This window comes from Nyctereutes procyonoides, unplaced genomic scaffold (assembly GCF_905146905.1).
Source record: "Nyctereutes procyonoides isolate TBG_1078 unplaced genomic scaffold, NYPRO_anot_genome, whole genome shotgun sequence".
NCBI lineage: Eukaryota > Metazoa > Chordata > Mammalia > Carnivora > Canidae > Nyctereutes > Nyctereutes procyonoides.
In genome coordinates, this window is record NW_026575125.1 from 37,794,778 (window position 1) to 37,932,104 (window position 137,327).

Below are 137,327 nucleotides of genomic sequence, written 5' to 3' on the forward strand. Positions count from 1 at the left end.
CCCCTGTGGGCTTATTTTTTTCTTTGCTTAAAATACAGATGCCAGGGCCCCACCCCTCTTGAATCACAATGAGGGAACACAGGGCCCAGGCATATGCTTTTATAACAACCTTGGCAGGGCTCAGATGTATAAGAGTGAGACCCATTGGTTTAAGGCGAAAACATGACATGCGGGGTCACAGCAAGTTCTTTAAGGATAGATAGTGAATCAGATTTACCGACAAGTTCATGGAAGCCACTATTTCTAATTACCATAAAAATGGTATTCAGGTAACAGTGAACTCATGAATAGTCTCACAAAACAAAATGTGTTTCTAAAAGATAAGTTGGAGGACATGGGGAAGGGGCAGGTGAATAGCAGTTTCTAAAGGAATTATCTACTCCCGAGATGCTGTCTGCACACATTTGTTTTGTGTAAGTAAGGATTTCTCAGGTAGTATAATTATACACAGACACACACACACACACACACACACACACACACACACACTGAGTAATTTGGTTACTCAATGACTATTTCTGATCCCGCCAAAGTTTGTAGAACTCCAAAGTGTTACCAATATCATTAAAAAAATAAGAATAGGGGATGTCTAGGTGGCTCAGTGGTTGAGCATCTGCCTTTGGTTCAGGTCATGATCCTGGGGTCCTGGGATGAAGTCCCTCAACAGGCTGCTGGTGGGGAGCCTCCTTCTTCCTCTGCCTGTGTCTCTACACCTCTTGCTGTGTCTCTCATGAATAAATAAATAAAATATTTTTTAAAAATAAGAATACATTCAAGGGGGTGCCTGGCTGACTCAGAAAAGCACTCTGGATCTCGGGGTCCTAAGTTCAAGCCCCACATTGCATGTAGAGATTACTAAAACTAACTAACTAACTAACTAAATAAATAAATAAATAAATAAATGATTTTAAAAATAAATTCAGTAAATATTCACTGTGAAACGCTACACTCAGTACCATGAAATGTTAGAGAATGGGAATAAGAGGCACGGCGATGGTTTATAACGATGGCTAAATGTGGGAAAAAGGAAAGAGTGCCCGCCGTGTCACAGATTGTTAGCATCAATTATTTCACGGAGCCCTTACAAGTCCACTGTGAAACAAACATCACTGTGTTCTTTTTCGTGATGAGAAAACCAAAGCTTAAAGACACATGTTACTGCATCTGAGTATTGCTTCGAGTAAAGCAGCAGAACCAGAATCTCAGCCCATATCTGCCTGGTTCCAAAGCCTGTCTGTTCCATGAAGCCCATGAGGAACTTAAACCAGTGAGGGTGTTCAAATCTTAGCATAAAAGTCTATCTTTATGCCACCAAGTTTTAGAAGTGTGATAAAATGGCCCTTTCCCCTGGTGGGCAGCATGGAGGCCGCATAATGTCTGGAATTACTGCAAAAGATGTGAACCAGCAGGAGTTCGTCAGAGCTCTGGCAGCCTTCCTCAGCAAGTCTGGGAAGCTGAGGGATGCCTAGGTGGCTCAGTCGGTCATGAGTTTGCCTTTGGCTCAGGTCATGATTCCAGGGTCCTGGGATGGAGCCCCCATCAGGCTCTGCCTTAGCAGGGAATCTCCTTCTCCTTCTGCCTCCTCCCCACCCCCACCCCCACCCCACTCCACCCCTCCCACTGCTCATGATTGTGTGCTCTCGTGCTTGCTCGCTCACTGTCTCTATCCTTCTCTCTCTCTCTCTCTCTCTCTCTCTCTCTCTCTCTCTCTCTCATAAATGAATACAATCTTTGGGGAAAAATAAATGTCTGGGAGTCTGGAAATCCCTGAATGGGTGGACATTGTCAAGCTGGCCAAGCATAAAGAACTCGCTTCCTATGACAAGAACTGGCTGTACACACAAGCTGCTTCCACAGCACAGCATCTGTACTTCCGGGGTGGTGCTGGGGTCACCTCCGTGACCAAGATCTACAGGGGACGTCAGAGAAATGGGGTCATGTCCAGCCACTTTAGCGGAGGCTCTAAGAGCGTGGCCTGCAGAGTTCTCCAAGCCCTGGAGGGGTTGATAATGGTGGGAAAGGACCAGGATGAGGTCCGCAATCTTACATCTGAGGGACATAGAGAGGTCTGGATAGAATCACTGGACAGGTGGTAACTGCCAACAAGAAGCATTAGAACAAATGCTAGGTTAATAAATTGCCTCATTTGTTTAAAAAAAAAGTAAAATAAAACGTACTAACAGATTTCTAAAACAATCCAAATCATGTGGGTACATCACTGGGGGGGAAAAAAAGGCATACCAGACACCTTCTCTCAAAATTTTCAGCTACTCCTTGATGGAAAGGTAGGATTGTGAAAGAGTTGTGGAAAGCCAGTCCTTCTTCCTCCCCAACATCTTAGACCTTTTGTCACATCTGCCAGGAAAAAATAGGACTTCGGCATTACCACAAGATAGAGCACGCTAACAAGAAGCACATATACTTAATTGTGTGGGACTCAATTGTGTGGCAATTTGCTGCATGAATTGAATCTTTCAGGTTCCCTGAATCTTGTCGTACACCTAATACTAAAATAAGTAAATATATGATTTCCATGGGAAAGCAGGGGTAGGTTTGGGTCTTGTCATGTCAAATACAATTTTAGGTTAAGTACAAATTTGAGGACAATAAGGTATTAAATCCATAGGAGGTTTTTGCCTCTAGTGAGGCATGGACTCCCTAGGGGATACTATTTATCATTCAAACACAGAAAGGGCAAAAGCAATTTTTTCCAAGCTTTTTTAATATCATGAAGGTGGCACAGCCTTATGAAAATCAAACTATTTGAAATGCAGAGTTTCCAGCAATTCCACAACCTGGAAAGGTTGATTCTTTATTCTCTATGAATTATTGCTGGTTTCCTTGCTCTCTCTGTGTCACAAGATAAAGTCAGACTGTTGGAAGGACACGAAGGAGCCCTCTCTCATGAATATTCATATGTAAGAACCCCTCATCCACAGCAACCCATCATAGTGGATCATTGTATTAGTTACCTAGGGCTGAATAACAACTCATCCCAAACCTTGATGGCCTAAAACAACAAATATTTAAAAGTTTCTGTGGGTCAAAAATTTGAGAGTGGCCTGGTGGGTAGTTCTGATTCAGTGAATGCCCTGAGGTCATAATCAAGATGTTGGCCAGGGATACAATCACCCTACACTCAAAGGGAAGGAAAGCCTGTGGCTGGAGGATCCAATTCCAAGCTCACTCATGCAGCTGTTGGCCAAAGGCCTCAGTTCCTACCATATGGGTCATACCAGAGGGTGGCTTGAGTGTCCTCACAACATGGCAGCTGGTTTACCCAAGAGGCCATGATCCAAGACAGTGAGAAGCAAAGAGGAAACCACAGTGCCATTATGACTTAGTCTTGGAAGTTAGCATCACTTCTGCCACGCTATTCATTAGAAGTGAATCTCTAAGTCGAGCCCACACTCAAGAAGAGGAAATCCAACTCCACACTCTGAAAGGAGCACCAAAGAATTTGTGGACCTATTTTAAAACCACCATTAACTACCTGAAGCAAAAACAAGTGTGCTTCCCTGTGAAGCAGAGGAAGTTCTTATTAAATATTAGTGGTGTTCTCTTGTGATTCTCAGTGAAGAGTAGGGAGTTGCTTGGTAAGAAAACAAAATAATGGGGATGCCTGGGTGGTTCAGTGGTTGAGTGTCTGCCTTTGGCTCAGGGTGTGATCCCGGGGTCCTGGGATTGAGTCCCATGTCAGGCTCCCCACAGGGAGACTACTTCTCCTTCTGCATGTGTCTCTGCCTCTCTCTCTGTATCTCTCATGAATAAATAAACAAAAAAAAGAAAGAAAACAAAATAATGGTGACTTACTCTATCATGTGGGAAATCATTTTGATGCAATCATGGCCATCATCACTATCAGGCAAGGTATCCCCAAATCCCAGAGGTTACAGAACAGAAAGTTTCACAAAGCAAATTATGATACAAATAATTAATACAGAATTTATTGAATCAGTTTAAAATACAGTGAGGAACAAGAGAGAAGATATGGGGTAGCTTAATACACTTAGAAGAGGATACAAGCAGGGTGGAAGGGCCATACACTTAAATCCTTAGAATGATCTCCTTTTCTCTTCTCTCCCTCTCTCCCTCAATATTTCTCTCTCTCTCCCCTACATCAGCCTTCCCCCACTGATGGCATAGTTATAAACTATGTACTGTGGTCTCTTAGCCCACAACTTGAAGATTCCTGAGACCAATGGTATACACTTGCTCAGCTGGAGAGACACAGGTACAAGCACCCCTGGACATGGATACAGCTTGTCAATAAGCCTGCTCAACAGCTATGAGATTCATTTGTTTTTCTTGGGAAGAACACATGTGAAGCCACCATTTTACCCTATCGGACGTCTGTTACCAATGGGTGGCCAATTTAGAGGTGACGTAACTGTCAACCAGAGGTAACGTGATCATGCTTCGGTCTTGATCTTTCCATCATCACCCTCTATTCATAAGAACAGTCTTGTCTGTTCCATTATAAAATCCATTTATTCTATCTTTCTTTTAAAAATATTTTATTCATTTATTTGAGAGAGACAGAGTGAGCACAAGCAGTGGGGCAGAGAGAAAGAGGGAGAAGCAGGCTCTCTGCAGAGCAGGGAACCTGATGCAGGGCTAGAGCCCAGGACCCTAAGATCATGACCTGAGCTGAAGGCAGACACTTAACCGACTGAGCCACTCAGGTGCCCCCATGTATTCTATCTTTTAACATCTTTTAGAAGACTTACTACCTAAATTTAAAACCTCTTGCATATTCTGCTTCTTTCACATGATCACTCATTATCTATACTTAACACATCCTATGAATTTTGCCTATATCCTATGAGTTTGTAGCTTACTATTTATGCCTAACACTTATGACTTTCATCTATCCCAATTAATTTATTTTCTACAGCAGAACTCAATCACTGAAATAGAGTACAAATATGAATGATAGCAGTTGTATTATTCTCCAATAATAACCCCAAGCCCCACATTTTCCACTGTCTCAAAAAGCAGACAGCCAGGGCAGCCCAGGTGGCTCAGAGGTTTAGCGCCGCCTTCAGTCCAGGTTGTGATCCTGGAGACCCGGGATCAAGTCCCACGTTGGGCTCCCTGCATGGAGCCTGCTTCTGTCTCTGCCTCTCTCTCTCTCTCTCTGTCTCTCTCTCTCTCTTGCTCTCGCTCTGTGTCTCTCATGAATAAATAAAAAAAATTTTTTTAAAGGCAGACAGTCCTTTATTAACTGGGGGAATCTTTTTTTTTAATTTTTTTTTAATTTTTTGTTTATTTATGGCAGTCACACACAGAGAGAGAGAGGCAGAGACACAGGCAGAGGAAGAAGCAGGCTCCATGCACCGGGAGCCCGACGTGGGATTTGATCCGGGTCTCCAGGATCGCGCCCTGGGCCAAAGGCAGGCGCTAAACCGCTGCGCCACCCAGGGATCCCTAACTGGGGGAATCTTTTTTTCCCCACTATGGATTTGGATTGTGTGATTTCTTTTTTTTAAGATTTTATTTATTTATTCATGAGAGACACTCAGAGAGAGGCAGAGACATAGGCAGAGGGAGAAGCAGGCTCCCTGCAGGGAGCTCGATGCAGGAATCGATCCCAGGACCCTGTGATCACCACCTGAGCCAAAGGCAGGCACTCAATCACTGAGCCACCCAGACGTCCCTGGATTGTATGATTTCTAAAAGAAGTTAATGCACTTAGGAGAGGCACTTAGGTCGGAGCTGTTATGGCTGACAGCTCTCTTGGACAACAGGAGGTCTGTAACCTATTCACATACCCTAGCCGCACTACTGCCTGCTGACCAACCAGTGACAAACATCAAGGTCTGCCCAGAAAAATGCAGGATACTTTGTATGATTTCAGGAACCAGACAGGATCCCTTCGCATCATACAGGGTGAGTTCTCTGGAAACAGATGCTGTGACAGAGCTTAGGGTGCAAGATGCTTATTAGCAACCAACATGTTTGAAAGAAAGGCAGAACAGAAGAAGAAGCTGAGCTAGAGAGGAGGCCCGATACAGCCTAGTCCAATCCAAAGGGAATCTCTGAAGATAGAATTGCCCAGCAAGGAGCACCTGGCTGGCTCAGTCATAGAACATGCAACTTTTGAACTCGGGGTTGTGAGTTCAAGCCCCGTATTCCAAAGAGAGACTACCTAAAAAGAAAACCTACCCAAAAAAGCTGTCTGCCAGAGTTGTCTCCCATCTGGCCAAAACAGCAGGCCTTTTAGACCATTGTCTCCCTCAGCCATTGGATGTGGGCTGCCCCGGAAGGACATGACCCCCTACAAGGCTGCTCTCTGCACATCAGGCAGACCCTGGAAGCTCTGAGAGCTGGAGGCTGCCTGCTGATTGCACTCCTCACCCCTGGGTAGCAAATCTTTCCTTGGAGAAGGATCTGGGTGGTACATCTCTGTGTTGAATATGGAGACAGATCTTTCCCCATGAAATGGGATGTGGTCTTCTTGACAAGGAGGAGAGAGGATTCAGACAGATCCCAAACAAAGGGTACTTGGGAAGCAGAGGCCAAACCTAAGGGTAGAAAAGCCAAGTGGCAGTGAGGGGAAGCTGGTGAAGGGTGGCCTGTTTTCCAAGGGAAGACCAAGGTCTCTGGGTACATCTCTCAGGAAATGGAAAGTCAAATGAAGCGAGAACTTTAATTTCTATCTCTGCTCTCTGTTCCTCTTTTCTTTTTTTAAAGATTTTATTTATTTATTCATGAGAGATACAGAGAGAGAGAGAGGCAGAGACATAGGCAGAGGGAGAAGCAGGCTCCCTGCAGGGAGCCCAATGTGGGACAATGGGATCACATGCTGAGCCAAAGGCAGATGCTTAACTACTGAGCCACCCAGGTGTCCCCTCTGTTCCTCTTTTCTGAAACTGCTTTATCCCTTTAGGGACAGGGGAGCCAGCGAATATCCCTCATATCTCCAAGAGAGGAAACAGCGGTGATTTCTGGCCCTGGAAATCTTCCCATACCTAAGCCAGATGCCACAGGCAGCACTAAGCTTCTCGAAAATATGTTTTGGAGAAAACATGCAAAAAATAAGACCAAGCCTTCTGGTTATATTTACAAATAAGCAGATGATCCCTCTTCAGAAAGGGAGAGATCCCAGCAGATCCTGGTTTACTTAACAAACTTCCCACCCCATGGAGTAAAGTAGCTTTTTCTGAAATGTTTGCCAAGGAACCAGAATATAATCCAAACTTAAGTTCTAAATTTTCAGTTCAGTCAGAGATTCCTATCCATGGTGAGTGGATTAGTTAGGAAACAGTAGCAAATAAACCCTGACCTCTCAGAAGCCTAACACAACAAAAGATTATTCCTCACTCAAATGAGAAGATCTGTAACACTCAGTGGGAGACTATGCTACACATGTAAGTGACCCATGGCATAGGAGCCCCACCATCTTGAAGCTATACCATTCAGAAAATACATCTTCCACTCAGTTCCACATGCGACTCATTATCTGGAATCCAGTCACCTAACTGAAACCTAAACACAATGGAATTTCGGGAGTGTAGCCTCCCTGTGTATCCAGATACTGAAAAATGAAAGGGGATATGGTGAGCACATAGCATGACCTCTGACTCAATGAGAACAGCTGGCTGTCGGGTTCTGCACAAGAGCCTGGCAAACTGTCAAACCCACTGGTCAGGCACTCTTACTTTTATCTGGATTAAATAATCTCAGACATGGAACTACATACTGACAACACAGAATAACTGCTTTTGGAAAGAAGACATTAAATTATACTTTTGAGACAAACTGGTACCCAGGGACTACTGCCTTAGCTTACCTATAAACCTTGAAATTGCTGAGGTATAAAAATGTTGAGCACAACTCAAAATCTCTGTTAATATGTTCAGGCTGAAATAATATTTTAGAAATAGTCTTAACAATTTCAAGAAAACCAGAATCAACAGAGGACTGGTGGTCTGTCAAAATACCAAGAAGCAAGATAATCATTTCCCCAGAAGACAAGGTAGCTCCTTGTAGTTTCTGTGAATTATCTCCTTTAAAACTATGGATAAATAGAATGTTTCCAGAACATTCATGTTATCTGAACACATGGATAAACACAGTATCTGAATATCTTTTATTCTCTCAGTTCAGTAAGACCATGATAAAAAGTTGAATCACTGCGCTGTACTCTTGAAAGTAATATAACACTGTGTGTCAACTATACTCAAAAAAAATATTTTTAGGGCAGCCCGGGTGGCTCAGAGGTTTAGCACCACCTTCAGCCGAGGGCCTGATCCTGGAGACCCGGGATCGAGTCCCACATCAGGCTCCCTGCATGGAGGCTGCTTCTCCCTCTGCCTGCGCCTCTGCCTGTGTGTGTGTGTGTGTGTGTGTGTGTGTGTGTGTGTCTCCCATGAATAAATAAAATCTTAAAAATATATTTTTTTAAGATTTTATTTAGGGATGCCTGGGTGGCTCAGTGGCTGAGCATCTACCTTTGGCTCTGGTCATGATCCTAGGGTCCTGGGATCAAGTCCCGCATCAGGCTCCCCACACAGAGCCTGCTTCTCCCTCTGCGTATCTCTCTGCCTCTCTCTCTGTGTCTCTCATGAATAAATGAATGAAATCCTTTTTTAAAAAAGATTTTATTTATTTATTTTATCAGAGAGAGAACACATGAGCATGAATGGGGAGGAGGGCAAAGAGAGAGAGAATTTCAAGTAGACTCCACACTAACCATGGAGCCCAACTCAGGGCTCAATCCCACGACCCACGAGATCATGACCTGAGCCAAAACCAGCATTGGACACTCAACCGATTGAGCCACCCAGGTGCCCTGAAAAAAAAAAAAAAAAATATAAATAAATAAAACCATAATAGACAGCCACCAGCAGGTTTCATCACTAAAACAAGTAGATGATTTACTTTCATTCTGCAAATATTCTAGGGCTTGAACACCTGCAACTTGCTATAGTGAGAGATTTTGCTTAGTGGTAGCCATAGCAACCAATTATATTCTGGCAAGACTAGTTTTCTGCCAACTATGCAATAAAAAATTCTTTAACAACTTATACAATATTCCCTTTTTGCTTTAAAAAAATCCTGACTTTTGCTCCCTTAGTGGGACACTATATAGGTTACTACCCAAATCTCTGTACCTCGAATTGCAATTCTTTGATCCCAAATAAACATTCTTGATAAATTATTGCCTCCTGACAACTTTAGATTGACAAGTTCATGCACTCATGAACCTTACATTGTACAGAAGGATATAGGTAATTAAATAAATGGCTGTATCAAATCGTGTGCATGCCATTACTGAAAAAAAATTAAAGAAATACACGGCAGGGAGACCTAAACTAGAAAAGACAATCAAGGAAGGCTTCTTGAAGGACGTGATGTTTCAGCCTGGTAAAAGATGCTGTAGATCAAGATAATAAAGGAGAAGGGGCAGTTATGGTGGGGGGGAAAAGGACAATTTTATTCTAGACCTCTTCAGTGAACTTCTAGGGCCTACACATAAGTGATAACATTTTGGTGACAATCGGATGACTCTTGTCTGGAGAGCACATAGAAAGATCTGAACTTGGGAGTCTTCACCCTGTGTTTGGTAAAGGAAGCCAGAGGAGAAAATGAGCTCATGCACTCAGAGGACACATAGTAAGAATAAAGGATGCCAAGAGCAATCTCATGAAAGATAAGAAACAGCTAGAAACAGGTAGAAGAAAAGGAGTCAGAAAGAGAGCTGCCAGAAAAGCAGGAAGAAATCCAAGAGTGTGGTGCCCCAGAAGCAAAAGGGAGACAGGCAAGAATGACTGCTGTTGAAAGCCACAGAAAATGAGAGAACAAGGAAATGGGAAAGAACTGAATAAGCAAGAGGTGAAGCAGGACAAGACTAAAAGAGATTTTTTTTTTTTTTTGCTATTGCTTTGGTCGACACAAAATGAACAAACCTCTTAGAATCTCTAAAACTAACAGTTTTATTGGAGCCTAAGTTAGGCTGCCCAGGAAGCATGCTGCTCCAGAGATGGAACAGTTACAGGCTTACATGCTTTTTTTCATCTCGTAAAAGCTCGGGAGACTATAGATTGACATACGGGCAGGACTCAGAGGAGTTTTTAACATCATGGAATGCGGAGAGTAGGGGCATTGATGGATATCTCAAGGACAAGATGGTTTTCCTTAGGCTATTCAGTCACAAAGCTGGTGCGCAAGGTATGCGTGGTGGGCCATATATCAGGCTTTTGGTTTAAACAAATTTTATGTACAGTCATGCTGACTTAGAAGGAAATCTATGGGCCACCTGGGTGGCTCAGTGGGTTAAGCGTCTGCAGGCAGGGGTCCTGGGACCTCATCAGGCTCCGGGGGGGGGGGGGGGGGGGGGGGCGGGGGGGAGCCTCATCAGGCTCAGCGGGGAATCTGCTTCTCCCTCTCCCTCTGCCCCTCCTCCTACTCCTGCTTTCTTTCTCTCTCTCTCATATAAATGAGTAAAATCTTTAAAAAAGAAAAAGAAGGAAATCTAAAATGGCTTCCCTCCTATCTCAGGCCATCAGGAGTTTTTTTTTCCGCATTCATTCTTTAACAGGAGAACCTCTTGCCTCACTCTTTGACGGGAGAAATTTTGATGGAGAGCATTAAAAAGAAAGAGTTAAAAATACTGGGGAGGGAATGCAGAAATGGAGAGGAAGAGAATAAAAATACCCAGAAATAATAGTAATTTAAAAAGAAACAAGCCCAACCTGGACCGATTTAAAAAAAAAAAAAGTCATTTGCCTCCCAAGACAGCAAACCAAGACTGTATTTCAGCTTTAACCTCTCCCAAGAATGACACCTTGTGACAGTGGATCTGAAATTCCCGGATCAGCACTAGGGAGGTATAATCTGCTGGTTAAAACCCAGTTTCCTTAAAAAAAAAAAAAAAAAAAAACCAACTGTTTCCTGCCCCATCCCACCCCCACCCCCCAAAAGCAGCCGCCCAGGACTGAAACAATCCTTTCTTTTCTTTTGCTAATAACTTCCTTGTCTCGCCCTCCTGCCTATAAAAACCTTCCATTCTGTACAACTCCTCAGAGGATATTTCCACTTGTAGGATGGGATGCTGCCAGAGTCCTGAACAGTTTAATAAAGCCAAGTCAATCTCCCAGGTTTATTCGGTTGAGTTTTATTGTTCCACAATACTAAAGGAGATAGGATCCAGGCTACAGGTTCTACTAGAACAAGAAGGAAGGAGGGGTGCCTGGCTGGCTCAGATGGGAGAGCGTGTAACTCCTGATCTTGGAGTTGTGAGTTTGAGCGCCACATGGGGCATAAAGATTACTTAAAAATGAAAACTTAAAAGAAAGAAAGAACCACAGGTGCCTGGGTGGCTCAGTTGCCTAAGCATCTGCCTTTGGCTCAAGGCATGATCTCAGGGTCCTGGGATCGAGCCCCCTCCCCGCAATCAGGTTCTCTGCTCAGCGGGGAATCTTCTTCTCCCTCTCTCTGAAATAAATAAATAAGATATTTTAAGAGAAAAAAAAAGAACGAACGAACTGGAAGGAATGAGAAGACTGGAGGAATGCTGATAAAGATTTGTAGATTTAATCACAGGGAGTTGACAGGACTTGTTACCTCAGTCCAGGCCTCACAAGATTAAAAACAAGAAATTTGAAAGTGTGGACTCTGGGGAAAGTTCACTGACTGTAAAAGTAACAGTGAACCTTAGGGGATGCCTGGCTGGCTCAGTCTGAGGAGTGTGCAATCCTTGATCTCAAAGTGTGAGTTCGAGTCCAACCTTGGGTGTAGAGATTACTTAAAAATAAATAAACTTTTTAAAAAGAATATTTGTTTATTTATTCATTAAAGACACACAGAGAGGGGCAAAGACATAGGCAGAGGGAAAAGTAGACTCCTCACTGAGCTGCACTCAATCCCAGGACCCTGGGATCACACCCTGAGCCAAAGGCAGATGCTCAACCACTGAGCCACCCAGGCATTCTAAATAAATAAGTTTTTTAAAGAAAGTAACAGTAGATCTTAGAGGATCTTCAATTGATTTATTTAACAAACATTCACCTAGTACTAGAGTAGCTTTTATGAGGATACGTCAGTGAAAAACATACTGCCTTAATCTTATGAACAAATGAAAAAAAAAAAAAGAGCTTCTCCCCTCTTCAGTAAATGGTAGCTCTACTGTTCCACCATTGATCTAGTTGCTCCTAGGAGAAACCAGGAGCCAACCTGAACTCCTGCCTTTCCCTCAGCTAGCCTCTGCCTCCTGCCTCCCCTCTGCGTGCACATATGCACCTGTGCACCTGTGCACGTAGACACACGAATACGCACACGCACACCACAGCCAACTCACTGGGAAGGGCTGTCAATTCTAATTCCAAAACAAGTCTGGAATGTGCTATTTCCAACTCCACTGGCTCAACCTTGATCCCAGCCATTAGCACTTTCCACATGCACTTCAGCCATAGCCTCTGTTAAAGAATTTATTTTTTTTTAAGATTTTATTTATTTATTCCTGAGAGACACACAGAGAGAGGCAGAGACACAGGCAGAGGGAGAAGCAGGCTCCATGTAGGAAGCCCAATATGGGACTCGATCCAGGGGCTCCAGGATCACGCCCTGAGCCAAAGGCAGCCGCTCAACCATTGAGCCACCCAGACATTCCTCAGTTAAAGAATTTTTAAAAAAAATCAACTGAGTAAATGTTAAAGGACTTATTGGCTTTATCCAGCTATTCATGAATCAGGCGGCATCCAGTCTAGATAACAGAAAGTTCTAAAGAACTATACAGGCAAGAGATTTTGCAAGCAGAAGGAGCAGGAACAAGGAAATTATACTAGGCAAAAGTCAGACTGGTTATTGAAAGACTACTTTCCTTACAGGGGATGGTAGGGATTTATCAAGCTGATTACCTAACTCATGTTGGTCAGGCAATTCCTGGTTAACTGGTTTAAGATTCCATCTCGGGGACAGGAAAAACTCTCCGTTTCAGTTTGGTGACACAGGGTTTAAGAGTGAGCAACTCCATTCCTGCTGTGTAGTCTTTAACATCCCCTAACTTGTCTTCTCTTCATATGCGTTCCTAGCTCTTTCCATCCACTCTCCACACAGGGACTAGAACATAGATTACATCACTTTTATGACCCTACATACAATCTTGTAATCGCTTCCAACTGCTCAGAAAATAAAATCCAAAATCCTCACCATGCCCTGAAAGACTCAACATAACTCTTCTGTTCACCTTTCCAAATTCATCTTAGTACATTTTTCCCTTCTCCACATGGGCCCCGTCTAAGTTTCTAGAATATGCTAAACTCTATATCAACTCTGAGCCTCTGAGCTTCCTGTTCCTCTGCATAGAGCATATTTCCCCTGGCTTTTTGCCTGACTGCCTCTTATTTAATTTCTATCTGACTCCTGAAAAACACGTTTGTGCGACTCCATCAACAGTGTCTCACTTTGGGGCCACTGGGTGGCTCAGTGGTTGAGCATTGCTTTCAGCTCAGGGCATGATCCCGGGGTCCTGGGATGGCTCAGGGTGTGATCCTGGGGTCCTAGGATTGAGTCCGGAACCAGAATCCCTGCAGGGAGCCTGCTTCTCCCTCTGCTTGTGTCTCTGCCTCTCTCTCTGTGTATCTCATTAATAAATGAGTAAAATCTTAAAAAAAAAAATGTCTCACTTTACTCCTTAGGGGCACCTGACTGGTAGAGTATGCAACTCTTGATCTGGGGATTGTGAGTTTGAGCCCCATGTTGGGTGTAGAGATGACTTAAACATTTTTTAAAGATTTAGGAGTGCCTAGCTGGCTCAGTAGGAGGAGCATGCAACTCTTGATCTCAGGGTCGTGAGTTTGAGCCCCATGTGGGATGTAAAGATTATTTAAATAAATAAAACTTTAAAAAAATAAAATTGAAAAATAAATTTAACTGTCTCACTTTAATCCCTCTCTTCATTTTAAAGATTCCTATCCTAAACCCTAGGACAATCTGTAGTACTTTCATGTGTTTACTTTTGTTGTCTGTCTTCCCCATGTACATTCCATGAGGGCAAGGACTATATGTGTCTTGTCCTCAGTTCTTAGAACAGTGGCTGGAATACAGCAAGTACTAAAAAAATGTAGCTTGAATAAATGAATTGATGAAAAACAATTAGCCAATGAACAGAGCAGAGTCAAAATGGACTGAATTACGTAAAAGTTGTGAGAGAGTAAGAAGAGATAATAAATTCTCCTTGTCAAATAAAAATAATTATGGGGCGCCTGGGTGGTTCAGTCAATTAACCATCTGCCTTTGGCTCAGGTCATGATCCAGGGGTCCTGGGATCAAGCCCCACATCAGGCTCCCTGCTCAGCAGGGAGTCTGCTTCTCCCTCTCCCTTTGCCCTTCTCCCTGCTTGTGGTCCCTCTCTTTTTCTCTCAAATAAATAAAATCTTAAAAAAATATTAAATAATTATAATGAGGTAACATTTAAGGCAAAACTCATCTATGTTACTAGAAGTCAGGATGATGGTTTCTCTTAGGGGAGGGTATGTAATGACTATAAGGGAGGATGAGTCAGGCTTCTGGAGTGATGTTAATGTTCTGTTTCTTTATTTGAACACACCTGGTTGTGTTCAGTTTGTGCAATTTTCTGGATGCACAGTATATTTCAATAGAAAGTTAAAATGGAGAAAAAAACACACAGTTTATATGGAGCACATGATATCAAAGTACAATGGTGGATATTCACAATGGTGCCTAGGTCACCAAAAAGATTATGTTTATTGTGAACTACTTTCAAAAACTTCCATGTATTATGTATCATGTAGTTTCTAAAAGATGTATAATGTATAACAATAAAATGTATAATGTAGTTTCTAAAAGATTTCCACTCAAAATAGGTTACATTAGGCAATATAGTAGATGGTTCTGTTACCTGAAAAACTGACTCAAGCGGAACACTTTGTGCTTTAATGATATTCAAGAACTAAGATATTAAAAAAAACTAAGATATTAATACACTGAAACCATTAGAACAATCGCAAGAACCAGGCTAGGATACTGCTCCCATTTTATAGAAGAAAACACTAAGGTTCAAGGACATTACCTGATTTCTTTACAGTTGCACATGGAAAAAGTCCAGTCAAGTTCCTCCAACTCCAGGAGCAATGCAGTATGCTTCTTACTATTCTTGGTGTGAGTCCATGGAATTCTGGAAGAGAAGAGGTAGAGTCAGTAGGGTTGGGCCATCTCAGGGAGAAAGGTCTGTTAAGATGCTTTGTAGGTGGCCCTCATCTTCAACACTTGCCTTAACATCTTCCATGACTCCAACTCCCACTTACCTCCTATGAGTGGCACTTGGCATACTTTTGAACAATAAATAGGATCCTTCAACAGGCATTCACTGAGTCTTACCATAGATATAGCTAAGCTCTCAGAAGAACCATCTTTTATTTCTAGGAGCCTCTAGTATATCTATCTGTTCCCTGGTTGTAAATAGTAACAAATACAAACAGAAAGGACCTTGCAAAATGACTACCTTCTGTTGGGGCCTAGAAATTTCACCCAAAGCTGACAGAAACATTTAAGCCAATGCTCGGGTAGCAACTCCTTCAAATTCCAAGTCCAAGACTGATTGATTTATGATCTGATCAAAAACTATCAGGTCTAGGTTAAGGGAAGATGTGGGATGTCAGAGAAAAAGGGAGATGTGAGGCCCACTTTGGTATATAGAGGTCCTGGGAAGATCAGTTTTCCCAGGATCCTATCAGATCTGGATGGCTTGGTGCAGACCTCTTCTTGGGGCAATGAGATGAGTATGTATAGTTCACATAAAACATAGCCACAGAACCCGAACATGAGCTTCAGAAATTGTGATCCTAAGTCCCAGGAAGAACCTGAATTCCATCCAAAGTTCTAAGGTAAAGCACTGGATAGGACCCAGAATGCAAAGAAGACCTGAGAGCAGATTAGGTTTAACAAAGCCACAGTCAACCCCTCTCAGGCCTGTGGAAGACCATATACTGCAGAGAAGAAGTTCCTTGTTCCCCCCCCAAAACTGTGAGTCTTGCCAGCGTTTTCAAGCCTGTTATGATCCATCATCCCAGATTCCACCTTGAGGACTGAGACATTTATTATCCCAGCTGCCAGGAACATTGGTGGCTGGTATATCTCAGTTGAGGCCTGCCCAGGAGTTGCCAAAAGCCAAAAAGAATCAACTGCCTCAAGATCATGCTCCTTTTCTTGGAGTGGACTTCAACCACTGACTGGACAAGGTTAGAGTGGAAAGCCTGGTCCCCTCATCTCAGGGTCAGTAGCAGCTCCGAAGGGACATCCCAGCTTCAGAGCTCCCTGGGGGATGAGCTGAGTCCTTTGCTCTTTCTCTAGCACAGTTCACCTCCACCAAGCCTTCCTCCTTCACTTCCTCAGATGTGGATCCTAAGAACGATCCTGAATACACTTCCTATACACTAAGATATACACTAAGCTCTGGCTCAGGATCAACTTTCTGGGGACAGGGCTTCTGACCTCACACAAGCCCTTACAAAATGTAAAAAGTATTTTAAGTTGGAGGAACAGAAAGGGCATGGGTGCAAATAGCTAAAATATGAATGCAGTAAGGGCACCTGGGTGGATCAGTGGTTGAACGTCTGCCTTTGCCTCAGGGTGTGATCCGGGGATCCTGGGATCAAGTCCCGCATTGGGCTCCTTGCCCGGAGCCTGCTTCTCCCTCTGCCTATGTCTCTGCCTCTCTCACTCTGTGTCTCATGGATAAATTTTAAAAATGTTCTTAAAAAAATGAATGCAGTAGAAGGTATCTTTCTTAGAACATTGTTTTTAGGAGTGGTAATGTGAGAAACTGAAAAGTGGTCAATAGGATGCTGCAATTTACAAAATAATGTAGCTTCAACTTAGTTTTAGTTTTAGGTTTGTTTCAGCCTAGGGTTATTTTAGAACTGGAGTCCCAGGCAGAAGTGCTGAGTTTCCATTTGTGGTAAATTTTTCATGGGTAGACCAAGGGTTGATATTTTTAATGTCTAAGAAGCTCATATACATCAATAAATAAAAGCATGGATACTTCAAAAGATATAAATGTTTAATGGCATGAGTAGATAACTCAAAAGCAAGCAAATATTAAGAATGAATCACCTCGGGATGCCTGGGTGGCTCAGCAGCTGAGTGTCTGCTTTTGGCTTAGGGCGTGATCCCAAAATCCGGGGATCGAGTCTCACATCCGGTTCCCTGCAAAGAGCCTGCTTCTCCCTCTATGTCTCTGTGTCTCTCATGAATAAATAAAATCTTAAAAAAAAGAGTGAATCACCTCTAGTAATATAAAATGCAATTAAAACAAAACAATGGGGATGCCTGAGTGGCTCAGCAGTTGAGTGTCTGCCTTCGGCTCAGGGTATGATCCCGGGATCCGGGATTGAGTCCCGTATCAGGATCCCTGCAAGGAGCCTGCTTTTTCCCTCTGCCTATGTCCCTGCCGATATCTCTCTCTCTCTCTCTCTCTCTCTCATGAATAAATAAATCTCTAAAAATAAAAAATAATAAATAAAACAATGCTTTTATCTATTAAACTAGCATATGTGAAAAAATTATAAAACACCTAACCCTAGTGAGGTTTCAATGCAACACATTCTTACCATCAGTGTGGTACAAATTGGCACAGTTTTTTTGGACGAGTACTATAACATTGGATACTTTAAAACTAAGAGATTAATATCCTTTATGTTAAGGTAATTCTGTTTTTTGGAATCACTCTTAAAAAGAAACAATTCCAAATACTAGAATAGGTTTGGTCTACACATTGTTTCATTACAACATTAATTCAAATTGCAAAGACATGAAAACAAATGTGAAACATGTAAAATAAGTCAATATATGCATCTGATGGGCTGTTATGCAATCACAAAGTCATTACAAAGAACTCACAAAATATGATTAAAGCTCCTCTAACTTCATGCTAAGCAAAAGAACAAAGATACATTCTGTATTTCCTTTCTGTTATTGAGTATAAAAGATCTCTTCCACCCAAAATCACTTTTAAACAATTATATACTGCATTTAAAGTATTTTTCTTACAGCGATGCCTGGCTTGTTCAGTTGATGGAGTATGTGACTCTTTTATCTCAGGGTTGTGAGTTTGAGCCCACATTGGATATAGAGATGACTTAAAAAAAAATCTCTAATTTTTTTTTTTTCTGAAGCACTTGGGTGGCTCAGTCAGTTAGGCATCCAACTCTTGAATTCTGCTCAGGTCAAGATCTCGGAGTCAAGAGATCAAGCCCCATGTGGGGCCTCATGTTCAGCAGGGAGTCTGCTTGTCCCTCTCCCTCTGCTCCTCCCCCCACACGTTCACTCACTTTCTCTCTCAAGTAAATAAATAAAATCTTTAAAAAATATTCTTCTCACAATAAGGTAAAATACTGAAAAGATTTTTTTTGTCTATATTGTTTTTTCTTAATTTTAAGATGTTGCATATCATGTTGGGCATGATCCATTCACATCAGAGTTCTGTAAGGAACTGGACTGAAGAGTTTATTGAAACTGGAACATAGTACAATAGCAGAGTCAGACACTATCCCACTGTTGAATGACATCCAAGACTTTTAGCACTTTTAAACAGCCCAAAGCCCTGGAAGGTCATAAGGTCATTGTCCTAACTCTACTTGCTCTAGCAAATGCAGTAAAAAGACTTTATTTACTGACCTACCAAAGAGATTTTGTCTCAAGGTTACTCGACCTGGAAAGCCATCAACAGTAAAGCCCAAGAACCCAAGGACATTCTGGAAGGGAGACTGGTGTTAGCTACATTTCATCATTCATCAGTTAGCCCTCATGTTATCTGAGCAACATACAACCGGATGTGAAGGTGCTAGCTTTATGTTTTGTACAAACGTTCCAAGGTAAAATCCACAGTGAGGTACTAGAGATACAGAAATGCTTCTGCTATATTTCTCTGTACTTTCTGAACAATGATCCTAGAGCAAAGAAATGCTCATGAAATAGCTTGGTCTGTGACTTATTTCCTTAGCCTCACTGCCCCAGGTGAGTTTGACACATAGAAAAGTCTGTTTCCTTTTCTCCAAAGAAGACATACACATGGCCAACAAGCACATGAAAAAATGCTCCACATCACTTGCCATCAGGGAAATACAAATCAAAATCACAATGAGATACCACCTCACACCAGTGAGAATGGCTGTAATTAACAAGACAGGAAACAACAAATGTTGGAAAAGATGTGGAGAAAGGGAACCCTCTTGCACTGTTGGTGGGAGTGCAAACTGGTGCAGCCACTCTGGAAAGTTGTGTGGAGGTTCCTCAAAGAGTTAAAAATAGAGCAACCCTACAACTCAGAAATTGCACTACTGGGTATTTACTCCAAAGATACAGATGTAGTGAAACACTGGGACCCCTGCACCCCAATGTTCATAGCAGCAATGTCCACAATAGCCAAACCGTGGAAGGAGCCATGATGTCCTTCAACAGATGAATGGATAAAGAAGATATGGTGTATATATGTATATACATTTTGTTTAATATATATATATATATATTAAACAAAATGGAATATTACGCAGCCATCAGAAAAGATGAATACCTACCATCTGCTTCGTCGTGGATGGAACTGGAGGGTATTATGCTGAGTGAGGTAAGTCAATTGTAGAAGCACAATCATCATATGGTTTCACTCATATGTGGAATATAAGAAATAGTGAAAGGGACCATAAAGGAAAGGAGGGAAACTGAGTGGGGGAAAATTAGAGAGAGAGACAAACCATGAGAGACTCTAAACTCTGGGAAACAAACAAAGAGTTGCAGAAGGGGAGGTGGGTAGGGATGGGGTACCTGGGTGACAGGCACTAAGGAGGGCACTTGATGACTTGAGCACTGGGTGTTATATGTTTATTCATTTTTACATTTCAAACCAAAAACTGTGGTGATAAATTCACCATCTTATCTGTCCTCTTGTCGGGCAAGTCTTCAAAAATCATTCCTAATATGTGTTAAAATACCTTAGCTATTTAAATATGAAATGAAAGGTTTCATTTTCTTTCTTTTTTTTAAGGTAATTTATACCCCCAATACAGGGCTCAAAACCACATCCCCAAGATCGAGACCTGGATGCTCTATCAACTGAGCCAGCCACGTGCCCTGATGGTTTCATCTTCTACACTCGAACTTTACCGTCTTATTTTATTTCAATGTGGGATATGGTTTTCTTTAAAGGGTAAGAGGAATTTGGATTTTAAGAACAGGTAACATTTGTTAGAACATTATTATTTTTCTCAAACACACACGTACTATAGTACTCCTATACAAAAAAAAAAAAAAAGCTTTCTCTTTATTATAGTAATCACACCAAGGACATTTTGCCAAGATTGACACTCTTAATATTCAATAGAATATATGTTTTAAGATTTTTATTTATTTATTCATGAGAGGCACAGCAAGAGACAGAGGCAGAGACACAGGCCGAGGGAGAAGCAGGCTCCCTGCAAGGAGCCTGATGTGGAACTCGATCCTGGATCCTGGGATCACGCCCTGGGCCAAAGGCAGACACTCAACCACTGAGCCACTCAGGTGTCCCAATAGAATATTACAAAAATATGGAAGCACTAGAGCCGTTGTATACTGCTGGCAGGATGTAGAATAGTACAACCACTTAGAAAAAAGTTTGACAGTTTCTTAAAGAACTGAAACATGGAACGCCAGGGTGGCTCAGTGGGTTAGGCATCTGCCTTCGGCTCAGGTCATGGTCGTGGGGTTCTGGGATCGAGCCCCACATAGGTTCCCTGCTCATCAGGAAGTCTGCTTCTCCCTCTCCCTCTTCCTGCTGCTCCCCCTGCTTGTCATCTCTCTCTCTCTCTCTGCCAAATAAATAAATAAAATCTTAAAAAAAAAAAAAGAGTTGAAACATACCACAACTGTAAGATCCAGGTATTCCACTTGCAAACATTACTCAAGAGAAATGAAAGCACAAGTCCATACAAAGACTTGTATGCAGATGTTCACAGCAGCTCTATTTGTAATAACCAAAGCTATAATCAACCCACAATTCAAAAGCTGAATGGATAAACAAATTGTAGATCTATAATTGCCCAATATCAACAAATACCCAACATCGGTAATAAAATGGAATAAGGGATGCCTAGGTGGCTCAGTCAGCTGAGCATCTGCTTTTGGCTCAGATCATGATCTCAAGGTCCTGGGATGAGCCCCCATCAGGCTCCCTGCTGAGCAGGGGAGCCTTCTCCCTCTTGCCTCAGTCCCTCCCTCCTGCTCATGCTCTCTTTCTCTCAAATAAATAAATAAAATCTTTTCTAAAAATACAAAAATAAACAGAATCAGCTGAGATACATACAACAACATGTATGAACTTCAAAATAATAAGCTGAGAAAAGAAGCCAGATTAAGAAAAAACAATATATTCTGTTTGAAGTCAGTGTATACAACATTCTAGAAAAAGCAAACCAATTTAGAGTGACAGAAAGCAATATCAGTGGCTGCCTGGGAGTTACATGTGGGAGGGATGATGAAGCCCATCAAGGAAACTTTGGAGCTGATGGAGATGTTCATTTTCTTAACCATGGTGATGATTTTTGCATGCATACATATGCTAGAACACACCAAATTATACTCTTCGTTGTGTGTGTTTTATGTCAATTACACCTCAATAAATCCCTTAAAATCAATAAATATAAATAAGATAGAAGGAATAACATTCCATAGAATGTGGTCATAAAAAAGTAAGAGATTGGGGCACCCAGATGGTTCAGTTGGTAGAGCACACAATTCTCGATCTCGGAGTTGTATATTGGAGTCCCACGTTGGGTGTAGACATTACTAAAAAATAAAAATCTTCAGGGGCGTCTGGGTGGCTCAGCAGTTGAGCATCTGCCTTCAGCTCAGGGCATGATCCCGGGGTCCTGGGATCGAGTCTCACATTGGGCTCCCCGCTGAGAGCCTGCTTCTCCTTCTGACTACATCTCTGCCTCTCTCTGTGTCTCTTATGAATAAATACATAAAATCTTTAAAAAAATCTTCAAGAACATAAAAGAGATGGGAGGGAGACAGATGAAACAGGTGATGGGGATTAAGGAGTATACTTGTGGTGACACCTGGGTGGCTCAGCGATTGAACGCCTGCCTCACCCAAGGATGTGATCCCGGAGTGCCGGGATCAAGTCCTCCATCGGGCTCCCTGCATGGAGCCTGCTTCTCCCTCTGCCTGTGTCTCTGCCTCTCCCTCTTTCTGTGTCCCTCATGAATAAATAAATAAAATATTTTTAAAAAGGGAGTTCTAAAAAGAGCTTTATACAACCTAATTTTTCAAGAAGTGCACGGGGAGCTACATAAGGAATAGTGATAGAGCTGAAGAATCCTGTGGAAGTCACTAGGTCACCAGCTCCATAATGCCCCTGGGAGAGACCGAGGCTGTTGAAATTTCAACCACGACACAATAATCAAAGGACACAATGATCTAAAATTTGGGAAGAGCCAAGTAAAATACCAAGCACATATGATCTTGCTTCAAATATAATCTAAAGTTCATCCATCCAAGAGAGAGGGATATGAAAAATCAAGAGGCTCCTAGACAACCTAGTGGGAAGTCATCTGACAAATCACGGCCTATTATGTAGGCAAGGAAAGGTGGCGAGGAAGTACATGTGAGGGCCCATAACATCCTGTGGAATCTGTCCTTTTAATGTAACCACACCTGTGGACAATTTTCCCAAGCATCCATTAATATTTTAAACTTAAACCTAATTGAAAGATTTTTAGTGTTTCACTTTGTTACAAGCCAAGGAGAGTGAGCAAGAAAAAGAGAGAGAGAGAGAGAGATAGCAAAGAAATGCGAGAGGCCTGGGGGCATGCTGTCTCTGATTTAATGCACCAGTCACGGAAGCAGATAGCCTAAACTAGTTAGGAAGACTGGATCTGCCTCCCTCCTCAATGCAAAGGATTAATCCTACTCAATGTATCCTCCTTCTGAGGCTGCTCTGAAACTGCTGTTTCACATCTTCTCTGGATGCTCTTGGCAAATGGCTTGGAGATGACATAATGAAAATAAGCTTTGGGACGCCTGGATGGCTCAGTGGTTGAGCATCTGCCTTCAGCTCAGGGCATTGATCCCAGGGTCCTGGGATCAGGTTCTGTATGGGGTTCCTTGCAGGGAGCCTGCTTCTCCCTCTGCCTATGTCTCTGCCTCTCTCTGTGTCTCTCATGAATGAATAAACAAAATCTTTTTAAAAAAAGAAAATGAGCTTTAGGTCTTGTTAAATGATGTTCACATACACAGGAAGAATAGGCTCACATCTGTAAATTCTGACTCAGCCAGTGGCAAGTGTGAGAAGTAACACAACTGTGCAACAGGCAAGATGAGAAGGATGAAGGGGACAAGAAGAGAGGGGAGAAGACCTTTATTTGGGCGTAGGAGAAGGAAAGGAAACTGGATGGCCTATAATGGCAGACCCTTAAAACAACTGGGACCCTGCATTTATTGGAAGATATAGCTTCATAAGGAGATAATGATTAATTTAGCCTAGATTAATAGACACCATCCAGGCAGAAGTTCATATAGAGAATTAAGCCTAGCCTGCAGCACAAATAAAGGGATGACATCATGAATGTGCACAGAGGCAGCAGGCAGGAGGGCAGGCAGAGAGGGCCAAGCCAGGAAACTGACATTGGATATACAATTAAACTAGACTACAGCTCTGTTACTCAGATTTTTTTTGACGATTTTATTTTTGTATTCAGGAGAGACACAGATAGAGAGGCAGAGACACAGGCAGAGGGAGAAACAGGCTCCCTGCAGGGAAGCCCGATGTGGGACTTGATCCCAGGATTCCAGGATCATGACCTGAGCCGAAGGCAGACACTCAACCACCGAGCCACCCAGGCATTCCTCTGTTACTCAGGTTTTACCAAATAATGATGCTTTAAAATTGAAGTGTTCGGGACGCCTGGGTGGCTCAGTCAGTTATGCATCTGCCTTCGGCTCAGGTCATGATCCTGGAGTCCTGGGATGGAGCCCTACTTCAGGCTCCCTGCTCAGTGGGGAGCCTGCTTCTCCCCCTCCCTCTGCCTGTGGCTCCCCCTGCTTGTACTTTCTCTCTCTCTGCCAAATAAATAAATAAAATCTTTTTAAAAAATAAAATTGAAGTGTTAGCATTTCTTTTTTTCTTTTTTTAAAGATTTATCTATTTATTTTAGAAAGAGAGAAGAGTGAGGAGAAGCAGAGAAAGAGAGAGAGCAAGAGAGAAGTGGAGTCTCTGCTGAGCATGGTGCATGACACAGGTTCAATCTTACAACCCTGAGATCACAACCTGAGCCAAAATCAAGAGTTGGACAGTCAACTCACTGAGCCATCCAGACATCCCTGAAGTGTTAGCATTTCAGGAGTGTTATGTGTATACAAGTACGACTACCAATAGCTTCTGTAGACCATCCTTCAGAAATAATGCAGTGGTGCTGGTGAACATGTACCAACCTACAACATAAGAACATTTCCTGGTATAAGATACAGATAGCACCTGTGACATAGAAGTTTGCAATCAAATTGGGAAGCTGAACAATGTAAATAGAGATGAATAAAGTTGTTAATGTAAGTTCAAGGCAGAAGCCATCTGTTGAAACAACTGGACACTTGCTTGCAGTGGTAACTCTGTGTAACCCAAAAATAATAGGGCAGGGAAATTTTAGCCGAAGTGTTGGAAGGGCTATCTATGCCATTTCTGCTGGGACAGCAACTATTTATAAGCAAACCATGACTATTAAATATAGCAGTTTTGTCCTTTGCTCCTCAATTGTGAGCAAGAGAGGCTTCCAAAATGGTGTAGAAGAACCAATTTTTTCCTCTACCCATCTTGGGTTCTCAACAAGTGAAAAACAAGCAGAAGTATGTCAACATATGCATCATGCATACACCTGGGAGAACTCAGTGACAAGTAACTCAAAAAAGTTATTAGAACAAAGAGCAATCTATTCATAGAGATGTGAAAAGATGAAAGAAAAGGATTTCAAGCTTCCAAGCAGAGCAAACTGGGAAGGTCAATAGATGGTGAAAATTAATGGAAGGTTCTCTGTGGAGGTCCATTTTGGTGCTGACTTTCCATCTTCGTGGCCATAAATCCTGCCTAGGGGAGGGGATTTATAGCAGTCCTCATTACCAGAAGTTTCTGCTTTACTCAGATAAGGAAAGCTCCAGGAAGGCTTCATTTTGCACCTATGAATTCTCATTTGCCTCTAGCTCAAAATAATCTCATACCAATATGGCATATTTTGATTGCAGCATATTCTGCTGACTTTCAGTGGAAACAGGAAAAGTAATGGAGAATGGACTCCTCTCTCTGTCCCTGGGGGACGGTGTTCCTAGGAAGACTTTCCATGGTAGTTACTCTCTCCTGGACTCAACAGAAGCCAAATATCTATTCCAATCATTCAAGATGTAATGACTGTGGGGACCTGAGTGGCTCGGTTGGTTGAGACTCCAGCTCTTGGTTTCGCCTCAGGTCATGATCTGGGTGTCATGGAATTGAGCCTGATGTCAGACTCTGCGTTCAGTGGGGAGTCGACTTGAGACTCTCTCCTTCTCCCTCTGTCCCTCCCCACTCTCTTGCTCGCAAACGCACTTTCATGCTCTTGCGCTCTCTCAAATAAATCAATCTTTAAAAGGTAATGACTGAAGTTGTCATTGAGACCTAAAAATCAATGGACTAGAAAACTTTCAATGATTTTCTAAGTCAGAGCTGGTTGTCTAAGGGCAGATCTTTGTGCCATGGACCCTTCTGCAGTCTGGATAATACTGTTTCTAAATTAATAAAGGAAAAGACCTAAGATTACAAAGGAAACAATTACACTGAAACACAGTTACAAAGTATTAAAATTTTATAATACAATAATATGTGTGATTCTTCTTTTTGAGATTCTTTATTAGTGTATTAAATAGCAAGATCTAGCAGAGCTTTATGACTAATTTTGAATTACTGTGATGAGTATAAAGAACTTTTGAGATAGCTGCAAAAAGTGTGTGATAGAACAATGCATGCCTATGATTCTTATTGGTGACAAAGTCCCAGGAACTACTACTACTACCGTGGTTTGTTACCTACATGCATAATTGAAGGAAATGCTAGGGCAGCCCCGGTGGCGCAGTGGTTTGGCGCCACCTGCAGCCTGGGGTGTGATCCTGGAGACCCGGGATCGAGTCCCACATCGGGCTCCCTGCATGGAGCCTGCTTCTCCCTCTGCCTGTGTTTCTGTCTCTCTCTCTGTGTGTCTATGAATGAATAAATAAAAAAAAATATTAAAAAAATAGTTTGAAGGAAATGCTAATCTTAGCTAGAGGTTAGTAAAAATGCAAATGAACGGTTTTTTTTCCCTTTTTGAGATCACAGATCCTCCTGAACTCTATGAGTTGACCTTAAGTTAAAGAACCCTTAGTCTTGGGACCCCTGGGTGGCTCAACGGTTGAGCATCTGCCTTCCACTCAGGCCAGGACATGATGCTGGAGTTCTGGGATGGAGTCTTGCCTTGGGCTCCTGCATGGAGCCTGCTTTCCTCCCTTTGCCTATGTCTCTGCCTCTCTCTTTCTTTGTCTTTCATGAATAAATAAATAAAATCTTTTTTTTTTTAAAAAAAAGAACCCTTAGTCTAAAAACCTGTGGTCTTAATATACACACAAACACACACACACACTGGGTCTGTTAGTGTGTCCTGAGAAAGTACCCATTATATACCAAACTACACTCTCAGAGACAATAGCCAGTCTTTCTAGACTCCTTCCCTCCTCACATCATGGAGAACGGCTTAAGAGACAATGCAATGCCTGGCAAACCTGCTACCTGCACTGTAGGTCTATTCATGCCTATTCATGTCTTTTTATCTATAACTCTCTCTGCTTGCCCTGTGTCCAACACCTTCAGATTACTCTCATCTTTTCAAAAAAAATTTATTGCAGAAACACTTGGCTGGCTTACTTGGTAGAGTATGCAACTCTCTCTCTCTCTCTCTCTCTCTCTCTCTCTCTCTCTTCTTTTTAAACTAATCTCTGCCCCCAAAATGGGGCTCGAACTCATGACCTGGAGATCAAGAGTCAGAGGCTCTACCAATTGAACCAGACATGTGCCCCATGCATGAGACTCTTGATCTTGGGATAGTGAGTTAAAGCCTCAAGCTGGGCATAAAGCTTACTTAAAATAATTTTTTTGCAATAATCATTTCAGATTTTAGTTCCCTCTGGGGAAATCTTTAATCGTAATATATCAGCTATAAACTAGAAGGATTTTTGCAAACACAGGTTATCTACACTTACACAGTTCTCTTAGAGCTGTGAACTCCAAGTTTTTTATTCAGAACATGAAGCAATTGAAAATAATGAGGCTGACTCATGCTCACACCTACCAATCTAAACTTCTAAAGAACTTTCACCTTCACGCAAAAGATCATGGTGACTGATAAGAGAAATCAAGTCACCTCTTTTTAAACATTCTTTTTCCAGCTCAGCTGATTTAGAATGGCATATTTACTGTTCATATATACTGTGATTACTGCCTCATTTTTTGAAATATTTTTTTAAGTTGTATGTGGAGCCCAATGCGGGGCTTAAATTAAGGATCCTGAGATCTGAGCTCAAGAGTCAGACACTTAACCGACTGAGCCACACAGGTGCCCCATCACTTTTGAAGTATTTTTAAGGGATTTGTTTTTTAAAAATATTTTATTTATTTATTTGACAGAGAGAGAGAGAGAGCAGGGGCAGGAGGAGCAGTAAAGGGAGATACAGGCTCCCCACTAAGAAGGGAGCTGGATATGAGGCTCGATCCCAGGACCCTGAGATCATGACCTGAGCCCAAGGCAGACACTTAACCACCTGAGCTACCCAGGCGCCCCGGGACTTATTTAAAAATAGAACACAGGGATCCCTGGGTGGCGCAGCGGTTTGCCGCCTGCCTTTGGCCCAGGGCGCGATCCTGGAGACCCGGGATCGAATCCCACGTCGGGCTCCCGGTGCATGGAGCCTGCTTCTCCCTCTGCCTATGTCTCTGCCTCTCTCTCTCTCTCTCTCTCTCTCTCTCTCTCTCTCTCTGTGACTATAATAAATAAATAAAAATTAAAAAAAAGATAAAAATAAAAATAGAACACAGAGGGACCCCTGGCGGGCTCAGTCTATAGGGCATGTGATTCTTGATTTGGGAGTTATAAGTCTGAGCCCCACCTTGAGTGTAGAGATTATTTTAAAATATTTTTTAAAAATTAAGAATCAAAAATAAAGGGCCACCTGGGTGGTTAAGTCAGTGAAGCATCTGCCACTGGCTCACATCATGATCCCAGGGTCCTGGGATCCAGTCTTGCCTCGGGCTGCCTGCTCTGAGGGGAATCTGCCTCTCCCACACACATTCTCTTTCTCCATCTCTCTCACTCACTGGCTCTCTCAAATAAATAGAGAAAATCTTAAAAAAAAAAAAGAATCAAAAATAAAAATTAGGGACTCCTGGGTGGCTCAGCAGTTGAGCGTCAGCCTTCGGCTCAGGGTGTGATCCTAGAGTTCCGGGATCGAGTTCCACATCGGGATCCCTGCATGGAGCCTGCTTCTCCGTCTGCCTGTGTCTCTCTCTCTTTCTGTGTCTCTCATGAATAAATGAATAAAATCTTTCTTAAAAAATAAATAAAAATTAGACCGTGGAAAGTAAACACAGCTCCAAAGTCTTTCCCTATCAGCAGTTGACCATTAATCAGGGTCCTGATAAGAAACAGGACAAACTCAGTTGGCATCCTTAAATGGACTTTTTCAGAAGGGAGTGTTTGCAAAGGCATGTGCTGGGTTAAGGAAACCGACAAGGGATGCTGGAGCCTTCAAAGAGACTTGCAGGGTGGGAAGCCGGCCATTGCTCAGGGAGGATATGGTGTTAAGGGAACCCGGCGGAGAGCTGGAGCAGCTGCACAGAAGGAGAGAAGTGATTATGACCATGACCTCATCTAAGTGAGAATGGGAAGATAGTGATGCTGATGGTGATGTAATGCACCCCGACCTTTCTCACCAGCCCCTTGGCCTCTTGCTAACCCCCACCCCTAATGGCCCAACCCAAGCAGAAGCTAAAAGGTAGGGTGTCCAGGCCATGCCTTCCAGGGGGGTCAGAGCAGGGCAGAGTTAAGTGGAAAATCAGTGTGCAAGAGGGAGAAAGGCAGAGGAGCCAGCACATGCCCTCAGCCCTTTTCAAGTGTTTATACAAAAACAATTTGAGAAAATTAATGGCAGTTATCTGGTTTATAATTCAAGTCCCTCTTGAGATGATGCTTTTAAGGAAGGTCTTGTTTGCCTGGCGTTCCAGTTCCATATTGATCAAATTGTGTAGATAATTGTTTGTTTACCTGACCATTTCACTTGGCCTTCCTGGTCCCAGTCAGTGGGAATGCCTGGAGCTGCATTTCTTAAGTGATGCCTATTTGAGCTTAATTGTTTATCCACTCAAAAGGGAGCCCTGGCTGGGTGGGTTGTTGTTTTTTGCTTTTTTTTTTTTTAATCACTCCTGTTCAAATTCTGTCTCGAAATATTGAAAGTTAAAGGGATGATTTAAGGAAGAGCCTGGACTTTCCATTGCCTACAGCCACATGATTCAGAGGGTTCTTCCAACTATTGTCTATTTAGGCAAAAGAAAGAGTAAACACGTTTATAAATGTCAGACGTGGCCCCCGTAGGGGCGATTGATGCAGACAGCCAGAGCCAGCATTTAAAAAATTATCCAGAGGGCTTGATTCAATATCATGGCTGGCCAGAAGTCTGGCAAAGAACTGATCCTGATGTGCTTAGAAAGCCTTACCTTTCCCTGATCCCCAGTCACAGGGCATAAGAATCTTTAAAGGAACCAGCAGCTCTGGTGGTCTGAGTAGCGAAACTTCAGTGTCAACCATGGAGCAGCTGGGAAAATGTGATTCCCACCATCCTGCTCTACCACCCAGGGCCTCACTCTGAACTGAAGTCACCTGTCACGTTTTAAGAAACTCATTCACATACCTTTATATTTCTTCTTGTATCCGGGAGACTCCTCCGAGACTTTTGTTCAGTCTACATAGAGCCTATCCCAGGGATAGCACCACGGTCACCAGTGTGGCTCCTTCCCAGAACAGGGCTGTGTTTCAAAATATTATTTCTGGTTGTAATCTGTTTTTTTCCTGTACCTCTGTACTCCCATGGGTGCTCTAAGGGCAGATTCCACTCTTCCAGTCTACACTGAAGGTGAAGTTAAGGTACATATTAAAAACCATCAAAGAAACTTCTAACTTGGGATGCCTGGGTGGCTCAGTAGTTGAGCATCTGCCTTCAGCTCAGGTCGTGATCCTGGGGTCCTGGGATCGAGTCCCGCATCGGCCTCCCGCCATGGAGCCTATTTCTCCTCCCTCTGCCTGTGTCTCTGCCTCTCTCTCTCTCCCTCTCTCAGGAATAAATAAAATCTTTTTAAAAAAAATTAAAAATAAAAATGTTTTTTTAAAAAATTAGAAGAAGTCTTTCATGTTGCAAACCACCTCAGAACTCCTCTCTACTAGATGGGGTGCTGCCTGAATCATGAGTTATTTAATAAAGCCAATGAGATTTTCAAGTTTACTTGGATGAATTTTGTCTTTTGAGCACACATGAACATCAGCTGGGGCATTTCTCCGATACTCAGGCTTAGTCCTTTCCAAGCAGCCTCAATTTTGATGACAGCAACTTTAGAAGGTAAGAGAGCAGCAGTAAGAAGATTGTTTACCTGTTGGCCTTTTTTGATTGCGATCCCAGAGGACATACAACATTTTAGGATAGTAACTCGAATTACAGTGATGACATTCTACCAGGATGTATCAGATTTTGAGGAGTTTCATGTAATTTCTAGAACAGGTATATACCTATACAAATACAACATACGGCTTAGTATTACTTCTATTTTGACAATGCTTCCCATGTAATTTAACATATCAAATAAGCCTAACAAATCCATTGAAGTGTTGCCAGAAAGGTCTGGAAAAACGCTGAAGTTTCTTCCTGGCCAAAAAGACTTCATTTAGAATTTGCCTTGGGAAGAGGCCACCTGGGTGGCTCAGGTGGTAAAGCATGTGACCCTTGGTCTCAGGGTCATGAGCTCAAGCCCCACCTTGGGCGTGGAGCTTGCTTTCAAGAAAAGGTTGGGTGGATTTGCTTTGGGAATATTTATCAAAAATACCAAAAAAGCTTTTAAAGCCATTATCTAAATGGGATCACAGATTATTATAAAACTTAATAATAATTACCTATTAACAAAACGTCACTCTCTTAATGTTAAGACTCGGTTTTCCTAAGTATTCAAAAATCTGATAAGGAGAGCAAACATAGGAAATTACTTTGATAAAATGCAGAATCTTTGTTTTCTAGGAAGAGCACTGTAAAAGTAAAGGAACTTTCACAATCTGTTATCAAAAGTAGGCCAAAAGCCAAAAACAATGTATCCTTTTAACAGAGAAAACCAAATTCTAATTTTGTACCAGCTTACTTTTGCAGCCAGGGCCTAGTGGTGTAAGAGCATCTGGCTCCTGGGATCGCAAACAGAATAGGTTCAGCCACTGGCCACTCACAAAACCTGAAGGCAGAGAAAGGAATGGAAGTCAAATAAGAAAGTAATTTATTTTGGTGAGGTCACCACAGGGCAGACAGCGGACTACTGACTCAAAATACTGTCTGCAAAGCGCTGAAACTTCTCAGATTCTGTAAGGAAAAAGCGGGACAAAGGTCAGGGGTACGTGCAGGTGGCCAGTGCATCATTATCACGGGTGGAGTCTTGTTGGCTCAAGATGGTCCTTATTGCTTGTAAGAGACAAGGTTCTGGGTAGTTCCTGTTCCCATCAGTGGGGTACTTTGTCCATAGGGTCTTATACCTGAGTTAAGAGATAGGCTGGAAGGAACTTAATTAGAAAGTTTGAGGTCAAAATGGAGGTAGTTGAAGTCCTCTTTCACTTTTGATATTAAAATATAGTCAAATAAAAGATAAATAAATATATGGGAGGCCTGGGTGGCTCACTGGTTGAGCGTCTGCCTTTGGCTCAGGGCATGATACCAGGGGTCCTGGGATCGAGTCCCACACTGGGCTCCTTGCGGGGAGCCTGCTTCTCCCTCTGCCTATGTCTCTGCCTCTCTGTGTCTCTCATCAATAAATAAATAAAATCATAAATAAATAAATAAATCTTCATTTCAACCTTAGTCCTGAACCCACATAAAATTCCTTTCCAAAGATTCCTTCTCCACAAACTTTCCACTTTCTTTTTCCTCATAAAATGCATCTCCATTCTGCATATCTTCTTTTCCCGAAAATATAGCTTATTTCCTTTGCATTTCAAGATTCTCCCCTTACTATTTCTAGTAGCTTTAATTACATATATGAATGAGAATTCTTAAGCCTTAGAAACCTTAATTTCTAGTGAAAAGTAAGAAGTAAATGATTATGAATGATATTAGCATTCTGTGGTTTGACAGACTCATAAATACTTTTTATAATTTCTGGAAGCATATGCTTTCTCATGGTAAATGTCTCAGTGTGGCACAAAGCATGTTTACTAACAGACAAAAAAATCTTTAGCTTCTCTGTAATATGCTAAATGTGGATAAACCTATGTTCAGTAATGAATTTCTCCATATTTTATACTTAATTTGGAAATGATCTAAATATTCAATAAATTTCCATCACTTAATTTAACTTCACAAAACTGAAATTTCAAGCTACCAAAGAGATTTAAGAAGCTATTTCTAGGGATCCCTGGGTGGCGCAGCAGTTTGGCGCCTGCCTTTGACCTAGGGTGCGATCCTGGAGACCTGGGATCGAATCCCACGTCGGGCTCTCTGCATGGAGCCTGCTTCACCCTCTGTCTGTGTCTCTGCCTCTCTGTCTCTCTCTGTGACTATCATGAATAAATAAAATTTAAAAAAAAAAAGAAGCTATTTCTAAGTACACATACCATAAAATATATTATTCCTAAAGATTTGATCTATAAGCTCTTTTTCCTCTTAGATGGAAATCATTTTCTTCCAACAATTACATTTAAATTACCCATGAAAAACATCGTGAGACATTAGACAAAAATCAGCCATCATTCTAAGTTCTTTCTGCTGTCAATTTTCCAAAAGGGATAACATAAATTAAACTAGTAAACTCAGGTAGAATAAAAGCTATTTACTTGCATTGTATTCAATGTCAATAATAATACTAAAGAAATATCTGCTTCTATTCCATCAACAAACTTAAACTAGCTTTTATTTACTGGAGATGATCCCCAGATCATGTGAACTGGAAAATCATTTGGGTTAGTTTCTATCTTTCCAAGAGTTTTATAATGTCCAATCCTTACAAGCGCTTGCCTTCAAACCAACTGAATAGGGAGGACTCTTTTACAAATTATTTTTAGCAATACCATCCAGAGGTAGAAAAATATCTCTCATTTTAACACATATACAGTAAACACACACAAACAAACCCAAAGATCTTATAGCTCTTGCCTTTACCAGTTATTTGTGGAGATGTCATAATAGGCCCAATTTCAAAATACCAGTCTCTTTTTTTTCCTTCCTGAGAAACTTCTCCCTAACGTTTACATTTCAAAGAACGGCCCAGGTCCTTGATAAAATGGGAATACAAAATTTCACAAAGGGACAAATTAAGTGCAGGACGATTCCATTTCCAATGTCCTGATTTTTTCCAGCAGTTTCAGAATAAGGTTTGGGGAAACTGGCAAAAGGCTAAGTGAATTTCTGAACTAGGGCCATACCTTTGGCTCTGTAAAGAGTCACAAGACAAAGACAGTTGTGTACAATTCTCCAAAGAATTAGGTTGTGACTTGCTTTAGGTACTTTCTAGCTCTTTGTTGTTAAGACTTTTGCAAAGAATCACCCAACGAAGCTATTTTGGAACCTGGAAACCTGTTAGAGCCTTCAGCACACTAATTAAAAAAGGCAAGAAAACAAAGACAAAACAAAACAAAAACTAGGCATCCCATTCTGTTTCATTTGGAAGCCCTTGCTTTTATTTTTTATTTGGGGTTGGGGATCCCTTGCTTTTCAAGTACACTTTTACTTATTTTTTTCTTAAGTACACTTTTAAAATGATCTTATCTAGGGGTGCCTGGCTGGCTTAGTCAGTAGAGCATACAACTCTTGATCTTGGGGTTGTGAGTTAAAACCCTACCTTAGATGGAGAGATTACTTAAAAAATAGAATCTTTAGGGACACCTGGGTGGCTCAGTGGTTGAGCATCGGCCTTTGCTCAGATCTGCCTTTGGCTCAGGTTGTGATCCCGGGGTCCTGGGATCCAGTCCTGCCTATGGCTCCACGCAGGGAGCCTGCCTCTCCCTCTGCCTTGTCTCTGCCTCTCTCTCTCTGTTGTATCTCATAAATAAAATCTTTAATAATAAAATAAAATAAACCAAAAGCCTGATTTATGGCCTGCCATGCGTACCTTTGCACACCTGCTTTGTGACTGAGTAGCCTAATAGAAAACCATCTTGTCCTTGAGATATCCATCAATGCCCCTACTCACTGCATTCCTTGATGTTAAAAACTCCTGAGTCCTGCCTATATGCCAACCTATAATCTCCCGAGCTTTTACAATATATAAAAAAGTGAATAAGCCTGTTACTGTTCTCTGGAGCACCTTCTTCCCTGTGAAAAGTGCGCTTCCCGGGCAGCTGGACTGGAATAACACTCAAATCAAACCCTCTTTACTTTTAGAGATGCCAAAAGGTTTGTTCATTTTCTGCCAACAGGACAAACCAAAGGGCCAGGGTTTCTTTCTGGCTTCCATGATACACACGTAGCATTAACTTTATCTACACAAATCAAGACAAACACATTCACCTTCACATATCAGCAGTAACTAAAAGAGCTGCCTCCTGGCCCCAAGAAGGCCCCCTGTGCACAGCCACCAATGCCATGGAATATCGGACTGGGGGAAGGCCTGGACCAGCAGAGCCCAAGGAAAGGAGACTGCAGACCAAATCCAAACAAATGTGGAACTGCAAGCTAAATCATCAGCAGTTGCCAACATGGAATCCAGAAATGGAGCGAGGGCATCGGGTTTTCCACCCGGGGAATTGCAGTCTGAAAGGCTAGAGGCTTGGCTCCACACAGACCCACCCGGCAGCCAATTGGGCTCCTGCTGGAAATGTCTGCCAGGTCAAGCTGACCTGCCCTTTTAAAGAAAGCCAATTAGATCCGAGCCTGAATGCAAAAAAAAAAAAAGGCAAGTCGACCAAGAGGCACTTACCATGGCCCTCGGCCTCGGAAAGGGCCAGAAAGACAGTGAACCCAAGAGTTCTGAGGGCGCCACGCACGATTCTCCTTGTCCCCAGATGCCAGCAGAGGCTAGCTTCTAATCCCGTTGCTGACACCATATTCGTTAGAAAGCAAAATTCAGCCAAGTAAACTTGAAGATTTCATTGGCATTATTCAGTCATGAAATTCAGAGCAGCACTCCAGCTAGCAAGTAGAGGAATTAAACAAAATGGAAGCCTCTTACAGGAAAAGAGGGAGGGTATGGCAACAAAGTTTAATAACTTTTCAATAACTTTTTTTTAAAATAACTTTTCCTTAATAGGAAAGAGAACAAAGGGTTACTTCATCTTTGTGGAAGGAAGCCCCCTCCCCCCCCCCCGCCCCCGCAGGGTTTCTAAGCAATGCAGATTATTTTACTAGAGCCAATCAGAGAATTTCAGCTTGACTGTTTCAAGGTCACATTCCTGGGAGAGTTGACCCTGTAATTAAGTCTTTGGTTTCCGTGGTGGAGGGCAAATGACTCCATTTTGTGCTTCTTCTTTCTTTTTGAACAATTGAATAGAGAATATCCAAGCAAAAATTCGTATAGAGGGAGAATTTAGGTCAAGAAGCAGCACAGTATAAAAAGTAATGAAACATTTGTGTGACTCTTGCGGAGAACGTGTGTGTGTTGGGGAGCTGGGGATGTGGAGTGCTATTAGGAAATGGACAATGCAATTAACTGGATGACAACTCTTACTTGGATTTGACCAAATAGCAAAATTTTATAAATTGAAGTGTTGGTATTTCAACAATGATATGTACATACATGAAGTATATTTGCTAATGGCTTATATGGACTATTATCCAGAAATAACTTCAGTGATGCTGGTGAGCATAGGTAAGTACATTTCCTAGCCTTGATATTGTACTATGGTTTTATAAGTTGTTATTGTTGGGGGAAGCTAGGTGAAGGGTACATGGCACCTTTCTGTACTGTTTTTGCAACTTTCTGTTACAAAAATCTTAAATTTTTGTATTAATGTTTCAGTGACTCTTTATCCTATATATTCTGCTTTACATAACTGAGAGCACACCCCAGTTAAATTTTTATCATACTTTTTCATTCAATCTTATATCATAATTTTCTCATGCCATGAAAAAAGTCCTTGTAAACATAATTTTGTTTGGCTGCATGATCTTCAATATTTGTAACATATTCCTATCCATTTCCTTATTGTTGCATGTTCAGTTATTCTGAGCTGTAGGTGTTCTTTTTTGGAAAGGGTTATTATAATAAAAATTATTAAAATAAAGTCTTTATACATATATCTTTTCTCTGTGTTTATATTTTTATGAACAATTCACAGAAGTAGAACAGTTCAATCAGTAGGAGTGAATATTATTAAGGCTTTTGATACATATCAGGAAATTGTTTTTCTAATAAGTTTGTACCAATCCACTTTCCCAAGAGTTAGTTGTGAAAAAACTTTTGGTCACAGCTAGACCCCAAGACCCAAAATTACTGCTCACCTGCTTGTACCCATAGAACTTTGTCCCATATTTTTCCTTAAGCCCTTCTTTCCAGCTCATCTCTTCAACTCGGGGAAAAGACCTAAGGGCATAGCATCCCTTGATGGGAATCATACTACCACTCAAGTGACAACAGCTGCCTCTAGGAAGGGCTTTTCTAGCCCAGAACACCCTAACTAGTTTTAGCTAAACTCTCAACTCATGCCTTCTCTGACCCATGGAGTGACTGGCAGTTATCTTTAACTTATTATAATACTAAATCTTGCCCAAGGAGGAACGCAAGCCTCATTTACATCCTACACAAGGTATGGATAAGCATGTTTTTTAAGGAGCATGTGGGACTTTAAGCCAGCCTCTACAGACCATGACAAAGCTCCCCTTTCTAAATATTCATCCTAACCCTAAATAAAAGGAACCCATCCACCCTTGCTTGGGGAGTCACAGCTTTGGATGTCCTTATTTGCTGCAAATAAAGTTTCCTTTGTGCAACAATTCCACCTGGTGTAGTTTCTATCTGTGACTTACCAAGAAGCGAACTCATGTTAGTTTGGTAACACTTTCTCCACACTCAAATTGCCATTTCTGAAAGAACACATCAAGAAACACTTCAGGCAGCAGATTCCTGAGACTTTGCTGACCTCCAGTTCTAGAAGACACCACTTGAACACATCTCAAAATTTTGATTTTGCCAACTAAGCCTGTTTAGAGTGGATGAATGGCAAACAGAGACTAGGGTTGCTTGCAAGTTAAAATATATTTTTTAAAAGAGCCATAAGGGGCACCTGGCTGGCTCAGTCGGTAGAGCACATGACTCTTGATTTTGGGGTTTTAAATTCAAGCCCCATACTGGGTGTAGAGATTACTTAAAAATCAAATCTTAGGGATCCCTGGGTGGCTCAGCTGTTGAGTGTCTGCCTTCCGCCCAGGGCGTGATCCTGGAGTCCTAGGATCGAGTCCCACATAGGGCTCCCTGCATGGAGCCTGCTTCTCTCTCTGTGTGTGTCTCTGCCTCTCTCTGTGTGTCTCTCATGAATAAATAAATAAATAAAATCTTTTTAAAAATCAAGTTTTAAAGCACATTCAATCCTTAAAATGACTTTATAAAAATTTTTTTAACTAAAAGAACCATAAATTTTGTAAACCTGAAACTAATGTAACGCTGTGTGCTAACTATACTTCAGTTTAAAAAAAAAGGCATATACTCTGCATACTAGGCCTGAAAGTGACAAAGATGATGTTTTGCTGTGAAAAAGAAGGTATCTCATTCATAGTATTGGTTTCATTGAAGGCTATCTGTGCTGAATACCTTCCGGTTACCCCTCAAGATCTACTTTCCTCTCTTCCACACCACTTTCTGCATTGAAAGCTGTCTCCTTTTCCCATATGCTCTAGCTTCTTGTTGAGTTCATCCAATGGATAGATTATAGGAAAGGGTAAGTTTGGGTTATTTATCCCATCACTCCTTCCCTGTGAGCTCTTCAGGGGCTACTTGTGTGCCTCAACCAGTGCTCACTGCTCCTCCTGGGGTAATCCTCTCCCTATGACTTCTTCCTTCCAGATTCCATGTCTTTCTGGCCTTTCCCAGTGGTGATAACAGCTCTGCTATCACTTCCTCAGGGGTACCTCACTGTCCTTCGCAGTCTTCCTATACCCTGCCCACACGTTGGTAAATATTCTAGTTACTAAATCTTCAAATTATCTCTTAATTTGTGCGAGCCTTCTTTTCCAGGTGGGCTCCTCCTTGAAAGAATGACTAGCTGTGGTGGTCTAAGGGAGTGAGGGTACCCTATTACTTTCAGAGATGTGGTGGGTGCTGTGACTGTGGGTGCTGTGCTTCTGTTGGGAGGGATAAGTACCAGCTGGATGACAGTGGGCAGGTGCAAGTCTCTGAGGTAGATTTGACATCTGTCAACCTTGTGCTCAATGTTTTAGGCAGGTAACTACCTCTACAAAAGGACACAAAGATACTGAGTTTGCAAGCCATCAGCTTCCAAATGGTTCTTTTTTTTTAAAAGATGTATTTATTTATTCATGATAGACATAGAGAGAGAGAGAGGCAGAGACACAGGAGGAGGGAGAAGCAGGCTCCATGCTGGGAGCTCAACTCAGGACTTGATCCCGGGACTCCAGGATCGCACCCTGTGCCAAAGTCAGGCGTCAAACCGCTGAACCACCCAGGGATCCCTTCCAAATGGTTCTTATGTCTCATGTAAGCACTCTGGATAACAGGGGGAGGATCAGTGGAGAAATCTAAGAAGAATGTCCCATGGACCCCAGTGACCTGAACAGAGTGACCCATATGCATCTTCTACTTGCTGAGATGAGCAAAACCAATGAACAGCATATGGGGAACACCCAGGAGCAGTGTTGTGCCTAGCAAAAGGAAAACTCAGAATTACTAATCCTGTCTTTATTTAAAATTTGGATATTTTGTTCATGGTTAATTTTGACATTCGCAATTATTTAAAAAAAAAACTACACTAAAATATTTATCTTGATTACTCAGTATTTGGCACCCCCTAAACTTTGCACCAGAAGAAAGTGCCTCATCTTCCTCACTCTAGTTTGCTAGCCCAGCTATAAGGAGTTAGCTTTGACTCTTCTCTTCCCCCTCAGAGCCTGTACTTGGCTCTCCTTTCCAAATACTTCCAGAATCTGATCACATCTGGCCACCTCCACGTCTACCACCCAGGCTCAAGCCACTGTCATCCTTCACATGGTATTCCGCTTACTATTCATGCATCACACATTACCCCCCAGAAGGTACTAGCATACAATAATCACTTAATTTTGCTCACGGTTTTGTGGGTCAGGACTTCAGGAAGGGCTCAGCCGGGCAGCTCTTGCTTGGAGTTCATTATGTTGTTGTAGCCAGGTGTCAAACTAGGGCTGTAGTCATCTGAAGGCTCAACTGGGTTGGCTGTCCAAGATGGCTCACTCATGGACCTAACAGCTCATGGTGGCTTCCAACTGTGAGAGCTCATCTTGGACTATTGAATGAGGCACCTAACACACAACCTCTCCAGCATGGGGGTCTCTTAGATGGGGGCCAACTTCCACTGGGGCAAGCTTGCATCCTGAGAGAATCAAGGGGAAACTTTATGACATTTTACGACCTAGCTTCAAAGTCACATGTCATCACTTCCACCAAACTCTATTCCTTGAAGTAGTCTTAAGATCACTCAGATTCCAGAACAAGGGCCCTAATTGTCTATCCATCACAAAGTAGCCAGAATTATCCTTCTAAAATGAAAGTCCAATTATTTGACTCTTCTGCTCAAAACTTTGAATGGCTTCCCATCACACAGGAAAAATAACCCAAAGTCTTTAGCATAGAGGCACCTTACTGGCTCCATCACCGGAGCATGCAATTCTTGATCTTGGGGTTGTAAGTTCAAGCCCCATATCAGGTGTAGAGATTACTTAAAAATAAAAAAAATTTTAAAGATTTTATTTATTTGTTCATGAGAGACACAGAGAGAGAGAGAGAGGCAGAGATATAGGCAGAGGGAGAGGCAGGCTCCCTGTGGGGAGTCCAATGTGGGACTCAATCCCAGGACCCCAGGATCATGACCTGAGCCAAAGGCAGATGTTCTACCACTGAGCCACCCACGTGCCCAAATAAAGTATTTTTTTAAAAAAACTCCTTAGCAAAATAATTTAAAAATTAAAATAAAAAAACACTCCTTAGCATAGTCTACAAGGTCCTATAAGATCTGTTACCCTTACACCACACAATCTTCCACTATTCCCTGCATTGCACACTCCACTCCAACATTCCTAGTCTCCTAACTGTTCCTCAAACAAGATAAGCATATTTCTAGACTTAGATATTTGTACTTGCTGTTCTTCTGCCTGGAGTGCTCTTTCTCAGATATCTTCTTAGCTTTGCCTCTTAATTTGTTGTCATGGTTACTTAAATGTCACCAGATGGAAGAATCCTTCCCTGTCCACCTTACACAAAATATTAAACCCTCCCCTATTACTCTCCTTGTCCTTGCTGTGTCTGATTTTTCTTCAGAGCACCTTTACCACCTGCCATCCTATATAGCTAGTTATTTGTTTATTGTATCCTCTTCTTTTCCTTTTCTAACCTCGTTAGAATCTAAGCTCTATGAGGGCAGAGACATTATCTGTTTTGTTCCCTGATGTGTCCATTCCATCCAGACCAGTTCCTAGCACATAACAAGTGCTTGATAAATATTCTTTTTAAAATATTTTATTTATTTATTTGTGTGTGTGTGAGAGAGAGAGCATGTATGAGCGAGTGGGGGAGTGGCAGAGGGAGAGGGAGAGAAAGAATCCCAAGCAGAATCTCCAATGAGTGTGGAGCCCACCACAAGGCTCCATCCCACCACCCTGAGACCATGACCTGAGCCAAAATCAAGTCAGATGCTTAACAGAGTCACCCAAGTGCCCCAATAAATATTTCTTAATGAATCAATGAAAGGACATAGCTGTGATTACTCCTGAATGGAATATACATCATTATCGTTAATGGTTATAATCGTCCATTTTATAATCATCCAATTATTTCCTTAGGATAATTCTCTCAAGTAAAATTACTAAGTGAGGGATCCCTGGGTGGCGCAGTGGTTTGGCGCCTGCCTTCAGCCCAGGGCGCGATCCTGGAGACCCGGGATCGAGTCCCACGTCAGGCTCCCGGTGCATGGAGCCTGCTTCTCCCTCTGCCTGTGTCTCTGCCTCTCTCTCTCTCTCTCTCTGTGTGACTATCATAAATAAATAAAAATTAAAAAAAATAATTACTAAGTGAAAGAGTATCCAAGTTTTTAAGGTTTTTAATACATATTATCCTCAAATATACTGCTGAGATTCACAATTCTATCAGCAGTATACAGGAGTGCTTTTTTCCCACAATCCCCCACAATCCCAGCTCAAGGCACTATTTCTTCATTTGTCTACTTCCGACATTGTATATTGACTTCCCTGTATTTTAGGTGTGAATTTAATTCAGTTACACCACTCCCACATTCTATCCTCACTCCCATTATTGCTTGTTGGCTCATTAAATTAGTTTCTCCTTATATCTTTGAATAAAATACTTAAACCTTTATTTCAGTTTCTCCCAATTTTCTATAGTATCTTTTGACACTTGATAACTATTGTGACACTTCTACACTTTTCTCTACTCCTTTCTTCCCATCATCTGTCAGCTGTTCCTTTATTTTTTATTATCAAGATCGGTAGCATATTATTTTTTGCTACTGTAACTAAGTGTTCTAAAAGTAGAATAATCAATAAAACTCTTATAGAATAACATAGTCAATTGTAGAGCTGAGTTATGTGGCACAATTATATAGTGTTTTCTTCTCTCTAGTTCCATGGTCATGATCCTCATGTCAAACAAAGGAGAATTTGCATCGTGTCAAGATCAAATGGATTTGCTTTTTTAAAATGCAACAAATTGCTCACTAATGCCACTTTTTTGTTTGTTTCTTTGTCTTTCCTTAATTGAGAGGATAATAATAGGTTTTCATTACAATACTCCTAATATGTTCCAATTTATTCATTTCATATCTCCTTTGAGACTATAGTCTTCTTAGAGCTCACTGAATTCTTATTTGGTCCATTTGCTTTCTAGACTACCAACCTATGGTCACTGATATTTAACTGGATTTCCAGTTGGTTCCTTGCCATTGGATAGCCCTCTTTCTTCGTTTTCAGCCTTATTTTTCTGGAGTACACACTAAAAAAATGTACTTTCAGAAAGAGAGGTAAACTTTTTTTTGCTTATTTGATGAATTTCTTCTGCCTTCATAATGATTAATAACTTACCTCAGTAAAGAATTTTGGGCTCAAAATAATTTTTCTTCAAAACAATTTTCTTCTCAACACTTAATATTGAAAAATTTTCAAACCTACATAAAATTTAAAAGAATATTTTCATCAACAGGGTGCCTGGGTGACCCAGTCAAACATCATACTCAATTTTGGCTCTAGTCATGTCCTCAGAGTCCTGAGATGAAGCTCTGCCTCGGGCTCTGTGGAGCCTGCTTAAGATTCTCTCACACCATATCCTTCTGACCTCCCCTCCGCTCGTGGGAACACACTCTGTGTGTGCGCTATCTCTCTCTAATAAAAAAAAAAAGAATATTTTAATCAACACTAATACATGCTTCACTAGATCCACCAATTGTTGTGCATATCACCACATTTTAACACATTTTCAGTATTTGTTTCTAAATTATTTGAAAAGAAGTTGAAACACTCATAATATTCACCTCGAAGAACTTCTGCCTGCATCTCCTAAGAGTAAGAAAGTTCTAGAAAACCACAGTACCATGATCACATCCAAGACCACACTAATGAATAACATCATCAAATAGATAGCCTATATTTGAATCTTCTCAATTGTCACCATGTCTATAGATTTTTTATTTTCCTAAAGAGAATCCAATCAGATTTCTCACAGTGTTCAGTCTGTCTTTTTATTCTCTTCGTCTTCAATAGTGCAAGAGCACTTTCTTTTAGTTTCTAACAAAGACTTTTAAAAAATATTTTATTTATTTATTCCTGAGAGACACACAGAGAGAGGCAGAGAAACAGGCAGAAGGAGAAGCAGGCTCCATACAAGGAGCCCGATGAGGGACTCAGTCCCGGGACTCCAGGATCACGCCCTGAGTCAAGGGCAGACGCTCAAGGAGTACTGTAACAAAGACTTTAAAAAAAAAAAAAAGATCCAGGCCAGTTGTTTTGTAAAATATCCTTTGTCTGGATTTGTGTTATTGTTTCTTCATGATTGGATTCAAGTTAGACATTTTTTTTATGATAGTCACAGAGAGAGAGAGAGAGAGAGAGAGAGAGGCAGAGACACAGGCAGAGGGAGAAGCAGGCTCCACGCACCGGGAGCCCGACGTAGGACTCGACCCCGGGTCTCCAGGATCGCGCCCTAGGCCAAACAAAGGCAGGCGCCAAACCGCTGTGCCACCCAGGGATCCCCCAAGTTAGACATTTTTGGTAAGAATATTGCACATATGATGGGGCACCTGGGTGGCTCAGTGATTGAGTCCCGGGGTCCTGGGGTCGAGTCCCGCATCAGGCTCCCCCCTGCAGGGAGCCTGTTTCTCTCTCTGCCTCTCTCTCTATGTGTCTCTTAAGAATAAATAAATAAAATCTTTTTTAAAAAGAATATTGTGCATATGAGATTGTGTACTTACTATATCACATCAAAGGACATTTTCTATTAGATTCTTTTTTGAGTGAGTGAGCTCTACACCCAATGTGGGGCTGAAACTCATGACCCTGGGATCAAGAGTTGCATGCCTTGGGGTGCCTGGGTAGCTCAACGGTTGAGTGTTTGCCTTCAGTTCAGGTCGTGATCCCAGGTTTCTGGGATCAAGTACCACATCAGGCTCCCCACAGGGAGCCTGCTTCTCTCTCTGTCTATGTCTCTGCCTTTCGCTCTGTGTCTCTCATGAATAAATAAATAAAATCTTAAAAAAAAAGAGTAGCATGCCTTACTGACTGAGCCAGCCAGGCACCCCTATATTAGATTATAACTGGTGATTTTAGGTTTGATCCCTTGGTTAAGGTGATAACTACTGGATCTCTTAACCACAAAATAATGTTTTTCCTTTAGAGTTAATAAAATAATCTGTGGAATACTACTTGGAAACCATGTAAATATACTGTTTCCTAATAATCATTCACTCAAGATTTTTAACATCTGCTGAGATCCTTGCTTGAACCAATTATCACAAGAGTTGAAATGGTGTTATTACAAATAAATATTTTCTGGATTTACAGCCTGATAGTTTCTGTAAAGAGTAACTTTACTTTTTAAAACTTCTTTCTCCCAATATTTTATTAATTTATGTTGTCATAACACAATGGACTAATGCATTTTGATTAATCTTTTTTTTATTAATCTTTTATTAACATCAAAGTACTTTTGATGTTCTAACTGTTCCAGTTTGATTAGGCAACATTACTTATGGCAAAGCTAAGTGCCCTCTGGTCAGTAAATAGCATGTGGACTGATAGAAACTATGAATGAACTCTAAATACTGGATGTAAATACGATAATTTGGGGTTTCCCTAAATGTGGTGACTGTTGCAGTTGGGTATGTCCCATGTGAGGAACCCTGGATATTATGCCTGTGAGTGAGTAAGTTATTGGCTCCTATGGGGCTTAAGGCTGTTACTCCAGGCTAGGTTCTGTACTGGAACTGGAGGGGTATCATTAGGGTGAATTCCTAGAAATAAGAATTCAGTGTAAAAGGGTAAATGCATACATGATTTTGTTAGGCATCATCAAATTCCTCTCTCTCCACAAGAGTTGTAGTATTTTGTGCATGAGCTAGCAATAATTGAGAGTGCACTTGTAGTCTGCAAAGAAGAGCATTTTCAGACTCAGTTGATGTTGTCTTCAGACAACGCATAAAACTAGGTCTCTGTGAAATAAAATTAGGAAGTCCTAAGAAGATACAATGAGGGCTGCCTGGGTGGCTCAGTGGTTGAGCATCTGCCTTTGGCTCAGGTTGTGATTCGAGTGTCCTAGGATCGAGTCCCACATAAGGCTCCAAGGAGGGAACCTGCTTCTCCCTCTGACTGTGGTCTCTGCCTCTCTCTGTATGTTTCTCATGAATAAATAAATAAAATCTTTAAACAAAGAAGATAGATACAAGCACAAAAACTTTAAATTTCTGCTTATCTAAAATGCCATAAATACCAAAATATACATTGGAATAAACTATCAGCAGTGAAAATACCAAACACAAGGTTAATATTTTAAGATACAAATCACTTACAGAAACCAACTACAAAAAGGCATGAACTAATCATTCACAGCAGAAGAAATTGAAATGGATAATAAATATCTGAAGAAAGCATTTGATCAGTAATCAAAGAAATGCCATTGCAAATAGCAATGCCATGCTGATTTTTCTCCTTTCAAGTTAAGAAAGGTTAACAATGGCTTAATGTGAGAAAGGGGGCGTGAGAACCTAGGCACTTTTTTTTTTTTTTTTGTGAAGGAGCATTGAGAGCTTTGTTCAGACTCCAGGAAACTAGACAGCCATTCTTAGACATTATTGATGAAGTATAAATTTGTAGGATCTCTTGGGCAAGTGATTTGGCAACTTCAAAGAGCTTTAGGGATGCCTGGGTGGCTCAGTGGTTGAGCGTCTGCCTTCAGCTCATGGTGCATCCCGGGGTCCTGGGATCAAGTCCCACAATGGGCTCCAGAGGGATCCTGCTTCTCCCTCTATATCTCTGCCTCTCTCTCTGCTTCTCATGAATAAATAAATGAAATATTTTTTAAGAGCTTTAGAAAAGCTCCTATTCTTACACCATATTTTTAATTTTAGGACTCGATCTCAAGGAAATTCTTAAAAAGTATGTACAATATGTTATGCACAAAAAGATCCATCCCTTGGGACACCTGGGTAGCTCAGCGGTTGAGCGTCTGCCTTCGGCTCAGGGTGTGATCCCGGGGTCCTGGGATGGAGTCCCATATCGGAATCCCTGCATGGAGCCTGCTTCTCCCTCTGCCTGTGTCTCTGCCTCTCTCTGTGTCTCTCATGAATAAATAAATAAAATCTTTAAAAAACAATCTCTTTTAAAAAAATCCATCCCCATGCTATCTATTATATTTAAAAATTAGAAAATATTACATGCATAATGTTAGAGGATACCAGTTCATTAAAGTACAGTCCATGACATGAATATAACATAGCTTTTAGAAATTACAATGTGAGTATGTATTGAGTAGTTATCTAAGTATTTTGCATTTGCTCACTGAATTCTCACTATAAGGATACTATATATATATCCTCCTTTGGCCCTTCCAGTGCACCCACCACTCTTCTCTAGCTTCTAACTGGTAAGGGCTGCATCAACAGGATCCCTTGCCTTCAAGCTTCTGGTTGGAATAGGTCAATGGAGAGGTGGGGAGCAGGCAAGGAAGTTTGGGTATTATTTGTTCTGGCTCCCTCTCTGGGAGTTTCCTGTGGGCTGAAAGCCTCCTTGAACTAAATGCTGAGACTTGTATCAGGCAGCCCCTACCAAACACCACTGTCACCAAGTTCTGATAACTGCTCTCTCCCTTTACCTCTTCACAGTCATGCCTTCTTGCTGTCACCAGCCTGGAGGTACTGCATGATTCCTTGTGCTTTCTCTTCATCTTGCCCACATCTCTTAAAAAATTTCCTTTATGATAATGTCTTCAAATGATCTAATTAGTTTGCTGTTTCCTAGTGGAACCCTGACAGATACAATGTCTTGGGAGATTCTGTATTTGAGGAGACAGGCACAGAGAAGTTAAGTAATTTGCCCAAGGTCACACAAGGGAGGAAATAATAATTGTAGGGCATGTCGAAATTGTTCCTTTATCTATTTGAAAATAACTTTCATTGTTTTTAATACAAAAGATATACAAAATACACAATACAAACAAATAAAATGAAGAGAGGAAAATACCCGTATTTCCACTCATCTAACCCATCCATTATTTATTTAATAAGACTCCCACATTTTTTTGGCCAGCCAAACTCCTACTTCTGATCTTGGGCTTTATGTTCAATTGTCTCCTCTATAAACTTCATCTGTATGTATCAAAGGCACATGAAACTGAATATGTCCAAAAATAGGCTCATGACCTTCCAAAGTCTAGCCACAACCAAGTTCTGTCAATTTTACATGTAAATGTCTCTCATGTGTCCACAGCTCTCCAGCTGCCACCACCTACCTTAGTCTAAGGCACCATTGCCTTCTTTCTTTGAAGAATTCCAAGCTTTGGTCTCCCTATACCTATCTACTCCTGTGTCCTTCAACCCATTATTTATGCAGCAGGCAGACAGAAGTTTTCAAAACGCAATCTAGTTGTATTGACCCTTGCTTAAAATCTTGCAGTGGCTCCCACTGCTTCAGAATACAGACCAAGAGTTTTCCTTTGGCTCAGCTAACCTCAGCAGTTTTGCCTCCCATGCTCCTTTCCTTCTCTTGCTTAACTCCACTGTCTCTGGCTTTCACCTTCGCCAAGGAACCATCCTTCTCTCTAACACAGGGCCTTTGCCTACATTGTTCCCTCTTTCTGGGACATTTTTACACACCTTCTCAAAGTTAACCTCCGGAGTGGTCAAAACACCGAAACACTTTCTTATCACTAGGAACTTTTCCAACCTAACATTTTTCAGAGCTTACTCGAACACCTCAAGAATGTGGTTGCCAATCTCCTTTACTAGCTCCTCTAGCAGACCATACAATGAAGGTCTTTGGCTGTCTTGTGTTGCCTGCACATCCCTAGTACTTTGCTGTGTGCCCAACACATAATATGAAATCAAATATTTGAATGAAAAGAAATAAATGCAACAGAGATAAGGAAAAGTTGGAGGAATCATATTAGAAAGGTCTGACTTCTTTATATCTATTATTTCCTCTTTCTTTGCTTCAAAGTCTTACAAGATAAAAATGATACTGATTTAGTCATAAGTCTCAACTACTTTTCTAGAAAGTAAAAGTTACTAAAACTGGATAAAGAAGGGTACTTGTGTAGTTCAGTGGGCTAAGCATCTGCCTTCAGTTCAGGGCAAGATCTCAGGGTCCTGGGATAGAGCCTGCCTGGGCTCCCTGCTCAGTGGGGGAGCCTGCTTCTCCCTTTCCCTCTGCACCCCTCCCCACAAGCTCTCTCTCAAATAAATGATTCAAAAAACTTTAAAACTTAATAAAGAAAATACTATATTCCCTTAGTTTCTTTTTTTTAAGATTTTATTTATTTATTCAGGAAAGACACAGAGAGGCAGATACAGAGGCAGAGGGAGGAGAGCAGGCTCCGTGCAACCCTTATAGTTTCAACAAGATTGTTTGATACAGAATGGGGGGGGGGTGCCGGGAGAAATCTTTATAGGTGGGCATGGGTTCTTTTATTTCTTTATTTATTTGAGAGAGAGAGAATACAAACAGGGAGGAGGGGCAGAGGGCCAGGGAGCAGCAGACCACCGCCCACCCCCCAACAGAGAGCGCTGAGAAAGGGGAACAATGTGGCTAGACCCCAGGAGCCAGCAAACATGACATTAGCCGGAGGCAGACACTTAACTGAGCTGCTCAGGTGGCACAGATTCTAGTTAACTTCCTGCAGGTGTCATCACTTACTCTAGATGTTATAATTATATCTATTTTGAGGGCTCTAGTGATGACAAAAACAGCTCTAGGAAGACAAAGTGGAAACGTAAAGGGATAAAGCTAGAAAAGGCTGGTTACACAGTAAGATATGTACGCTAAATATCTCCCTTTTTGGTAGGGTGGGGAAACACGGTTTTTTTTGTTTGTTTCTGTGCCTTCACCTTCACTTTTCAAGTGCAGGTCCCACTTAATCCGTGATAACTGAGAAGTTTTTTCGTCTTCTTCTTTTTTGTTTTTAAGATTTTATTTGAGAGAGAGAGCACGAACGGGGAGAGACAGAAGGCGGGAGAAGCCGACTGAGCACGGACCTGACGAGGGGAGCTGGGTCCCAAGCCCTGAGGATCCTGAACAGAGCCCAAGGCAGAAGCTTAACCCACTGAGGGACCCAGGAGCCCCTAATATCTGAGCTCTTGATTTTCTCGCCTACTTGCTTCGTTTGGGTCAAGCACCTCAGCTCGGACAACCCCACAGAGGATCAATAATGGCCAAGTAGGCCCCAAGTGGCGGTCCCCACTTCACCCCGCCCTCTCCCCAGGGAGGGGGTCCGCGGCTGCGCAGACCTCTCCCGGCCCCTCGTGACGTCACAAAGGAGCCTACCGTTGTGTGGCGTGGCCCTGTGACCCTGCCGGCCCGGTCCCTTCAATACCCGCTTCCTAGGCCACCTGGCTCAGTCCTCTGTTAGTTAAGGCATGGGCACGAAAGCCCTGGGCTGAAACCCCCACGCGGCCGCCACTCTGGGTAGGCGAAGTAGGCGGAGCCAGGCTGCGGTCAACCGGGGCTCCCGGGGGCGGTTGGGAGCGCGCTGGGCCCCGACCCGGTGAGGCTGGCGAGGCGCGCGCCGCTGGGGGAGGGGCGGACGTAGGACGTCACCTGATGCCCCCCGCGCTGGAGAACTATGAGCTCACACAGCTCGGCCCCCGCCCCAGGCAGTGGCCGCGGGAAGGGCGGCGAGGCGGAGCTTGCCCCTGGAGCAGGGGGCACAGCTTCCCGGATCTCGGACCCGCACTCCAACTTGGGCGCGGCCACGTTCTCCGCGTCCGGGTCCAGCATCCATTCAGAGTGGCGCACCTTGTCCAGTCCGTTTTCCAGCTTCCAGTCAAATGCATCCGTTGAGGACTCGGAACACCAGAAGAGCTCCAGCGTGCCGGCCCAACTCGGCTACATTCCCGACCCGAGGACTAACACAGACTCTAAGATCGGCCTTTGGGGCTTTGGCGCCCCACCTGGCCTGAACCACCAGATCTCCATGTCTGCCACCCGCCCGCCCACCGCGGAGGGGGCCGCTCCAGCCTCCAACCCGGACGCCGACCTCCCCGGGGTCCCGGTACAAGGATCTGTCCCACCCTCAGGCTCCCCCCGAGTGTCGACAGCTGACTCCACCCCATCCGCAGGGCTCGAGTACCCCCGAGTATCAGTACCAGGACGTCCTACAACCACCAACTCTTCCGGAGAGTCAGCGCAAGGGTCTGTCCCGCCCACGGTGCCCGACTTCCTCCGGGTATCGATGCCAGCACCACCTCCACCCAGTAACACTTCCCAGTTGTCAGCACACGGGTTCGCCGTGCTCTCAGTGATCGGCTCCCGCCCGAGCTCGGTGCAAGGACCACCTACGCCCAATAACTCCCCCCTAGGGTCATTGCAAGGGTCCCGGCAGTTCTCAGTACCCGGCTCCCCCCGACTATCAGTGCACGGATCGGCCCTGCCCTCGGACTCCTCCCGAGGGTCGATACCAGGGTCCGCCCCGCCCTCAGTGCTCAGCTCCGCCCGGAGTTCGCTGTCAGGATCTGCACCTTCCTCAGAGTACTCCCGAGTGTCGATACAAGGGTCCGCCCCGCCCTCCGTGCCCAGCTCCCCCCGGAGTTCGCTGTCAGGACCTGCACCTTCCTCAGAGTACTCCCAAGTGTGGGTGCAAGGGTCCGCCGAGCCCTCAGAGCTCAGCTCCCTCCAAGGTTCGCCTCAAGGATCGCTCCTGCTCTCAGGCTCCTCCCGAGCGTCGGGAAAAGGGTCCATCCTGCCCTCAATGTCTGGCTTCCCCTGGGATTCGGTACAAAAATATCTTACGCTTCTGAACTCCCAAGTGACACAAGAGTCCACCCAGCCCTCAGTGTCAGGTACCCCCCGAACATCCGTGGAAGGATCGGCTCCGCCCCCGGGCTCCCCTGGAGAAGCAGTACCAGGGACCGCCCCGCCCTCCGTCCGGGGCTCCGCCAGGGTGTCGACAGAAGAATCAGCTCCGCCCCCGGACTCCCCCCCAGAGTCTGTAGAAGGGTCCGCCCCGCCCTTGGCCGCCTCCACTCCTGTACCTACGCCCAGCGAGAGTCTCTACCAGACCATGGCGAGTAGAGAGAAGACGAGTATCGAGGGCCACATGTTTGACGTAGTCGTGATAGGAGGCGGCATCTCAGGTCAGTGTGGACCGTAGTGGTAACCTGGGGGCCCTGGCCGGCCCGGGGTGGGGAGCTTGCAGTAGCGCCGCGGCATTTGGGGGTCTGTCGTGCGTGCTGGAGTGCAACAGTACCCGGCCCCGGATCCTGCAAGACGACAGTGGGGGGTTGGGCCAGTTTTGCTGGTGTTGGGAACTGGGGGGAGGTAGAACAATAATTTTACTACTACTATTAAATACTAGCATTTAATTAGCTCTCGCTGTGCAGTTATATTCAGTGCTTTATACTTGCGTTTTCTCAGTCCTCTGCAGTCCTGTGAGATGGGTATTATATTTGCTCCCACTTTACAAAACCAAGTAACTGAGGTCTAGAGACTTTCAATAACTTTCCAGAGGTCAAACCACTTATCCAGAAAGTGGCTGAACCGATTTTTTTCCATTTAAGACCTACACTTCTAATCCCTAAGGTGGCTGCTTTGGCTCACTGACTTCGCGTTTCTTTGCCCTAAACAGAACATCAGTGTTGGGATTTTTGTAGTGTCGAGGCAGTAATAGTGTTATTCTGGTCCTGCTTTTCTCCAAGCACTTTTCCTTAGAAAATTTGGTAAGTGAAGACGAAGTAAGAATCGTTTAGTAAAAGATTTTTTTTAAAGGGGGGGGGGCTCTCATTTTTAACCCAGGCCTCCTGTGTTTTAGAACTTGCAGGAATGTGTAGGCATTTATTGCCCAAAGCGAATCACTTTTGAAACAGAGGTCCATAGCCCCTCAGAGAATGCCCTGCTGTGTCCTTTCATAAGAGCTCCCTGGGACCAAATCCTGTCCTGTGTGGAGCTGGTGAGCCTGGGTTCTCCTGGCCCCTGTCTTAGGCTTGCAGCTGACCAAGTGTGTGAGGCTTGCCAGTATCTTCCTGGAAACCTTATCAATTATAATTGATATAGTAAATTGTCACTTAGGCTGTCATAACTGCTAAACTTTCAGATTTAGGAATGGTGTTTCAGCCCTAGCCAGAATCCCACATGAATCTGCCCAAGACCTGGGAGGGTGTTAATTTCTGAAATATATCTGCAGGATCTGATTTAGAAAGAGGGAGAAAGAACGTGGAAGGGATGAAGTAGGATGGCCCCACAGTAGCCATTTGTATGTATAATTTGGTGGTGGTGGGACTCTGATAATGCTTAAAAATTAATTTTGAGTGGAGATAGCTTTTGACTTAGTCTTTTGAGGATCAACAGTCTGAATCACCAGAGAAGAGGTTGGCCTGAGCTGTTACTTTGAAACTCCAGCCAGTGCCAGCAAAAACATACATGTATGTCGGAGCATCGGACGAGAGCAGATCCTGGTGGAGAGTAAGAAAAAGAAGTATATTTCTCTTGTTTCCATTCATTCATTCATCCATTCATTCAACAAACACTTGCTGAGTACCTGCAATGAAGATAATTGGTGTTTCCCAAAACCTAATCCTCCCATGCAAGCCTCCTAGAAGGAATGTGATTGTGGATCACTGAGAAATAAATGTTCCCATAGCGTAATATAAATAAATAGATTAGTTCTCTCTCTTCCTCCCATCTCCATACCATCCATACTTCACAATTTGGGGTTCTTTCTGGGATTTTGTCTTTTTCTGTTCTTGTTCTGTGCTCCAGTATTCCTTAAGGAGCGTTTTGTCTTTTATTTTCCCTCTGCCTGATTACCTGCTCTTTCTCCCTTTCCAAACCTTATTCCCAGTGGTTGGTGGTGAGCAGAGATGGATTTACTGTGTAGCTTGCAACCCTTATGCTTTATGGCTTACAGTTGCAGGTGCCTTCTGCTTCTCATTCTGAATAAATAGCTTTATACTGTGTCCTGTATTGGTAATTTTGCATTCTTTTTTCTTAAGGAAGGCACCCAGATTATATTATCTTCAGACCCCTTGAAACCTGGATGTATTATCACTATGAATTATTAATTTATTTGTTTCATTTGGGGAGAAGTAGAAGGCCTTTCTTGCACAGTAGTTCACATATCTGTTCCAGCAGCCAGCTTCCAGTCTATTAGTGACAGTGGATCTTCCTCTAAAATCATCTCTATCACTCAGATTTGAGAGATTTTAACACCAAAACTGACCAAAACATTGCATTTTGGCTATAGTGCTTTCCCAGACAGTTCACGACTAAAATTAAAAGTAGATGCAAGTCTGGCTTAGGATAAACCCTGCACACAAACTGGGTATTTCATGAGCAGGTGAGAGGCATTACTTCTCAAGGGTTCTTGAGGACCAGAAACACATTATCTTTGCATGTGCTCATTAAAGTGCCGTGAGCTACTTAATCCCTATATCAGTTTTAAATGCTTTAGGGTATTTCTTATAACTTTTGTTGCAACTTGCACACCTTACTATACTATCCAAACACTTTTAATATATGGCCAATATCCAACATCTGCAGGGTCATTCCTTTTATATGACAAAGTAGCTCCCAGAAGAGTACAAATTCCAAATAGTATTCCTCAAGATCAATCCATAGTAACAGAAATGTCTTTCATTTTTGATAACTATCTTGGCTGCACAGAAAATGGCATCATCTTAATATACTTCCCTCTTGTCATTAAAAAAACCCATAGAGACGCCTGGGTGGCTCAGCACTTGAGCGTCTCCTTCAGCTCAGGCCGGGATCCTGGTCTGGGGATCGAGTCCGGCATTGGGCTCCCTGCGAGGAGCCTGCTTCTCTCTCTGCCTATGTCTCTGCCTCTTTCTGTGCCTCTCGTGAATAAATAAAATCTTAACCAAAAAAACAAAACAACCCTAAAACCCCTCTAAAACAGGGGCACCTGGGTAGCTCAGGGGGTTATGCATCTGACTCTTAGTTTCGGCTCAGGTCATAATTTCACAGGTCCTGAGATCAAGTCCTGAGTGGGGCATCATCCTCAGTGGGAAGTCTGCTTAAACCTTTCCCTCTGCCCCTCCTCCAATCATGCGCACACCCGTGTTCGCTCTCGATCTCTCTCTCCAAAATAATCTTTAAAAAAAAACCCATAAAACAGAGCCACAAACCCCCCTTTTCTGTTCACTAGTCAATTACATAATTGTATATACTATGTCAGTGGAGAGGGGGAAACCCCCTGCTCATTTTTAAGTAATATAATGATATCTTTAACATGCTCTGGTTCTTAACCTGTCATCCATCATCTATCACCAAGTCCTTCTTGAAACTGCTTTTTTTTTCTTTAAGATTTATTTATTTATTTATTCATTCATTCATTCATTCATTCATTCATTCATGATAGACATAGAGAGAGAGAGGCAGAGAAACAGGAGGAGGGAGAAGCAGACTCCATGCCAGGAGCCCGACGTGGGACTTGATCCCCGGACTCCAGGATCGCGCCCTGGTGGGCCAAAGGCGGGCACTAAACCGCTGAGCCACCCAGGGATCCCCGAAACTGCTTTTTTTTAAAAAAAAATATTTATTTATTCATGAGAGAACAGAGAGGTAGAGTCATAGGCAGAGGACTCGATGCAGGACTCGATCCCAGGACCCCGGGATCACGACCTGAGCCAAAGGCAGACGCTCAACCACTGAGCCACCCAGGTGCCCCTTGAAACTCCTTCCATTCTGTGACAGTTGGATCCTGAATCTTTATTCCACACTGATGGCTCCTTTTCTGTTCCTTTCATTGTGCCCATATTCTTGTGAACTTCGAGGTTTCAAATGGCCTCGAGGTTCAGTTGTTGATCACTGTTGTGCTCTTAGATGCTTTTCCCCCTCTTTTTCTCATTCTGGGACTTCAGATTTCCTTTATCAATAGAAAGCTCTTAAGTTTCGAGTTTGGATCTCAGAGTTTCTTTCTACGAGATGCTGTTCTATAGCTTCTCTGCTCCTGGATATTTCACACTTTAACGTTCTGTTCTTTGTATTCACCATGTCCAAAAGCTTCGTTGCCCTCCAACCCTTTACATCCAGTCAACAGATCCTTGTAATTCCTCGTTTGGGCTCTTTTTCTTCTCCATTCCCAGTGACTCCTCCATCCCCAGGATAGACCCCAGGCCCCTTTGGCTCACCAAGTTATGACCACCTTTCCAGTGGCCTCCCTTTACTTTGGGTTCTCCCTTCATGTCCATCCTGCAGTGTTCTCTAGAGCCGATTTTTTTTTTCAATTTGAGCATAGTTGACACATAATGTTACCTTCGTTTCAGATATACAATGCAGTGATTGGATAAGTCTGTATGTTATTCTGTGCTCACCACAAGGGTAGCTCCCATGTGTCCTGTTATGCTGCTATCACAGTAGTATTGATTATATATTCCATATGCTGTACCTTTCATCCCTGTGGCTTATTCATCCCATAACCAGACTTGATTTTTTTTAAGATTTTATTTATTCATGAGAGACACATAGAGAGAGGCAGAGACACAGGTAGAGGGAGAAGCAGGCTCCTCGCAGGGAGCCTGATACGGAACTTGGTCCCAGGACCCTGGGAACACACCCTGAGCAGAAGGCAGATGCTTAACCACTGAGCTACCCAGGTGCCCCAAGACTTGATTTTTTAAAACACTTATTTCATCACCATCTTCTTCTGCCCAAGACCTTCCTTCACTGGTCTGTTAGCAGCCCCTTGAGCTTCCGTCCATACCCCCAATTATCTAGCCCTACTCTGTTGGACGAGTAGTGTCCCCCACTGCCCCCAGCTGGAGTCACACTGCTGTCTTGTCATTAGTGCCACACCATGTTTATTTTGTCCCTTCACTTCTTCCTTGTTTTCGTCTGTCTTAACATGGGAGTGCTTCTCTCTGACCGTTTGTTTACATTTTATCCATTCTTCAACACATGATTAATGATCTTTTTAAAAAATATTTATTCATTTGGGAGAGAGAGAGCACACATGAGCTGGGGTGGGGAGGTGGAACGTGAAGAGTAGGGAGTGGGACGGAGTGGCAGAGGGAGAGGGAGAAGCAGACTCCCCTCTGAGCAGGGAGCCCAACGTGGGACTCAATCCCAGGACCCCGACACCATGACCTGAGCCGAATGTAGATGCCTTATGATCTGAGCCACCCAGGTGCCCCTGATGACCCTTTCCTTAATCACTCAGGCTACCCTTGATTTTTCTGTTAGTTCTTGTCATCTCTATCTAGCAATCCTCACTTTCTGTGTCTAATTCTTGATGTTATATTAAAACTATAGCAATTCAATCATTGACCATAGATGCTAGTTCTTACTCAGGAGCTGACAAAGATATAACAAATGACAGAAACCCAATGGCATACGATTTTAAAATCTGCCCTGAACCGAGAATTTTGAAATTGGCTCTCTCTAGGGGGAGGAAAAAAAGGAAAAGAAAAGTAAAGGGAAAAAAAAAGCACACCTCAGGGGGAAATGTATACTTCAGGGTCTTTGGGCCAAAGGGGTTTTTGCAAGGCAATCCCATCCAGTCACCTAAGATTTTAATCCTCTCAACGGTATCTCCTTGGTGAAGATCTGGCTGTAGCTTTGAAAACACCTAAGGAAGCGGAATGCTCTGCCTCTCAAAGCAACTCATTATGAGCAGAGATGGCTCTGGTACCTGGACTCATTCAAGACCTTTGAGAGCCTCTACCATATGCCAGGCAGTAGCTATATCACGGGGAAAAAGGCATGATGAGTAAGTCGTTTCCCTGCCCATAAGGTACCCCATCCTCTTGGAAGAAGTAATCAACTAAGAGAATAATTGGTATTCATACCGTGAGAGAAATATTGTTATGAATGTGAATGAAGTGCTGGGACCTTGTAAGATAAGTTTCTAAGTGAAAACAGTTCAATCATAATACTGGGTAGTCATGGGTAGTAAGAGCATTTTCCCATCGTTTTTGCAATTTTTAAGTGCCATGTGGAAAGAGATACTTCTAACTAGCGTCTAGGTAGCGGAACTCCCCCATATTTTTATCCACAAGCTAAGCTGTACTGAAAGAACTGAGAGCACCAGCCACTCAGAACTTGGTGCTGTATAAAATCAGTGGAGATTGAATCCTTTTCATCCTCTGAGACAGAAAAGCTATTTTGCAAGAAGATTGACTAATGTTCTGAATTCCAACAATTGAGTTCACAACATACCACAATTTCCCTTTTTGCCTGAAGATTCATTTCTGCTGAAAGCATTTTTGGCATTTTAACCCAGAACTTGGCGGCACACACTTGTGGTTCTGTAATGATAAAGAAAAACATTTTAAAAATGCTGCTTATTTTTGGCGCCTTAGTTATTTAGGTATTCTGAGGTTCAGTGCAGAAGAGGCATTAATGTTCTGCTTTTTAGGACACTTCTTTGCCTCTGTTCTGTGTTTTCTCTCTCTCTCTCTCTCTCTCTCTCTCTCTCTTTTAGGTTTTATTAATTCCTGAGAGAGAGAGAGGCAGAGACACAGACAGAGGGAGAAGCAGGCTCTATGCAGGGAGCCCAAGGCGGGACTTGATCCCGGGTCTCTGGGATCACGCCCTGAGCCAAAGACAGACGCTCAACCGCCGAGCCACCCAGGCATCCCTGAATTTTTTTTCTCAAACCAGGATGCCTTCACTTTAGAAACCTTTTTGATGTTGAACAAAGACAACAAGAATATTTGGGTTCTGGTTTTTTTGGTATCTTCATGGTTGAATGAGATTTGGGCTTTAGCTGACATTTAATGGGCCATTTTCACATTTAGCCAATACTGATTAATTTGACTCAATACATAATTCTCAGCTAGTGTGAAAAATATATTTAACAACAGGTCAAAGTACAGTCTAATTATGTAAGTATAGTATGACTATAGTATAATTGTACCACAGAGACTCATAATGGAGAAAGAGAAAGGTAGAAGCTTGTTATTGGCGTATATGGGTCATACAATCTTTGTGCAGGTGTGACATACACTTATTTTATATATAAGCAATCTTGCCAGTATTTGGATTCAGGTGTACCCAGAAAGACTGAGGTTCTGTTGTAGTTTTACAGCACACACAGGGGTTTGCAAAAGTATAGCTATCCAGTCAGCACTTGTTTGAGGACTATGCTTGCATGTACGAGATGGGTAGATTTTGTAATAACAGCTCCTTTCTTTTTTTTTTTTAAAAGGCTTTTTTTAAATTTTTTTTTATTTATTTATGATAGTCACACACACACAGAGAGAGAGAGAGAGAGAGGCAGAGACATAGGCAGAGGGAGAAGCAGGCTCCATGCACCGGGAGCCCGACGTGGGATTCGATCCCGGGTCTCCAGGATCGCGCCCTGGGCCAAAGGCAGGCGCTAAACCGCTGCGCCACCCAGGGATCCCCCAACAGCTCCTTTCTATGTTAGGTTTGAGTGATCAGAACTGCACAAAATAAGCCAAAAGAAGTTTAGTCACATTTTTCACTATCATAAGGTTTGAGACAAGTTAATTGTTAGGACTTTTTTTGCCTCTATGGTAAAAAATATTTTATAGTTTTGCCAGGGATTTGTATTCTCTTCTGGATGATCTGTTCCTTATTATGTTGTCATTTGGCATTATGAATTAGGGCAGTTTAAAATATTTTTTTAAATATTGAAACAAATTTTTTAAAGTAATTTCTACACCCATTGTGGGGCTCGAACTCACGACCCCAAGGTCAAGAGTTGCATGCTCCACTGACAACCAGCCAGGCTTCCCCAGGGCAGCTTAAAATCTCTATAAACTATGGTTTTGTCATCTATAAAATCAGAGATTGGGTACGTTGGATTATGTTCTCTGTGATGTGTTTTCCAGCATCTCTTTCAGTAATTAGTAGTCTTCCTGCTGTCTGTCTCTTCAGCTTTCTCTCTTGGGACCCTCCCCCCAACATGTTTTTCCTTCCATTTTGTATTCTGGAAATGGTTTGCATGATGTCTCATATTGATATCCTACATTAATTTATTTTTTTAATTTATTTTTTTAATTTATTTATGGTAGTCACAGAGAGAGAGAGAGGCAGAGACACAGGCAGAGGGAGAAGCAGGCTCCATGCACCGGGAGCCCGACGTGGGATTCGATCCTGGGTCTCCAGGATCGCGCCCTGGGCCAAAGGCAGGCGCCAAACCGCTGCGCCACCCAGGGATCCCCCTACATTAATTTAAGTCAGAGTCTGCGGCTTTCTTACACAGGTTCATTCGCCTTGCCCGTGAATTCTCTGAGCCTTCATTTAAAAGCCCTTTTGTATGGGATCCCTGAGTGGCTCAGCGGTTTAGCGCCTGCCTTCGGCCCAGGGCGTGATCCTGGAGTCCTGGGATTGAGTCCCACATTGGGCTCCCTTAATGGAGCCTGCTCCTCCCTCTGCCTGTGTCTCTGCCTTTCTCTCTCTCTCTCTCTCTCTCTCTCTCTCTCTCTCTGTCTCTCATGAATAAATAAACAAAATCCTTTAAAAAAATAAAAGCCCCTTGTAGTTGTTGCTAAGCCAAAGTAAATAAAACCCCACTTTATAGCAATAATTAATCAATTGATTAGGGAAAAGTGTCAATAAGAACATAAAAATCAAACGATAAGCTTTGAGAGTTGAGTTTATTACATATTAACCATGTTCAAAGGTCACAGAATTGTAACCTGTAAGGGCTCACAGGGACCAATGCAGAGGCTCAAAAGGATCAAGTGAATTACCAAATGCCACAAAGTTCTTAGCAGCATAGCTTGACTTGGACTCCTACCATGTTGACCACCAGCGCTGCTGCTTCTATACCCTGCCTCACTGGGCTTGCTGTATAGGCTTATTCTTAGAACTGCAGTAAACTTTATTTTTGCTTTACTTTGACACTTGATGCTCTAAAACCTAGTGACTATTTTTCACAGTAATTCATATTCTAGAATATATTACACAACATGTTACTGCTTCATGGACATTCATACTTAAAAATATGGGACACTCCATTAAGGCCAGATGACTTTCATATGAAGAATTTATTTCCTTTTTTGATAAGTCCATACCTGGTGTGTTTAGGATAATGTGTAGCAATTGTTTTAGTAGTCCATCAGCGGTTCTTAACCTTTTCGATCATATGTCCCTTTGAATATCTGTTGAAAGCTATTGAACCTTTCCACCAAAAAAAAAAAAATGCGTATTTTTACTCACAGAATTTTTCCCCTTGCCCCGGGCCAGCATCAGATGTTATGGAAACGTCTTCAGTGTTACTGTGAGACAGTAACTCTGTAGTATAAATATTTGGGGCTGAGACCGAAACTTCATAGAAATGGCAACAAATAAGAATTCAAAGGATTCACTAGGTCATTAGACAGTTACAAGTAATGAATATGTAAACAGACAATGATAAAAACAGTCAAGACATCTAGGCTGAAAAATAAGGCACATGCATCTCCTGTATTAAGTGCATGATAAATTGTGCAAGGAACCTGACATGTTTTGGAAAGAGAGAATTCAGGTAGACAACACAGGTGAAGAAAATGGAAGGCTGTGGTGGTTGATATGATTTTTTAAAATAATTTTCCAAGGTTGGTATTTACAGATTTTAGGTATTGGAATGAAGCCACTGATATTAAATATACATTTGTCATGGTTTACAATTCTCGGTCATTGAAGGCACTTGACAAAATTTGGACCCAAGTACAAGAGTTAAATTCTCTAGTTTCTCTGAGAGTCCACTTGTCTCTCCAGTGACCCTATGAGGCCCAGGAACCTTCCGTGCCATTCCTACTAGAAATCTCCAATGCTTTTGGTATTTGAGGTTGGTTGGGGGGGGTGCGGGGGGGGGTGTTCAGTGGTGGCTTGACAAAGAAAGCAGGAAATGACAGACAAAGGATTTCATGGAGGAAGTAATACTTGACAGAAGTACTGTGGGTTTTGGATAGATTCTAAAATGCAATAAAAAAAGCTTTCTTTCTTTCTTTCTTTCTTTCTTTCTTTCTTTCTTTCTTTCTTTCTTTCTTTCTTTCTTTCTTTCTTTCTTTCTCCCTTTACCAGTAAATCATTTCTTTTGTTTTTAAAATTAGCAACATTTTTTTAATTGAAGTATAGTAGACATATCAAAGATGACCTTGAAATTTCCAGATTAAATGGGTTTGCTTTGAGCCATGTCTTAAATTCCAGACCTTTTTCCCACATGCCTGCTTGTACTTGTTCATTCATTCGTTCATTCATTCATTCATTTGATAAATATCCATTGATTGAGAGCTCACTGTGTGGTTTGAGTAAAATTGGTGTTTTCCTGCTTTGGGAACATAGCTTCTAAACTTTCAGTATGAGCTGTTGTTTGACTATACTTTTTATTGTCCTCGGAGTCTGGAGTCCAAGAGTCTAGACGTGCAGTTATGCAAGAACTCTGTTGACCAGAGATCACATTGCTGAATAATAGAAAGTTAACTTGAAAAACTTAATATGTGATGCACACTCGATGCATTCCCAGGTGGTGATAAATGCCAAAGTTGAAGAAAAATGTCACTTTTAGGAATTAAGAGGAAGTACTAGGAGAGCCAGCTGAGAATAAGCTGTAGCTGCACTACAGTTGTGCTTCAGAACTCTTATCTTGTGCTCTAAGCATTGTTCACCTGGGTCCCTGCCCAGGAGAGTTTATTACTGTCAATATTTGATCAATCTTAAAAGAGATGAAACCAGCTTTCCCAAAGTGTGTTTTGAGGAGTAGTTTTTTTGAAAAGGCAAAAGGTGGAGAAATGCTGAATTGAACAGGTCTCTTCACTACAGGACTTAGAAGGATCCTATAATATGCCAGTGTGTGCCATACATTTCCCAGAAGAAATGGCATTTGTCACAATGGCCATGAACACGGACACTTTCCCCATGGGCATCTTGAATACTAGTATTCCCTAAAACATTTAGGAATTAATTGCTTTAAACCACACTGCATCCTAGTGTGCAGAATCTAGGGCCAGCAGTGTATTTTTACACCAAGGGAGGGCCCTTGGTGTATTTTTTTAAAAAATTATTAATTTATTTGAGAGAGAAAGCATGAGCAAGGAGAGGGAGAAGCAGACTCCCCACAGAGCAGGGATCCTGATGCGGAACTCAATCCCAGGACCTGGGGATCATGACCTGAGCCAAAGGTAGACGCTTAACTGACTGAGCTACCCAGGAGCTCCGCTCCCCCACCCTCCTTGGTATATTTTTAAAGTTTCAGTGAAAGAATGGGGAGGATCATGAATTAAGGAGTAATTGCATTCCCCAACTTGGGTGAGATCCATTTATCTAAAGTGAAGATGAATGCTGAACTATAATCAAATAAATTAGGACTGTCTAGACAACCAGTCTGTCGAATTCAGGGCAAATTGAAGTTAATTGTTAGCTTTCATCTGTTTGTCATTTGAGACAGCACTGTCTTTTTAGCTTATCAAAGGGATTAGAAAATTTGGCATTTGTAAAAGCAGAGAATTATTTCTTTGAAAGGAAGCACAAAATACAGATGGATATAGGGATGGATAGATAGATAGGAATGGTTCTATGTATCAGGGACAAGTTTGTGTGTATTTATACTCTCTGTTCTCTTTTGCTAAAAAGTACAATACTGGATCAGAGACCAGAAAAAATGTACTAGTAGTACAGACACTGCTGACTTAGGTAGCCATAAAGGTTAAAACGATGCAGTGCCTTTTCCCTATCAGTTCTTCTTAGTTGCTCAAGATAAATATAATCTAAGCATTAGAAACTTCCCTGTTGCCCTCATCCAGGTGAGCATGGTTTTGTTTTCTCAGTATTTGGTTATTCTATTCATTGCAACAAGCATTTAAGCACCCGCAACATGGCAGGACCTGTTCTAGGGATGCAAATATGTACAACACTTTTCTGTTCTCAAGAAGGTCATAACACACTAGTTAAGAGTCAGCTCTCTGGGCAAGGGGTCATGGTGCCTTGGACGAGCGCAAAAGGCCCCTATGGCTTGGACAAGAGTGGCTGTCGTGGCAGGGGGAAGCAGGAAGATTCAGAACAAATTCTGAGGCTACAGCTAAGAGGACTTGCTACTTGAAGGGATGAGGTATATGACAACGGAGAAGAGTCAGAAACGGCTTCAAGAGTTTTGACCTGAGCATCTGACTGAATGGTGGTGCCATTTACTAAGGTGCAAAGGGCCAGGGGAGGAATGAGTTGTGGGGAAGTATCAAGTGTCCTGTTTTAGATGTATTGAGCTTGAGATGCATCAAGTCAATGACCCCACTTTCTTGAGGGCTTCCTTCTAGTGCAGGTAACATAAACACTGTATGTCTGGTGCCAGGTGGTGCTGAGTGCTAAGAAGAAAAATCGAACAGGCTGACAGGGACAGAGTGGGACAGAAGATTAAAACACTTCCCTGTATTTATTGAAAGCTGGGGTCACTGGAAATTTTTCATGAGGAATATGCTACGTTTCAAGGTGTGTTCTGGAGTGGAGATACCACATCACTTGTTGTAGAAGGAAAATCATAAATCGAACTGGAAAGGGTAGCTCGAGTCAAATGGATGGATTTCTTTTTTTCCTAAAATAGAAGAATATGAATGTACTTGAAGAAGGGAAGTGTGAGAAGGGCCCTTGGTGAGGTCGAGGAGGCAGGGGTAAGCGTGAAACTAGGTGTCGCAGTAACAAGTGAAGGATCATTTCTTTGAAGGCTTCACTGCGGAGATTATTAATTCCTTCTCCAGGTGCGCTATGTGGGTAAATCATTCCCTGTACTGTTTCAATGGGGAGGTTAGCCATCTCAGGACATTGGAAGCAGTGCAGATTCCGTGGGAACCCAGTTTCCACGGGCAGTGGCTTTAAGAAGCTGGAGCTTGGTTTGAGGTTGCCATAGCAGCGCCGCTGCTGCCTGCATACATCATTCATCCAGGCCCTCCTGATCTAATAACCAGCATTAACAAAAAGAAGAAAAGAAAAGATGAGCCAAGTATTTTGCTTCTATTTTCTGTATAGTATTTCAGATTGAACGTGATTTCTTAGTAGCATTATATAAAAAACAAACAAAAGGAACCAATTGCCTGAACTCTCAAATGAGGTGAGCCTTTAGCAGACTTGCTTGCTTTTTTTTTAAAGCCTAATACATCCTTTAACCTATTTTAGTTTAGTTTATGTGAAACCTAAATGATGGAAGAAAAATCAGAAAAGGAATTGTATTGTTTTAAAATCATTCTTATTTAAAATATTTAATTGTGAAGTGATTAAAGATTTGCTTGTGCCCTGATCCTCTGATTTTTCTGTTTTTCAGATTTTTTTTCTTTTTTTCTTTTTTCTTTTCCTTTTTCTTTTTCTTTTTTTCTTTTTCTTTTCTTTTTTTTTTTTTTGCATTTTGCAAGTGATTGGATCCTTTGGATCCACAATAAGTCCTTTTTTTTATTTTATTATTTTTTTAAAATTCATTTTTTATTGGAGTTCAATTTGCCAACATATAGAATAACACTCAGGGCTCATCCCATCCAGTGCCCCCCTCCGTGCCCGTCACCCAGTCACCCCCACCCCCGCCCTCCTCTCCTTCCACCACCCCTAGTTCGTTTCCCAGAGTGAGGAGTCTCTCATGTTCTGTCTCTCTCTCTGATATTTCCCCTGATTTTTTTCTCCTTTCCCCTTTATTCCCTTTCGCTATTTTTTATATCCCCCAAATGAATGAGACCATAGAATGTTTGTCCTCCTCCAACTGACTTATTTCACTCAGCGTAACACCCTCCAGGTCCATCCACAATGAAGCAAATTTGTCGTTTCTTTAAAGATTTCTGGTCTCCTTGTCTTTCCTACCAGTGTAGTGACGTGTCAGGGCCATATATATTAAGTAAACCAACTCCCTCTAGATACATCTAGAACGTTAGGAGTTGCAAGTGGAATGTCCTTTGGGTAAAGTTCACTGATTTCTGGTTTTATGACATTCTTACCAGAGCCTGCCATCCCCACTGTTGCTGTTTTGTGCAACTCACTGAGATCCTAATCCTGCTAGATTTCGGATCGCCCCGGGGGGGGGGGGCGCAGGAGTCCTCACTGTTCCACTGGTCGTCTCCCGTGTAATGCTCCTGCTTTAATTTTGGCGTTGAGCTGTCCTCAGAACCGCTTGTCATTGAGTCCGCGTCCCGGATGAGTCACCCTCTGCAGAGGCGAAACCTCCCGTTGTCCCTGGAAGAAAAGAGCCAGAGGATTTCTGGGGCCAGATGCCTCATGGAAAATTCTACTTACTACCCGCTTTTACTCCCCTGCCTCTGGCCCTTCCCTCTGCAGACACTCTGGAATGTGTGCGTGAGTTGGTGGCGTCCAGTCGTCTCTTCCCTTAAAGGTGTGGGTCTCAGCTTTCCAGGCTTTGCCACATTATCTACCACATCGTCACACGCTTCCCAGATGCCAGGATTGTGTTGCTTGTTCTCTCTCCTCCTGACTTTTCAGTACTTCTGAGTCTGTGCCTTTTTATTTTGTGTTACTGAGCAAATGCACATTAATTCTGCAATTTCATGGGAGGTTTCTCTCTTTACTTTTTTTTTTTAACTTTTGAGTATTGATTGCCTTTTTTTGTTTTATCCTTCTCCGATTGACTTACTTCACTCAGCATAAGTCCTTATCAAACTCTTTGTCACTGTAGCTTCTCCGGGCTCTCTACTCTCATAGAAAACCACAGGACATTTGGGAGTCCTGAGTTCTTTTCCTTCTAAGGAGTTGGATTTGCCATGATTTGGGAGAGGAACAGCTCTCCGTGCAGATGCAAGGAATGGTAGATTTTGCCAGTGCTCACTTAGACCTCTTCCCTTAAATGGACCCATGGGAGAACCATAGACTTTAGACACAAGGACACCTGAGAGTCTAGGACACCTTTCCAGGGCTGTCCTTCATTCCTTACAAGCCAATGAATCTCATACACTTGCTGATTTATTTTTTTTATTTTTATTTTTATTTTATTTTATTTTCACCTGCTGATTTAATACACACTCTTGCCTCCCTGACTTTATCACTCTCGTCACAGATCTGAGGCCAAGAGTTCATACTTCTAATAGTGCATATGGGAGCTTGCTTCTACTTGCTGGAAAGGCCTCTTTCCAATTCCACATTCAGTGATACCACATTGGTAGCTTGAAATAAGTAGTTTGAAATCAGATATTACTGGAATGTCTATACACCACAGAAACCAAAATGGTGCAAATCAGATGCCCTCCCCACAGCCCAGAGATGATCGTTAACCATTTAGCAGCATACCACTATATCAAGCCCTTTCCTTATTTTGCAAGGGAATGGTGCATACCAGGGGGGCTGTATGGGGGGCAGGTCTCTTCTATCACTCAAAATTCCACGTGGCAATGAAATGATGGAAAATGAATAAAAGGAGGAGCTATAGTGTACACTGCTCTATGTTTTGGCTAATCTATATTTCTTTGGACAAAAATAACTAGATTTAATACGAGATTTTCTCTTTTCATAACAAATAGGAAAATAAAAAAATATTTGCTTATAAATTCTTTTCATGGAAGGAATAAGTCACAGAGGTGATAAGTCCAGAGTAGGGATTATAGTCAATGGTATTGTAATAGTGGTATATGGTGACAGACAGTAGCTACCCTTTGGTGAGCACTATACTTCGACTAAAAAAATAATAAAATAAATAAAATAAAACCCATTTTGTAGTACCTACATTATATTTTGTGGCTTGCCTTTAGACTTAAAAGCTTTTTCTTTTCTAATAATTTTATCCCATTTACCAAAAAAAGCACTAAATAAATATTTTGAAAGATAAAGGCAGAAGCCCTTAAGGTAATTTGTGGAGTTGACAGTTGAGATTTGATCTTTTTCTGCAAATGATTATTGAGTTTTGTGGTGATGAGAAGAGGGCAGAATGCATAGTGATACACAGAATAAGAATAAAATAGGAGTTAAGGAGTGTAATCTAAGGCTTAAATCTTGAAGAAGACATTGTCTTCATTTGTTTCATTCAAATCAACAGCCACATTTGTTGAAAAACTTCCTGGACTGTAAGTATTTGCCTGTGCTTTAGTTTCAACTTACTGACTTATTTATTCAAAATTAGTTATTATTATTCAAAAATAAATTTTTGGGGTGCCTGGGTGGCTTAGTCGGTTAAGCATCTGACTTGATTTCAATTCAGGTCATGATCTCAGAGTTGTGGGATCGAGCCCTGCATGGGGCTCCATACTTGGCAGGAGTCTATTGGAGATTCTCCTTCCTCTGCTCCTCCCCACATACTCTCTCTTTAAAATAAATAAATCTTTAAATAACTTTTTCAAAAAATGGCACTTTGCTTTTTTTTCCATATTTGGTATCTTCTAGTCTTCCAGTTATTGTGGAAGTTCCTTACGAGTTTTGTTCACAATAAACACACAAACTGAAACATTGGAACCCTATTTACTCAGTATTGTAAAAGAAATAGTTTTCCTAAATAGCTTATATCTTCCCTCCTCAAATTCCAAGATCTTTTTAAATATTTTATTTATTTATTTATTTATTTATTTATTTATTTATTTATTTGAGAGAGAGAGCCAGTGTGGGAGTGTGCTGGAGTCAGGGGTGGGGGTGGGGGGTGGGGACAGAGGGAGAGAATCCAAAGCAGGCTCCATGTTGAGCATGGAGCCCTACCCTGGTGTGATCTCAGGACCCCAAGATCATGACCTGAGCTGAAATCAAGAGTTGGATGCCCAACTGACTGAGCCAGCCAGGCCTCCAAGACCTTTTTAAAACCATTTTTTTTGAAATCCTAAATGTTTTAAACATATTCTTTATTTCTTAAACTAAGAGTTGAAACTGTCCTTGCTGAGATAGGACCAATCATTTTCCTGGAATGTAGAAACAACCCTTGTGGTCCAGTTTTTAATTTTGTTTATATCCTTCAATATCCAATTGCAAAATGACCTTTGTTACTGGTGTGATCATTGTCCGGACCCAGCTCGCCCTGCTCCCTGCCCCCACTCGCCAGCTCTTAAGTGGTACTTATTCATTATTGGCACTGAATGCCATTCCCTAAACTTGTTTAGAGTTACACATTAGATTTGATTTTGTTCAGGCTCAAAGCGAAGGTGTGGGAAGTCAAATCCTTCACTTTTCAAGAGACTTTGTTGTGGTCATTTTGGGTGCTTTGCTTTCTCATTTGGAATATGGGGATAATGAAATCAACTCCAAGGGATGATTGTGAGAGGTAATAGGAAAGGCACATAAACTTGATCTGTATATGTAGCTCCAAACCAACTGCTAAGTTGCCTCAGGGGAGCCAAGGGGGAGCCAGGAGCTGATGCTGTGGGACTCACTGCTGCTGGAGGTCAGAGCCACCTCTGCTTCTTCATAGGCAGCATGCAGAGGGTGACTTTCTCCTCCTTTAGAAGAGGAGCTGCCAATTAATTCTTGTAAACTGTTGGCTGTATTTTTCTAATCGGTTTATAGTTCTATTGATTAAGGTGAACTGGGAAAAACATAACCTTTTCGTATCTGAGTGTCTCTGCTTTTATATATAGACTGATACTTTGACATAAGAACAAAGATTTGTGCATAAGTATGCTTTTAATAACAAGTTCGTCCTTTTTTTTAATGACGCTCAGCAGGAGTAGCCTTTGGCTCTGTCCCAGAGAACACATTGCACCAAGGTTTCCAGACATTGGCTTGAATTTATTTAAATGTCATGGGATGAATGCTTTCTTTGTGAGCAGATTCCAAAGATTTGTTGCATACCTAGATCTTTGATGAATGTCAGCCACAGAAGGGTACACTGTACACAAATTAGCAGATAGCAGTGCTGGATATTATGGTTTAGCCTCCTCACATTCTAGATCTTCTGGACCCTAATTCATCCTTGATTCTTTATAGGAACAAAATGCTGTGTTGGTCTGGGTCCTCTGAGAGCAGACATCAAGACATAACTAGCCACGTGAGAGATTTAGTATAGGAAAAGTCTGCAAAGGATAAAGAGGAGAGAGAATGGGAGCAGGCAAGTTGTTAAAAACCAAAACCAGGGTAGTCCTGTATGATTTCATACGATCTGGATTTTGTTGATCGAATGCCAGTAGTACCATTTAAACATGTTCCTCTGGCCCTGAGTATAAGCTCTAGAGGCTTGATCACATCAGAATTTAGTGTTTGCTCCTTGTCTCCCTCCCCTTCCTTCCTCTCTAACTACTTCACAGGTGCTGGTGTATTCTTCCATTGGGAGGCAGATAGCATCTGGTTATCTCTCTGTGTGTGATGTTAGCAGATGTTGATGCCTCTTACACTAGGTCCATCAATTCTGATATTCTAATTTTATCTATCCTCACCTACTCACTAGCATACTTTTACACAGCAGAACCTCCCTCCCCCTTTGTTAGTTCTTTGGTTGTTTTGAGGTTCACTGCAAATAGGAAAGGTAGGATGAAGGCCAGATCCTTTTCGTTTCCTTTAGTCATTTTCAGAATGGTAAGGTGGTTCCTTAGCGTTCTCCAGAGAACCTACGAGGGTTTTTATGTGTTTAGTATGATTATGAATTCATGGAATTAAGCCATTGCTGCTGTTATTTTGTCCCCCACCCCACCCCCCGCCCCATCTCCCTCTTGCAGTTGTTATTTTGATTTGATACTTAAACTTCCATCTTTGGCCAGTGGGAGTTTCTATAGGTGGGGTTCCTGAGCCTCTTGGTCACAGTCTCTGAAAGCCTTTTTGCTTTGTGGTATGACCTGATGTTCATACTTTTTTTGTAATGGGAGTTTAAAGATAACTAGGTATAAGATAGCACTAACCGTACAAATAAAAGTAGATTTAAAAATAAATGTGTGCACACATATATTTCCTTATTCTGTGAGCTGAGAGATCCCAGAAGCAATGACACCCCAGTAGCAAGGAGCACACCTACTGTCCAGATCTTGGTTTCTTTCTTTTTTTTTTAAAAAAAAAAACGATTTTATTCTTATTTATGTATTTGAGAGAGAGAGAGAGACAGAGCATGAGTGGGAGAGAAGAGGGAGAGGGAGAAGCAGATTGCCCACTGAACAGGGAGCCCGAAGCAAGGCTCAAACCCAGGACCCCGGGATCTGACCTGAGCCGAATGCAGATGCTTAACTGACTGAGCCACCCAGGCACCCCCAGATCTTGGTTTCTAATACTGTTCTTTAGGGCCACTTGGGGTGCGCAGTTGGTTAAGTGTTTCTCCTCAGGTTGTGATCTCAGGGTCCTTAGATGAGCCCCATGTTGGACTCTGCACTCAATGTAGGTCTGCTTGTCTCTCTCCTTCCCCCTCTGCCTCTCCTCCTGTGCACTCTCTCTCTCTCTCAAATAGATCTTAAAAAAAATACTGTTCTCCAATAAAGGAGCCAAGGCTCATTGGAGACATGGCTGATTCTAGGCTTGAACAGTGAAAGACAAGGTGACCCTGAAACATCTTGTAATACCAGAAAGTAAGGAATTGGCCGAAGCACACGCGCATGCGCATGTGCGCACACACGCACACACAATGATTAGGATGCGTCAGAAGGACACAGAAGCCAACTGAAAGAACTCCCAGTGACCAAAGTTGGAAGTTTGAGCAAAAAAGCAAATAACATAATATCAGATTATAACCCCAAGCATAAAACCACTATTTATGGGTCCATAGTGATACAAATAAATGATTGAATAAGAAAATAGAGGAGAAGAGAGAAATCTCCTTTTGGAAGGATTCCTAATAATTTATGTAGATAGTTCACCCTCAAGGAAGCAGAACATAACTTCCTGTTCCTTGAGTGTGGGCTGTGCATAGACTTCCTTCCAAAGCATATAGGGGGGAAAGGGAGAAGAGAAAGTAGCTTTATCATGAAGAAACCTGGCAAGCACCACTTCAACCAGATGATCAGGATTAACATCAGTGAAACTCCGCATCGATAGCATGCATTCTTGATGTAATGGTAATCCACAACATTTTCTCTACTTTTCCAATATTATTTACTGGGTTTTAAATCTATCTTTTGTGATAGTTTTTATTTACATGTAAAAACCTGCTCTAAGCTTTGAGCCAACTAATAAAGTGTGATGCATGGTTCCTACCTTTGGTAACTTTGAATCTAGTGGGGAAAACAACATCTAGCAAGAATATAAGTCATAGGATGTGATTTATAAGGGCTTTGTTTTAAGTAGGCTTCACACCCAACGTGGAGCCCAACATGGGGCTTGAACCCACCTGAGCTGAGCTCAAGAGTCAGGCACTTAGCTGACCAAGCCACCCAGATGGCCCTGTGAGGGGTTTTTCAGTTGAGAAAAGTACTGAGGGCTGGTGTAGCCAGGACAAGTTTCCAGGAAAGCATACTCTTCTGTTTATGCAATCAGGTTTTCTGGAAGAAGGGCACAATAAGGGTGGATTTAGGGGTTCAACACATTCTCTTAAATAGAATTTCATTACATATATATATATATATATATATATATATATATATATATTTAAAATAATTACAGTTTGTCAACCAACCTTACGATAGTGAAATGATTATAATGTAATATAGTTTGAGTTACAAAATTGGTGCCTTAATTAATCACAGTGTGGTCAGACTTTATTAGAAAGATAGCAAAATCAGTGGATTATGTATAAGGTCCTGCGTTCATTTGATGTGTAGATCTGGCTAAGTCTTGGATGTCTCATGTTTGGGTCTTAATATGGCCCTTGATTTTGTGTTTGTTTGTTTCCTTACAGGATTGTCTGCTGCCAAACTCTTAGCCGAACATGAAGTTGATGTCTTAGTTTTAGAAGCACGAGATAGAGTTGGAGGAAGAACATACACCGTGAGGGTAAGTGATTTTAATACTTACATATAATCTCTCACTCAAACTAGAAATGGGGATGCTGGAAGTCACAGAACTAGAGGTGATCTCAAGAGCTCATGCAGTTAAGCCATTTGTCCTGCAGAGCCCTAAACTGCTCCAACAAACACTCTTTTCAACAAACACTCACTGAAGAGTGACAGCCCCTGACCTTCAGTAACTTGTATTCTAGTGATGAAAACAAGCGTGAACAAATAACTTCAGTGCACTGTCAGAATTTCCATACTAGAGACCTAACTAGAGTATGCAACGTGTCAGGTGGGGTTACAGTTTGGCTGGACTTAAAGTGACTATACATCTATGGCATGTGTGCACATGTGCACGTGTGTGCACGCACAGTATAGGTTTCTTGTTTATTTGTCCAAGGATGCACAACTTAAAAGTAAGTGGGGCTACAGTAAGCAGAAGCAAATATAGCATATTTTTGTGCAATTTTGTCCTTAGTCTTTGTTCCCTAAGAGGAATGCTGCTGCCAGAGACACTTTTCAGGTTGGTTGGACATGAGGAGGGAGGTCAGTTCTTGCTGCATCAACTGCATTTTTATTCTTTGGCTAATGTCACCATTCTAGAAAAATGCATGCTAACTATTGCTTAGTGTTATTCAAGGACATGGTCGCAGGCAGTCAAGACTGTGGGAGCTGTTGAGAGTGCACAGGGAGATGACATGGGGTGGGGAGGATAGGGCCAAACATGGAGGCTTGGGTAGCACAGAGCTTTAATGAGGGCAGCAGCAGAGGAGCCAGAGAAAAGCAGCAGAGGCAGAACAGTGCCATGCAGATCAGCGGAGGAAAGAGAAAGGGAGGATGAATAGAGCCAGCTGCCAAGGGCATTTGACATAGGATGAGGGCTGAAAAGAGGTCCCTGTGTTTGGCAGTTAGATCATGAATGAGAGCCTTTTCTAGAGCACACAAATGGAGTGTTTTAAAGGCTTGGGACTGAAAGGACAAAACTAAACAGTTGCAGTGATTGGAAAGAGAGGAAGCCATCTATCTAATTAGAAGATGAATCAGACTTATGGCAAAAATGGTTTATATGGTGCTCATTACAACGGCTTGAGCAATACAGACATTCAGTTATTTTGCATTAAGAAGTCTGGTGTTGGGGAGTCCAGGCTGGTGCAGGGGCTCAACTTTGTCGTCAAGGCTCTAGTCTCTTTGTGTCTTTCCTGCTTAGCCATTCTTTGCATGTTGGCTTACTGCCTAGTGGTAACCAGATGGCTGCCGTGACTCTAAGCACTGAGTCCTCATTTAAGATAAGAAAGAGCATGAAGAGGCAGCCCCAGTTTTCCTTTTACGTTTTTATTTAAATTCCTTAGTTAACATGCAGTGTAGTATCAGTTTCCGATGTACAATACAGTGATTCAACACTTTGTACAACACGCAGTGCTCCTTGCAACAAGTGCCCTCCTGAATCCCCATCCCCTGTTTCCCCCATCCCACCCCCACCTCCCCTCTGGTAACCATCTGTTTGTTCTCTAGAGTTAAGAGTCTGGTTCTTGTTGAGGCGGCCCCAGCTTTATCTGCAACAAAACTTTCCCTGTACCAGAAGATCCCGGCAGACATCCGCTAGTCTCCTTGGCCAGAGTTGGGGCAGAGAGCTACCCTTAGCTGCTAGGGAGCCTGGCAAAGCAATTATTTAACATTTCCAGGCTGCATCATAGAAGCAGGCATGGGCAAGGCCGTATGAACAGAAATGGAATAGCCAACCAACATCTGAACTAGAATGTTGTTCAAGCTTTCACTGATACCACACTACGTTCCCCTGTCATTTGCTTCCTACCTTTTTAGATGTATAGGGATGTACCATAGATCTGTTTTCACTTTGCTCTAGCCTTGCGACTCAAAGTGTGGTCCATGGCCCAGCAGCCTCAGAGTCACCCAGGAGCTTGACAGGGAACTTGACAGAAATGCAGTCTTTTTTTTTTAAAGATTTTTTTTTTTTAATTCATGAGACACAGAGGGAGAGGCAGAGACACAGGTAGAGGGAGAAGTAGGCCCCTCACAGGGAGCCCGATGCAGCATTTGATTCCAGGACCCCAGGATCACACCCTGAGCCGAAGGTGGATGCTCAACCAGTGAGCCACCCAGGCGTCCCAGAAATGCAGAGTCTTAAGCCTTGTCCCAGACCCACTGCATCCAAATCTGCATTTCACCAAGTTTCCCAGGGGATGTTACAGAAGTGTTGCTCTATGGTGTATGTTTGCTTGCTTGCTTGAAATTAATGTAAATGCAGATAAATTGTATCTAGAGAATTTCCGAGTACTTCTTCAGACATAGTCCACTGGGAGGCTGCTGGTCTGGAAGTGAGGAGACAGGATTCTGGCCCCTGTACTGTCTGACACTCTTCCCTTGGGCAAAGTCCTGTTGGCTCTTTGCATCTCCATTTTCCCATTTGGGCAGTGAGATACAGTCCACATGTACTTGAAGCTCCCTTGCAACTTCAAGTTCTAGTTGAAGACAGTGTATTGTAGAGCAAAAGAAGGATTGTGTATCCCACATGTCTGACTTAATTAGATAAAATTCTCCTGTCATTTTCTGAAAATTATTTCTTCACTTTGGAGATTGTTATTAAATGATTCCTTAGCCCCATGTTTCTTATCTCTCAAATCTTGTGGATATTAAATAGGAGCATCAGTCATGTTGCAGTTTCTCAGTTAAGAACAGGTTTCTTGCTATAAGGGAAATGAGAATTTCAGCATGCCTGTCCCCATCTGTGTTATTGCCCCAGGCTGATTTTCCATGCTGCATCATTTATATATGTTAGCACCATACAGACACTATTGTGTATTGAGCATGATATTGTAATTCATCAGGTATATGAGGAAGGAACTTTGAAATGCTTACAAACTAGACTTACCTTTTATAGGGTTTCCAGTGAATAAAGGAGAAAAAAAGGGCTTTGCGAAAAAGGGACAGAAATGCTATTTAATAAGAAACTGAATTGAATATTGTTAGAATTGCTTCTAAGAGTATAGTCAATTAGGATAATTTGGAGTGGAGATGCCCTAAGAGTTCCTCTTTAAGTTCAGATCTTTAAGTTCTGAAATGTTAAATTTGGTATTGTACTTGACAACTATCCAGATAGATCTCCTATGAGCTCAGAACTTCCCAATTTTTCAGGGTGCCTGGTTGGCTCGGTTGGTGGAGTGTGTGACTCTTGATCTCTGGGTTGTAGGTGTGAGCCCTACGTTGAGTGTAAAGACTGCTTAAAAATAAAATCTTTAGGGGCACCTGGGTGGCTCAGTCAGTTAAGCATCTGCCTTTGGCTCAGGTCATGATTCCAGGGTCCTGGGATCAAGCCCTGCATTGGGCTCTCTGCTCAGTGGGGAGCCTGCTTCTCCCTCTCCCTCTGCCCCTCCTCCTGCTCTCTCTTTAAAAAAAATAAAATCTTTTTTTAAAAAAAGAGAGAGGTAGAGAGAGAGAAAGATGCAGAGACACAGGCTGAGGGAGAAGTAGGCTCCCTGCAAGGAGCCCGATGTGGGACTTGATCTCGAATCCTGAGATCACACCATTGGCCAAAGGTAGATGCTCAACCACTGAGCCACTCAGGCATCCCTAAATAAAATCTTTTAAAAAAAATAGAATCTTTAGGGGTGTCTGGCTGGCTCAATTGATAGAACATGTGACTCTTGATCTTAGGGTTGTGAGTTCGAGTGCCATGTTGGGTGTGGAGCTTACCTAAAATAAATTTAAAAAGAAAGAACTCCCCAATTTTTTCTTAGTGCAGTTCCTTTATAATTCTTCAGGACCAAATTTATGAAGTCGAAATGCCTGCATGGCTATCATAGGGATGGTGTATTTGTTTCTATATAGTTGCATGTTTGTGGCCTCTTCAGAGTCTGAGAAATAAGATCAAAAGCGAGACCCTCAAGGTGGAGGTACAACAGAGCAGAATATGGTAATACAGTTTTGATATCTTCATGCTGAACCTGATGCACCTCCTTTAGAGTCTTTCACCTTTGTAAAGAAACATTCTGTAAAAGAAAACAAATGAACACAAAGACAACAAACAAACCAGAAGCCAACTAAGTATAGAGAACAAACTAGTGGTTGCTAGAGGGGTGGTACCTGGGTGGGGAGGGGGTGGACAAAATAGGTAAAGTGGATTAAGCAGTACAAACTTCCAGTTATAAAATAAGTAAGCGAACTTTCCCCAGGGTTGAAAACTACAGCATAGGGAGTATAGTTGATAATATTGTAATAGGTTATATGGTAAAAATAGGAGTATTCCGTAAAATGCCTCACACGTTTTACTACTTCACTTAGGATTATTTGCTTTAAAGATAGTTTCAGTACTCTAAAGGCATCATGTGTGGAAGTTCCCATGAGTCCTCTTGCTGTCTTTATTAAAGCCTAGAAATTTATTGGAGTACTGACTCCAGTTTTGTTTTATATTTAAAAGGGGTGCTGGAGATGAGAGAAGGTTTAGAGAACAGTACCAGGAGTTAGTAAAAGACAATGTAAGGATTATATAAGGTACAGGTGAAAGAAGTCAAAAGCACATGTCATTTTCTGGTATTATGACAGAATGGAAGCCCTGATTAACTGCCTCCATTGAAATAAGTAGAATGCTGAATAAAATATACTCTGCCACCTTGACATGGAAATCAGAAATTTGCAGACCTCCTGGATGTTTAACGGACATCTCAAATTTCAGACACTCTACCTGAACTTCTGATCTTCTCCATCAAGAACTCCATTCCAGCAGCCTTCCTTGTATCAAAGGATGGCAACTCTAAAAAACTCGAGAGTCACACTCAAAACTCTCAGGCCTCACATTCACTCTGTTGACTCTGCCTTCAGATATATCCAGAATTCACTGCTTTGCACCACTTCCATGGCTACCACCTGGTGGGAGCCACCATCATCTCTATGCCAGATTGCTGCAATGATCTCCTAACTGATTTCCCTGCTTTCACCCTTGCCTCCTAGAATCTATTCTCAGTGCAGCAGCCAGAGTGAGCCTGTCAAACCTAAGTCAGATCTTTGGCACATCTCTGCTCAAAAGCTTCCAAAGGCTTTCCTTCGCACTCAGAGGCCAACTGGTGTCCTTACAATGCCCTGTGAGGCTTTCCATGGCCTGCCCCCTAATGACCTCTCTAACCTCATGTCACATTCTCTTTTCTTTTTTTTTTTTTTTGAGAGGAGAGAAGAGTAGAGGGAGAGAGAGGGAAAGAGAATCTCACAAGAAGGTTCCACATCAGCACAGAGCCTGACGTGAAGTTTGATCTCACAACCCTGAGATCATGACCTGACCTGAAATCAAGAGTTGGAGTTTTAACCGACTGAGCCACCTGGGTGCCCCTCCAGTTCTCTTTTCTTTGCTCACTCTGTTCTAGCCAACTGGCCTCCTCTTTCTTGAACACGCTAGTCACCCTTCCACCTTAGAATCTGCACTGGTTGTACTTTCTGCCAGGAATGCTCTTCTCCTGGCATACGGACAATTCCTTCATTTCCTTCAAGTCTTTATGTAAATATTTCCTCTTCAAGGAGGCCTACATATGCATTGTATCTTAAATTGGAATCTTTCCTCTGCAGTTTCAGTCCCCTGTCCTATTGTTATTCTTTGTTTTTTCTTGTTCTTGTCAACCTGAGATAGTTATTATGTTTGGGGTTCACTCCCAATGGGTCTCTTCCCACTTAGTGTAAGTTCCTTCAGAGGAGGAATCTTTGCTTTGTTTGCTGATGCAACAGAAGCTCTTTGAAGAGTACCTGGCACCTTGTAGGAGAGCATGATCTATTTGTGGAATAAACAAGTGCATCCCCGAAGCAGAAATAGACTCAAATCCTTTACACCCAGGCCTCAGATTATTTACACAGGGAAAGTTCCAAAGAAAATAAGTAACTCATAGTTAAAAATGAGAAAGCACACAAGGAAACAAGGCACCACAGAAGAATAAGCATAAAAAAATGATCCAGAAAGATTTTGTAACAGTCAAATAAGACAAAGAGTAAAAAATTACTGTTCAGCATGGTTTTGTTTTATTTATTTATTTACTTATTTATTTGTTTTTGTTTTATTTTCAAATTTGTAAATTAATTTTTTTTAACCTTTGGTTTTTCTGTTTGGCATGTTTTAAAGAGAAGTACTCAGGGGCCAGGCCCCTGGGTGGCTCAGTCAGTTGGTTGGGTGTCTGCCTTCAGCTTGGGTCATGATCTCAGGGTCATGGGATCAAGCCTCCAGACTCTGCTCAGCAAGGGTCGCTTCTCCCTCTGCCTCTGCCTGCTGCTCCCCCTGCTTGTGCTCTCCCTCTCTCTGTCAAATAAATAAATAAAATCTTTTTTTTAAGAAAAGAAGTGCTTAAAACTAGGAGCAGGGTAAAGAAACTAAAAAAATGATCAAGTAAATTAAAAAATAATTTCTAGAAATGAAAATATACTAATTAAAATGAAAAACTTCAGCAGGCATATTTAATAGTATATTAGACACAGCTGAAGACAGTGAATGAACTGCTAGAACTGAAAGAATTATCTAGCATGCAGCTCAGAAGCAAAGATTGGAAAATATGTTTTCAGGGGTGGCAGGCAGCTAAGACACGAAAGATAGAATTATGATGGTATAAAGAAATAATAGCTGATGATTCTCAGCATTGTTGAAAGACACGAGGAAACCTATCAGGTCCGACACATGATAAACGAAAAGAAATTCTCACTCAGGCACAGAGAAGCTGTAGTATACCAAAGAAATAGATCTCACAAGCAATTATTTTTTAAAAGACAAAAAAGACGAATCATACATACTCTTAAAAAATCAACAATTAGATTTATAAGTGACCCTTGGAACAACAAAAACAGATGCCAGAAGATATCTTCCGTGTTCTGAGATAGAGAGAAAGAGGAACTAAACTGAATTCATCACCTGCTTGAACTGTCTTTTTGCCAGACTGACAAAAACAGAGACTTTAGGAACCAGTTTGGAGGAAATTATAAAGAAAAATGTATTTCAAGCAGAGGGAAAACAATTACAAGCAAAAGGTCTGAGATTCAAGAGGGGACAGTGAGCAAAGATGTTGGTAAATATTTAAATAAAATTCAGCAGCATCAAAACATAAAACAAAGTAATGTCAAATTTGTTTGGAGACAAACCCAAACCAAAGTACTTTTATAGCTTACAGATTGGAAAAAGGATGATAACAATTGAAGTATAAAGATTTTTGTATTTTTCAGTAGGAAGATAATCTACTGATAAACTTTAGACTATATTAAGTATGCATGTTAATATTGCTAGGAAAATGTCTAAAATAGGCCTGTCTATAACTTCCAAACAAGTACAAGAAAAAACTAAGAGAAAAAGTAGAGAGCCTTCAATCCAAAAGACAGAAAGAAATCAGGGCAAAAACTATTTGAAAAAACATAATAAAATAAGTTAAGACATTTAAAAAGGAATAATAATAAATATAAATGCTAAATTCATCAATTAAAGGAAAACAATTGTCAGATTTAAACTCTAACTGAAAGACCAAGAAAGAGATAGACAAAGGGACTCCTGGATGGCTCAGTGGTTGAGTGTCTGCCTTTGACTTGTGATCCAGGGTCTTGGGATGGAGTCCCACATTGGGCTCCCTGTGAGGAGCCTGCATCTCCCTCTGCCTATGTCTCTGCCTCTCTCTGTGTGTCTCTCATGAATAAATAAATAAAATCTTAAGAAAAAGAGATAGACAATATTAACTATATTAATATCAGACAAAGTAAACTTTGAGCAAAAGCATGTCATTGAAGTGTCTGTACATAATGATAAAAGACCCAGAAAATCAAACAATTCTGAACTTGTATACAGTAAATAATGTGCCCCAAAATATAAAGCAAAAATTAACAGGAATCAAAGATAAATGCCCAATGAAGTAGGAGACTTTTTTTACATAATTTTGTAAGTTAATGATAGATTAAGCAAATGAAAAAGCTCATTTTTAAGCTTATTCTAATGGACATATATAAACTATGCATATCACTTTTAGAGACTATATTGTTTTTTTGGGCAAATATGAAAAGTCTTTGAAAATTGATCATGTATGAGGGCATAACATGAGCCTCAAGAATTGTCATAAAATCCACATTCTTTGAGTACACTGCAGTTATGACAAAAAGATAAAAAAATCCCAGTTGTAGACGTTAAAACCCAACAAAGTTTATAGAAACATGAATCTAAAGAGAAATTGTAATGGAAGTGTGAAAATACTTAAAACTGTACAAAGGAAATATTAAACTAAAGTTGTGTATATAGCTAAAGCAGTATTTAGAGGAAGATTTATAGTCTGAATTCTTCCATTGGGAAAGAAAAAAGGCTCAGTATGAATGAACTAAGCATAAAAGGAGTTAGAAAATTAAGAATATAATAAATCTAAAAGAGACCATGAAATTGCATAAATCAATGATACAGAAAATAAACATTCAGTAAAGAGGATCAATGAAACAAAGGTTGATTCTTTGAAGAGACTAAGAATAGAGAAGTGTCTGGTAAGATTTTTCAAGAAAAAGAAAAAAGGGACATCTCAAATAAACAGTAAAAGGGATGAAAATGTAAATATAACTACTGATTCAGTAAAGAGTAAATGAAAAATTGATGTCATGAACTTTAAACCAACAGTTTTGAAACATACATGAAATGTATAAGGAAAAATATGCTTATCAAAATTAACACTGATTTAAAAAGAAACAGAAAATATGGGTCCTGCTTTAGCCTCGAAGTAAATTGAATCTCATATTTTAAGATTTTCCCAAAATTGGGCAGCCCCGGTGGCTTAGCGGTTTAGCGCCGCCTTCAGCCCAGGGCGTGATCCTGGAGACCCTGGATGAGTTCCACGTCGAGCTCTCTGCATGGAGCCTGCTTCTCCCTCTGCCTTGTGTCTCTGCCTCTCTCTCTCTCTCTCTCTCTCTCTCTCTCTCTAATAAATAAATAAAATCTTAAAAAAAAAAGATTTTCCCAAAATGAAAATGGCATGCCTGGATAGCTCTAGAGGTATGTTCTACCTAATGTTCAAAGAATAAATCATTCTATTTATATACAGACCCTTCCAAAGGATAGAAGAAAATATGATCATTGATTTATGAGATTGGCAATACTGTAATGCAAAAGACAGATGAGGATGAGGTAGAAGAGAGGAGAATCTCAATTTCACTCATGCATTTGGCTACAAAAATCCTAAATAAAATGTTAGCAAAGCTTATCCTGCAATGGAAAGATAATATCAGGTTGGGTTTCACCAGGAAGGCAAGGCTGAATAATATTTGACAATCAGTTTTCTGGAAATAACACTTGAGGTGAATTGTCCCAATTCTGAATACACAGAGATTGGACAAATTGCACTGTACACACACCCACAGATCTCTGAAGCATCAGAGAACTAAGAATGTGGTAAAGAATCACTGGGCCATCATCTGGAAAGGATTGACCTACTTTTCCCCTGGAGGTGGGGAGTGGGGAGTGGGAGTTTACTGACCACCGAAGAAGCAAGTGAGAGGCTGAGTAGTACTTTCAGAAGTCATCCAAAGCTAGAGCAACTGAAGGTCAAGTCCAGAACCCACCAAAGTGGGTGCATATGGAGGGAGGTATTGGTAAAGTCCTCATTCTTTGGGTTGGCCTGTGTCCTTGGACTGAGGGTGAACTTTAAGAAGAATAGAGCAGGTGTACATTGCAGCCCAGCTTCAAATCGTCTCAGGCACAGGAAATGCAATAAAGTTACCTGGTATCATAAGGGTCCCCAGGTGCTAGGCAGAAACAGACAAATCCTCTCTGAGAAAGATGATCATCCTCCTAGGATTCAGATTCTTTCCGTATTTTTTCAAATTCAATGAGTGGCATGCCATAGAAAATCATCAGGCAAACAAGAAACAAAGACAACATGGATAAGAACGGATATAAACAACAAAATAGAAACAGACCCAGAAGTTATTACAAACACAGGGAGGGGGTGGAAGTCACCAGTATGTCAGTCTATTGATTAAATTACCAGGAAATGTGTTAATAAAAAAGTTGGGGAAAATAGAGAACTGCACACAAGAGGAAAAAGTAAATTTCAGTTTATGAAGGAAGGATGGTGTATTTATAAAATAATTTGTTAGGTATATGAATCTTTTTATACCTTTGTGTACCTTTTTCTGTGATATATTTTTCCCAGCTAGTATTTTTTTTAAGATTTATTTATTCGACAGAGAGAAGAGAGTATGTGATCATGAGCAGGAGAGAGCATGAGCAGGGAGAGGGGCGGAGGTAGAGGGAGAAGCAGACTCCCTGCTGAGCAGGTAGCCCAACATGGGACTCGATCCCAGGACCCCAGGTTCATAACCTGAGCCAAAGGCAGACACTTAACCAACCGAGCCACCCAGGAGCCTCATTCTGTTTTTTCTTTCTTTTTCTTTTTCTTATTATTATTTTTAAAGATTTTATTTATTTATTCATGAGAGACAGAGAGAGAGAGAGAGAGAGAGAGAGAGAATGGCAGAGACACAGGCAGAGGGAGAAGCAGGCTCCATGCAGGAAGCCCGACGTGGGACTCCATCCCAGGTCCAAGGATCACACCCTGGACTGAAGGCGGCGCTAAACCGCTGAGCCACCCGGGCTGCCCGATTTTATTTATTTGAGAACGAACACGAATGGAGTGGGGAAGGGCAGGAGAGAAGCTGACTTCCCACCGAGCAGGGAGCCTGATGCGGGGCTCCATCCCAGGACCCCGGGATCATGACCTAGCCGAAGGCAGATGCTTAACCAACTGAGCAATCCAGGCGCCCCCCCCCCCCCCCGCTCCATCTGGTATTTTAAAATAAGATCAAGAGCCCATCATTGTGGGCTGATTTAAAACTTCATCTGTTGGAAATTGGAGAATTAGGCCTATACCAACAACCGCAGAGAAAAGCATAGATAAAAACTTTAATGCTTTGAAAAAGATCTAGATTGGCACAATGTACGATAGCATTCTTTATGTGTAATACATGTTATTGTCGAATTGCCTCACTCGTAGCTGTACAAATGGGATTGCTTAGTGATGAGTGTCATACAGGGTTGTGTCCCAAATCCTTGGGTGGAGGAGAAAGACTTGCTGCTTTCTTAGGAGAAAGTGAGACATTCGTTAGTTGTAAAGAATAAATGTTTTTGTCTTTAAGACCTAGAAACCTTTTTTTTTTTTTCTGAGTTTTAACTAAAGTCTCCTGGTCACTTTTTCTCTTTCTACAGAATGAACATGTTGATTACGTAGATGTTGGTGGGGCTTATGTAGGACCAACTCAGAACAGAATCTTACGACTATCTAAGGAGCTGGGTCTAGAGACTTACAAAGTGAACGTAAATGAGCGTCTTGTACAGTATGTCAAGGTAAGTCTGACATTTTACTTAACCCGTGGGACAGCGTCGTATTTGAGAAAACATTTTTTTTAAGATTTTACTTATTTATTCATGAGAGACAGAGAGAGAAAGAGGCAGGAGCCTCTCTGCAGGAGCCCGATGTGGGACTCAATCCCAGAGCCCGGGATCATGCCCTGAGTCAAAGACAGACACTCAACTGCTGAGCCACCCAGGCGTCCCTGGTTTTGTTTTTAATTGTTTTTTCCTCAAAACAACTGTACCAATAGGCTCTCAACTTTACAGCAATTATTCCACCTTTTCTTTTTCTTTTCCTTTAAAAAAGAATCCTTGTGGACTCTGGGAATCACTCGGCTTGGTTCTCCTCTACATCATCCACTGTTGCCCTTGGAGGCTGCACTCTCACCCCCAGTCCAACTGGAGTGGGGGTAGGAGGCTCTCAGCTGTTTTTCTGCTTCATCCTTGATGGGGAATCGTGGGGGGCAGGAGTCACCTGTTGCAGACAGCCACAGACACAGAGCCCCAGGCAGCCCCTGAAGCACCTATGAGGCGATTCTAAGGCCCTAAGGAACACAGTAGTCTGAGACCATTTCTTAAGACTGAACACATATTCATTCTCATTCTTACCTGACATGTTTTTAAAGATTTTATTTATTAATGAAAGAGAGAGAGAGGCACAGACACAGGCAGAAGCAGGCTCCATGCAGGGAGCCCAACGTAGGACTCGATCCTGGGTCTCCAGGATCACACCCCGGGCTGAAGGTGGTGCTAAACCACTGAGCCACCCAGGCTGTCCTTACCTGACATTTCTTTGCACACTTTGATAATTTCCTCTGTATTGGGCCTGGACTCTTGGGAGGTCTAGCTGGGTTGTGTAGTTTCATGCTGTTGAAACGAGATTGTTTAAACTCTGCTGTTATCCATGCAAGAAACGGCAGCTGTTGCCAGTGTTTTTCTGTCTTACTGAAGCCAAACGTGGAGCAGCTGGGGTCTGGAAATGTGCCTTGGGAGGTCAAGTTCTGTGATCTGCCACTGAGGCCCACTTCCTGGAACTAGCATCACGAGTGCAGGCATAATTGACTAATTTTTTTGAAGATTTATGTATTTATTAGAGCGAGCACATGGGAGGAAGGGGCATAGGGAGAGAGTCTTAAGTAGACTCCGCACTGAATGGGGAGCCTGACACAGGGCTTGATCCCATGACCTTGAGATCACCACCTGAGCCAAAACCAAGAGTTGGGCACTTAACTGAGCCACTCAGGTGCCCCTCATTTACTCATTCTAATGCCAGGATTGCCACACCAGGTACCGCATCATTTCTCAACAGCTCTACCCCAGGCAATCACGTGGGTCTGGAGCCTCCAGGGACTTTTGGGCTTCAAGTTAAGGGTACTTGTGATGTATGCACACTGACACACAATCAGGGGATTGTGGGAAATTCTGATAGCTGGTTTGGGATGATTCGGGATGCTTAGGGGAAGTGCCAAATTAGGTTCAGAGGTCAAGGGAGGAATGAAGACAGTATAAAAGTATAAAAAATTATACAAAGTGTTGATGAACACTGGCTTCCATAGGCTTCACAATCAAAAAGAGAAAAATCCCCTTGGTTCCCCACTATATCTTTTCTGCACGGTATGGTGTTCCCCTGGACTAGTCAATAATAACAACAGTGAGAATGATAGCAACTAACATTTACTGAGCACTTTTATGTGAATTAGCATATTTAATGTATTCACACTCAACTACTCGTTAAACGGTCATGCAAATTCACTGTCCAGTCTAACTGGAAAGCAAGCGAGTCTGATGATTGTTCTGGAATCCGAGCAGACTCATGCTTATAATCTCTTCCTCTCTAACATTCAGGTGCTGAGAGATTTTTATTTTCCCTGGAGGCTCGCAGTAAACAAGGAAGTGCTTTTTTGTTCTTGAACTCATGACATCCACCTTTTTAGGCAGGCACAGTTACCCACATTTTACAGAGGAGAAAGTTGAGGTTCAGAGAAGTAAAGCCAATTGATAAGTAATGGTCTACCTACCCTGTGAGCTTATACTGTTAATGAATTTTAAGACTGACAAGGTAAACTAAAGATCACTCTTTTTATTTAAGACATAATCTCATTTAAAGAAAAGATGTCTTTAGAAATACTATTAAACTATCCTCTCACATACTTTAACCTGCCAAAGAACACATATTTCCCCCCCAAGTTAGACAGCAATGTGAAGATAAAACAAATAGTGGGTCAGTTAGAGGTTAACTTATTTTATCTGAAAGAGTGCCTTTCTGCTAGTGTTTCTAATAAATCATATCTTTCTGCAATGAGAAATAATCAGTGTAGTAGATGTTTTTATAATGACTAGGGAGCTATAAAGTGAGGAGGCCAGATTAGGGAAATTTTATATTCCATGTAAGATTATTAATAAACCATGTAACAAAACATAATTCTACTTCTTTAAAAATATCTCAGCTCTCATTGTTCCATCCACTTTTGGGGAGACACATGGACTTTTCCCCATCATCATAGTGTATCGGGTTAATATTCCAAATTATCTTTGTGGCACTCTCCGTATCAGCTCTCATGACAGCCTCAGCTTCTATAATCTACCACAGAGCATTCTTTTCAGTAAGTAATACCAAAGTGGTGGTGGGTGAATCACCAGAAGATTGCCATTGTGTAGTTAAAACTGAGCCATATTCTTTGTGGCTCAGATTGCTTCAGCTTTAAAATTTTCCCAGTATGCAGCCTTAAAGAATGCCTCGATTATTTCTTCTGTCAGCAGACTGACATTCCTCCAGTTTCAGTTTATTCCAGGATGATTTTTAGTATTCACCAAAGAATTATTCTTGACCTTTGGTAGATTGCATTTACAGTGCAAATTCTGACTTGACAATGTGGAGTTTCAAGCCTGAGCCTCTGAGCTGAGCAATGGGGATAAACGTTCAGTGGTATTTTGCACCCTGTAGCCCTTCCCAGGGAGTCTGTTTACTTCATGCATAGAAGGTTCACATCGTTATTGCCAAATTCATTCATTGGTTCAATAAATAGTTACTGGATAGTCTCTTCTGTACAAGACATTGTTCCAGGCTGGAAATACAGTGGTGGACAGACAATCAAAGTTTCTGCTTGCATGGAGCTTACCATTAGCTAACATTTCTGCCTGTATCCTTGGATCTTATGAATAGAATACGTATTCTAATTCTAGTTTGGTAGATCCTGATTCTTTTTTCTTTTTTAAGTTTGTTTCTGCTTGGTTGGCTTTAGTAATCTCTACACCCAATGTGGGGCTTGAACCCACAACCCCAGGATCGAAAGTCACATGCTTTACTGACTGAGCTGGTCAGGTGTCCTAGTAGATCCTGATTCTTATACAAAAGGTTCTTGAACAGGTTTTTTAATGTAGTAAATTTGATATGGGTCTATTTAGGAGACTCTGATTTGTGAAATTAAATCAACCATGTTGTCTTTAACTTAAAAGGTGGATTTGAAGTGGCATCAGCTAGGTGTGTTTAAAACATTCTCTTTAGGGCACCTGGGTGGCTCAGTTGGTTAAACGTCTGCCTTTGGCTCAGGTCATGATCCCAGAGTTCCAGGACTGAGCCCCTGGTCAGGCTCCCTGATCAGTGGGGAGTCTGCTTCTCCCTTTCACTCTGCTCCCCGCTCCCTCCGGGAGTGCTCTTTCACATGCTCTCCCTCTCAAATAAATAAATAAAATCTTTTAAAAAGATTCTTAAAAATTCTCTTTATTTCTTCTTTTCCTTTGAATGATATAAGGGAAGCAGTTGGATTTGAATGCTTCTTGGATTGATTGATCCATAACTTGTATTAGTAAATTAGATGCACCATTATGATTATTTTATGAGTAAGTTTCATTGAGTTGCGGAGACTTTTTGTTAAGTTTTGCAGTGCTAAGTCTTGGAGAGGAAGGAAGAAACGCTTAATTTCTTTTTTTTTCTTTTAATGGGATCTTCCAGATCTTAATAATGCAGGTAGGGTGTAGAGAGGGCGAACACTGCCTCCAGAGATGGAGCAAGGCATTTTGCAGGCACTGCTTTGAAGGAGAAATCAGCACATTTCTGCATTCCCACTTTCTCCTAGCTTTCACACCCTAAATGAAAATCGAGACTATAAATATATACCACACATTTCTTTTTAGAGAATAGTGTGATGGAGAACAACACAGGCTTTCCTGATAGTAACAGCTCACCAAGCAAGTTTTCCTAGTATTGTTTCTGTTCTTCCCACAGCCATTTACTTCAGGTTTCTATGCCAACAACTGAAGTCAGAGGCTTTGCAGAATGTGTGTGCTCTGGAATACTAAGTAAAAATTTTTCTGTCGTTGCTAAGAGGTGAACTTTGTTTTAGCCAGTAGGCCATGCTGAAAGCAGAGGATTTATTTTTTCATAGTTTGTCTTAATGCTCGCCAGAAATAGCTGCATCTTTGACCCCTTGATTTATAACAGAGTGTTTCTTTTGGATTAGGGACATGTATTTTTAAGCTGCTTTCAACACCTTTCCATACCAACTCACAGAAGGTGTATCTTTTGTGTTCAAAGAAAGTTATGCTTTCACTTTCAACTCTGCTCGGTAGGAACAGCAAGAAACCAAAGGCATTAGGCTTCTTGTGGGGATGTTACTTGTTGTGTTTTGGTCTCCTTTCTTTTAATCACGTAAATCCATCCCTCCTCACCCCGTGCATAGGCATTGCCTTCCATCTGTAATGTGCCTATACTTGTGTCACCTCGTTTGAGTTGCCGAGTGATCCTATGAGGTAATAAGCATTTCCTCCCATCTTACAGATGAGAAAACTGAGGCTCAGAAATCTTAGGTGTGCCAGAGTAAGGCTTTCTAGGTCTTGAGCCCAGGGTTCTACATCACATCATTCCTTATCCCACAGGCATAAAGTCAACTTGTAAATCCTTTTAATAAACTACTGTGAGGTATGACAAAAATCACCTTACCCTAGAGGGTTCTGAAGTCCTAACATGCCACTCAGGTGGGAGGGGCTCCTGTGGACCTGGCCTCCTGTGGACACAGGCACATCCTGGGGATGTGCTGGGGAGCCATATGTGATGCCATTCACCAGGGTGGCTTCTTCTCTTGCATCCTGAGCCATAAATCTGGAGTCCCTCTGGCCTTCAGTGAGCAACTGACTCCTGAGCAACCCCCAGGCCATCCCAGTCAGGCACAGCAGGCTAAGGACTACAGATGAGTTCTATTACTGTGTTAAAATACGAAGTCCAGAAGTCTAGGGCATGGTTTGGAATTGTTGGTTATGTATTCTTTTTGCTAAGTGATTTATGTGAACTCATTAGTCAAAGTATGATTGAGATAAGAGTATTTTATTTTATGTCATTATATCCTGCTTGATTTAAAAAGAAAAAATAATAAAAAGAAAAAAAGGGTAGGGTGCCTGGGTGGCTCAGTCGGTTGAGTGTCTGACTCTTGATTTTGGCTCAGGTCATGATCTCATGAGTTGTGGCAGGAGCCCTGCATTGGGCTCCATGCTCAGTGAGGAATCTACTTGAAGATCCTCTCTTTCCATCTCCCTCTGCCCTTTCCCTCCCTTCTAAAAATAAATAAACAAGTCTTTTTAAAAAAAGAGAAAGAGAGGATTTAAAATAATTTATAAAAGTCAGGGTAGAGATGAAAAAAAACCATTTAGGTAAGAACAGGCACATGGTGATGGAAAGGTACTCATGATAAGAAATTCTGTTTGATCATAGAAATGAAGTAATATAAGAGGGATTATTTGCTTTCTTCTCTAAATTACAGTTATATATGGGTTCTTAAAAGCAAAGACTAACCATGTTCATATATTTTCACTTTGATCTATCATTTAGTACAAAGATATATGGATGTCACTTGTAAAAAATAGTTTTTAGTAACTTCTATTCTTTTCCACCCTCCATTTTAAAAAGACTTCATTTCTTTCTTTTTTTTCATTTATTTCTTGTGTTTACAGGAGAGTGTAGACAGAAATTACTCTTAAAGCCTTATACTGTTTAGAAAGCTAGGTCAGGATCACCTGTGTGGCTCAGTTGGTTAAGCATCTGCCCTTTTCATGTCATGATCCCAGAGTCACAGGATAAAGCCCTGCATTGTACACCTAATGGTTAAGATAAATTTTTATGTTATGTGCATTTTAACACAAGTTTTTTTTTAAGAGAGAGAGAGTGAGTGAGAGAGAGAACCTGTACATGTGGGGTGGGGAGGGGCAGAGAGAAAGAGAGAGGGAGAATCTTAAGCAGGCTCCATGGTCAGTGTGGAGTCTGAGATCCCATGACCCAAGATCATGACCTGAGCTGAAAAAAGTTGGATGATTGACCAACTGAGCCACTGAGGTACCCCTACAATTTTTTTTAAAAGGAAAAAAAACCATAGCAACTAACCTGACTTTTCTATATATTAGGTTGTCACTTCAACCAAGTAGAAGCTTTATGCTCTACAAACTAAATTAGAGATTTCTCCCTGAAAATTTATAGGAAAAAAGAGAGGCTTTGAGAGAAAGTGGCTAATGTTGACCTAGCTCTCTTTTTTTATTTTTAAGATTTTTAAATGTATTTATTTGAGAGAGAGAGCAAGAGCACACACGTGTGCATAAGCAAGGTGTATAATTCAGTGACATTAGATATATTCACACGACTGTGTACCCATCATCCGTTCACAGAACTCTTTTCATCTTCTTGCTATTCATTTTTATTTTTTATTTATAAAAAATTATTTATTTATTTATTTATTTATTTATTTATTTATTTGAGAGAGAGAGCATGAACAGAAGGTGGGGAGAGGGAGAAGCAGACTCTCCACTGAGCTGGGAGCCCATTGTGGGGCTGGATCCCAGGATCATGGGATCATGATCCGAGCCGAAGGCAGAGGCTTAACTGACTGAGCCACCCACGGACCCCTTGGTATTCATTTTTAATAGTTCATCACAGCAATCCTTTTCTAACCATTCCTTGAGAAGTAGTCTAGAGTCACCCTCTGTGACTCAGTGAACTGGCTTTCAGTGGCAGCACAGAAAGGGCATTCGGTCAGACACAAAGGATTTCTCTTAAGGCTGTGGAGCTTTGCAGTCACCTCCTCAAGTGGGGCCTGGGCATTGTGGTTAATGGCAAAAAGAACCTTATTGGTGGAATGAAACATCACAGAAGCAGCTTCCTTAAGAGAAATTGCTCTAGGCTCCATGATAACCCAACTGCTGGAAGTTCTGAGTTTTCAGATTAGAATGTTGTTGCCAGTTTGAGATCACAATCTCCTTTTTCCTCCCCCTATTTTCTACTCCCTCCCTATTCCGACTTTCTCCCTATTTGCCCCCTCTGCAGCCCTACCTTGCCCCCACAGTACACACCCACTATCCCAGCCCAAAGACTTAATCATTGGTCTTGAAGTTTCAAACTTTTGTAGAATAGCCTTCTAACAGTTGAAACCTGAAACACCCTTGAATGTCTTTTTTTTAAAGATTTTATTTATTTATTCATGAGAGAAACAGAGAGAGAGAGAGAGAGAGAGAGAGAGAGAGAGAGAGAGAGAGGCAGAGACACAGGCAGAGGGAGAAGCAGGCTCCATGTAGGGAGCCTGACGTGGGACTCAATCCTGGGTCTCCAGGATCACGTCCTGGGCCAAAGGTGGCGCTAAACCGCTAAGCCACCCAGGCTGCCCTAAACGTCTTTATAAATCCCATACCTGGTCCATTCTGGGCACTTCCTGAAGAAGGGAAGCTCCGGTGTCCCAGGAGCACACATTGACCCAGCCAGAAAGTCTTTGGTGTCCTTGCCTTGTCCTGCCATTTAATGGGATTGATGCTGCCGTATGTAGCCCTGTATTTCAGGCCTGGACTCTAATAAGCTTTTTCACTTCTATGTCAAGTTCATTGAACGAATACCTTTTGAAGACGGGGTGGACTGCAGAGTTTTAGTAAGTGGCAGTTTCCCCTACTTTAAAGGTAGAAGAATGCCATAAGAATGCACATATTTGGTTCAAGGTCCTACAGAAGTGAGTGAGAGAGACAGACAGACAGATATGGAAGTGGAATTGATAACTAAATTTAGCACACATAGAACTTGAATCTGAAGGGACAGATAATGATCACAATGTGGATACCTTCTATTTGAGCAGTCTGGTATTGTTTGCATAACACTTCATTTTGCTGTTTGCTTTGTGTTTGGATTTTATGCTACCAGAAGAAGAAAATTCTGGGTGGAGTCACAGAAAATGTGAGTGTTAATTATAGTTAAGTGTAATGATCACTTTGATCCCGAAAACTGTTGAACTGAGTCCTTTTCATATAAAGGACTTTACTCATGGCAGGCTCTCCAAGCAGAGGGATCGATTCCTGGACTCCTAGTCCATTTCCTTTCATTCTGACAGCGCTTGTGTCATTTGTCAGACTCAAATGATGCGCTGGAAACCTCAGGCTGAGATTTAATTTTGTGTGTTTGCCAAAGTACCCAATGGCCTAGTTTCCACAGCCAGATCCAGCAGATAAATGTCTCTGTAAAAAACCTCAGGCTTCCGACACGATGGGAAGAAATCACCACCGGCCCACATTTGGTGCCCAGGGGGAGTCATAAAAGTGGACTCTGAGGCACAGATATGGGCACAGTCACTCATTTACATAATTATTTGGGCCAAAAAAGTCCTGAGTGTCCCTGACTTTTCCCAACTTGTAGATTTTTAAAAACTCCTCTGATGTTCAAATGTAGGAAAGATTGTGCTGAGGATTTAATCGCTCCTGGTCCCCTCTCCCTCCCACATCTCCACCGTTGTGATCACAGGAGCCACTGCTGAAGCAAGTCCATGCAGTAGAGTGGCAGGGCTGCATCTGCCCAATCACTGGGCGACGCAAGGTGAATGCACTCAGTTCATAGCCAATCTGGCAAGAAGCTCTGCTTTGACCTTGACCCTCTCTACTTGCTCTGACGTACTTTCTCATTGTACTGCCTGGTTTCCAGGGGCAGAGTCCCAGCCTCGATACTCAGCACAGAGCACTTGCAATTTTAGCTTGACATACAAGCGATTTCATTTGATTTCTCCTGTTTGACTCAGTGTTGTGGGATGACATACATTCTTGTTCAGGAGACATTCACATGAGACTGTATTCCCATTAGGGTCCTTTGGAAAATAAGTCCTTTGATTATCAGGACTCCTCTTTCTAGTCCCTGTTCTTTGTGTTCCCTCAGGACCCTGCAAGCATCAGCCAGAATAGGAAGAAAGCATACCTAAGGGAATATTTTCTAAGCAATACTAATCCCAAAAGTGTTTTGCCAAAGAGGGAGTTTCCTGGTCAGATGTATTCTGGAAATGCTCCATGTTCTGCCCCTATCGTTGAGTGCCAAGATGTCTGTTAGCATATTTAGGAGTCCTATGAGAACTGGCAGAAGAAAATTAAACAGAAAGACTTTAACTATAAGCTGAGATGTCCTAGATCCATGACCATGGAGCCCATTTTCGGGGGTTCATCCGTAAAGAGTAAAGTGAGAAATACTCACACAGGAAATGGTTTTTGAGATTTTCATCTTTTTCTCTTCCCTTCAACACCTGACACATAAGGAGTTCGAGTAAATTTGATGGTAGTATTGATGATGGCTGTTTTAGAAAAGGTATGTATGTGGAGTTGATCGTTAAAAATCAGCGCTAAATTGGTATTCATTAGAAGATCTTGTCTGAGGTGGGAAAAGAGGGTGTCATTTTGCATAGAAAGAGGCTGGACCCTTTCTGGAACCTGGAGGAGCTAGATGTGATATGAGATGGGCTCTACATGCAAGGCTTGTATCCCCCCCTTTTAAAAAAAAGCTTTTATTTATCCATTTGAGGGAGAGAGCAAGAGAGAGCACAAGCAGGGAGCAGGGCAGAGGGAGAAGCAGACTCCCTGCTGAGGGGGGAGCCCGATGAGGGGCTCCATCCCAGGACCTTGGGATCATGACATAGCTGAAGGCAGAAGCTCAGCTGACTGAGCCATCCAGTGCCTCTATATTTCCCCCTTGTATTCCTCCATTTAACGAGTATTTCTTGGAACATTGGTATATACAAGGCAGTGTAGGAGATATAAATATGTGTGAGGCATAGCCCTTGTCGAGTGCATTGAAACTAGTTGGGTAAGTTCTTACATAAGTCAGTTTAATAGTATAGAAAATAGTGAGGTGCTATGAGCAACAAACAAAGTGCTTTAGTGTGTCAGAGGCAGCAGAAGTCATTTCCAGCTTCGGCAGCTAGGTAGGATCTTTGGGACCATGTTTCTCCCAGAGCTGTATTTACTTATGCCAACAACCTCCAGACCTAGAAAGCACATCCTCTTTATTTATTAATTCATGAGAGACACAGAGTGAGGCAGAGACACAGGCAGAGGGAGAAGCAAGCTCCATGCAGGGAGCCCGATGTGGGACTTGATCTCCGGCCCCCAGGATCATGCCCTGGGCTGAAGGCAGTGCTAAGCCGCTGAGCCACCCAGGCTGCCCCTAGAAAGCACATCCTAATGGGCTCCCAATGAAGGATTCAGCTCAGGGTCACTGCAGGTCCAATCTTCCTAACATGTTAATAAAACTGTTCTGGAAAAACAGCCACTCATCCTCACAGTATAACACGTTCATCTTTTTTTCTAACTGCCTGTTTCTCCTGAGTTAATGGCCTGTTTCTCCTGAAAGAGGAAAATGCTCTGTCAATGATCTTTACTTACCCAAGAGCCTCCAGAAAAGCTCATATTGTTGCTATCCTAACTGCTTTGTTTATAATGTCTGGATAGAACTAGAACCCCTTTGGAAAGGTGGCATGAATATTCATTTGAAACCTTGCATTCTTGATACCATGGCATCATTTGTACCTGAGCTAATTTTTAAAAAATATTTTATTTATTTATTCATGAGAGACATAGAGACAGAGGCAGAGACATAGGCAGAGGGAGAAGCAGGCTCCCTGCAGGGAGTCTGATGTGGGACTTGATACCAGGACCCTGGGATCACGCCCTGATCCAAAGGCAGATGCTCAGCCACTGAGCCACCCAGGTGCCCCAGTACCTGAGCTTATTCGTTGTCTTTTTCCTGAGATGAAACTGTACAGCTCCAGTGCTGCTGCATTGACGGATAGCCATGCTGGTCCTGAGAGAGGAACTGATAATAAGATGAAGTACCAGGCCCTGAGAAAACACCCAGGAATGTGCTGCCAGCCCTTGAAAGTTGTGTGAGAAGTTGTACATAGCAGTTTGGAAGTTCTCTTCAATACAGAGGAAGCAGAGGCATGAAAAATGCAAACCATAACACTGTGCACATAGAAGAACAAACCCAGATGTTGACTGAGTTCCCCAGAGAAGTGGGTGGGCAGAGGAAAAGGCTGAAGATCGGACCCTGGGGAGTCAGTGGATGGAGGAAAGGAGGATTTTGCAAATAAAGCTGGACACTGGGGGGGGGGTAAAAAAAAAGGGGGGGTAAAAAAAATAAAGCTGGACACTAGTTGGAGACTTGGTGCAAGCCGTGCGGTATGATGGGATAGATGTTTCCGTATCAGGATGGCTTGTATTCGGTAGAGTGGAATGATTTAGGTTTGAAGAGAGCTTGGCTACCTGCATTTGGAAAGAGGAAGAAAATGAGTTTTTCAAACTATGAATACGACATAGTACCACCATCCTATTGAATGGGTGTCTTTTTTGATAATATCTTTATTTAAAGCATCATATGTACTGTAGAAAAGAAACCACCAAAAGATTTCTCTTAGAGACTTGTCAAAACAGTGAGACAAGGATGCCAAGGAATTCATATGAGTTGGGTAGACTTGTTCCTAAACCAGTCTAGAACATATCTGTTTATCTTCCAGATGATTAAAAAAAATATTTGGCAGCTCTCCTCGATGGCCTATGATACTCTTTAATAACACACACTTCCTTTTGTTTAACTAAAACAGAAAAGTACAGAGAGATGAAGCTCTCCAACATACCGGTCAGTAAATGTTACTAGCTTACTCAATACTTGGTATATTTTATTGGACCAACAAGAAAGAACGATGTGGGAGCTGTAAACTCTCAACTCCTGGCAATAGTCTCTTGTTATTATGAACTTCAGTACATTGAGGATGTGGTTTCTCAAAGGGATTTAAGTATTTTGGGCACAGTTCCAGGGACATTGTGTTCTACTCGACCTCAACCATTTCTACTGTGTCAGAGACACTATGGTTTAGAGATTAAAGGCCACTTTGGAAGGCTTGGAAGGCTTCAAAGTATAGGTACAAAATGAACTTGACCTTTACCCAAGATTTTGTTTCTTTTATTTTTCAAGAGCAGTAGCCATTTGGAAATATTGAGGAAGTCCTGACTCTTTTGTGAGAAAATGATACAATCATATTTAAGAGTTTGAGAAGGTCTGGGTTTGCAGGCTGTTCTCACTCCATCAGGAGGCAGCTCCAGGCCCTACTACTACACTAATTTAGGGATTCACGCACATAAAAAGTAGTCTTGAGTTCTCTAGTTTAGAAGCAGGCCACGGAGGAAATAAATCTTCAGGGGTTTCTGAGAAAGGAAGAGGTGACATATAGGTGCTGCCTATTTCCACATATATCCATTTCTTTAGCAAACTTAAGTTTTCTTCTTTTTTTAAGATTTATTTATTCATTTTAGAGAGAGAAGGATCACGAGTGGGAGGGGCAGAGGGGAAGAGGGAGAGAGAATCTCAAGCAGACTCTCTACCACGTGTGGAACCCGGCATGGGGCTCAATCTCACTACCCTAAGATCATGACCTGAGCTGAAACCAAGAGTCAGATGCTTAACCAACTATGCCACCAGGGATCCCAGATTTAGGTTTTCTATGGAATGAGAGCAGAGAACCTGAACATGAAGAGTGAAACTAATTAATGAAATCCCTTTATCAACTTGATACCTCTGTCAATAGGATAAAAATTAATGTCCTTATGGGTCTTTATGATCATCTTTTAGAATTTCCATGGCTCCTGTTTGTAAAATGATTGCCAGGCTGGACTCCTCTCTCCTTGAATTGTTTACTTTTCCTGCCACCTCTTTGTTTATCAAGGCTCAGATCATGGGGTCTTTAGGCCGTGTGTGAAATAAGACTCTGGTTGGCATCATCCTGAGGAGAACTTGATTAGAAATGTGGGACACATTTGTTGAATTATATTTATGATACTTAATGCCCCCAGATGATTGAGCATGTTTGGTTTTATAAAAAAAATACTTTTTTTTTCAAAGCAAAGATCGATTTTGTATGGGACTATTCCTTGAGGATGAACACATTTTACAGAGGAAAATGTAGATTTCCCCCGATTTCAATTAAGGGAAGAACTGTAACAAGAACCAGCTGCTCTGAAGGCTGCCCATGAGCTGTTAACCCCCAGTTGGCCTCCTCTCCAGAGCTAGCATAGCCTTCTGGGTAAAATGTCTGCCCATTTTTCTCCAGACATGCTTCCTCATTTTCCTTGGTTGACCCTGTTTTCTCAACTTCCAGCTTATACCCCAGAGCTTCTTCGTCTCCATTTTTATTCCTTTTAAACATAAAAGATTTGTGTGGAAGATTTCTACATTTCACATTTCCACACTCTGCTTTATCCAGTTGGGAAGGTTCAGATATGTCTAGAACAAACCTATCTCTACATTCTATCAACCCTATAGGAGGGACAGAAAGCTTAATGTTTATGAGCAAAGGCTTTGGGAACAGGAAAATTTCCGTTCTACTGTTTTCCAGCTAATATCCCTGGGCTTTAGTTTCCTCCTTTATAGGATGGAAATATTAATAGTGCTTGCCTCCACAGGGTTGGGGGGAGAGAATGCGTATGGAGAGCTTAGCCAGGGCCAGGCATGGAGAAAGATCTCAATAAATGTTAGTAATAATGGTAGTGATAGTGGTGGTGGTGGTGATGATAAAGGTTTGGAGTCTCAGATAGTCCTATTGCAGCATTACAACATCACATTTTTCAAATGAGAAATCAGATCACATAATCTGCCAAAGTTATTTGAATTTGCTACTGTGGGAGGCAAAATTAGTTGTCACTTAATGGCTGCCGTATAGCGTTACTCAGTTGAAGAGTGCATGGGTGCACGCATGCGTGTGTAAGTGTGTGCACATGAATGCAAATACTTTTAGGTCTTATGTCCCTACCTTGATGGTCAGGAGTTTTGCTTTAGCTCTACTCCCACGTTTTTTTTTTTAATCTGACACAGTAGTTAATATTGTGCAGTGCACACAGTAGGCTTTCTGCAAATATTGAGTATGTTTTTATTTGATAGAAAATAACAGTGTTGTGCAAAATTGAATAAATAGACAATATTTTGATCTTATGAATGTTTTATTTTTAGAGGAACTACATACATTAGGAATAAAACCTTAGAAAATACCTAGACCTGGTCTTTCTTCTCAAGGATTCACTTCCTCCTCACTCTGGTGTTTGCATAGCACAAGACTTGTCCCACAATGGAAATGAAGTCAATGGTGGCAAATAATTAGCTATCTTTATGTTAGAGGTCTCGGTACCAAGCAATAGAAAGCCAACCTTGGCTGACGAGAGATTTATTTTTTTTAATTTTTAAAAAAAGATTTTATTTATTTATTCATGAAAGACACAGAGAGGCAGAGACCTAGGCAGAGGGAGAAGCAAGCTCCCTGTGGGGAGCCTGATGTGGGACTCGATCCCAGGACACAGGGATCACAATCTGAGCCAAAGGCAGGTGTCCCTAACAAGAGGGATATAGTGAACGGTTATCAAAGAGCCCAGAGAATCAACAGGAGGCTGGAAGGCCACGTTTAGGAATAGGCAGTAATCAGGGGAGCTTTGGCAAGTTAGGAGCAGGAACCACAGCCATGGTCTTTAGAGCTGGAAGCATCGTGCAGCATGCTGCCATGGGGAAGGAGAACCCAGAGTTAGCTTTCTTCTGTTGTTGGGTGACTCATTCGAGGATTATAAGTCAGAGAGGGTAGAGAAAGGATCTAGCCCATCACCTGCGATAATGGGAGATGATACCCAGGACCCTCCTCCCTATACATCTATCCACAAAGGAGGAGAGACAGTTCCCCAAAAAGAAACCAGGATAATAATTGGGAAAGAAACATGGATGCTGGGCAACCAAAAAATGTCAAATGCCCATTATTCTCTTTCTCATATGTTGAGTCATGACATTAGGCATGGTCGGTTGTCCAGCCGATCTTTATTTAGCCCGTGTGAACCCTAAAACACAGTCTGAGATGTTCTGCCTTGTTGTTCCAGTCTTCTGGGTGGTTCAAGGATAGTCTTCCGTGTCATCATCCTGCTCTCATCTGAGTGGGAAGCATCCCTTCCAAAGAGATTAGATAGGAACTTGAGGGTTGAGAATATTGTGGCATCAGCATTAGATATTAGGATGAACTACCTTTATTTATTTTCTCTATATAAGTAGGAGTAAGTTCACAGCTATTTTTTACTGTTAATCAAATACAGGTAACACAACACCAGGGGACTTTTTGCTAATCTAACTGAAGTTTGGGGCCTATATCAGTAAAATATATTTACTTTCTATCAAAGGTGATGCTTTTGCAACAGGAGAGGATACTGCTAGTTTAAAAATGGCCCTTATGTTGGCTGGGTTTTGTTTTTTAGAATGCCATTCTCATTTATGGTATTATCCTTTGCTTCTATGTTGTAGGGAAAAACTTATCCATTCCGAGGAGCCTTTCCTCCGGTATGGAATCCTATCGCATATTTGGATTACAACAACCTGTGGCGGACAATGGATAACATGGGGAAGGAGGTAAAGTGTGTGTTCAGCTTACATGTGACCTGTTACTAATAACAACAGCAACTGTTTAACATCCTTCAGTTCAGGAAACATTGCTCTGGACATTAACAGATATCATTTCCAATGCACCCAGATCCTCTGCGAAGTCGATAGTATTTCCCCTTACAAGGAAAATGAGTGCAATGAGGATTATAGGGTAATTTCCCCAACACCACACAGCAAGGGAACCAGGATTCAAACCCACATCTCTCTGATTGTAATGCCTATGTGCTTTCAACTTTATGCCACTGAGAATTTGTGTGGTGTATTTTTGCCAGGTATCCTACTCATAGTTGCCTTATCCATGTGTGATGCTCCTTTAGATAGTAAAATAAAGAGGATTGTTCCCCCACAGTTTTTGTACCTAGTGCCAGGCTCCATAAAATCACTCTCACACACTTAAATTGGGGACTTAAAATGGGCATTGGCTTTCAATAATAATGATCACCATCATCATCATTACATATTAATTTACATACACATTTATTCCCCCCCTTTTGCATGACCATCATCATAATTATTATCATCATCATTATTATTATGGAAACATCAAAGGCATAGAATCCAGAGATCTATCCATCCCAAACCCATCACTATCTATATTAGAATTCTGTGCCAATCACACATTCCAACACAGACACAGAGACTGCTTTTCAGAGTTTGTCCTGAAGGCCTCTTGGCAAGATAGTGGGCAGTAACCATTACACCTGAATGTGGGCCCTTCTTCCTCCACAGATTCCAGCAGATGCACCATGGGAGGCCCCACATGCCGAGGAATGGGACAAGATGACTATGAAAGATCTTATCGATAAAATCTGCTGGACAAAGTAATCTTGACTATTTAAAATTGACTTACTATCTTTCCTTTGGATCTTTCTGTCCTATCTTGAACTACAGTGGGGTTTTCCTCTTTTCTTTTTTTTTAAGATTTTTATTTTTATTTTTTTTAATTTTTATTTATTTATGATAGTCACACACACACACATACACAGAGAGAGAGAGGCAGAGACATAGGCAGAGGGAGAAGCAGGCTCCATGCACCGGGAGCCCGACGTGGGATTCGATCCGGGGTCTTCAGAATCACGCCCTGGGCCAAAGGCAGGCGCTAAACCGCTGCGCCACCCAGGGATCCCAAGATTTTTATTTTTAAAGTATTCTCTACATCTGACACAGGGCTTGAACTCACAGCCCCAAGATCAGGAGTTGCATGCTCCACCTACTGAGCCAGCTAGGCACCCCTGCAGTGTTTTTTTTTTTCAATAAGTTATAGGAAAGAAGGTTAGAGGAAACCTAATGATCAGTCAGTAGCAACTTTGAGGTAACTTTAGACACTTCAGAGTGGGTTTGAACATAGAATGAATCTAAAACATAAGAAAAAGAGGAGGTGCATTAAGTGGAATTTTTTTTAATGAAAGAGCTGTATGATTTGCAATAAAACAAGTAATTGTGTATTCAAATTATATAGCAGTCAGCTACAGAAGCAATTTGAGAAGATATTAAAGTAATTCCATACAGATGTAGAAAAATGTGGAACAGAAGGCAAGCTAGTCTATTTTAATGAAAAATATAAATTTTATGATGTTTTCAATGAGAACCTGTGTAATGAGTTGAGTTACTTATAGATTGTTTAGTCAGCTTTCTGGGGCTGCTATGTGAAAACATTGTACCAGTCAGTGAGGAATGGTGGTGAAAGCGTTAGGCATGGCCTCTAAACTCATGAAGTTAATATTATTCTAGCAGGAGAGACTGACATTATCCACATAATTCCATAATGTTACCAGAGTGACTGTAACAGGGCTTTTGATCTGAGGGGAAGGAAGAGATTCTTGGATGCAGCAATCTTTAAACATAAACCAAGGACTTAGTGCATCAACTAAAAATTAATCACAGAAGATGGGAGGAGATAGGAAAGGGTGGACAGTGTGGAGGACATGGTATTTTCCAGGAATACCATATAGTGGATGAGAGAGAGAGAGAGCAGAAAGATGATGGTGTGGAGGGAAATGTCTTCTAGAAACGAGCCATAGTATTTGGGTATAGACAAGAAGGGAAGATGATGTGGGAATATCAAATCTACAAGGAATGTGCCACAGTGGATGAGGGGAGGCCAGATGTATAGATAGTATGGAGATGACATGTTCCAGGAGTGAGCCTTAGCAGATAGGGAGAGAAAGGAAGAGTGGATGGTGTGGGGAAATGGTATCTTCAAGGAATGAGCCACAGTGGAAGGGGTGAAAAATGAAAGTTGGATGATGTATGCATGCAGATGGTATCATCCATGAATGAGCCACAGTGTATGCTGGTAGACAAAAAAGCTGGATGTTGTATAGGGAGAAGTTATCTTTCAAGAATGATCCAATTGATGGGGTAGAGAATAAGGATGAAATGTATGAAGGGATGGTATTTTCTAGGTATGAAACCAAGTGGATTGGGGAAGGCAAGAATGGATATTTGGTGGGATGTATCTTCCATGAATGAGCTTAATCATGGAGAGAGACAGGAAAGTTTGATCATGTGGGGGAATGCTACCTTCCAGGAATGAGCCACTGATGGGGGAGACAAGAAGAATGGAATGTGTGAGAGGATTGTATCTTCCAGGAATGAGCTACAGTGGATGGGGGTAGATAGGAAAGATGGATGATGTGAATAGATTTTATCTTCCAAGAATGAGCCACTTGGATGGGGGGGTGGGATATAGGAAAGCTGGATATGTGGGGGTGATGGTATCTTCCAGGAAGGAACCAAATGGATAAGGGGGACAAAGGAAGAGAGGATGGTGTAGGAGAATGGTTTCTCCCAAGAATGAACCATAATTGACGGGGGAAATAGGAAGGCTGGAAAATTGAGGCAATGGCAACTTCCAGGAATGAGCCACATGAATAAGGGGAGCCAGGAAAGCTGGATGGTGTAGAAAGATGGTTTCTTCCAGGATTGAGCTACACAGATGGGAGGAGAGAGGAAGGACGGATGGTGTGGGTAGATTTTATCTTCCAGGAAAGAGCAACAAGGATGAGGGGTGGATAGAAAAGGAAGATGGTATCTTCATGGATAGAAAAGGTGACAGTATCTTCCTGGAAGGGGATAGACTGGAAGAGTTGATGGTGTGACCAGATGGAATGAGCCCTGATGGATAGGGGAGGAAGAAAGGATGGTACCTTCCAGGAATAGGCCATGGTGGACAGGGTGGGGGAAAGATAGTAAGGATGAATGGTGGGATGGCTTCTTCCTGGAATAGCAGTTTATGGAGGTAGACAAGAAGAGTGGATGGTGTTGAGGGGATGGTATCTTGCAGGAATGAGCCACAGTGGATTGGGGGAGATAAGGAAGGGAGGATGGTATGAAAAGATGGTATCATCAAGGAAAAAGCTACAGTGACTCTGGGTGGGGGACAGGAAGGGTTGACGATATGGAAACAAGGTATCTTCCAAGATGAGCCAGTTGGCCAGACTGAAAGGATGGTTGATGTGGTGGATAGTACTTTGAGGAATGCATCAATTGATGGGGGACATAGGAAGAGTAGAAATAGTTGAGGGGATAGTATCTTCCAGAAATGCACCACTGTAGGGGGACAGAGGAAGGGTGGATGGCTGAAGAGGAAATTTATTTTTCAGGAAAGAATAATAGTATTGGAGGTAGGGGTGGAGGACTGGAAGACTGGATGATGTAGTCTAGCTATCCCCTTAGAAACAACGCAGTGGATGTAGGAGGGAAGATGGAGGTTGGGAGATGGTATCTTCCAGGAATGAGCCACAGGCTATAGGGGGACACGTGAGGGTTGTACTGGAGAGAGGGGGATGGTATCTTCTAGAAATGAGCCATATAGATGAGGGAGATAGGAAGACTGGGTAGTGAGGGTAGATGGTATATTTTAGGAATGAACTACATGGATGGGGGGGGAGACAAAAAGACTGGGTAATGAGGGTGGAGGGTATCCTCTAGGAATGAACCACACGGATGGGGGAGTCAGCAAAGACGGATGTGGTGGGAAATGTTACCTTCCAGGAATGAGCCATAATCCATGGAGGTAGACAGGAAGGATGTGGAGGTGGGGGGGCCGGCGGGCAATGATATCTTCCAGGAATGAGCCACAGTAAATCGGGAAGACGGGAAAGCTGGATGGTATGGAGGAATGGTATCACTCAGGAATGAGCTACAGTGACTGTGAGGGGAGATAGGAAGGGTAGATCAAGTAGGAACATAGTATCTTCCAGAAATGAGCCTCAGTGGATAGGAAAGACAGGAAGGATGGATGGTATGGGGAGTTGATACATTCTAGAAGTACACAGTAATGGTTGGCAGGGGAGAGGATGAGTGGATAGTGTGGTGGGATGGTATCTTCTGGGAATGAGCCACTGTGGATGGGGGAGGCAGGAAAGTTGGAAGGTGTGGGAAGATGGTATGTTCCAGGAATGAGCCATTGTAGAATGGGAGGAGACTGGAGGTGTGGTTGGTGTGTTGGGAAGGTTTCTTGCAGAAATGAGCTACAGGGTTGAGGGTGGATGGGGAAGGGGAGATGATGTGGGTTGGTAGTCTCTTCTAAGAATGAACCACAGTGCATGAGGGAAGACAGTAAGGATTTGTGGCTTGGTAGGATGGTATCTTCCAGGAATGAGCCATAGTAGATGTTGTGGAATAGGAAGGGTGGATGGCCTGTCGCGAGTTGGTATCTTCCCGGAAGGAACCACAGTGACTCAGGTATTGGGGTGAGGTGGGGGGGGAGATAGTAGCTACAGGAAGGATGCATGGTTTAGGGCATGGTATTTTCTGGTCGTGAACTACAGTGACTGTGGATGGCAGACCAGAATACAGATGATGTTTGGACCCAGTATCTTCCAGGAATGAGCCATAGTGGATGGAGGAGACAGGAAAAGAGAATGTTGTGAGGGGATGATACTATCCAGGAATGAGCCACAGTGACTGAGGGAGGAAACTGGAAGGGTGAATGATATGGCAGGTAACTTCCAGGAATGAGGTGTAGTAGATGAGTGTAGACAGTATAGAGGAGTGATGCTGGGGGATGGTATCACAGGAATGAGCCAGGCATAGGGGAGATATAAAGTGAATGTTGTTAGGGGAATGGTACCTTCCGGTAATGAACCCCTGAGGATAAGGGAGGCCGGAGGGGCGAATGGTGTGATGGGTGGTATTTTCCAGGAACGAACCACTGTGGGTGGGGGAGGCCGGAGGGGCAAATGGTGTGATGGATGGTATCTTCCAGGAACAAACCACTGGATGGGAGAGGCTGGAGGCGCGAATAGTGTGATTGGTGGTATCTTCCAGGAAAGAGCCTTTGTGAATGGTGGGAGATAGAAAGGGTGGATGGTGTGGGAGATAGCATTTTCCACGTAGAGAGAACAGAAAACAGCTCTTGAAGGCCTTGAGATGGGGAAATTGATATGTTTTTGTTATGATATGACAGTATGCCTGGACTCTTAAGGATATCATGAGAAAGTAATGTAATTAGCTGGCGGACGGACAGTTGGTTGAGAGGCTGATGGTGGAAGATAGAACAGCCACATTCAAGATTTTTTACGTCTTGCCATGAATGCCATTGAAGGGTTTTGTGGCAAGTGGTTTTTTTGTTTTGCATTGTCAAAAGACTTCATTGGCTGTAAATGGCAAAGAATCAAAAGGGGCTGTAGTCATAATAAACCAGATAGGGATTTACCAGGAGGAGCCATCACTTTTATAACCCAGGTAAGGGACGTTAGACTAGACCAGGGTGAGGACAGTTGGTCAGATAAATGAGAACTGTATCCTTAACGATCCCTCATAAGCATATTGACTGTTTTTAGACTGTACCAAAATTAATATATTTGGAGCTAACCTGTAACTGCCTCAAAGCAGAGGAAAAGTTTATTTTCACCAGGAGTTAAAATACGTATTCCTTCAGAGATTCGTTTTTTTTCCCCCCAGATGCAGTACACATGCTGTTTAACCACACTAAATTGTGTTTTAAAAACATGCTGTCCGGGGCGCGTGGGTGGCTCAGTCAGTTAAGCATCTGTCTTCCGCTCAGGTCATGATCCCAAGGTTCTGGGATCCAGCCCCGCTTTGGGTTCCTGCTCACTGGGGAGCCTGCCTCTCCCTCTCCTGCTGCTGCTCCTCCTGTTTGGGCTATCTCTGTCTCAAATAAATAAAATCTTTAAAAGAAGAAAAAGATGCTGTTCTGGGCAGCATGTCTGTATTTACACCTGACTGCCACTTTTGTTGTGTGACCAGGACTGCTAGGAGTTTTGCATCCCTCTTTGTGAATATCAATGTGACCTCTGAGCCCCACGAGGTGTCTGCGCTCTGGTTCCTGTGGTATGTGAAGCAGTGCGGAGGTACCACTCGGATATTCTCGGTGACCAACGGGGGCCAGGTATGGAGTGTTCGTTTGCGCCCTCTAACTTCATTTGTGGTTTTGCCCTCACCCAGTGTGGCATCTTAATAACCACTCCCGTGTTTGGAAACGTGAGTGAATTTGAACCGTGAATTTTTGAAATAGTGTCAACAGACTTGTCTGAAACCAAAAGTTCTCCTTTCCTTTTTCTCATTCCTGGAGATGAGTTCACAGCTAAAGAATGTTTCGTTTTGAAATAATTAGGTTTCAGGAATTGGGTTCCTTCCTTTTGTGGGGAGGTGGGTAAAATTAGTCTAGCTCTGTGGGAGGAGCTTAGTGACTCCGACCAATTGATTTTCAAAAACTTCCAGAACCAGTAAAATCGCTGTACTTAAAGTCAGCTCTGGTCCAGACAGGCTCTTGTCCCCTAGTGCAAGGGGTAGAGTCTTTCTCCACTAAGTGAATAATTCCTCTCCTCAGGAGGTCTCCAGAACTCCCTAAATTCTTGTGGCCACAAGAGTTATTGGCCATTTAACCCTTAGCTTTAGCCAGTGTGGACCAGTTGCATCTTGGAAGTGTGTTTATACTTAGAAATTCCCCATTACTTCTTTTGACCTGTGTTTTGCTTTCTGACCTATTGACGACCAATATTTGGTGATTTGGTGTTTCTAGTCCTCATTGCCTGCCTTCTTCTATAGGAACGGAAGTTTGTGGGAGGATCCGGTCAAGTGAGTGAACGGATAATGGAGCGCCTCGGGGACAGAGTCAAGCTGAAGCGCCCTGTCACCTATGTTGACCAGTCAGATGACAACATCATCATAGAGACACTGAATCATGAAATTTATGAGGTAATTCAGCCTAGTCAGAAGGAGCACATACTAGATAGGCCTCATGTCTTTGGCGGCTTCTAACCAAATATAATCCAAGCAGTGGTATAATTTGTGCTGGTAGGTTTTCAGCTCCGTCTTCCAAATTACCATTTATGATTCACCTGCCCTGTCTGTGAGTGTGGCCTCAGTTTGTATTGTGGTTACTGCTCAGGGTCATTCTAAATGATCACCATGATGTTTCTCACCATCTGTACAGACTGAGACTCACAGGTCTGAGGTGGTATTCTATGTCTGTTTTTCAGTGCAAATACGTGATTAGTGCCATCCCCCCAACTTTGACTGCCAAGATCCACTTCAGACCAGAGCTTCCATCAGAGAGAAATCAGTTAATTCAGCGTCTTCCAATGGGAGCTATCATCAAGTGTATGATGTATTACAAGGAGGCCTTTTGGAAGAAGAAGGGTAGGCTGTGCTTCCTCCTGTTTAAATTGCGTTAAGTGAAGTGACCCCACTCTTTTTAGGGACCTTCAATTCTAGCAGACATTGATAGTAGACATTGAACAGGAAAAAAGACTACAAAGATAAGTATTTTTAAATTTGTAGAGAAAGGGCCAGAAATCTCAGTCTGTCCATCTCTTCACAGCCCCAGGCTATGAATGACTTCAAGAGCACTTACTGTCAATGAAAGGGAGGGAAGGAAAAGATCCTACCAAGTGGCAGAGGCACCGTTGCCCTGCTTCCTGGCATATGTCCTGCCACTTACTCTAAGTGAGCAGAGTGACTCAAAGGGGTACTGTGGGAAGAGTACCCACACTCTTGGGCTTCACTTGCTTACTTAGCTGAGTGGCCTTGGGTGTGATACTACCTCTCAGCGTCAGTCTTCTTGTGTAGAATAGTAACAGCAAGACCTGCTGTCGGGAAGTTGCGAGAATTAGCTGAGGCAGGGCCTGGGTGGATATGGTGGCTCTTGTTGGTAAACCTGCTCCTATTCAAAGGATTCCTTCTCCCACCTTCTTCCATGGGTTCCTAAGGGTGATTCCCTCTGATGCAGACCTCTATTTCCTGTGTATTCTGGGTCTCCGGGGCCACATTACAACTTGAGCCCTGCATTGGTCATACAATGACTTTTATCTAAAAGTCATTGGGATGGGTCATTTTCTACGTCTCTGGGTCAACAGACATCCTTGTATAGTTAATGTGTGTATTTAGTAAGGAAATATCTTCTAGAGTTGGGGCAAATATTTGAAATTTGCCTTCCTTTTAGCAAAAGAGTTTATGTTTGGGTATGTATATGTGTGTATAGGTATATATACACAATTTTTTCCCTAAATTTTTCTTGAGGTCAGTTTTAATCTCCTATGGATTTTCTCCTTATTAAGATTACTGTGGCTGTATGATCATTGAAGACGAGGAAGCTCCAATTTCAATAACCCTGGATGACACCAAGCCAGATGGATCGCTGCCCGCTATCATGGGGTAAGTTAGAGCTGGATGCTTTGCGTTTTCTAAATCGTGTTGGTGTCTTGGTGTGGATGCTGGCAGAGCATATGGAATTGAGCTCAAGTGATCATAAATAACACGACAGAAATATATCATTTCCATGTTTTAAAATATTAATGTTTTGTATGTGGCACAAAACACTGGGGAAATTTTACAAAAACTGACACTATTTTGAACTCGTGCTCATTTCTTTCTTTCCCCCATGAAGCTATTGAGGACAGAGCGAAGGAAGCAGCTAGACAGGCACAGGCAGTATGGTAGACAGCCCCGCCCAGAGGTAGAATGTCCACAGTCATCTAGAATGAGAATTGACTATTTTACTGTGTAAAACCTTTCAAAGTTTGGGTTTCTGGGCTGTAGCCTTTTCTGCACTCCAAACATCGTTACACAGCAAACGTTAGTATGTTAATTGTTACCCAGGGATATGATACCAATGAGCAGTGAGGAAATGCAGTTTGAGGGAGAGCCAGGCCTTGAGTGGGTGTCACTTTTTGTGATAGGTCACTCCACAGCTGTCTGTCACTAGGGATCGTCCAGGGTTTGGTTCTGTGTCTGGAAGAGGAGAGCTTTCCCCTTCTCTGCCCAGCACCCCTCCCCCACCTGCTCTGCTCTTGGGGGGCTGGGAGTCCAGAGAATGAAGCAGTGCTTTCACAAAGGAATTGGCTAAGGAGTCCTCCGCCTTCCCCGCTGTCCTGCCTTTGACCCTTCCTCAAAGCTCCACATATAAAAGAGCTGTTTATTCTAGCACATTACAACGGAAGAGCTCGGCTTCTGTAACAGCCAAGTGACTTCCAGAGACCAGCGCTTTTCCCCTTCACCCTTGGGAGAGTCGAACTCACGCACATTGCATCACTGCAGGGAAATTACAAAACCAGAAGGCGACCCATGACCCCGCCAGACTTAGCAGGCTCTGCTCCTGGACTGCCCACAAGACATTTTGTAACCACTTCTCTGGCTGCAAAATACCAGAACTAGCACCAGCCTCCCTGGGAAGGGCGGGTGCCCACAACCTAATAATCAGAGGAACAGCACATCCTCTTCAACTCTAACCCCACTGGACAAGAAAGGATACAGGCTGTGGGCAGGTTGCCATCACCTTCTGTGTGCCAGAAGAAAACCGAGGGTTGATGTAATGGATTCAGGAGACACTCAGGACCAATCCAACTGTGGATGATGGAAGGACATGGATGTTCTTCTTGTCCTGGGAGTTAGATATTGTGGCATCTGCCTTCCTGGGCTGTCTTCAGCTTTTTTTAGCCAGAACATGTATGGCAGCAGCTTTCCAGATAGGAATGGGGTTATTTAGGCAGTTCCTAAAAAGTGATACTCTAATCTTTTTTTTTTATCTAGACAGTTGCCTACGCCCTGCTCTTGCCTTGACACTGCATTGTCTCCACCCTGCTCTTTGCTCTGGGCAATGAAACCCTTAACAACGGGGTGGTAATTGTCCAGTGCTGTGTTTGTGATACTAGTACCTTTTGGCAACTAGAAAGGACCTTGTACTTTCGAGCCATGAAATGTCCCCAGCCCAAAGCCAGTATGTTTAATTTCCTCAATAAAACCTCACTCACCGGAATGGCCAACACTAACTGCCCTTTAGAAAAGGAGTTGTAAGAAGCACCCAGGATCTAAAAAGGTTTTCAGGGAAATCATTTAATGTTTCATCTGATACTGATGGTTTTCACTCAAGTCCTGTGTAATCCTTAAATGACTGATTCTTACATAAACTTAAAATTTAACCAGAATCATTACTAGCAAGCCATAACATAAGTGTTAAATCAAGCAAAGTTATGACTATGTCCCATAAAGTTCATTAGTTCAAATGTCTCAAGTAGTCCACAGATACCTCTGAAATGCTGTTCTCTAGATTAACGCAAATACATTTTGTAATCTTTGCTTCCTGTAATGATCTCGAATAACAGCTCCGAAGGAATTGCCAATCAAATTTTGGAGCAGTTTAATTTGAGGGCGAGGGAGAAGTCGAAGTATCTGTTTTTGGCTCTTGCATTCTCAGTCCTTATCTACTTGTCTTTTTTGGTCTAGAACAAAAGAAATCAAAGTGTAGTACTTGTTTTTATTTATTTTTTTTTTAAATTTTTATTTATGATAGTCACAGAGAGAGTGAGAGAGGCAGAGACACAGGCAGAGGGAGAAGCAGGCTCCATGCACCGGGAGCCCGACGTGGGATTCGATCCCGGGTCTCCAGGATCGTGCCCTGGGCCAAAGGCAGGCGCCAAACCGCTGCGCCACCCAGGGATCCCTAGTACTTGTTTTTAAATGCAAAAGTGATTTCCTCGTCCTTTAGCTCATTTGGATTTTTGAGCACTTTCTACTAATAGCGTATGGAAGGACTTCTAGTCATAATTCAATTCTTTAAAACATACATGTGATTCAGTAATATCAGTATTTGTAGATAAATTATAACTGGGTTTTACTGAGTTACTGAATTTGGGGACTGGGCTAGGTCAGTTTCCCAGAAGCCAACTTGGAAATGGAGATTTGGGTACAAGGGGTTCCCTGTGTGCGCTGGGGTTGCTCCCTTTGGGGAAAGGGAATGAATCAGGATCGTGCAGAGGGAGAGTTTGGGCTCCAGTGTTGTCCCCAGCGGAAGGTCTCAGCCATCCCACAAGGAGCTCTAGAACTGTGATGGCCCTTCAGAGATGTCATGCACTGAGTGGACTCCAGAGCCTGTCACCCTGGGGAGGAGTGGGACCTTGAGCCAGGCAGCCCTCTGCTACAGAATGCAGTGGATAGGGGAAGGGTCTAGCCCTGAGCTGAGGGTAATGAGTGTTTGGTCATAAAGAGGGATCTGGGGGGCCCACCATGGCATCTACTACAACTGCTTTTTTAGATTTGGTTTTGCAGCTTTTATCAAGTATTTGGCAGAAGGCAGCAGTCAATTACCAGGATATCATTTAACACAACATTAATTCAACTAACATTTGATTTCCAACTATATACCAAGAACCACGCTGAACTTTGGGGGTAAAACATTGAGTGGGAGGTGACCAGTTACTTAGGAGCCCACAGTTTAGAGGGGTTTTGGAGCAAGGCAGATGGAAGACAGTCGGGCATTTGCTCTAATAGAGGGAAATAATGAGAGTGCGTGGGAGAGTTCATCAATGCTGAGTAGGCGGAGGCAGGAACATTTTAAAAAGAGGAGGCAACTCTCCTGTCACCTAATCGTTCAAATGTACCCTCTCTCTCCAGCTTCATACTTGCCCGAAAAGCTGACCGACTTGCCAAGCTCCATAAAGAAATAAGGTAAGAAGTAACATCTGAAACATACGTAAAAGCTTAGCTTTATATTGGGCTTGTGCACCAAGTATGATGGCATCAATGAAAACACCACAATTCACCAATAGGCTTAAAATCCCAAAATATCAACCTTTTTGTCACCATAGCAACCTTTTTGTGACAGTCCCCTGGACTCAGTGCTGGCCATAGGGGCTAATTAATTTAGTTTTACATATTTGTGTTTATTTTACAGGGGTTGAGAGGTAGGGTTTCCCTGTAGGGTAGATGGAGAAAAGTTGTAGGAAACAGTTGTTCAAAAAGCTTTAGAGGCTGAAACCTGATCACCCTGCAAGACCATTATCCCTTTTCCAAGGTTCTCTGAGTGTACTTTTTCTGAAAAGCAAATCCATGCATGTGGGTCAACTTGTATACATAAAATGATCCCCCTTTGATAATCTAGGATACAGCTCTGATGTTCCCTTCTCCTACTAGCTTCCTCGTATGAAACCGTCATTTTAGAGGACAGTGGCTTTTTTTCTTCCTTTCTCCCTTTCTCTTTCTGGCTTGTTGTATTTGTTATGTTTTGCCTTGGAATCCTTTCCTTTGTTCAGATAAAATCTTACAGGGAACTCTTATCTGGAAACAGTCATTTTGCTGTTGGGGGAGTTGGAGGGTTGCCTCTGGAATTTCTGGGCTTCCTTTCTTGAGGGTAGCCCTAAATCCTTTGTAGAGGACCAGGACGCACACACGCCTGCACACACACACACACACACACACACGCACACACACACAAAATTAAACAGGAAATCCCCAAGCAGCCCTTGGTTTGAGAGTTACTCTGATGACTTTGGGATGCAGGCTGCCGAAGTTCTCCCATTTGCACACGAATTTGTTCACTTGAGCTACTGTGAGGTCTGATTTCAGGAAGGGAACCACTAGCTCAAAAGAGGAAGAATGGGGCTCCAGCAATAGGGAATGGTTTGTCCAAGTTTCTCAAGCTAGCTTGTGACAAAGGCAGGCCTAGGCTCCAATGCATACTTTTTTCCATTATGCCGCCCTAGCTTGACATTTTCTTTTGGATTTCCTGCTTTCCCTCTTTATTAATAGTAAAATAAATAACAGCCTGGATGTAGACGTTTGGTTATGATTCCACATGGTGGCTGAACTTCTTGAAAGTTTTTGTAAGGCAAAAAACGCTTAGAACTCTGAATGTGTCTTTGACTGGAGCAAGATTCCCAGAACTGACTGTGTCAAAAATCTGCCAGAGAATGTTTGTAAAATACATTTTTTTCTGAGGCTGATAGATTATTTGGTAGGTTAGGGGTGGGGCCTGAGTGTTTTGTATTTTTTAACAAGCTTTTCAAATGATTATGACAAGCAGCCAGGTTTAGAAACCAGTGCGTAAATACAGCTATAAGAAATTTGCACAGTGACATCTTTTGGCCATCATTTAAAATATGTTCTATTATTTTTAGAGCCGAAATAACAGATCAGATCAGCAGGCTCTAACATTTTTGACTTCTATTACCTTCCCCAAAATTTTACGTTTTAATGGGAAGAAGGGATAGAGAAGATAATTTCCTGATGGATTTGTATGAACTCATCCTTGACTCATCTAATACTGTGAAATACAGTAAATAATGACTTCATTTCTATTATAAGTGGTTTACTGTCCATGAGTGAAAAATTAACTGCAAGGTAGGTTATTAGATTTTAGATTTCATTCTGTTTATCTATTTATTTTTTTAAGATTTATTTATTTATTTATTTATTTATTTGAGAGACAGAGAATCAGCAGGGAGAGTGACAGAGGGGGAGGGAGAGGCAGACTCCCCACTGAGCAGGGAGCCTGATGTGGGATTCAGTACCAGGACCTCAGGATCACAACTTGAGCCGAAGGCAGACCTTCAACTGACTGAGCCACCCAGGCACCCCATTCTGTTGGTTTTTTTTTTTTTTGAAGATTTTATTTATTTGAGAGAGAACAGGCACGAGCAGGGTGGGGAAGGGCAGAAGCGCCACTCAGGCGCCCCCTCATTCAGCTTTTTTTAAAAAAAAAAAGATTTTATTTATCTATTCATGAGAGGCAGAGAGAGAAAGTGGCAGAGACACAGGCAGAGGGAGAAGCAGGCTCCATGCAAGGAGCCTGACGTGGGACTCGATCCCAGGACTCCAGATCACGTCCTGGGCTGAAAGCAGACACTAAACGGCTGAGCCACCCAGGCATCCCCTTAAAAATGTTTTCTAATGAAATTGGCGACATAAAATTGTCATAAAAAAATCCTGTTTCTTTTGTTACTAGTAAGCATATAACCTTCTCTCCCATCCTTTTCCCCTCCTCTCATTTTTGGCCATTTTTCTCTTCAGCTTTCAGTACTTGTCTTTCAGATTTGAATTAAACTCTTGGCCGCATTTTGTAGCAAATTTTTTTCCAGTTTATTAGTGCATAACAAGTATTTTGGAGCAGTTTCAATGTTTAAACTCTATAAAGACTAAAGAAAGTAAATACCAAAACATATAACTGGTTCAGTGTGAACCTGTTCAAACAAATCCTGAAACTGAACCATTCATTTCTAAAAGGAGTGATTTTAGTAAATTAGCACTTTTTAATTTCACCAAGAGTGATTGTGACTTTAAAAATATATGTTTCAAGAAGTGCTTAGATCATTTAAGTTACTGATTTTTAAAAATTTTAATTTATTTATTCATCAGAGACACACACACACACAGAGGCAGAGACACAGGCAGAGGGAGAGGCAGGCTCCATGCAAGGAGCCTGACACGGCCCAGGGCATGAGCCCCAGGATCATTCCCTGGGCCGAAGGCGGCGCCAAACCGCTGAGCCAAGCTACTGATGCCAAGCATGTCATGTTCTGTGAGAATCATTTATATAATGAATTATGAAGGCAGCCAAAGACTGTCTGAAGTAGCATCATGTAGCACATCATGCCACTCCTGGATACCCCTGTACACAGACCATTATGTCAAGTTACCGACGATGACTACAGTAGAACGATGATAGGCCTCTCATGGTTTAGCATATTTTTATTTTATTTATTATTATTATTTTTTAATTATTTGAGAGAGAGTGTGTGTGTACGCAGAAGTGGGAGGAGGGGCAGGGGGAGAGTTCTGAAGAAGCAGGCTCAGCAGGGAGCCTGCAGTCCGACACCGACACTGACACCGGACTTAATCCCCAGGACCAGAGAGCATGACCTGAGCTGAAATCAGACACTTAACTGACTGAGCCACCCAGGCTCCCCTATTTTATTTTTAAAGATTTTATTTATTTATTTATTTATTTATTTATTTATTTATTTATTTATTTATTTATTTGAGAGAGATTGCAAGAGGATGCTCATAGATCTTAAAACATAAATAGAGGATAGTTAAAAAACACTGTCCTAAACATTATATGGTCTCATTCATTTGGGGAATATAAAAAATAGTGAAAGGGAATAAAAAAGGGGAAAGGAGAAAAAATGAGTGGGAAATATCAGAAAGGGAGACAACATGAGAGACTCCTAACTCTGGGAAATGAACTAGGGGTGGTAGAAGGGGAGGTCGGTGGGGGGTGGGGGTGACTGGGTGACGGGCACTGAGGGGGGCACAGGATGGGATGAGCACTGGGTGTTATTCTATATGTTGGCAAATTGAACATCAATAAAAATATAAATTTATAAGAAAACACTGTCCTATGGATTATAGACATAACAGGGAATATTCTAGAATTCTACATATTCTAGGAAAGTGATTTAACATCATTTCCTGCACTTAATCTAATCTTACTTTCCCCATTTGAATCTTGAACATACATGATATTGGGCAGTAAAAGAGGCAAAAATGTAAAAGGAAAATTCTGATGCATTTTCAAGTCAAATGACTATATTGAGGCATAGAAGGTTAATCTGAGTGCAAAGATTCATGGAACTGTTCGTGTTGTATAGGTTACCAGTGATTTTAGTTTCCCCTTAATACATCTGGTTCATTGGTGAAAGCCCTGGAACTCATTGTGTTTATTCTATACTCCTCAGTTATTACTTCCTTAACTTTTTAAAAAATTCTTCTTTATAGGAAGAGGAAAATCTGTGAGCTCTATGCCAAAGTGCTAGGATCCCAAGAAGCTTTACAAGTAAGAAACCCTCAGCTTTAATCCCTAGAAGGTTCTGCTCTGTTTGCTCTAAGTGGTAAAGCAAAGCAGAGTCTGGTTTCCTGACAGTCTTATGAAGAGAGTCTTATGAAGGGATATGCTTACTGGAGGATTAACTTCAGTCACAAAAAGGCCAATGAAGGCTGCCGTCAGGTGCATGCAATTTCTGATGCAGCAGTTCTTGGGCTGTTTCACTATTCCCTGGATAACTGGTAGCCAATTGCAATCAGGGCCTGGAGTCACAGGTATTATCTCTGGAGTGAGTGAGATCAGTTCCCAGAACAGAGTTCCTGCCCTCCTGTCAAAACCAACTGACTGCTTTGAGGTAAAATCCTAAATACATCCTCATTTGTTGGTGAGGGTGCACTAGTGTATACTTGACAGGATGGGTGGAATCTAGACTCTCTCAGGTCAAAGCCACACTAATTGATTTTTCCATCTGTAGACTCAATTCGCAGCTCATGTAGCGATTTCGGTGCTTTCAATCTGCCACTGAAAGTGATGATGGGAATGAAATTCTGTCTGAAGATCCTATTAGCTAGCTGGAGGCTCTTTCAGGGGATTATTTCTGAACTGTTCAAATAATAAACTTGCAGACTCTGTTAAGGAAAAACTCAGAGAAAGTTCTCCCATGTCTCTTGGAAACCATTGCTCATCTTTAATTGTCTTCATTTTAGCAGGATTCCCATCATTCACTTTCCTGAACCTGATTGTTTTTTTGTTTTTATTTTTTTTCCGAACTTGATTGTTGAGGGGGTTTCCCCAAAGACTTAGTCTAAAGATTTCAGAGTCTGCACGGCAACCCCGTCTCCCAGATATTGGAATATTCCATGTCTCCCCTCGTCAAGAGGTTGAAAAAGTCAAAGTACACGTTTTGTCACTTGCTATCTTACCGCAGGCCATTTACTTGGTCCTGTCAGGTTTCCCCTTAAATGAAACAGAAAGAACCAGGGGCACCTTTTTTTTAAAAAAAAAAAAAAACATAAACTTGTTAAAGTAAAATATACGAGAGCCTTCGTGGTTGGCTGGTAGCATTTCAACTTTGTCTTCCCTTTGGAATTCTCTCCCCCACTGAATGCAGCCCGTACACTATGAAGAGAAGAACTGGTGCGAGGAGCAGTACTCCGGGGGCTGCTATACCGCCTACTTCCCCCCTGGGATCATGACTCACTACGGAAGGTACTGGCCAGACACTGTCCCCATTCATCGAAGCCATGCACTGACCTTAAACCCATAAGCGAAATTGGATGGGAATTTTAGAAATAGTAGCATTCTGACTGTGAGTGCCCCGGGTAGTTAGTATGTGTATTTCTGGATATCTGTACATAGAACAATTGCTGTCAGTGCCCAGAACGGTAGCAGAACACCTGTGAGGAATTCAGGTGTCAATGCTCTGTGTGAGAACAGCAAGCTGCAGTTGCTTGAGCTCAATTAGACATTCAGTTTCACACGAGTCCCCTGGGCTTCTGGGTAGCAGCTATACCTAAGGACGTTGGGCTAAAGACATCTTGCTGCAGCCACTCCTCTTCGAGGGGGTGGGGGGCATCCCTGGCATGGACAGCTAAAATGTGAGCAGGAGGTGATCCTGGCATAGATTACAGGAAGCCCACCTTGGCTTCGAAGCCCCCTGCCCCAGAGGAGCCACTGTCTCTTGTAACAACCTCATCGGCACGGTGTCTGTCCAGGAACATGCCTGGCTGCACAAGGCAGGACACTCAGGGAAGCCCAAAGGGAGAGCCTCCTGCTGGGTATTTGCAATGCAAGACACTTCCTGGCCCAGATGCAATTACCAGTGTGGCAGGAGGCATTTTGGCATAACTAGTGTCTCCTGGTACCCTCCCTGGCATGATACCTTCTGTCAGGTTCTCAGGGGAACTGAGCTAGAAAGTTAACTCCAGGTAACACATGTCCACAGAGAAAGAGGGCCTTCTTAACCCTTTCTTTACGTGAGCTTTTTCTTTGTGTTTATTTCATGAAATCAAATAGTCTTTGTCAGTGATAAGAGGGATTGATTAACTGGGGTAGTTCTGAGGGCAAAGTAGAAGCCTAGAAGTAGAAACCAGGGTCAGGAACAGATGAAACCAAAGATGCCTGAGTTGGAAAAAGGTGTGGAGGCCTTTGAGGGTGGAAGGTGTGCCACTCAGGAGACTGTATGAAAGTGGCTGCAGATACGGTAGGGGACAAAGCTGACAAGCTGGGAGGGGACACTTGCCCATTCAGCTCAGCCCTTCTGTGGCTTTCTTTGCTGAGACCCCTTTGTAAGAGGAGGCCCATTTCCCTGTCCTCAGATAAATCCGCAGAAACTGTGTCCAGAGGTGGTTATTTTGAGACAGACGTATAATCCCTTGGCTCCATCCTTTGCTAGAAAGCAGTTCATCTCTGTCTTCCCACTTGCCACTGTGGTTCCTCCTGATACCCTGGGAGTGCCTGCATGGCTGGTGTCTGCTGCCAGATACCCTCTTGTGAAGAATGCACCCCTTTGAAAAGATGGTGTAGGGAGCAGGATCAACCACAGATAGGAAACCTAGTACAGAGAAATCCGATTGTGGGTTTCATGCGTGTGCTTGTAGTCTAATCCAGGCTGGCTCGGAAAAGGCCAGCATCACCTTTAGTGATTGATGATCTGACAGCCTGATTCTCTCTGGCTTGAAAGTTCAGATCCTTGGGCACAGGCCCAGGGAACAGGGAAGAGCCTTTCTCCTTTGGCAGAGCCAAATGGGAGTTTTGGGAATGATTGGGGCTGGGCTCTGTTCTCTGGGATTAATGAGGGCAGCAGCGATGGGCTCATTTACCCTCGTTGCCTTCCCAGGTAACTCTCCATGACCTCTCTGTTCTCTCAAAGGGTGATCCGCCAGCCATTTGGCAGGATTTTCTTTGCTGGCACTGAGACGGCAACACACTGGAGCGGTTATATGGAAGGAGCTGTAGAGGCTGGGGAACGGACAGCTAGAGAGGTAAGGGAGGGAGCCATGTCACCCTCCAGTGGTGTTTTTGGCATCTGGATCTTTCTGCATCTTGACACTGATCAGTTTGTACATCCACTTCGCAGCTCACTACACTCCTGGGTGTGGGGGCTCCTCTATGGCTAGCAGGGGCCTTGGCATCCCTCGGAACTATAGAAGCTCACTTCATAATCATACCATGGCCACTTTCTTGCAGGTCTTAAATGCTCTCGGGAGGGTGGCAGAGAAAGATCTGAAGACCCAGGAACCTGAATCAAAGGTGAGTTTAGTAGCTTCTTCTCCATGGTTTGGTAACTGAATGTAAAAGTCTTGCCTCTCACCTTCTCGCCTATGAGGTCATTGTCGATGCCACCCTAGGGCAGGCGCGTGCACTGACATGGCAGACATGTTCTCCCCACCCTTGTCAGTACGAGTAAGAATGCTCTGCTAACGATCTCTGCTCATCCATCCAGGATGTTCCAGCTATGGAAATCACCCATACCTTCTGGGAGAGGAACCTGCCATCGGTGACAGGCCTGCTGAAGCTCATTGGATTTACCACATCAGTAACTGCCCTGTGGATTGTGGCGTACAAATTCAGGCTGCTGAGACGATCCTGAGTCTTCAGCCCCACACTCTCTGCTTACTCTTCCCCAGCACCATCAAAAGCAAAACGTCGACAAAGGCTGTGTCATTGGACCATCTTTAAATGCACTGATTTAAGTTTAGTCTCAGTGTCATAAGTAAAATCAACCCAAAGAATCACCTCATTAATTTCAATAAGAAATTATGTTATTTGCTCCATCATGTTATTTGCCTGGGTAGACTAACTTGTATTGGTTGGTAGAATAAAACCTGTGATTAAGTCCTTGATTTCAAGATGTCTAATTGAAGTGCTGATCAGAAACCATTTCTGTGTCCTGTTTGTCTCCTCTTTAACACGAAATGCCTGGTTGATAGCAGAAATGAAGCATTTCGCTTTCTGTGTGTAGTGGTTGAGTAGGTGAAGGCCCAGACTGTGGCTGTCCTTTCCAGTCCTTAGGAAATAGAGAAGTGTAGGTCCAGGGCCCAGGGGCTCGCAGCTTCCTGGGGGTGAGCGGCTCGCCCTTTGGATGAGGAGTAGTACTTTAAAGCAGTGGAGGTGTAGACCATTGAGGGATGTCTTACGGACTGCGCCTCAGGGGTCTCTTGGCCACTTCTAAGTCCTGTGAAGTTTCTAGACAGCTAATCCAATGTTTCGTTTGACTTGCTGTGATTTGTGTGTAGCTCTCCAGGGGAGCAGAGTAAATTAGTGGCAGGGCTATTTGCGAGGAGGCCTCCTGATGAGCTCCACATGACACCAACTGCAAGAGGCATCTTCTCCTCCTCCTGGAGGATGGCTAGACATGCCTTCTCTCGCTATCGTCGATAACTTTCTCTGCCAATTTCAAGAAAGCACTTTCCTCCTTTCAGGTAGACCTTGGCTGTCTGAAGGCCCCTAGTGGCATATTTTTTTTTTCTTTTTCCTTAGGACCAGAATAGAATTAGGCAGATCTGTTAACTAAAATGACAGGGTTACCTTTGAGTAAATATTAGCATGCTGATCTCTCTCAAATAGGAACTGAAATACACATGATGAATTTCTGATTGCTATTTGTTGAGACTATCAAATAGAGAAAGGAAAGTGGGGCTTTATATTATAACCTCACTGGCTTCAATTAAGTTTATAACAGACATGAAATTGAGTGATTTTAATATGAAGACTGAGTTCTCTATTTGAGGAATAAAGCAGGCCCAGAACAGTGCCCGCATCTTTCTGGCCTCTCCCATTTTAAAAACTCAGATTTTTTAAAGCTCCTTCCAGAGGTTTCAGCCATAAAAGACTACTTTTTTTTTTTTCACATAAGCGTCTGGGGGAAAAAACACCAATGTGATCAAATAAAGCAGTTGATAAGATTCAGTGGATCTGAGTACACAGGTGGATAGTAGTAACACCCTATCCCACATCACGGATGAATGAGGCATTTCATTTTAGATAGCTATACTAAAAATTGTAAATAAAAATTTTGATGGGCATACATCCACACATTCAACAAGCTACATTCAGATTCACCTTTTTAAAATCATCAGGTCAATCCTTATGTGTCTTGATTATTTTATGTTTTATAAGAAAGTGATACCATTGTGTTTGCCTCTCTGCTGAATGTCATATGATTGTTTTATAGCTGATGAATTTGTTTCTCTTATACTCCCATATTCAAATTTTTATTTCATACCCTTATTATCTCCTAATGCCTCTTAACCTAATCTGTCTTCTGTTGAATGGGAATGATAGATTGCCAGAGAAGATCAACCCAAGTTTATTACATAATTAGCCTTACAAATTCACAAGTCACTGGATCCTGATAATGAGGGCTTAAGGTATTTCAGTTTTGCCTATCCTAAGAGCAAAGAGCATGATTTTTCTGCCACTGTTTACTTTTTAATTGAAAAGTGTTTTAGCTAACGTAGGAGTTTGGGCAATGTCTTGGATATGCTCCAGTCCATAAGGAGTTGCCACATATTATATCAAACTGCTCAGAGAAATCACATCCCTGATCTATGTCAGTTGTTTCTGTTCACTTACTGATTAACTTGTTTCTGACACACCTTTTGGGAAATGCTGATTTAAACTTTTTAACTGGCAACAGTTTTAACAGTAAGGAGGTTGTTAACAGATCTAAGTCTCTAATGTTGAAGGACTCTTGATTTACCCTCTTCTCAAACTTTTTTGGAAAACCAATTAATTTACCCTAATGAGATCAGCCCTGTTAAACTATAGATTAAGCTTAAAAATGGATGTTAGTTTGGGTGTGCCTAGATAGGAAATCAGAACTGAGAACTCCCACCATTTTATTTGTCCAGCACCAAGATAATCCCATAGGTCTTTTCTTCCCACCCTAAGAAACTAAAGGCAGTTGAAGCAGCTGAGAGAACCTGGCACCTCCTTCACAGTCCTGAAAGCAGCATTGGCCTCACTCCACAGGAAGGTCAAGAATTAGACTTAAAAAGGTAATCTTTTTGTCACAACTGTTCAATGAGGACCTGAACCACCCTGAAGAGAAAATACCGAAGGATTGTAAACTGTTTAGTTTGATTGTGAACTTGGTGCTGGATGTTCTGTCTGAAATGTGCCCAAATGCTACATGTGGGAGTACACATCTGTGCGTGTGTTGCCATTGAAGTGATGATTTTTCCTGTATGGTACTGTTTTATTTGTTAATAAAGTGCACTACCATCCCTGATTCAGACCTGGCTCCTCTTTTGAGTCAATGGCTTAAAAGGCCGCTTTGTACTGACTCCCCAAGTTCCCCCAGTTCCCTTGGACTCATGTTCCATCACGGTTTCCTGGGAGCTGATTAACTGCTAGTGTACTGTGTTCCTGACTGGGTCACAATCAGTGTGGAGTCCAATGGAAGCTTTCTCTAGTAAGCTTATGATACCTTGAGCAGATCCCTGTGGTTCTCTGCTTCAGTCTCTCCATTTGGAAGAGTGGGTTGCACTTGAAGGCTTCTAAGAATTCTTTTCATGGCTGCACAATGGAATTTATACATTTGCCGCCAGCACTCCTGTCTATTTTGGCCTCTATTGGTATGGCGGGGGCAAGTCACTCAGCCTTCCTGTATCTTGCTTCATTCCTTGTCTTAGGTTGGATTCCCTGGAAACAGATGTAGAATCAGGGCAGAAATTTTTCTGGGGACGGCTCTCAAGCAAGCAAGGCAGGAGTAGGCAGGAGTTGACCTACAAAGGAACTGCAGCTGAGGCCTCAGCAGATCCTAAAGGGGAGCTGGGAAGGCCCTTCAGAATTGATTCCCATTAAAACAAGGTATCTGGCTTCTCTGCCTTCATTAGCTGCCTTCTGGGAGGGAGTATTGCCTTGGGTTGGGTGAGGCAGGTCCAAGAACCATTCCTAGTGAGGAACTGTAGTGAACTGAGCTAGCCTGCATTCCCAGTAGCTGGTGGATCCAGAGAGAGGCACCCAGAGTATCCACTTTACACCCCATGAGAATACAGTTGCCCTTTGTCTTGTAGAAGATGTTGTGAACTTGAGCTTTGGTTTTACAGATAGAATGGTGCTATCTCTGTGAGCCTATCCCTGTTAGATAAAGAAATTGCTTTTAGAAGGTTGTACCTCTGTACTAGTTACGTAGAAGAAAAAACTCATAAGTGGAAGAAACTCTGGAAGTGAGTCAACCTCTATCTCAATGAAGAAACCCCTTCAGCAGGTTACTAACAGATCAAATGCAGGGGTGAGAGAGGGATGTGCATTTATAAGCAGGGGCCCAAAATCTGATGTTTTGGGGAGTTAGGCAGCTTAAAATGAACTGTAGCAGGTATGATGTATTAGGGAGTAGTAGGGATTGTGGCTGACCTGGTGAGTATGTGCCTCTCTCAACAGTATCTATATTCAAATTCCTAAGAGATTGTTAACCAATGAAAAGCATTTGAAAGCTTTGCTCACACATCACAATTGTTCCGAAGTCTCTGATAAGTAAAACAAGCTTTGGTCTTCTATCATTTTAAAAAATGACAGATTCTTTTAGGGCGCCTTTGATTTTCTGTGAAATGGCACAAAGACCAGCAACCATTTTGTATAACTATTTAGAACAGGTAAGAGAGGCCTGTGTTGGAAGGGCAAAAAGACCAGGGTGGGGAAAGAACCCCTTCCAAGCCCCTCTTAGACCAGAAATCTCCCTCAAGAACTAACCCCCCAGCCCAGCCCGGGCAATGCTTATCTGCCACCATGTCAATGTCATGGTTGACAAGACCAGTGCTAAACTTTATCGGAACAAACCCATCCTCTTAGTGGGATTGAACTCACAGCTCTTTTGTCAGTGTTCAATCTGTGCTGACTACAGTGTAATTCTAGTAAACAGGGCATCAACATTGGATGGATTTTTAAAACTATGAAGCTACTATCTGCTTTATACCAAGGTGGTGGTAAAATGCAAGGTATGTCCCTTAGCCTGAAGGGGCTGGCTGGGACATTGGAAGAACAGACAGTCATTCAACACACACTTACTTAGCACTGACTATGTGCTGCTAGGCACCATGCTGGGATTCAGCAGTGAACAAGACAGAGCCTAACCTCGTGGTGCACAAGGTCTAGTGTAGACGCCAAGGAACACATTCACTGTGGCTCTGGTCAGTGCCATGACAGAAAAGCATAGCATAGATGAATGCAAGGGAAGTGCTCGGGGTGTGTGGGGGGGAACATAAGATTTAACGGGAAGTTTCTAGAATTTGTCCTCAAGCCTCCATGAGCATCACCATGTGGCAAATCAGTGAGAATACTTCATTGGGTAGAGAAAGGAAGTTACAAAATAACAAGATGTCTTAGTCTGATGGGGCTGTTAACAAAATGGGGTAAACTGGGTGGCTTATATACAGCAGAAATTTGTCTCACAGTTCTGGCGGCTAGAAGTCCAGGATCAAGTCCAAGGACTCCATCGAGCATTGTTTGCCTTTAAGTCTTTTTTACTGTTCTCCACTGGGCCCTCTTCTGGGCCCTCTTCTGCGCCTGGAGATCTGTATCAACAGACTATCTTCCAGCCCCTGTATGGAGGGGCCGCCTAAATTTGTTTTAAAAGAGTGCCATCTTCTGGCCAAATACTGCTGATTCAATGGAAAGCCTAAAGTATCCAAAAGTGGTTCTTGGGGGAAACTAACAGGTGTCACCTCCATCCAGAATTTCCTCCAAACACATGTCTGTTCTCTCTTACTTCCCATTTGCTGCATGGATCAAAAACATTTAATGTTTAATATCCACAGCCTTTCCTCTGCCCAAATTCCCCAGGAAGAATTTTTTGTTGTTGTTAGAAAAAAAAACCGGGCTTGGTTGCTCAGCTTCTATTGTGTCCATCTGGATCCTGGGAGAAGAAATTGGTGGGAGGTGGGAGAAGTGGAAGGGATTGCTTTTACCTTAGATAGGGCAGGGAACTAATCCAGGAAAAGCAAGAGAGAGGGGCTAGGGGGAGAGAAAGTTCTAGAAAACCAACGGGCCTATGGAGTGCAGCTGGAGAGAAGGGAGGTTTGCAAAAGCTGCCTTGACCACCTAGGAACACAGGAAGTGAGGAGGGCTTTTAGGAAGTCTGGCTAAGAGTCCTGTGGTGCAGTAAGGATCTACATTAGCCATTATACCTTGAAGGTCTAAATTGTGTTTCTTTTAGATAATGTGTTGCACTGGGACCACTTTATAGGCCCCCCAAACAGCCTATGTTATTCTGGGCTATATAAATTCAGAAAGCATATGGTTAATAGTGCCCGGCATCCTGAAGTGTGTCTATGAGTCCTGTGGGTTCAGTTAATGGGATCTCAGATGAACTAAACAGAAGAACCTCAGCAAATGTGCCCTGGAAAGACCACATCTAAGCTGGTAAACTGTGCACCCCAGACTGGATAGACACGAAATAGGTCTCACAATGAATTAGATTTATATTAAGGAAAATGAGATCTTCTTGCCCATAATGTGTTTTCAACTGACTCCCATGGAACATTATATTGGCATCAACCAGTAAACGTGGGAGGGGCAGATGTGGGGCCCCTGTGTGGGCATAAAGAGGCTGCCAGTGTCCAATGGGCTTTGTATTTAGACAGCGCAGAGCAGGCTGGAGTGTGCACCCTAAAGACAAGTTGGGTGTTGGGGTCCATTGAGAGGCTAAAGGCAGATGAGCTTTTCCAACAAACCAACCACCAATGGCCATTTTAACTCTATGGGCTGTATTGGTTTCCTATTGGTCCTATCCCAAATGACCACAAACTCAGCGGCTTAAAACAACACGAACTTAATATCTTACAGTTCCGGAGCTCAAAAGTTTGAAATGAGTCTTCCAGGGTTAAAATCAAGGTGTCAACAGAGCCAGTTCTTCCTGGAAGCCCCAAGGGAGAATCCATTCCTTACTTCTTCCAACTTCTGGAGGTTGCCAATATCTTTGGCTGGTGCCAGCCATATCACTCCACTCTCTTGCTACCATGGACACATCACCTCCTCCTCCTGACTCCTTTCTATGAGGAGACCCATGTTAATAATTGTGCCCACCTCAACAATCCTGGGTAATCGCCCTATTTTACAATCCTTAATCCTATCTGCAAAGTCCCTTTGCCATGTAAGGTAATATATTCATAGTTCTGGGGTTAGGATGTGAACATCTTTGTTAGGGTCAATATTCAACCCACCCCCTGGGCCATAATGCTCTTGAAAGCCAAGGATTAAAAGCCAGCATTGGTCTGTCCTCAAATTCTTGCTATTTCAGGCACCTGAATCTGGAGCAGCAAGCAGAACATTTAATGACTTAAAAGCAGATGAGCTCGCTCCCACTTCCACAAATGCCGCCCCTCCCTGCTCCACCACACACATCTGAATATAGCCATTTCTTGCTTTTGTCCTCTAGATAGAAAAACGCTGGAATCTGTGATCCTCAGAAGCAAATGTATTTGTTCTACATAAGCACAGAACCAGACTCCAGTTTTGTACCTTCCATAAATGAGAGAACAGAAATTTTTATTCTAACCCAACTTCCTTTAGCCTTTGCTCATGACTGAGTGCTGTGCTCTTACAGGAACCTTCTCGGTCTTCCCTTCAAGTAGCAGAGCCTCAAAGTAAAAGTACCCTACCAGGCACCTGTCAACAAGCGTTGATCACCCACGAGATGAGGCAACATGCTGATTGAGCAAAGCTAAGTTTATTAGACTCGCTGCGGGGAAGAATATCCCATTGGCAGTGTTAGCAGTGTCTCAAAGAGGAGAAATCAGGGCAGAGTTTTTAGGTTTGTAGGGTTTTCGACTTGGGCTTGGTGATTTGCAGGGCTGATCTTGCAAAGCAGAAAACTGGTTGGGGTTGGCAGAGTCTATGACATAGTCGTTCAGGATAGCTAGGCACAGTGAGGTTGGGGTCTTTGAAGTGAGCCTCGGTAGGTAAGCCATTTTTGGCAGTTCGAAGTTTCGTGTGCCAGGAACGAGAATGTCCTGGGACAAGTAGCCAAGTTATTTTGACTGGTTCCTGTATCGTTCAGCTCAGGGACAGGAAAGCAAGTTGGTTTCAGTTCTTAGAACTGAGAATACTTAGGATTGTGACATGCACATTTTAATTTTTTAAAAGATTTTGTTTATTCATGAGAGACACACAGAGAGAGGCAGAGGGAGAAACAGGCTTCCTGTGGGGAGCCCCATATGGGACTCGATCCAAGGACTCTGGGATCACACCCTGAGCCGAAGGCAGACACTCAACCGCTGAGCCACTCAGGTGCCCTGTGCATTTTGATTTCTTAGCCTTAAGAACTCTTTAGAAACAGATTCCTTGAGGCACCTGTGTGGCTCAGTCAGTTAAGTGTCTGCCTTCGGCTCAGGTCATGATCCTGGGGTGCTGGGATGGAGCCCCACATTGGGCTCCCTGCTCAGCAGGGTGGTCGGCTTCTCCTTCTCCCTCTCTCCCTTCCCCTGCTCATGCTCTCTCTTAGATAAATAAATAAAATCCCAAAACAACAACAACAGATTCCTTGTAAAGTCATCTTCCTTTGCAGATAAGCATATGTGCTAAGAGCTTGGGTTTCTGGAGGCAGCTGGGCCTGGGTTTGAATCTTGATATCGAGCATGCTTTTTCTCATCTGCTAAATGGAGCTCGTCAGTTATTCTGAGAATTCAGTGGGATGATGCCGGTGAAAGCTGTTAGTAACGATAAATGTTAGCCTTAAGAAAAAAAAAAAAGAAGATTCGGGATCACAGTTTGTGGTCTCTTATGACTCCTACTTCTAAAATACACCTAGAATGACTTCTTTCCTCTGCTATCATCTCTCTGGTCATCTCCTGCCCAAATGTCTGGGTGTCTCTTTTACCATACCACCGGAGTAGCCTGAGTGATCTTTTTAAAAATGCAAGTCTGGTCCTGTCAATTGGGGCTCAAGGCCCTCCGTAGCTGCTGGTTGCACTTTGGGTAAGAGCCTGTCTGGCGGCTTGGAAGGCCTTGTCTGCTCTGTTCCCTGCCTGCTTCCCTAACCATGCCTCAAGCCACTCTCCTATCTCTCAGAATATTCTGGCCATCTAGATCTGCTTATAAATCCTCAGACATATCCAGATCTTTTATGTCTTCAGCTACCTTCTCTTTAGAAGGTTCTTTCCCTATTCTTCACTTGGCTAAACTCTTTGGGGCACAGATGATATATCATTTCCTCAGTGATGCCTTTCCTGATAATGCCTTTCCCACAATTAATTCTCCATTATAATCTCTTATTATTGTCTCCGCTTTTCCTCCCTAAAGCTTTGAAGTTGCCCGTTTATTTAAATGATGTTTAAAAATATTTAAAAATAAATGACATTTAATCGCTCCCCAACTGGTAGCTCCCACCACGAATGGGGTGCATGTGTGCAGAGATCTGGGGGCCACCAGACCTCCGGGCAGAGGGACAGGGTTGGGTGGCCAGAGCCCGCAAGCTGATCATTTCCCGGCATGAGGTGACCTTGGCCATTTACCTGATATGCCATACAAATAGGATCATTTTTTCCCCCTGTGTGATTTGTGAAAAGCACTGACTTCGGCCAGTATTTTTGGCACACATCAAGATATAAGCAAATAAGGATCAAGAAACATCATTAACATTCACATTTTCCTAAGCAATATCACTTGCAAGAGGAAAAAAAAACCCACCAAAAAACCTAAAACCCACTGTCATTTTCCTGAACCCACAATTTCATATGGTTCCTGGCATCGTAATGGTAATGACATAGCTTCAAACGTACCCAGCCACAAATTTAAGTTTGCTGCTCTTTAATTATTTTACTTCCATTGCAACATGTCCTCAAAAGAAGGAATTTAAATGAGCCAATTAGTTACCGGAGGTCAGTCTGGAAGAAATAATTGACAGGAGTAGTCCTCAGATCTCACCAGGGCTCCTTGGATTTAAATTGGAATCTGAGAGAGAGGCATTTATTCATTATTTATTTCGCTCGATCATTTATGACATGCCTGGTCTTGGGGGGAAGCTGGGTATCTGGCTGAAATACAAAATTAACAAATTAAAACTAACAAGCACAGAGAGGAACGAATCCAGTCTCACCCCCGCTCACTTCAAGGGCTGGGACTGACCCTGGGTGCAGCCGGGAAGGGTGCCCCTGGCTTCTTAAAGTTTGGCCAACTTTCTCCTCTGGGTGCCCCCCACACAGCTGCCCCCAAACCCCCCCTGCACTCCCAACTCCCAGCAACATGCAAGAATCTGTCCATGGTGGAAATTTCTGGTCAGGTAAAGAAAGAAGACAGTATTGGGACAATATGAGGGTTGTTTAGCATTAGGCGAGTGCTTTCAAGCATTCTGCAGAGAACAGTCCTCAGGATTGTTGGATGAACGTCTAGGAAAACCGGCTCTGCATGGCCAGTGCCTCTGAGACAGCAAGGGGCCCATGCCCGGTGCAACGTCGTGTCCTCGTGGACTGGCCAGGATGAGCAAAGGGCAGCAGCCTTGGTGGCTGAGGAATGTTCAGAGAGAAAGGTGGGCTTTCCATGCAAGTGTCCAGCCATTCTCAGTCCAGGCTTCCAGGGTGTCCTGGGAGGTTGGCAGAAGGCACCAGTAGGAAATCGGAATCCAGAGCTGGGCATGCTTTGGAGCTCAGGCAGGAGGGCCCCACATACATAAAGCAACAGAGACCCGTCCTCTCGCAGAATTCCCAGGGGGCTGCTGGTGGTTACGGGACACAGAGCCTCAGTCCTGGTCCCTGAGGCAGACCCATCTTTGCCAGAGGATGGGGTCTGGACCCAGTCTTAGGCCAGCGGTCTGCACCAGGCACTTTAATTTCCCTGTTCTCACCACATCTGCCTACGAGGCAGGGGTGTAGCTGGAACCCCCGTGCTTCCAATCTCCTACCCTAGTCTCCCAGCTCTGTATGACTCTTCATCCCCTTGCTGAGGGCTGGACCTCTGAGTCCACCTGCCCTAGTCTCCAGGGGCCTTGACTCACCCCCCTGCCAGCACAACCCCCCACCCCGGGATCCTGCCGTTCCACTCTGCTCACCTGTCCAGGTGGCTCTCCCAAAGCAGGGGTACTGTGTGATGGCCGCTGCAAGCCTCCATGGGTTGGGATGGGGGCTACAGCCTCACTGGCCCAGCCGACTCTCCTGCCCTTGGCTTCCTGAAGGAGGACTTTCTGGAGTCAAGCAACTGAAGACAAAAGGTAGGAGTCCTCCAGGCTGACAACAGGGGAGGCAGCCCAAGACAGGGGAAATAGTACTGTCTACAGGTAGAAGTCCCAAGGGACGGTTCTCAGGCCACAGTCTGCTGGGTGGACAAGAGGCCGATAGAACTTACTAGGGCCTTCCCCTGTCACCCATCTTTATTCTAGCTCACCCACCTGCTTTTTCACTGAGCTCATTCATTCTTTCTCTTTTTCTTTCTTTATTTCCTTTTCTCTCTTTTTTTAAAGAATGTTTTATTTATTTATTTATTTACTCATGAGAAGCACAGAAGAAGAGAGAGGCAGAGACACAGGCAGAGGGAGAAGCAGGCTCCATGCAGGGAGCCCCATGCAGAACTCGATCCCAGAACTCCGGGATCACGACCTGAGCCGAAGGCAAATGCTCAACCGCTGAGCCACCCAGGTGTCCCTCTTTCTTTCTTTCTTTTAAAGATTTATTCATTTAATTTAGAGAGAGAAAGAGAAAGCCAGGGGGAGAGGCAGAAGGAGAGAGAATCCCAAGCCGACTTTGCACTGAGCACAGAGCTCAATGTGGGCCTGATCCTACGACCCAAGATCATGACCTGAACCAAAACCAAGATTCAGACGCTCAACTGACTGAGCCACCCAGGCACCTCTCACTGAGCTCTTTCAAACAGGGAACACAGGTCCGAGGTCAAGCCATGAAAAGTATCTTTCAGTATCCCCCTCCTGACCCCTGAGAAGCATGGTGCACATTTGGGGCCCTCCTTGCTCTGTCAGCAGGATCCTGGAGAAGAAGGGGGTGGCCCACTGGAAGCACACCAGGAGGAAGCCAGGCAGGGGCTGGGGGGAAGGGTCATGACTTTCAAGGAGGAGCCTAGAAAGTGAGGGGGAGGGAGAGCTCACGGGCCTCTCAACATCACTCACCTTGTGCGGACGCTGCTCAGAAGACCCCTGTTCAGAGTGGATTTTATTTCTAGGTTGACCACAGCAGGATGACGCTTATTCACACCAGGGTAAGACGGCCAGAATCCACTTGCTGGGCTGGATGTGCATTTCGAGAGACCTCCTCTCCACGAGGCTGTCTGATGTAATACTTCAGACGGTGTGAAAAAATAAAATAGGGACCCTTCAGGCCTTGGTCACTGTGTCCCCACTGGACTCCCTCAGATTCCCCACCCGGACAGTCCTTGCCCTTCCCTTCCCCGTGTCCAAATGCTTGTCTACGATCTCCTCCATCCTCTGCTTACCTGCCATCTTTTTTTGTGGGGGGAGGGCGGTGGCAGGGGACACAGGTCTTGATTTTCCATTTTGTTTTATTGACTTGATATTTACACATATAGCTGTATGTTGCCTCAAATCCTTTGGGAAGTAACAGACAACAAGCAAATACATAAATAACAGGAGCAGATTGTCTAGCCAGGTTTCTGGACACCGGAAATCTGGAACAGAAATGTTTTCAGGAGACTAAGAAATAACTACTCACCTTTTAACACCAGGTTATTACCATCATTGAAAAGCTATAACAATGTAGCTTATAGTGGATGATCAGAGTGGAGTCACAGTGGTCCCTCTGAGCACACCAGATATGTTTCTTTTTTTAAAAAAAGATTTTATTTATTTATTAATGAGAGAGAGAGAGAGAGAGAGAGGCAGAGACACAGGCAGAGGGAGAAGCAGGCTCCATGCAGGGAGTCCGATGTGGGACTCAATCCCGGGTCTCCAGGATCATGCCCTGGGCCGAAGGTGGCCCTAAACCACTGAGCCACCCAGGGATCCCACCAGATATGTTTCTTATAGGGATCACAGCTATTTGTAATGAGGAAATATGTATGGAACATGTACACAAAATGTTTGCATGTCTCAGGGTTCATCTCCAGACATTTCTCTATCTGTACTCAATCCTGCCCCCCCCCCAAATTATATCAACAGCCCCAATCTCTCCGCTTAACTCTAACAAGTACGGTCAACAGTCTACCTGACGTCCTGCTTGGATGTTCACGGATACGTAATAGATCTCTCCAGTGTATCTCAAGTGGCCCAGAGTCTCTGGCTTGGACGAAGCCGCCCCGGCCTCCTAACTAGCCTCCTGCTCCCACTCGTATAGCATGACAGCCTGCTTTCCACATTGCAAAGTGAGTCACAGGCTGAAGTCCCCAGGAAGCTGACTCCAGGTTGGAGATTTGCGTGCAGGGAGTATTCTGGAGGATGCCCTGGGGATCCATACCTGTGAGGGAGCGAGGGAAACAGGATTGGGCAGAAGGTGAGGTTCAACTATGCCCAGCTTGCTGGAGAGCTGTCCGCTGATCCCATGAGAGCTCTGGAGCTGGGATAGTCTTCTGTCCCCGCTCCATGCCCAGTCATTGTATGTGGGCTACCCCTAGGAAGGGGCAGATCTTTGGGCCAGGGTGTTTCCTCAGCCTACAGAAATGGGCACAGCCACGAGCTATCAGCTTCCCAACTTCCAGGGAGACTGGGTGCCCTCAGTCCCAGCAGAGGGACCTGGGTGGCACAGCACAGTCTTCACTACCAAGCAATTCTTGTAAACATTTGCCAAACCCCCTACAAGAAACCCTTCAGTGGATGATCTTCACACTTGGAATAAAAACCAGAGCCTTACTATGGCCTAAGACTTCCTACGTGATCTGGCTCCCATCAAACTCTCCCATATTACTTCCTACTGCTAATTTCCTGTGACTATTGCTCCTGCCTCACGGGCCCCCCTGCCCTTCCTTAGATGTTCCAATCACATTCTCACCTTTGGGCCTTGCCCTTGCTGTTTCTCCTGCCTGGAATGCTCTTCCCCCAGAGAGCAGAATGCTCCCTTTCTTTATTTAGGACTCTGTCTAAACATCAGTTTCTCAGTGAGGCCTAAGCTGACCACCCAGTCTACTATAGTCACCCTCTCCCCACATCACAACATTTTCCTTGCCTCTGCTTTCTTGATGACATTTCTCTCCACTGACAGTGCATCACAGTGTTGGTTGATGGATCATCTACCCATTAGCAGTGAAGTTCCATGAAGAGAGGGTCTTCCTCAGTTTTGTTCACAACTATGCTCCCAGAACCTAGGAAAAGACCTGGGATAGACAGTATTTGACATATGTCTGCTCACTTAGAGTTGAATGGTGATCATTCCTTAATCCGTCTAATGCAATGGGCAAAGAATACATCAGGAAGATGTTGGGGTTAGACTGAGCAGTAAGGGAGCAAGCACAAAAGAAGCTGTCTAAGCTTTGGAAATACCAGCAACTCAGAAAGATCAGGCCCTTGGTGTTCTGGATAACTTCTTATAAGGCTGGCTCAAGGAGTCAAGAGAATACTCAGAGGTTTGGAACAACTTCCGGGTGGGTTTGTAACTGATTTTTTAGAAAGGATTTTTAAAATAAATAAATAAATTTATTTATTTATTTATTTATTTATTTATTTATTTATAAGAGAGATTGGGAGAGAGAACACAGAGGGAGAGGGAAAAGCAGGCTCCCCCACTGAGCAGGGGCCCTACTATGGGGCTCAATCCCAGGACCCTGAGATCACGACCTGAGCTGAGCCACCCAGGTGCCCCTCCCAGGTGGGTTTGAAACCCATGGCCACCTCTTACTGATTCTAGACCTTTGCCTTGTAGCATCTTTGAGACTCAGACTCCTCATCTGTAAAATGAAGATGATGGGGACGATTTCAGGATTAAAAGAGATGATGTACAGTGTCTTGTAAATAATACATGTTTAAAGGAAGTAGCTATTATTATAATACAATTAATAATAAGCATGATTATTATCCAAAGACAATCTTATAAGAAGTTCTTAAATTATGTCAAGTTGGGTGGGTCTTTTAGGATGCTTTGGACTGTAAGTACCAGAAAACACATATTCAAACTTGTTGAACTTATTTCTCATATGGGCCAGCCATCCTGAGACAGCACAGGCTGTAAGTAGGTGCATCAGGGATGCAACTCTGTACCTCTGTGACTATTTTGGCCCTGATCTGTTCTGTGTATGGGACTCATCCTTGGCTTGAAAGCCAGATAGTTATAGAGATGATAACTAGACACTTGCAATGTCCACAGGAAGGATGGCATGGGGCTTTTTATTTCATGGGTTTGTTTTTTTCTAGATTTTATTTACTTATTAGAGACACAGAGAGGCAGAGACATGGGCGGAGACATAGGCAGAGACACAGACAGAGGGAGAAGCAGGCTCTCTGTGTGGAGCCCAATGTGGGACTTGATCCCAGGACCCCGAGTTCACACCCTGAGCTGAAGGCATATGCTCAGCCACTGAGGCACCAAGGCACTCCTCATGGGTCTGTTTTTAAAAGTGAGGGACCCTGGGGTGCCTGACTGGTTCAGCCAGTAGAGCATGTGACTTAAGATTGTAAGCTTGTGCCCCATGTTGGGTGTAAAGATTACTTAAAAACAAAATCTTAAAAAAAAAAACCCCTCAGTTTCCTAGAGGCTCCAGCCTACCCATCCTCCACCCCCACACACACCTAAGAAGACTGCTTTTGTTCCATTAGTCAGAGTTGCACAACATAGTCAGGCTTAAGTCAACCATTGACAAAGGAAACAGGCCCACCACCATTGGTGTAGATTAAACAATACCCACACCTTGGGGCTGAAGATGTGGCCAGCTTACCCATCCCACAGCATAGCAGTGGGTGAATAGCTGAACAAAATCAAGATTCTATTAGGAAGAGAGTGGAAGGATGCATATTGAGTAAGCCTAATACCCAACACTCCCCCTACCTTGTGGCTCAAAAATATGGCCATTGCCAATGGACATGGCCTGTAAATCTAGAGCCCCCTCTTTGAGCCCTGTTCCTATATTGCTCTTTTCTATGGCAGGTTTCATCGCCTATACTGCCCTTTGCTTAAGTGGCAACTTTGGCTTTGGGTGCCTAAAATAAAGGGGGCTCGAGGTTGCAGGGAGTTGGCAGGAAGGCTCTTATATTACTTAAGGACACAATTTACTTTCTGATTTTAACATTCTAAGCAGCTTTCAGAAAAATGTTACTTTGAAGAAAATCCTGCCCTAGCAGTGCTTCTAAAACATAGAAATGCATAGGCCAATATCACCAGTGAGCCTCGGGCTCCAGAGGGAGTTATATTTATCTAAACCCAGCCTTGACCAGTGGACTGGAACCTGAGCATTTGGCAACGCTGGAGGTTATGCAGCAGAAGAGAAGAAGAGCAGATGGAGGACAACAGGAGGTCAGAGAAGAGGAATGGGTCATGGGGATGAGGGGCTTGTGGCTCAAGCCAGCTCTCAACCTCTCCTGAAACACCTGCTGGTCTTTTCCCCACTACCCTCAACCCTCCGCCATAACTTCAGGACTTTTTCCTTGCTTTTCTATAATCCAGGGAAGATTCTAGTATTGAAAAGCACTTGACAGCAAGTTAGGGAAAAGAAAATATAATACAATGAAATGGCCCAGAGGGAAGATAGTTGGATATGTCAAACTCAAGTGCAAAAGCTCAGTGCCACTCAGCATTGTGCCTTGCAGGGAAGTAGATTTTCAAAGAGAATAAATTGAGCCAGAATGCTTAAGGAAGAAATGGTTGGGGATTAGAGAGGTAAATAAAGGTGAAAGAAGAGGTCAAAAGGGGTCATGGATGGGGGCTAGAGGCTGAAATGTCATTCTGCTGGAGTGCCATATGATATTTCAGTGACTCATTGCATGGTCTCAGCAGAAATGACAAGAGCAATCACATCAGAAAGGAGCAGCCCAGAGTAAGGGCAGGGTCTGATTAAATCAGTTATTTCCGATACCAGAGCTGGGCTTGTAGTGTCCACAGACTGAAATGTCATTAAGATCACTCTCCAGGAGAATTTCCAGCTCAGATGAGTCTTCCTCATCACTTAAAAAACCAAACCAACAGGAAACAAACAACAAGAGCAAACCCATCACATCACATCAGATTGTCTACACAGTCCCCTAGAGTCCAGAACATTCTAGACTATTTAGTTTGGTTTTAGTTTGGTTTACAAGGTTTATTTTTTTTTAATTTTTTAATTTTATTTATTTATGATAGTCACAGAGAGAGAGAGAGAGAGGCAGAGACACAGGCAGAGGGAGAAGCAGGCTCCATGCACCGGGAGCCCGACGTGGGATTCGATCCCGGGTCTCCAGGATCGCGCCCTGGGCCAAAGGCAGGCGCCAAACCGCTGCGCCACCCAGGGATCCCCCTACAAGGTTTAATCCCTTGGGGATTTTGTTTTGTTTTCTAAACATTTTATTTAATTATTTATTTATTATTTATTTATTTATTTATTTATTTATTTATTTATTTATGAGAGAGAGAGCGCACACACGAGCAAGGGGAGGGGCAGAGGGAGAAGGAAGAGCAAACTCCCCACTGAGCAGGGAGCCTGATGTGTGGCTATTACCATCTATTCTTTCCAGCAGAGACTGTGTTTCTGTTCATTTTTTCATCCTCTGTATTTTGTATGGTGTGTGGGCCACCATAGTATCTCAAAAAATAAATGGACTCCTATAATTTTCGTTATAGTTCTGTTATTTATAATTCTGACAATCTTGTTACATCTGTTTACTCTTTGTAAAGCAGATGTTCCTATGCCTTCTCTTGCAGAGAGTTAATTCTAATTTTTTCTCCTACTTATTTTGAAAGTATTGTCTTCTTGACTATATGTTAGTTGACGTAGCACTACTAACTGTTTGAATCCAGTTTCCTTTTTGGATAGATTGAGTCTACAGCCACGATTCTCACCTGAGGGTGCACAGCAGAATTATTGGAGTGCTTTGGAAAGAACCGCATGCCTAAACTTTACATGGAGAGTTTAATGTAGTAGTTTGGGTAGAAGGCAAGTGTCTTCATAGACCTTCTCTGTGAAGGTCTGAAACTGAGACTTTCTCATAAGACTGCTGCTCTGCCTTCATTCTCTTTTAGCTACTCAGCTATACCCGGGTGAAAAGAAGATGCTTACAAAACACTTGGAATAAAAGTAAACAGCGTTGATCCCTGAAAGATAAGCATGGATCCAACAAGTTAAAGAGTAAGACATGTTTCTGGAATCATGGGAACTACTTAAGAAAGGCTATGTTTGGTTGGGAAGCATGGTTGTCTTCAGCTGGGTCCTCCCCCAGAAGCAGAGTCTGAAGCACTGACTTTGATGCAGACAGTTCACTCCAGGAAGTGACCTTAGGGAGGAGAAGTGGGACAGGAAAGAGTGATACAGGGAAGGAAGGAATGCCAGTCCCCAGGGTGCAATATCCGGGGCTTGGTCCTGCTGGGGAGCCTCTGAGGAGCCATGCAGAATGCACCTAGGAAGAGATCACCTGAGGGAACCAAAGAAAAGAGTATTCATCTACCATCAGTCAGAGTTTTCCCTAGAATGTTTAACTCCCTTACACTTCCAGGGTTGCCCATGGATCAGACTGGCTGCTGGGGATGGTGCTGTCAGTAACTTGTACCTCTGGTCACTGGGTGCTACAGCAATGGCTGGAGTCAAAACACAGGCTGAGAGGACATGGTGGTGCCCAAGAGGTGTCCTATACACAGCGGCCAATATACAACTTAGAAGCTAAGAGAGGCACAGTATGGCTTTTTTTTTTTTTTTTTTTGTCCACAGCTGAATGGCATGTGGTTCTTTCCAAAGCACTCTTTCTCTTCCACTGTTCATTTAAAGCTGCATGGTGAGAGACTTCCCTTCTTGTGTTCAAACATGCTGGCAGGTCTATGGTTCTACTAACCACTCTTAAATTAGAGGCAATCCGAAGGTTTCTTTAAGTCACAAATCACAGTTTCAATTCAATAATTTGAATGCCCCATATTGTAGAACAAGCAAATCTCTGAACTCAATTTATTTTTTATTTTATTTATTTGTTTATTTATTTCTTCATTATTTATTTTTAAAGATTTTATTTATTTATTCATGAGAGACACACAGAGAGAGGCAGAGACAGGCAGAGGGAGAAGCAGGCTCCCTGCAGGGAGCTCGATGTGGGACTCGATCCTTGGTCCCAGGATCACGCCCTGAGCCGGAGGCAGACGCTCAACCATTGAGCAACCCAGGTGCCCCAACAGTTGTGGGGTTTTACTGGGAGACTTTCATGCTGGCCCTTTCTGACTTTGACTACCCCAACACAGGCAGTGCCTTCCTTGGGGTCTATTTTATTTATATTTATTTATTTTATAGATTTTTTTTATTGGAGTTCAATTTGCCAACATATAGCATAACACCCTGTGCTCATCCCGCCTTGGGGTCAATTTTAGTACCCATTCAACTTGTGTTTCTCAGCAGTCTCTGTGACAGTCATCCCTCGCTTGCTGG

General features: G+C 42.7%; 2 protein-coding genes across 2 annotated transcripts; both read left to right on the forward strand.

The window, feature by feature from the left end:
* The first annotated feature begins 1,373 nt into the window (after positions 1-1,373).
* On the forward strand, positions 1,374-2,096 carry LOC129517547 (40S ribosomal protein S19-like). Its single transcript, XM_055337433.1, has 2 exons — positions 1,374-1,453; positions 1,757-2,096. The coding sequence occupies exons 1-2, from the start codon at positions 1,374-1,376 to the stop codon at positions 2,094-2,096; spliced, it is 420 nt and encodes a 139-aa protein (XP_055193408.1).
* Positions 2,097-51,021: 48,925 nt separating this feature from the next.
* Positions 51,022-121,143, forward strand: MAOA (monoamine oxidase A). The gene is made up of 15 exons (XM_055338817.1): positions 51,022-51,266; positions 71,738-71,832; positions 83,032-83,169; positions 98,765-98,869; positions 99,632-99,723; positions 105,119-105,260; positions 105,920-106,069; positions 106,354-106,513; positions 107,431-107,527; positions 110,762-110,815; positions 114,863-114,920; positions 116,020-116,117; positions 117,781-117,892; positions 118,098-118,160; positions 118,354-121,143. Exons 1-15 carry the CDS (start codon positions 51,194-51,196, stop codon positions 118,498-118,500), a joined length of 1,584 nt encoding a protein of 527 aa, XP_055194792.1. The 5' UTR covers positions 51,022-51,193; the 3' UTR covers positions 118,501-121,143.
* Positions 121,144-137,327: the final 16,184 nt, after the last annotated feature.

Excerpts from the sequence above, each read along its gene's own strand:
- MAOA (XM_055338817.1), top strand. The coding sequence starts at position 51,194 with ATGGCGAGTAGAGAGAAGACGAGTATCGAGGGCCACATGTTTGACGTA. Across the intron at positions 106,514-107,430 it reads GGCCTTTTGGAAGAAGAAGG|ATTACTGTGGCTGTATGATC; the intron begins GTAGGCTGTGCT and ends CTCCTTATTAAG. Across the intron at positions 117,893-118,097 it reads GGGAACGGACAGCTAGAGAG|GTCTTAAATGCTCTCGGGAG; the intron begins GTAAGGGAGGGA and ends ACTTTCTTGCAG.
- LOC129517547 (XM_055337433.1), top strand. The coding sequence starts at position 1,374 with ATGTCTGGAATTACTGCAAAAGATGTGAACCAGCAGGAGTTCGTCAGA. Across the intron at positions 1,454-1,756 it reads TTCCTCAGCAAGTCTGGGAA|TCTGGAAATCCCTGAATGGG; the intron begins GCTGAGGGATGC and ends AATGTCTGGGAG.